The sequence below is a fragment of the Phaeoacremonium minimum genome, assembly GCF_000392275.1.
Source record: "Phaeoacremonium minimum UCRPA7 unplaced genomic scaffold PA7_03_scaffold_415, whole genome shotgun sequence".
NCBI classification, from domain to species: domain Eukaryota; kingdom Fungi; phylum Ascomycota; class Sordariomycetes; order Togniniales; family Togniniaceae; genus Phaeoacremonium; species Phaeoacremonium minimum.
Genome location: NW_006921317.1, coordinates 1 through 103,810, shown reverse-complemented (window position 1 = coordinate 103,810; position 103,810 = coordinate 1). Strand labels below are relative to the sequence as shown.

Sequence of the window (103,810 nt, the reverse complement as noted above, 5' to 3'; positions counted from 1 at the left end):
TTTGGCATGAAAATTTGTATGGTACTCACGTTTTTTCGGGCTTTTCTGACGGCTGTGCTTGAATAGAAGAACCAAAGAAGCCACCAAAGAAAGCAGACGAGCGTTTCGTCGTAGAGCTTACACTGCGAGCTGTGGTCACTTGAGAACCACTTGTAGTATTAGACCGGCGCAACGATGAGGGCGCCTTGTCTATATAGACGGCTTCCGACGCATAATATTTCTTGGATGATCTGCTTTCATGTTAGTCGTTGACAAGAGCAACTGTGTATCAAAGGGTGAGCCTACTGCTTGCGACCAGATGAGGGCTTGGGCTCATCGACCTCAACGCTTTCGTCACGCCGACGTTCTTTTCGGGACTCATGCCGATGCTTGCGGGGTTCTCGGTCTTCCTTATATTCTCGAGTTTCCCGCTGGTCTCGGCGGTCTCGATGGTCTCGATGCTCACGATGCTCACGATGCTCGCGTCGTTCCCGGCGTTCATGCCTGTCAGAGGAGTGGCGTGATGGTGACCTGCGTTCGTCAAGAGATGGCGTATGTCTTGAAGCATCATCATTGTCATTATCGTTGTCGTCGTCATCATCGGGCTCTTCGATAATCGGTTCCTGGATCCTCCTTTCCCGCCTATGTCTTCTCCTCCGGTCAGCCGGCACGATGCGTACTTCTGTCTCAGATTTGCGGGCATCCTCCTCGTCCTGGCTTTCTATCGTGGGATCGGTCTCATCGTCGGATGGCGGCAGAGAGCTCCGCGACGACCTCCGAGAGTCTGGCGTGGACCGATAGTGGTGGGCTGATGGCGGACTGGCGTCCCTTCGGTAGTCGCTCCTTCGTCGATCATTCCGGTAAATGTCTTCTTCCTCGTAGCGAAGGTGTCCCTTCACCGGCCGCCGGTCAGAGACAGTTGCGGACCTCATCAACAACGGCATTGTTGAATTGGGCACTCGCATGCTCGCCGAGGAGGAGAGGGACTGTGATGCTCGAGCCGACGTTGAATGTCGCCGAGGGGCGTCTGGCACCTTGGGCTTGGATCTATGTATCTCTTCTTTTCGCCTCCGACGGGGCGGCGAATCGTGCATGGTGTCGTCCGTCCGGGGCCAATCAACCCCAGCCGCTGAGGACGAGGAACGCGGAGTCCTCTTGCTGCGAGAGCTCCTGTCCCCCTCGACAGGTTCGAGCTTCGCCATTCGTCCCTGAGTCAGCCTCGAGACGGCGGCATTCGAGGTAAAGTGGTGTATTTCGAGAGGTAATTATCGTCTGCAGCAATGGCGAGCTCAGCGGGCGTGGTTGCACCTGAGTGGCCGGGTGGGACCTGCGGGCTTGTCAGTCTTCCGCTGTGATTGGAGTGGGGGAGCCAGTCTTGCAGCATGGCACCTGCAGGCTTGGGAGAAATGGGCGATCTAGCACGCCCTGCAAAATCGGAAGGGAACCGTAAGCGCAGAGGAAAAACTGGGGAAGGCTCACCTGAGTGAGTGTTGGGCATCAGTGAAGGAGAAGATCTCAGGGCGACCGCGGTGAAGTTGTTCACGAAACTTGTCGTACCTACGCAGCAGGAGAGGCCTGAAAGCGGGGAGCATCAGCTGTGCGCCACCCCCAGTCTCAGGTCTGGCCGCGAGATCTGACCAACAATCGGAAGTCCGTGGCACCTGAAGCAAGCAAGATCTTGCTCACTCACGCAATCTTGCTGCCCAGCTTACGGGCTGGGTCTGGGTGGTGAGAGCGGCTGCGGCCCGGGATGCTGCTGTTGGAGGATTAAATCCTTTCCTTCCCTGATTGCCTGTCGAATAATCTGAGTGGTTGGGATGCCCCTCTGTCAGAATGATGATGCACGTGATGTCGCCAGGGACAATTGAATAGCTGCCAGCGACAGAATGACACGCCGTGCAGTCAAGGAGATCAGAGTCATCCTCCGCCTAGGTCTTGGGGGTGATGAATTGAGCCAGCTCTTCACCGGTAATCTGGGGTCAGCCAGCTGAAAAGTCCAGTCTCTCAGCCTTGTCAGGGGGTGGCGTTCGTTCTAACTTTCTGCCGCCCCCACCTCCGTACAAGCTCCCGACAGCCGGATCCGGCTCTCCACTCTTTCGGCACTGCCCGTACCTGAAATCGGCGCCGGACCGGTATCTGCAAATCGCAACCCACTGCATCTAAGCAATGAACAAAGAGCACAAACGACCATCAGAATGTAGGATGAATGCGATGTTTCAAGCTCCAGCTAGATTATCTTGAGGGGTCAGCAATGCTCATTTCAAGATGAGATTAATTCCATCCGTGATGACTTTGACAGTAGAACATTTCCTGCGCTGGCGGAGTAAGCGAAGATGAAAACCCTCTCGTGGCTCCGCCATGCCAAAGCAATAGAAATGACGTTGTATTTTGTACTATGACATATCATTTCTGAAAGTTATCGTCGTCTGTCAGTTTCAGACCTGGGTCTTCGAAATACTGAGTCGACGTGCCACGCATTGTGAGGCAGGCTGCCACATATGTGGGACTGCATGCATCGACTAATGCTGGAAACAAAATGCGTCTAATATGGAGACACTTTCGCTGCAGAGAATGCATATCATGACTGCTTCGCTACGAGTTCGCATATTGACCCTTCATGGCGTAAAAGACAGGTGATGTCCGTTCTATGTCGGCACGTTTCAGCGCTTGAAGGAAACCTGAGAAGACTGTGCCTCTGCATGCAGAATTATACATGCACAAGTAGCCCCTCTAACGACTTACATCTGATTGCACAGAACGATGCATTCCATAAACGTGAACCACGCCAGCCTTGTCCGCATTGGCATATCGCTAGGCAAACACTCATGCCTACCTGAAGGAGGTGTAAGTAGTTCCTGACTGTAATCAGACCAGGATGGTCTCGGTACCGAATATTCGTTCTGCTTGAAGCTCTTCGGGAGCGGCTCAGGGAGTCCCCTGCCTGGTATCTGCCTGTACTGTACTTCGGCGCAGTGTTCATGCGCAGATCGGATTGTGGGATACGGATACTGTACGACATGGTTTCCTTCAGACCAGAGGTGAAGCTATTTCCGTTCCCCGAGATTACATCATTTCGGATCGTGGAGCGGGCGGGTGTTGAAACAGCCCAGCGCAATGACGCCCATGCAAGGAACCACAGTCGAACGCCTGCCGTGTTGCCCAGGGCAGGACGGGTGTGGCAATGGAACTCTGGTATCGATAACAGAAGAGAGATTGGCATCTTATCGCTACCGCTCAACCCTGCGGGACATACGGGCGTATGCGGTACATACAAGGGACAGAGTCTGCGTGCCATTCGCTTGCGGGATTGTGCAAACGAAAGGTGGTAGCCGATATTTACAGTGGATGAGGCTTATCCACTGTGACCTTAGTGAGGTGCCGCCACAAAGCCAACGACCACAGCGCATCAACCACTGCCTCCTCATCATCTCTCTACAAGCAGTACCTCACTACATGCTAACGTAGGTAACTTCTACTAAAACACCAGGCAGGTAACTTCATGATGGCACATTTGTCAGCGGCTAGTCTAGTCTTATTTACACAGCTTCACACACTAGACACCTTGAAGCGAACAACACGACCGCCGCAGCGGCGCTGTGCTAAATCCTGTGGCGCCGGGAATCTCACCCGGCTCTAGGTGACACCTGCCACCACCACCACCACCCCTGAATCCAGGGGCGAACAGCAAACATGCTGCTAAACAAACCCATTGACACAGATGGACATCAGATGAAGGACTGTCGATCCCCGTGAACTCGTGATTTCCTCTCAAGGGAATGAGAGGCATCATAACATCAGTATACCATCGTCGTCATGACATCCGCCACTGGAGGCTTCTCCCTCCGTGCAGTGCATGTAGTATAAAGACCGACCTGGATGACGACTTGGCAGCAGGACGACATCACCTCTGACGCAAGACATGCTACCGCACCTGCCAGAGCCGCGACCGTTGCAGGTCGATCTCGCGGATCTCGACAGCCGGTCTCGAACAAGCTACACTCGAACGGCCACTGCACAGTGGTCTGTCCTGTGCGCTGGCTCCCCAGGTTCGGAACATCAAGTGCCATAGGCCCGCTAGGCCGTTCTCAGTCTGGATGCCCGAGGACTGGCGTGCCTCGTCAGTGCTCAAGCATCCTGCACCGCCGTCCCAGCTGTCTCTCCGTCTTGGTTGAGGCTTTCACGTTTTGGGGCAGCCGCAGCGAGGCCTTTTCAGGGTCCCCACGCAGGGCATCACGTAGGGCCAGCGTCCACCACTTTTCTAGGTGGGTGTGCTGTACGGGAGCCACGGCCGGTATGGAGTCGTATGGGAGCACACTCCACGCTCCGCATGGCCCCGAGCAAGCAGGGAGCAGAAGGGCCGAGCCTTTCCCACCACCGTCGTTGCCGTCGCGCCTGACAATGACCCGATATAGCTGGCATCCCCTACTGGGCCTTGTCTATCTACGCCCTCATACACATACATCATGCGAACTGTCTAGACTAAAGCAAGAAGCAGGAGGTAAGTAAAGCAGGATCGGGCTCAACCCCGCGTTTGTATGCTGGCGCTGGCCCACCAAGTCCTGCAGTTTATATGAACGCCTCCACCACACTTCCTGGCCATATGTCTCTCTAGCCACCCTACTGGTTCGCCGTTAGATTCTAGGTTCGGGCTGATACATTTGGGGTTGCCTCCGGGCACAACACTGTGCTGTCTCCGGCGGTGCCGTCCTAGGGTGACCCCGTGGACCCCAGTAATGCCGGTGTCAGTCTTGGGCTTTCTTGCCTCTAAGACCTGTCATCTTAGCTACTTTATAGAACCAAGGGCAAGGTATTGGGCCATAAACCGTGCCGAGGAGAAACTGAGGCAAGAGACGAAAGGTTGGCCTTCAACGGTAGCGTACAACATGTTCTGACTTTGGATATGCATCCATTTAATGCCTAGAAAGTCTTTATGTTTCGAATCATTCATCTATAGACATTGCAGCGGAGTATGGGGAGGTAAATTTAAACATGATGCCAGCATGTTTGTGAATATCTTTGGTTCTTTTCCAAACTCACCACCACCAACATATTCCCCCTATAATGATCCAGCCGTGTGATACCCATATCGAATTTTCAAATATAGAAGACATAAACTCATATCGCTGTATATCCCACGATGCCTGACCCGAGAAACAATATCGAGACAATAGAAACACCGTATCGTACAGTAATGAAGATAGGCTCTGTGTGATACATAAGATGATGCAAGGAAGCGACGGCATGCATGATCATATCCAGGCTTGGTTAAATGCCTCCTGATGGCATGGACAACCGCAAAGTCAGCCCCAGTCCCATCCTTCGATGATTTCGTCCTGTTTTACCAGATAGCTCATGATGGCTTGTCTGGAAGACCGGCTGAAACCCAACTTTTTTTTTAAAAAAATCATGAATGATACCAGTGATTTCCTGAATTAAAGGGCAGGGTGAGAAGACCAACCCACCCTGTGGCAAAGGATCTTCAAATGTTCGATTGCCGAGTGATATGAATCGTCATAGGACCCTCCGGACCAAGGGCAGCTCAGGATTATTCCTCTTCAGAACGGATACTTGGTGAACGTCTGCTGACAGACCTGCTGAGGGGAGGGGGGCCAGGGAGTGAGGGGTCCGGCAGCGGCATTGCGGTCCGTCAAACCGTGGATCCCCACCAATGGAGAAACAAACAGATTGAGATGGTGGAGCCAACCTTCCCCAGGAAATCAGCACCATACCCCAGAGTGCCTTTTGTTTTAGTGGTCCGGGGTCTTTTATCGATTTTTGCTGTTTTCAATCGCCGCGCTGCATTATGAGATAGACTGCGCGGTATTTTCGATGTCGCCATGCCCGAACATTGAACCAGAAACACCCTTGGAGAGTTGGGAAAACCAAAATAAAGTGTGTCGTCGTAATCCGGAATGGGTTTGCGTATATGCCGTAGCTCCCGCAGGAACTAGCACAACCCGCCATGACTGCGGTCCGCAAAGTTGATATTGAATTGCATGGCCACACCAACCCCGTGGCTGGTGCCGGATTGCTGTCCGCGCCGATAGTCCTGGCTCGCTGCAGAGCCATATTTGCCTGAGCCTATACGTGCGTCAAGCCATGCACCAGAGCAGCATCGCAGCATCGCAGCCTGCAAAATCGGGATCTTGCCCTGAAATTCTGCACTGTTGTCAGATGCAGACCGTAATAAAGCGAGACACTTCCGAGGCTCGCTTCGCCCGGCTATCCGTAACTGCGGGAGTAGAGATTGCGTATTGTAATATTGTTCCCATGCTGTTATCTCTCCTTGTTTGTCAAATGCAGAGATATTGCGAGACGTGGAAGCAGCGTAGTTAGGAATCTGGTCCTATCAGCCGCTGAGATAGGCCCTCCTCCTGACTTCCGCTTCTTTGACGATTTCTGCCGCCAGGCTCAGACTCGGCGCTAAAACCGCATAGCGCTCAATCTCCATAACGACATCATTGATGATCTGATCAATAGTGTCTCTGTGGGGGACAAGCGTCATCAAGATGCTGGAGAGAGATGGTGACATGGTAGCCCCCATAACCAGCAGCGTCTGAGAAACAATGGAGAGTGCTCCTTGCCAAAGGTACGGCATATGTCCGGCGTGACTACGGCGATTTCGTTAGATTGGGGGAATAATAGGAAGCCGACAGTGTCGAGGCGACGAGAATGAAAGTAGTCGTCATTGGCCAATGAGCAATGAAAGAGGGGACTTACTGAGCAGCGATATGCTCCAATTGCCGGATGGAGGCTTCTAGGCATTTATGACAACTGTCCCGCACTGCGGGGTCTAAGACTGCCTGTTCGTTGTCCAAGACTGCCAAAATATAGGGCCTGTAAATGATTGTGCGGCAAGCAAAGAACCGTAGGCGTAAAACCGTTTGCACGGGGTCCGGAAGCATAGCACGTGTAAATGGAAACTGGAGAGGCATCGGTAGGCTCTCATACCACTGCGTGAGCTGGTAATCCAGCTCGGCCACGACGGGTTCCAGGCTCGTTGTTGAAGCCATCGAGTCTTTGGAATATATGAGCTGGCTGACTCTGTTCAAGAGTCTTCGTAGCGCGATTTCCGCAAGGAAGTACCACAGGTCATCCCGGCCGACGGCCTCGTTCTCGTCGCCCTCAAACCCTCCTGGGAGGCCCACATTCTCCTCGAACTGCACAACGCCAGAGTGAGGCAGATCAAGTTCTGCAAGGAGATCGCTTTCAAAGAGCAAAGCGTTCCAATAAATCCTCTCCGTCAGCTCTCGCTGCTCTGGGGGGACTCTGTTAGGCGACATCAGTAACAGCTGTAGCTTAGTACTGGTAGTGCAAAGTAGATTCCACGCTTCCAAGGGCCGAACCAGATAGAATAAGTAAGCCGAGGCCAGCAAATGGCACTGGGCGGCAAGGACATTATTCGAAGTCATCATGCCTGGTAGAAGCGACCAGGCTGCGGTGAAATACTGTAGACCTGGTGGATCTTCCTGTGGCACAATTCTGGAAATACTTCCCCTCAGGCTGGCTTGACCCAGAGCCAGAACGAGCAGGACGATACAGCTTTCGGCGCCTTCCCTGAAACCGTTCGATAGCGCAATGCGATAGTGACTCCTCCATGTGTATGGATTTACACAGGCGTACCAAACATTAACTCTTTCGAAGTAAGCCTCAATATATGCAGTCGTGTTAGATAAATCCACACAAGGCGTCTTTGTCAACGAATGCAGCGGCTCCCTTGCCATTTCCAGTTGCAGAAGGATCTGGGGGTCGTACGGTCGTGACACGAGGTCCCGGATCAGCGGCCACTGAAGCAAGTGCAGCGCCGCATTCGTGTGGACCTTTGGCATAGTCGAGATGTTCGTCGGCGGAGCAGTCCATGTGCCTATGCCACCGCTAGGAATGACTGAAACGAAGTTACCTCCAGCATTCTGTACTAGGATGTTGTCTCCACTGAGGCCCGTACCGTTGCTCATATTAGGTGAGTCTTGCGATATGGCCATACCGTTGGATTGATTCACCATGTTCATCTGCAGCAGATTCTCGATTCGATTCAACCGCTCAAGAATTAGCTTGTCACCAGCGTCAAGTTTGATACCAGGTTCCCGATAGATGCACTCTGCGCCCAATTCGGTGCACAGCTTGCATTTGGGCTTGGTTCCGTCACACCGCGACTTTCGTGAGCGGCAAACCTCACACTATAGCCGTTTGTTAGCACACAGTGGGCGGCCAGACCGAACGCAAATGCACTTACTGCAATCGTTGCCCTCCTCCTGGGGTAGTCGACCCCCACATCTGTGTTCCTCCTCTTTAGAGGATTCATGCCCTCGTCGCTCGAGACTTTGTGCATTCCATTTGATACGTTGTCGGGCCGGTTCTCGGACGACTGGGAAAGGTTCCGAGCTTTCTGGGCTGAGCCCAAGATGCCTTCTCGACTGAAGCTGGAAGTCCTCTGGGACTTGATCGAAGTGGGCGACTTCAGCCCGTTAGTTCCGTTGGCGGCCGCGGCGAGCTGTGGGGAAGGAATCTCAATGGTGAAGTTGTCCCTGCTGGGGATGGGAAACGGCCGAGGCGCAGACGTTACCGTTGCCGTCGCCGATCGGGGCGAATCGCCCGTCGAGGACGGCGACATGGCTTTCGTCTGGAGCAATACTTTGGTGGACGACGTGATGGGCGAATTCTGGGCGTGGAGCTCTCAGAGGAGCTCCAGCATCTGTATCTTGAAAAGGGCTTCCAGCCAACTGTGATTGTAGGTTAGGACGTGAAGAGTCGAGGTGACACTTCAGCCGACGGTTGTGTTCTCCGGGTACGAAGATTGAGGTCGAGGTCGAGGTCGAGAACCGGGGACTTTATGGACAGTAACGCTTGCAAAAGGCAAGAAAGCGATTATGACGAGGACTAAAAGCAAAGCCCGCAGGCTGTCCGATTGAAGGCTATTGGGAGAGGAGGTTAAGGTGAGGGTTGGTGGAGGTTTTTGGCAGATGTAGGTTTGGCTAAGTGTCAGTCGGTAGGCTGAGCGGAGCAAGAGGTCGTCTTATGTTAACAGTCCAGTCAGTCAGTCTCCCAATAGGTAATGGAGGAACCACACTACCTAATACTGCAAGTAGTGTACTGTACCTCAGCGAAGACTACAGGCCGTTCCAATGTGTGAGACACGCAGGATCTGAGAGGAGATCCGGGGCAGTAACGGCTAACCTGTTGAGCTACTTCCCTATTTGTGATGGACGCCACGGGGATTGGGAATGAGACGGGGCAGCAGAGAGGTACCTAGGCGAGGTAGGTAGAGTCCTTGGGGAGGTACCCTCGGTACACAGGCTACATCAGGTACTTTCGAGATGAGCGGGCAGGGATGTGCACAATGGAGGTGGGGAGGCAGGGAGGGGGGGGAGGGGGAACTGGGGATGGATGCTACTGGCAACTCCCACAGCAAGCAGCAAGAACACACTGGGCTCGTCATTGGATTCTGGTCGTGTTAGTGGAGCCGGAGGGCCACCTGCAGGGAAGGAACAACCCAGCTTTCCCCTACCACACCTTCCCTACCGTAATTATTTTTATACTGGTAGTGACTACCTACCTGAGGCAGGTACGCAGGGCACGGTGATTATCTTAGGAATAGCACCTTGTCGCTAACAAGAATTCCGTCCGCTTTAGCTGAAGTGAAGTGTCAGTCTTCTCTTATGATCCAAGTTTGCGAGAGTTGTCAAGTCCATAGTTCCCCTTGATCATCCGTGTTCGTGATCACACGTTGAGAAAAATGAACGAACTTGCGCGGACGCTCCGTGCATTAGGTGCTGTGCTCTAATTCATCAGTTCCCTCTTCGGTGCAGGTCTGGTACGTCTAAGGTCTAGATGACGGTGCTGCTCCGCTACGAAAATAATAGTAGAGCAAGCGAGGCGCTGAGACTAACGTACGGTGTGCTGCGGTCGCTAGGCTGTCAGACCGGCCCATCTGTGGGATTGGCAATGGCACACCTGGCTGACTGGGCTGCTTGCAGGTCTGTCATGGTCACCAACACCAAGACCACTTACTACCCTTTCCTACATTTCGATGTAATGTACGGAAAGCCGAATTGGAAGCGCGGGGTTTGAAGCTCCCATTAGAATTGCAATAGCCATCGTCTCCATCTGGGCGGACATCGAGAGGTGTCGTCTCGTCAGCTGGACCAGCCTTCCTTTGCCCACAGATTCCCAACACTTCACCTCAGCTCACCTCCTATGTTGGCAGGAGCTTTTGATTATGCTATCTCCCAGCTCAAAGGATGTTGCACCAGACCCTTCTCATCCCGCGCTGTGCTATTCCATTTCTCTGGCTTCCCTGCAGGAAAGCCACCCGGCAAAGCAGCAGGAGGAATGTGTTCCCTGAACAGCCGGAGATCAGTCGTTGTCAACCCACGAGGCAGTCGCAGACCTTTCGTTCCCAGCTTCCCACCTGGGCGATCAAGACATGGTGTTGAGATGAGCCGTGGCCGCGTGGGTGGTGCTCAGCGCGAAAGTTTGCAAGGACAGGCCTGCTATAAGATCAGAGGTGCGTGCAGCTCTCGTTAGGGTGGCTCGGTGGAAGCCTTCTGGAATCGTGGGGTGTCCCCTGGCCGGCCGAAAGGAGGACGCATCCTCGCATAACGGTTGGCTTTGGTAGGCTGAGGGGGCTCGATCAGCTTCGCTCTCCCTCCCTCGCATATCACCAACTGCCTTTCAACTATTACCACTCCAACATGCTTCGCTGCCTCGTTTCAAACGCATAATGTTGCTCATAAGGCTCATCCTACTTCACAGCCGGCGTCATATCTTAAGGTCCGTCCTTGGTATATCCCGCCATAGTTGGCGAGTTGTCTACGTCTCCATTACAATGTTCTCAACCGTCTAGCTTCAAGTCAATATCCCTTCAGAACCTGCTTCAAACTGCCACGATGTCTTGATCTTCTAGAATCGTGTGGACAGGGTTGCTCAACGCAGCAGAAAGTAAAACCAGAGACTGGGCGTGCCGTGCTCCTTCTCCTGCTTTGATGTTGTAGAAGTTTCTCCAGAATACGGATAAATGGCCTCGCCGCACCAAGCGCCTGTCCTTGTAATTTCAGGAGAACCTCTACAGTGCACCGCACCACCAACATCCCCATGAATCCGTCGTGGGACAACTGCGCTGAGACATGACAGCACTGTGTTTGTGTCTCCACGTATAGCTAGCATGTTATGCCTTCGTCTCCTGCCGCGTTGGCGCTCCGCATCAACAGTTCCATGCTCACCGGTCCCAGGTACCACTGTACCTGCGATGACACCTACCTAGCTGTTATTCAAAACCAAAGGCCGAGTATCTCTCGGTAACGGACACTGCCTCATATACCTTCATGACCTTTAATACAGTCCTTATGTTGCCAACGTCATGGGGTCACCAAGAGCTTCTCGTCGCTGCGGATTGATATGAACGCTCCATATCAGCAGACTACTGACCTTCCTTTCTCGACATGGCAGATGCTTCAGCTTTGAAGCGAACCCGCCGCGAGCCGCAACAGCACATCTACTGACAGTATCCTATTTCAAGCAAGCGAAAGGCACGTCACATATTGGCGACACCGGCATGTAAATGGGCCCTGACCACATGGACATGGGGAAAGTACGTGCAGTCATCAGAAAACATCGATTTTCGGCACCAGACTGGTCTCAAGCGCTAGCTGTCAAATTGAGGGCCCAGTCTTTGACAATTAATGATTTGTTAGGGCCGTTCCTAGTGAGCAGTGGCTAGATCTGTGCAGAGTACATGGCTCCGCTAACAGGATTTTGTGAATCCTACCCATCGTTCGGTCGCTACCTTCTAACCCGAATCCAGCATGTGCGAGTCTTGCGGGAAGCGAAGCCACTTGCGACTTCAAGTGTTCAGGCTAATAAGTAAGGCAGAGTTAACAAGAGGATGACAAGTCAAGGTGCTGCTTGGCATCGTTTAGACGACAAGGTGTGCGGCCGTGTTGAAGAGAGTGGCAGACTTGCAGGCGCCATCGAATTCAGATTCTCATGTACCTCAGCACAGCCAGTACACAGCAATGTACAGCGCTCGTACATAAGCGTGGAGCTAAGAGCTTAAATTGCATACAGAAGGCTTCGAGGACGGGCCGAATACTCAGAAGGGCAAAGACACAGCACCTCGTGGCAACCCTGCCGGCTGGGCGCTATAGAATGTCGCTTAAGATGCCGCTGGGTTCGTGGGCGTGTCCTCTTGCAGGCGACTGTGGGGAAGCAGTGATGGCTCGTCAAGGCTCTTACTGGCCAAGTGAACCTCGAGGACTCTTTGTGGACAGCAACCTGATTCTGCTCCAGCCGCCGTCAATGCTTGCCTGCCTCACCTGCCAACAGTAACGCTCGTCCCAGTCGCGAGATCTCATCATAATGTAGGCACTGGAAGAGTAACAGCCATTATGCCCTGTTTCAGGCCATTCCCTCTTGAGAGTCCGGGCCCTTGCGATTACATTTCCTCGGACCCTTTAGCAGCCATGGTAGTCTGGAGGATGGCTGAGCGTTGGGCAACTTCACGGCAGGCAACTGGAGTTGACTTCATCGAGATGAAGTTGACATTTCAAGCTATGCCAAACTCCTATGAATCACATCAACAGGGTCCATTCGAAGCTACCAACAGAGATTTTGCAAGGATACTCGCCCTTTGATGCAGCTATTCCGCTTGATCTCAAAGTACCGCTCTGGCATTCGCCATAAGCTCGTATACATGTGAGCCCCGCTGCTTCTACTGACTCCAACTGGTCATGAGGCTCAGTAGCGACCACTCCGAATATATTAATCGACAACCACCTGATTGGATATATTGCTATCTCAATTCGTCAAACCACGCATGGCACGGGAGCCTGACCCAAGACAAGCAGGATTTTGCCCTCCGCCAATCTCTAGACTTGCCACCACGTACGCTGATGCACGCTAGACGCTCCCCATTACCATCGAGGTGTAGGTATGAAGGTGAATGTACACGAGAGTCACCTGGCAACACTCACCTAGACCCGCCTGCACTTCCAGAACAAGCCTGATAATGTTCTACACTTTCCGTCATACACTTGAGATTAACCTTGGCTTCAGCTGCAAATAATTACATGTGCACCTTTAGCCTTCCAATGGAGCCGTCGTTTGCCATGTCGCAGCGTCGTCGGCAGCGCAGGCGCCACGGTCACATCCGATGGTTGCCTCAATCTGCGGTACCGAAGAATAGGTGACTGAGGGACGCCATTCACCGGGAGAGGAAAAGCCAACCGTGTCCTCAATCGTGGTCCCGCCGTGACCGGCTCTGCGCAGTGGTTGCCAGCGAATACCGGTCTGGTGAAGGCAGTAGTGGACTCTCTGGGCTCCAACTCCAAAGCAAGCAAGCAAGCAAGCATCCTCCGCCGGTTCTTGCTCCGCATCCCTGCTCCGGACCAGACTTGGTCAGGCTTTTCTTGCTCTCTTCGTTATCTCTTTCCTGCATCTGAGCCCTCCATCTTTTTAGTGGCCCAGAGTTTCCATCGTTCTGGTTCACGCTCGGTCATGAAGCCACCTCCATCTCCTTACTGAAAGTGGCTTTTCATCGTCAGTTCATTTCTCCAATTTCTTACTCCGACCGCATCAGGAACCGACTGCATTGCAGCTGTCCCTGGCCTACCTCATCGCTAAACCGGGGTCGGTCGTCGAGTGCCGTGCCATCGAGCGGCGATGTTCTGGCCCCTTTCCCGCTTTTCCTATTTATTTCCCTGCTCCAGGTCAAGTGACATTGTCCAAGAATTTCGCACGTGAGTGAGGCAAGGACAAGGGCATCTACAAGTGCGTCTCAAGCGAGGCCTATTTCCAGACATATACTCGAGCACCGAATCCAGCTGCTGAAACTTCAATATCGAGGCTCCTAAATTTACACAATGCAGTAGTACGCGGACTCATAGGCAGGTCATCATTGGTCAAAGAGACTGCTTCTTATCCACGTGTCTCCTTTGCGTCTCAACTCCGCGTCTGGCCGGCCCCACGGGGTATCTGCTGGTGTGTCTATCGAAGTGCGGAGATGGTTGGTAGCTAATATGACAACCTTCTATCTAACAACTGTGTGTGGGTAGGTGACCGAACAAAGCACCTTATTCGGACGCTCATGTCTATCACTTGACTTAGCTTGTTCTGACGCCCTAGCTGCAAAGTATGCATCAATTCGGGAGGCATGGCACTCCTGCCAGTAAGTCAGTTGTTACTCTGGCTGTCTTGATCGCCTGTGATGCTTTTCCGGCCGTGGCTCGGCATCTACGCCGGACACTACTGCATGATGGACTTGTCTTTGCTGGCAACCACAACCTATGACAAAAGCTTACACCGCACTTTGAGCAAACCAAGCCCACTCATTTTCAGTGACATTCCCATCTTTGACTATCTCTTACTGAGGTTTGATGATTTGGGCTCCAGCATTAGCTCGTGCCTTAGTGTGAGACATCATGTGCATCGTCTCTTGCAGACAAATGCTCTTGATTCTATGAGGTTATGTATGCTGTATTTCTTGGCATCTACAGAACTTTTATTTTCCCTTCCTGTCATTGCATGCTTTTTTTTTACCCCCTGTTTGTGAGGGGAATGACCTGGAGAATATCTAAGGTCTATCCATTCTACTCGTAAAAGATGACGCTAGTGATCTCGCCAGCGACGTCTGTATGCGCAAGGAACGACTTCAGCTTGCCCGTCTCGACATCCCGGTCGATGATGACCACCCGCCCGTCGTTCTGGAGCCCCACGCCCAGCAGCGTGCCGGCCTTGTTGATGGAGAACTGCCTCGGGAACATGCCGCCGGAGGGGAACTCCTGGATGGGCGTCAGGTTCCCGGTGGCGTGGTCGACGGAGAAGTTGATGAGCACGTCAGAGGGGATCTGCGTGCTGTTGCTGGGGTCGAAGTTGGGGATCTCGAACGACGCCTCGCCGCGCGATGACACGATCAGATACTTGGAGTCCGGCTGCGTGCCGATCGTGCGTGTGGTTAGCAAGGTGGTGGTGTTGCACTCGGCTCTCCATAGCTTCTGGCGGACGAATAGACGTAAAGGGGGTCAAGGGAAGAAGGGGTGTGATTTCGATACATGGGGTAAGGGGAATGAAGGCTGCTACTCACAGATAGAACAATCTCAGCAGCACCAGCCCCACTTGGGGCCGTCTTGCCTGCGCCATGCGTGCTGCTTTGGTAGACTTGCTTGAAGCCGAGGGTGTCGTCGCCGTTGTAGGCGACCTCGTAGCCGGTGATGTTGTTGGCCAGCTCACTGACGAGGTACATGAAGGTCCTCTTGTCCTCGGTCACGAGGAACGTGGCATGGCGAGGGCCACTGCCAGGGGTGACCTCGAGGGGCTTGACGGCCGTCCACTCGAGGCTGGTCTGGTTGATGCTGAAGATGCGAACCAGGTCGGCCCCCAGGTCCGGCACCAGGAGATACTGCCCAGAGGGGTCGAGGATCGCCTCATGCGGGTGAGGGGCTTCCTGCCGAGACGGGTTTGGCCCGGGGTGGGGAATGGAGAAGGTCTCGGCTTGGACCGGGGCCAGCGAGGCTGGATTGGAGATAGCGTAGGAACTGATCGAGGATCCCGAGCTGCACGGCGCATGACTTGTTAGAAAGGCAAGGTCTTGTTGACTTGGACGATACCCAGACGCCGCCGAAGCAGCCGCAGACCAGTCAGTATCAAGGAGGCTGGCTAGTCAGGAGCTAGAGCCCCCTTGTACGCCTCGGCTGCGTGCGTAGGGGAGGGGAGGAGGTTTGCATAGTCGTTTAAACAGAAGAAGCCACTTACTATTCCGCGAGAGCCAATCCTCTCCCACCCTCACCGTATATCACAGCACTCACAGGGCCTAGGATGGTGGTGACCGTGTCCAGGTGTACCAGAGTTCCGTCGGCGCTGGTCTTGAAGGCAGACAAGCTGCCGTTGGGTGAGCTGAGGCCCTCATCGGTGCAGTAGAGGGTGGAATTGGGGTAGTCCAGGGTCAGCCAAGAGGGATTGGGGGCACAGCCCGTCGTCGAAGCGATGGACTGCAGGCTGGCCGGCGCGCCTCCTGTCGTGGTGGTGGCGTCCGTCAAGTTCAAGGAAGTGATAGTGCCACTGTATGAACTGACATAGAGGAGGGTGGCCGACGACGCATGTGGAAGCGCCGTGGCCACGACCCCTGCTGCTGCTAAGAAGTCCCTGAACATTGTATTGGCCTGGAAAAACTGGAATATTTGGTCTCCTCTGCAAACGAGTGTGCTGCTGGTGACGACGACAAGAAGGAGACAAAAACTGGTGAGAATAGCAGCGGAGGTGGCCAAAGGGCTCTTCGTCCTTCTCCCACTCGAGGGGCCACTGCTGCCCATCTTAACTGAGGACCCCATAACACAAGCCGAATAAAGGGCAAACAGAGGGCAATTGTTCGCCTCTTCCCGAGTCAGAGTCCCGATCTACGAGGTGCCCTCGGAGTGGGCTCGATGGGTTCCAGTCTTCCTAATCGGGCAACGGATCAATGGGAGACGACCATCTGCCAATTTATCCGGCGCGGGCTTCCCTGTCAATCGAGGGATGGCTTGCAGCTCAACGGTGCATCAAACGCCGGGACTTGTCGATGCCAAGCAATACTGGGTGGAGGAGTCCCAGCGACTAACAGTAATCGAGTAGAGGTTGCGAATGTTGTCCGACTCTTCACTCTGCTCTTCTCTGAACGAGTGTCAAAGTCCGCCAGACCAGACCGCCGCCCTGCTCGCAAAGATGAAGACTAAGTTGAGTAGAGAAGTCCAAGCCTCGCCGAACCCTGAGCAACGCTACCTGCATCCCCTGACCACTGGCAAGGGCCTGTGGGGTAATGCAGTTACCGAGATCGATCCGAACCGGTGAGCGCCAGTTAACGACGTCGAGCCTGATGCAGTACCTACGTTAACGTAGACTAGCTAGCGCGCAGCTGGTCCTGTGAGATGTGAGACGGCTGGTAGCACCGTTTGAGCCCTGTAAGCTGGGGCCGCCTGGCGCCGGTTAGAATTGTCCCTCCACTGATTTTCCTCGCGTGCGGAGAAGCGAGTGGAGAAGGCAAGCAGCCGTTGCATGGCATGAGTCGCTCAGTTGCTGTCGACACGCATGTCCAGAGTCTTGGCAACTCTGGTAGTTGCAGGACGGCTTCACGTAACAGAACGAGCAGAGCCTTGGGCCAACTAAATTGCGAGAGGACTGAGCGGGGTCTGAAACTCAGGTAGCGACTTTGGATTTGCGCAACGACACGATGCAGATGGGATACGCGACATGAGAGCCCCCATGTTTGTGAGTCAGCTAAGAGTGCTAGTTGTTAGTGTACTTGCGGAGTTGTACATACAGCTTTGCGAACCACGGTCTTCGCCCTCCCCAATTTGGCGATTAATCTATCTTACCTCCAATCAGATACTACGGATGACCTATTCTGCACACTGCTCAACCACATATGCCAGTGGTAATGTGCCTCAACCGCACGCCGGACCAGTGCTCTCGCTACCCGCCGGCCCCCCAAGAGATCAGCATTGATAATTCATAAAGGCCAATGTGTGATCGTATCCACCTGTAGAGTGATTATGCTCATCCATTTGGTACGGCGGCCGGTATCAGACACCTAGCTCACGGAGTTGATGCTAGACGAAGCAAGTCTTCTCATGGAGAGGAATTCCCTGTGGGTGTCTTGCAATGCACTATAACAAAGTCAAGGCTTTCTTCTCCGTCAAGGTCATAGACTGCAGTGGTTAGTTTGATGTTCTGCCCTGCGCATTTTCACAACCGTGTTGGAGAAGTAGATATAAGAGGCGTTTTAAGCCTCTAGACTGTGCCCCTGCCTTGCAGACGGCGACTGCAGCTAAGCATCTTGCTGAGACATTACTGCTGAAGGAGATCGCACAATGCTACGTCTTTGAAATCATCCAGCTAGTGGCTGGCGACGCGCAGTTTCTCTCGCTGCGATATCTCGTGTGGGATGTGTCCCGGCACTCGTACCCAGCGCGGGCTGCCTGCCGTGAGGATATCTCACGATTTCGGCAATGTTGAATGAATCACATTCCCCTTTTCAGAATGCAGCGGCCCATACCAAGACACAAGTGGTCTGGAGTGCAGTTCATTACCTCTTTTGTGATCTCTGGGAGACCAAGATGGACAAGTCTCCAGCCTCATTCAGCGCCTCCCAGCCATGATGTCGACATCGTGACAGAAGCACGATGTCACCTCAATGATGAGGAGTGCTCCATTCAGTATCATATACTTGAGCAATCTCGGGATTTCAATCGTCTGAGAACCTCGACGACTAAAGACGTTGAGAGCCCAAATTCTGTGACATTCGATTGGTTCGTGCTAGAACCCAAAGTTCTGAAATGCTGGTTTGACACGTTACAAGGGAGCAAAGCTTACATGGCCCCTTTGGCGACAATATGGTGTGGTGTAGATGCATGCCAAGCATCGACAGCTACGAGATTTATGTTGCGGATATGCCGGCGTTTTAATCTTCTGAGGTGATCTTGGGGTAAATTATCATGACAAAACTACTCGACCAGTTTTGCGGAGTAGTGGTCGAGGTGATGATGGTCATTGACGCAGGCACGACGATGACCACTTAAGCCTCTGCCGAGTGGCAGGAAACGATGCGGCCAATCATGAAGGAAGTTGGGTCTCCTTCCAACCTCTTTGAGGCCCTAGTACCTATTATCAGAGGCGGCTTGAACATATCGTCGAGAGTGCGATGTGGTTACATTTGGAGGCTGATGCAGCATGATACAGTCTACTTTTCCATATTGAGACGATGCTACACCCCACAATCCACTGGCTACAGTGACACGATGTTGCTCGTGGTATATTTGACCGCCATATCTATAGAATGTCCCTCTTGCTATTTGGTTTCTGCAACTAAAACTGCAGCAGGGAACGAGATCTCCTTTGAGCACACCTTGACTCAAGTTTTCGTATTTTCACTGCCTGAATCGCTGGACGACCGTGCGCAAGGAGGTATTCCACGGTTGAGAGAGTTGGAGATCCGCCGGCTGTAAACGGTCTGCGGACCGTTGAGAGGATCCTGAGTGCTCCTTCAGAAGTGATGTCACGATATTATTGTTGCACTATTGCTGGCGAAGAGACGGCATGGACTGAGGTCTCCATCGGAACTTTATCTGTTGTCCGTATGATAGTCTTGGGTTGTTGGGCTCCTTGAAGTCTATGGAGCTTGAGTTGTGGGCGAGGTGTCGATATCGGCCAACAGTTTAGCCCCAGAAGCACTTCGGCGTAACCGCAATCAGAAGAACTGCAGCTGGGCTTTCGTCGTGGATGAGGCAAAGTAGTACTATTGTGTGGAAAGATATCTCTTGGGATTCCACGCTCTTCATACAGGGCGGATCGTCAACAGATCGATACTGCTCCTTGGCCTATTCCTGCTGTTCCAGGGATCGGATTTCCATGGACGGAATTCCGAGAACCCATGCGCAAACCGAGATGACGTTCTCTTTTGCCTTTTTAAAATCATGAGATCTTATTCTTTCATTATCGGACTCCCAAGTCATCTCCGTGAACTTGGCACCAAAATCTTGTGGTTGCCCATCATCTCCCATAACAAGCTTCATTTTGACCTCTGCTATTGGGTACCCAGTCCAGCTTCTGGTCATATGCACCGTAGCGTTGCCTTCGGCATCCGGTCCGTCCGTGAACACAAACCACTTATCTTCTTGCTGCCTAGGCAAGTATCCGGTAAGTAGGTTGCTGACAGCGTCCTCGGGAAGAGCGAACTCCCAAGGTGTTGTCACCGGCATAGAAAATGTTCCTGACTTCCAGTCTCCACGGTTGGCTCTGGCTTCCTGTGGCGCACCTCGTTTGCCGAAAGTTGCCCAGTGGCGTAAAGCCTTGATGTTTACTCCTTCCATTTTTGAGGCTCACAGTAGACGCAGGTGTGATGTTTGGAGACGAAGGCGCAGGATTGTCGAAATCGAAATACTCCTCGAGTTCACTAAGCTGGGCCTGTGGCTGAGCGAGTCGAAGATGAGCAATAGGTGCGGCAAGGTTCTGAGGCTGAGCACGAACGAAATGGGAGGGTGGACGACCAAATAGAGTTCAAGTTCGAGAACCTGTTGAATCGAAGGTCTGAAGTTGTTAATAATTAAAAATCCAAGTGAGGGTGATGTATCTATCGGGGGAGCTGGAAGGCCTTATATATAAAGCTCGAAGCTAGGCAGAAACGCCAGTCACCTCTTGCACAACCTGGTGGAAATTCTTAGGGCCAAAGGAACAACAAGCTAACCCAACTCAGCCCCAGAGATGACCTAGAGATATAAAAGATGTTCAAGACCATAAAACGCCTCAAGGCTGAGGATGGTCCCTGAAAACATACATTTCAATATCTGTGAGTCGTGTCAGCATCATTTAAGAGCTATATGGAGCAATAATGTATTTGAAGAACGATCTTTCGCATCCATCAACACCCACGCTGACTCACCTGAAAAGATACCTAGGTACCTAGGTAGTCTAATAGAGTTACTGCTGTCTTGATTATAGGCGTCCTATTGCGTTGTAGTAAACCATCCGAAGCGATAAATGAGATGCCTTTGCAGTACCAAGTCTCCAGACTACCAAATCCTGCAAGTGATTGGCCAAGACCATGACCTGCCACTGGTGAATCTGGCTCAACCACGCTGATGATGACAGCACTGTCTACTGCGACTTCTCTTGAGCCCCCAATATTAGAAAGATTGACTGTCCTCCTGATATCCTTTGATTGTGACAGAAGGTAACGGTTCTTGAGGCTGATCACTCGGCCGATAAGATATTCCGTCAGAGTGCCGTGCAAGTGGAACAGGGGTCCTTTCAGCCAGGACAGGTGCACTACCGGCTAGCGCCCCTGGCCCAGCTAGGGCTTGGCAACCCAAGCTAAAGGGATGAATGACGCGCTGCTAGAAGCCAGACGCGCCCTCTTTATTTGTATGCAAAGTTGGCCAAGGGATGAATTGCGACAACGACACAAAGTCGCCAACGGACTGTCTCATTTGAGCTCCACTTGCACACATTGGGACCTGTCGCATGTGAAGCATCTTGCTGAGCAATTGAAAGAGCCTCTGAGGCTGCGAAGCTGGTTACAAAGGACTTCCAAAGACACTGGATCCTGGCTGCGTCAACCGGGGAAAACAGGTGGCCACGATGGCATCCTCTTATCCATCCTCCTCCTCTAGAAGGGCGTCGACAAACCAAAACAAAGACACGGATGCCGACCTACTGCAGTCACTAAATCAGCTCTCCCTTTCTACATCGTCTCCAGCAAAATCGCCCCGCTCACCCAAGCCAGGTGGCCCCTTCAAACCTTCTCTCAGTCGCTCCCCAAGCTCTCTCAGCATCAGATCCAACCCTCCCCGAAGCCCTCTCAGCGGGCCCTCATCCTCAAATGGACGCGACTCTCGTTCCGCTACTCCGACTTTGCTCAGGAAAGCTTCCTTGAATTCACTTCACTCTCATTCTGTGAACGGCGTTGCGCCCCCGCGGCGAGCCAGTTCTGTCAACATGCGATCGCCTTCGATGTCAAGATCGCCGCTTCGCAGCATCTCTCCCGACCCCCCAGAGAAGCCGCAAGTCACCGCGGCCACGGTTGCGAGTGCGCACTTCAAAGCGGAGCTGGAACTGCACCACGGAACGGGTTCCGGGGCAACAGCCGAAACGGTAGTCATCCTCCACGACTCCTGCTACGGGCATCGATATTCCCGCCCGCGCACCTCTCGAGCGGCGCTGAGCACCATAGTCGAGCGGCCTGAGAGAATAAGGGCTAGTGTACTAGGCTTGGCTACGGCATATGTGCGTCTAGGGGAGCGTCATGCGGATGGCGCCGTTCAACCACACCCGAAGCTCGATGTCGCGTCACTGCCGTCGATACCTTTTAGAATCCATAAGACCACGAGAAGATTGCCCCTCATGTCGGCGACAATAACGAATGTTCACGGGACGAAGTGGATGGAGGAGCTCAAGATCATGTGTGACTCAGCAGAAGCCAAGTTAGCCATGAACGGCAAGGAACTACAACGACCAGAGATCAATCGTGGACCAGACCATGAGGCGCCTAAGAAGCTACATGAGGGAGACCTCTACCTCTGTGCGGAGTCACTTGAGGCACTTGAGGGTGCACTAGGGGCTGTATGTGAGGCAGTCGATTCTGTGTTTGTGAACAATGGGCCGAAGCGGGCTTTCGTCGCTATCCGACCGCCAGGACATCACTGTTCGGCATCGTATCCTTCAGGTTTCTGCTGGCTCAACAATGTTCACGTGGGCATCATGCATGGCATTTTGAGCCACGGCCTAACTCATGCGGCTATCATCGACTTCGATTTGCACCACGGCGACGGTTCGCAATCTATCGCTTGGCAACATAATTCGCGGGGCGTTGGGCTCTCGAAAAACGCAGCATGGTGGAAGAAGACGTCTATTGGATATTTTAGTCTGCATGATATCAACTCCTACCCCTGCGAGATGGGTGACGAGGAAAAGGTCAAGAACGCCAGTCTCTGCATCGACAATGCTCATGGTCAAAACATATGGAATGTCCATCTTGAGTCGTGGAAGTCAGAGGCTGAGTTCTGGAAACTTTACGAAAACAAATACTCCGTCTTGCTGGAGAAGACGCGCAAGTTCCTCAAAGAGCAGACGGAGCGCCTTCGAGCTGCGAACCAGAACGCCAAAGCCGCCATTTTCTTCTCAGCAGGCTTCGATGCTAGCGAATGGGAAAGCTCAGGCATGCAGCGACATAAGGTGAACGTCCCCACCGAGTTCTATGCTCGCATTGCTCGTGATGTGACGAAGATAGCTGAGGAGGAAGGTACCAGCGTGGAGGGACGTATCATAAGCGTTCTCGAAGGTGGATATAGTGACCGTGCGTTGACCTCAGGAGTACTCAGCCATCTTAGTGGATTAGCTGGTGGCGACCCAGTGACCAGCGAGGAAGCATACAACGGTCTAGGCTTCCAGATGGGCCAGAGGATTGGCTCAGTACACACGAGGACGGAGTCAGTGGACCGAAAAGCCAAGAGGCATCCATACGAGCCATCCTGGTGGGCAATATCTGAGTTGGAACGTTTGGAGAGTGCAGGTCTTCCAGTAGAAAACGAACCCAAGAAACCTCGAAACTTCGCTCCACCGACATATTCGTCGCCAACTCAGTCTTCCTCTGCAAAAGTCGTTGTAGCACCGAAAGTTCGACGGAGTGTTTCAGGACTGGGCAGTGGCTCGCCTATAGCCATTTCTCGACCTCCTTCTCCACCGCCTCCAGAGGTACCATGGACTGTCGCAGCTCATGAGCTGTGCAACCTTCTTGTGCCAACTGATCGCACCACTGCCAGTTGCCAACCAGAAGACTTGTCCGCGGAAGCAACTCGTGTGCGACGCGAGAAACAATCGGCCTTAGTAGGAGAGTCGTCAGCAAGCAATACTGTTGCTGCTGTTGCTACTCCTACGAGATCGAGAATGGCGTTAAGAGAGCGCAAACCAGCGAAGACAATCGCTGAAGAGGACGAGAAACCGGATAAGAACAGACGGAAGACTGTCGCCGGCACGCCACTACTCCCAACTGAAAAGGTATGTTATATCTGGCTTTCATTCCATATAAAGTTGCAGCTGGATTCTAATGTGCACAGACATTATCACGGAGCTCGACTCCAGTTCCAGGTCCGCGACTACCCCCCAGACAGTCAGGTAGACGTCTTAGTGCCGCGTCGACCATTGTGTCCGAAACTCCTGACTTAAGAGACCTCTCTGCTGGACCAACGAACGGTTCAGGTTCTGAGAGCTCCATAAATGTCAGGCCAGGATCATCCATGAGTGTCAAAACTACCACTGGTGCTCCTCTCGCTGTAAAGAAGACGAGACCAGCCAATCCTATTAAGAAAGAGGCGACAAAGGCGGTTCCCAGAACAAAGAAAGCTCCTATCACGACGGGTCGGAACGCTCCGGCCTCGACGAGTTCCGCGAGCTCCACTGCGTCTGCAAAACAGGGCGCCGGGCCTTCCACGACTAAGTCTGGTGATGACATGGACAAGCTCACAAGCGGCATGAAAAAGATAAAAATTAACCTCGTGACCAAAGCACAGCGCGAGGCACGCGAACGAGAGGCAGGAGGCAAGGTGACGAAAGGAAGATCTTCGAGATCGGCGTCTCCTATGAAAGTAGATGTGCCCCCTACGCCAACCATCCCAGAGGCATACAGACCTACTGCCTCAGCTCAGATGCCACCGCCGACAGTGGAAACAAATGAGGGACAACCCGTGACTCCAACATTACAGGCAGTGGCTCCAGACCAATATGTCCTACCGGCACCACCTGTCGCGAGCGGGCCCGTCACTCCGAGCCACGAGCAACCGCCAGCGCTTTCGCCGATGACCGCGCAGCGTGTTCCTCTACCTCCAAGCTCGCCAGTACAGGCTCCAGAACCGGCACCCCAACCTGCACCAGACATGTTCATATCCTACCAGCCCGAAGGTCCGGCTCCTGCAACCATCCCCCAGCAAGAGCCCCTGAAATGGCTGCCGCCAAATACGGCCACCCCCATGTCGACTCCGAGTCCAATGAAACGGACAGATCTACCAGTATTCACCGCGACTTCTGCCATACCCTTTGCGGTTCGCTCCGCGGAAGGCGGTGCTTCCACTCCTAAGCTTGAACCGACCGTCAAGCCTGAGTCGAAGTCGTCTAGTTCTATCTGGGAGGTGCCAGAGACTCCTCAGAAGTGAAGCTCACAATGCGCTTGCGCGTTATGTAATTCTTAGTTGGTCAACAGCCTGAAAGATATCTGGCGACGACTTGGCTGTAATGTGTGTTATTGATAGCCAGACAGAGGACCTTGATGCCGCAAGGCTTGGAAAGCAAGGTCACGTTCAGTTTAATGTTGTTTCTGCGTTGTACATTTTTGACAACACGATACCCCTGGTCGCCTTTTTAATGCTGCTAGAGTGTTGGGGATACCAAGATATCGAATTCTTTGCAATAAAACTTATTTTCACAGAGTAACCATGTTGAGCATTCACACGAAACAGTGACCTATATAAATACACATCCTTGGTCGACGTCGCTTTCAGATCGAGGTGCTCTACATGGGTAAAACCAGAATGTAGGTGTATTGAGAGGTCTCTTGATGTTATATCACTGCCAGACTAGAGCTCTACTACGTAGTGACATCTCAAGCTTAGAGCAACTCGCAATTGTAAAAGCTATATAGTCATATAAGACGTACTCTCGAAAGCAAAAAAAGAATATGGAAACAAAAAGTGAAGTGTCTAGGAACAAAAAGGCGAGGGGCTTTGTCGGGATTCGAACCCGAGACCTCTTACATTCTTGACACATTTTTGATGTGTGGGAGGAAATTCCCGAAGCAAGAATCATACCACTAGACCACAAAGCCGGTCGAGATCTGATTCGACGACGCCAAAATTGAGCTTATGCAATATTGAAGAGTGCCCCACTTAGCCAGAACATCTAAGATTAAGTGAAGTGCCCGCACTTGACACTTCTCGTTCTATATAAGTAACAACTAATATTTGCATGATGATCGCAGATTTGAAAATGATTAGCCTAGATGTATACCTGTGGTCTATCCACTAGATATATGCCAGCTTTTTTCTTAGCCTTCCGGTCTCAAAACCAGTTTCAAAGTGCTGTAAAGATATGAAGTGCATTCCGCCAGTCACATCACTTGTAGATGACAAGGCAATTGCAGGCGTCTGACTTCCTGCATCTCAGCCGCACGAGAAATAAAGTTGACCAGTTTCAACATTGTGGTCCAAGTCTGGCCAGCTAGAATAATACATCCAGTGTTGATGCCCCTAATGGATGAGAACGATCAGGCACGCCATACGAGGATCTGGGATAAATCAAAAACTATGGCAGAAAGAAACCCTTGAACGCGAAAACACTGGAAGGGTCTGGAGAATGCAGCCTTTCGTCCACTGCCGCGCAAGGTAGTAGTCCAAGTCATGGTGGACCCTTCATTGCTGATTTTACGATAGGAGGTGTCGCCTGCTCCTCCGAGGTACCGTCTTCTTCTACTACAGCAACTTCGAGACCGAGTCAACCCCCTACAGCTCCTGCAGATTCCCGCCCTATGACAGAACAATCTATCTCGGCATTGGAAGACCGCTCGATTGAGAAAAAAGCCAAGTCTGCTGGAACAGCTCCATCGGAAACCGCTGGAGTTTGTGATCTTGTAGACAGAGTTAATCATGACGCTTCTCTGTAGGATACTGCATATGAAGCCCTTAGAACCGAAAAATCTAAGCTAGTTAGTCAGAATGAGGACCTTCTTACACGTGTGTTGAGACAAGGTGAGCTCCTGCCTTCATCCGTTACGTTTTTGTATTCTAACATAAATCATCGTAGCCCGATTGAAGCGATCGACATCCCCCAGCAAGACAGATGATCATGCTCAGGTGGCATATGAAATCCCTAAGGGTGACGCTGCTGCCCGCCGACAGAAGATGGAGTGTATAATAGAGCTAGGTTTACAACATGTGGAGGATAAGAAAGTGGCCACCATCAGACGCTGACGAGACAGCCTGGACCTGTACGGACAGGGTCTGTCGCTTGGTCGTCAAATGGCAAGCTCGCGTATATCTCTGGCTGGTCTACAGTGATTGTTTGGGATTCATCTACAGGACAGCATCAGATTCTTCCCGACCTCTCATCTCTACCGGATAATCGTCACATAACGCCGTCATTTACCTGGTCACAGGATAACAGACTTGTGGTAGGAATAAGCCGCGGTACAATCATGCATACTCCTATATATATCAGCCTCAGACTTTCTAGCAGAACAATCCACGGGAACATCAGGCATAAACAGAGAGAGTTTACCAAAATAACCAATTCGAAGTTCTGCCGTGCTTGAGCTATTGACAGCCACCAGGAATATACTAGGTAACCCAGGGCTATCACACACGCATCCTGTCAGGGATAGTGCTGTGTTAGGTTAGTACATGCAATAGCAAGTATTGAATAAATGAGATTCTTACTGTAGAATACCAGGCCTGCAACAGGGAAGATAGAGATAACTAGCAATTCCACAATCCTGAGCTCTTAAATTACAGGGTTAGTTGATTCTCTACACTGTATGTATTTGCCAGACTTACGCATTGGAGCGAGAACAGACTATATATATATATTAACAGTATAGGAAGGTATTGGGGTTGAGGTGTGTAGGATAGTAAGTTGAATACTAATAACTAAGGAATAAGGGCGTTTTTCTTTAGTGGCTATGCGAGAGTAGTAAGTAAATATTAGACTTGATAGATATATAAGCAATTTCTCTTCTGCTGTTGGGACTCTTTAAATAACCTTCACATCCTGGACTTCACGTCGCTGTCTTGTCTCGAATCCTCTGTGTTGGTCCAGCTTTGAAGGAGAACTTTTATTGGCTGGACCCTGGGCGAAAGTTTGGGAACGTCAACCTACTAGAGGTTCGTAACAGGGATTACAAAGTTAACAACCAACACCTAAAAGATAACCAACTGTAGGTAGGTAAGGCAGAATTACCCAAGTGAAACCAGTTTGCCCACTTTTACCAGGCAGAGTTCAGTCAACTTCTCGCATCTTCTATACTAAGGGGTTCTAAACGCCATTTATTTTATATGAAATTCTACATAATATAACCTACAAGATGATTTCTGAAATATTAATAGAACCACCGGTTTTCAGCAGTTAACTATCTCACCGCTAGAAAGCACCCGAGCTCCGTTGTCTAGAAGCTTCTGGGGCGGCCGTTGCCAGTTAAGGACCTTATCACCCCTAGCCCACGCATCTCGCCGCCTCTCATAAAAATTATCCACGGTCGAATAGACTGGCTGCCCATGTGCATCTTTTAGGCAAATGGTCTTCTGCGGGGGCTTGGGCATGGCCGGCAAGTCAATGGCCCTTGGAACATCACCTAAACAGACTCCTGCCCTTTGATCCTGCCACTCTTGCAACATAAGCTGATATGACGCAACTGGATGGTCTAGCTTTACCTCCGGATGCTTCACCCACTTTGACGTAAGGCTGTTAAGGTTCTGGTCTTCGTGAGGTATATCCCGGAGACTATAATCTTGAGTAATAATCTCGTAGGTGGTGAATATAACGCCTTTGATATCGTTCCGGTCCTCGACGTACTCCTCACCCTCTGTAGATGAAGGGCAATCCATGCGAGCCGCAAAGTTGAAGTCAAAGAGCATGATAGAGTCTGTTGACTCATCAATCAGGAGGTTTCTTGGGGCAATGTCTTGGTGCGTGATGCCATATTCAAGGTTCAAGTCATCCACGACCTTGATAAGCTGTCGGAGCCACTCCAGCTTGAAAACGCGCGACCTGTTCTCCTCCAGATTACCGCCAGGCATATAGACATTAGTGAATCCGACTACCCGACCCTCGAGCTCGTCAACGACCACCCGGTCAAAGGGAACAATATTTGGGTGGCGTGGAAGGCGCATCCACAAATTCATCTCCTTCCAGGACACTTGTGCATACTGCCACAAGAAGTAGTATTTAAAGATAACCTGCCCAAGAGTCAGCTTCATTACAGCACGAAACAATCTAAGGGTGGAAACCCAGATTTTACCTTTTTAGCAGATCCATCTAGGCATGGAGGGCATGTAACAAGTTCGACGTCAGGACCAAGCCTCTCAAGTTCCTCAAGTTGGTCCCGCCGTACTGTCTGAACTCCTTCCGGGAGACAAGTGTCTTGAAGGGATGGATAGTGTATGCAGCAGGTCTCATCGTCTTTTGGATCATTGTATGTCGAGATGATCTCACCGGTATGCGATATATAGATTCTGTAAATATCGGGAGATAGTTGATCACTATAGCGGCTGAGATGTTGAATAGCGAGACTTTCGTCGTCCTGCTCCCCGTCCATGGTTACGGAAACGACGCGTCTCTGGTCCCAATCCGTAATATGCCAAGTGCTGGGACCACCAACAGGAATACTGCCGCTCAGAGAAAAATACTTGGAATCGTCGTCAATCATGTTGCTGCATTCTTTGGCAAGTAGGGCATACAGATTAAAGAGGGATAGAGCAAGGCAGGGTGAGAAGGAGGATGACTTCGACAGTGAAGTTGGTAGAGATAAAAAGAGTGCGGGGCATTGCTACTGTGGATGGTATCACTTTTACGGGCTCTGTGGACACCTCGTACAACGGCAACCGCTCAAGTGCGGTCGCAAGCGTACGCGTTCTGGACAGAGTGTGTTCTGCGATGCTCCAAAGGCCGCGCCGCAGTATAATGTAGCGGGCTACTGGGTCAACGCTTATTGCAACCAGTGTATGGGAGGACAGTAGCTTGATGGATTTCTCGAAGACTTGATAGATCGGGAGGAATAAGGGGGGAAGGAGGGAACGGTAAAGCTAGTATCACTACACCATTCGTCCGGTCATATGTCTGCTCTGTCTCTATGTTACAGGTGCCTCGGCGCAAAGCATCGCGAACGGCAGGGGCAAGCCACCCTCCTTCCACCGTATCCAGCTCTTTCAGGGGGTTCGCAACTAACACAACCGTGCTAACAAACAAAGTCTGCAATAAAGGAATGTAAAGAAGCCGCAAAGATATCCAAACCGGGCCTCCGGCTCTCTTGTCGTAGATCCATGGCCGTAACCATCATAGTCATAGCATCCCGACTCTGTCGGCGGGGTGCTGTCCATTGATTTCCTGCAGAGTCCATTGTATGCCCCGGACCAGTACTGTAGCCACCTTTAGGCTAACAGGACCACTGGTATCCCGAAATGAGAATGACTCCCTGCCGGTTCCGACCGGCAACCCCTTTTGTTTTTGAGTCCCATGGCCAAAAATCTGTTAACGAAAACGCCGTGCGCCAGAAAAGTTCCGTCTCCACAAGAAAAGCAAACGCGCAAAATAATCATGTAGAAGCATTGAGGATAACATATAAAGCTGCTATCTCTAGAGGGCAAGACCGGTGCCATCACCGGTCCAACGGTATAAGGCCAGAAGCTCCCTACGTCGTTGATGCTGCTCGCCGAGGTCCTCTGGCACACGGCCACGGACCTGGGCAAGAGCACTTCGCATGACTCTGCTGAAGTTGCGCTGCGATGAAGATTAGCTTCAGTTTACTTTATGTTGGTGGACAAAGGTAAATGAACTCACCTGATATTCAGTATTAAGAGTGACAACACATGCTTCATGAGCCCGAATGATAGTTTCGCAAGCTTTCACGACACTAGGCGAAGCTTCAAATTGCAGCTTGTCTGCAATCAAGAGTAGGAGGAAGGAGCCCTGGAGAAGGTAAATGCCGAAAAAGAAAGGCATGAACTCTAGGCCAGGGTCGAACTCCAGAATGTGACTTATGGCCTCTGCAGCAGACACGGCGTGGCCGGTTGCTGTGATGAAACCTTGAGAGCTGATCCACAGGTCATTGTCGTCAAGGAGGTTGATAGGATCCCATTTTCCGGTGAGAAGAATGTGTAGAACATGCATGACATGAGTACCATATGCCATGACAATACGAGTCTGGATATCAGACTCCGTCATTCTACTAGCGCTCGTATGCACGCTATGGACGGAGTGCACGGAGGGTGTCCCAATGTCATTAGGACCACCAAGCCCATCATTCCCCAAACCAGACGCACCGTCATTTTTATCATCCATACCACCTTGAGCATTTGTGCTCATATTCATCTGCTCGAAGCGCTTCAAGCTTCGCTCATAGGCTTCTAAATGTCGGCAAATTTCGGTGGCTTGATCATCCCACTCACGAGCAGAGCGAAATCCGACGCCAAATCGCGGATGATTGCGGGCATGGTGTAAATCGACAATTTCACCCAGAATCGTCATTAAAGGTAGGAAATAGCCAAATATGCTGTGACCGCTGCATTCAAATGTTGGACCACGCACGCGGTTTGAATGCTGGACGCCTGAGGGGTCCGATGCGAGTACGTTCGGATCGGTAGTGGGGTACGGATGAAATTCGCCATTCTGGTAAGCAGTATCATCCAGAGGCTGCAACAAACCGTCACATTCGATATCGAGAAGGAACAAAGGACGGTTGTAGCAGAGAGCGAGGTGGCGATCAACGATGTAGACGAGCCACCAGGCACGACGGCGCTCCTCACGTTCTTCCTCAGTAATGACGCCAGGCACGTTATTGCCCATCTCATCTTCGGGGTTGCCGTCAATGTCGTCATCTCCTTCCGGTGAGCTCATGGATGGCGGCAGCTCCTTGCCGAGCTTCAGCTCACGAGCTAAAGACCACGCTGCGTTCCACCAGCGTAGACTTGCACCCTTGTATTCGCTGGCAGAAACAACGGTCGCCAAGTGGATGTACGTGACAACGTCATCCAAGGTTCCAGCTGCTCCAAAGGCACCGGTTTCACTTGTAAGTGCCTCCATGCTAATTGTTCCAGGAAGTGCCACTCCCAATCCGCCTAGTGAAACTGCACCGTCCATCACTGGGCTTGACACAGGGGATGCGTCTCCCGATGGGGTGTGAATCAGGGGTTTCAGAAGACTGACCGTTAATTCAAGCAACTTCTGGCAAATTTTACCTCGAGCAGAAGGGACGCTCGTCAAGTACGGAGCATCGCTTGTTTGTGCAGCAACCCAAAGGATACTTGCTAAAAGGGCTGGCTGGCAGTGTCGCGGCTTTGACGGATGTATGAATGATCGTTTTCGAAAAACGAAACCTAGAACATAAGGTGACATCGGGTGCATCTGAGCGGAGGAGGAGCTCGCAAAGTAGAGATCGATCAGATCGCAGGCTAGAGATAAGGGAATGATATTTGCAAGATGTGGAACAAGGGGTTCCAAGACTGGATATCGGAGTGGTGAGTGGGTATAGTTGTTCTGAGGGATCTGAGTCTGATATTGAGGTGGTGGAGAGGACATGGACATCCATTCTGGTGAGGTGGCGTCTCCAGCCATTGGGTAGGCACTGAGCGGGCTAGTTCCCATTCGAAAGGAGTTTGCATTTGCGGAGTATCCTGTTGGGCTTTGCGTTTGTAAAGCATAGGGTAGATCAGGATAGGTCGACATGTTGCCCTGATTGCCACCATACGCTGCGTGGGCTGAGGTATTGATCATATGCGGGGCCATTGCCTGCCGATCATAGGCACTGTGAACGCTTCCATAGCCGTTCAGGTCCAATGTTGTTGGGCCTTCAAGATGATCGCGATCCATGGCACCTGGATGACCTCCCATGTGGGACTGATGCGCTGCCATGTCAGACAAGCTATCAAGACTTCCTGTCCTTTGGCTTCGTGAGATGCCATCTTCGCCAAGGTCGTTCAAAACTTTGTCATTATTAGCCGAAGACTGATCGCTTGAGATCATTGGCTTCGAATCGTGTTGTTCAGACTGGCCGTTATCTGCCCCCTGAACAGGCGACTTTTGACCATTCTGAGCAGCAGCAGCCGCTGCCGCTTGCTGGGCAAGATCTTTGCGGGATGCCTTTCCTCGTTTCTTCCTTTCCCTGATATACTCGCAACCTAAACCAAACTCTGTGCCTAGTTAGCAACTGGACTCTACAAAGACAAGCAGTGGCTGGCTACTCACCTATGCAATGGGCGCAAGGGTGCTGACCATCGCACTTTGTTCTGAGCTGGTTGCACTGATCACAGGCTCTGCTGATTCTTCGTCGTATGGGACCGGCAGCTCCTGTAGCCCGCGCAGTAGGCCCGTATGGGTGCTGTCGGTGCTTCGCCTGAGGACCGGCCCGAGCTAGATGTGGGTTGTGCACGCCAACATGTTGCTGAAGCTGTTGAAGGGCGTAATGCGAGCCCTGGGCTAGAGTATCCAGGCCGGTGGCGTGTAAATGCCCAGCTGGAACGTGACCATTAGAGAGAAGTGTTGAGGAGGGGATAGAGTGATAGGGCGAGAAGCGGTGGAGTGGATTGGATAACATCTTGACGTCGTTATGCAAGAAGCTCCAAGTGGGCTCAAAAATGTGAGTAGGGTGGATGAGTGAAATCGAGCTTGAGAGACCGGAGAGTCCAGGAGAATATCAAGAGATAAGACGTGCCACTTCGAACGAGTGCGGGCAGTTGGGTGAAGCTATGCTACGCCGATGAGGTGAAAGGAGAGCTGGACTGGCGAGGTTCGTCGAGCTTGACGGCGGATGTCACAGCTATCTATATCTTTACTCTTGGCGGCGTTGGCGAGCTGCCGGACGGGAACCACTTGTAGTCAGCGGTACATGGACGGGCCGAAGTGATCTTGTGTGGGGAAGACTAAGAGGGCATGAGCATTGAGTTATGTCGAGCCAGCATGACAGACGCCAAACCAGTGGAAAGGGATCAACGCGGTTGTAGGACCACACGGCACAGGCATCTGCACGATGGAAGCAGAAACCAATACCACATGGCGGGGTTGGGGTGTGTGTGAGGTATCAAGAGAGACTCGGGGGTGAGGGCAACAATTTAGATGACAAGGGGGTAGGCTTGCAATGAGACCATGTCAAGAACGTGGGTGCCAAGGAAAGGGACTTTCTGGACGTACGGGGAGAGATTTGAGGGACCGATGAGCTGGTCTGGTCTGGCCGTTTGGTTCTCCGGGAAAGGAAGTGGTGGCGCAAGGGGGAGACCTCGTCCGTCAGGTCGTGTCGGCCTCGTCTCGTCTCGTCAGGGCCTGTCTCGTCACTGGTGGTGGGCCCTAGCTGCCTCTCTTTGCACTTCCAGACTAGAGTTGATGGCGAGCCGGCCGCTCTCTCACAAGGAACAGCCCAGGTCACGGGCAACTTTCTCGTCGGCGTACCTGCCGGTATAGTGCCTCGAGAGTGAGCGGAAGGAGTTGGGAAAACCAAAAGGACCAAAGGATACCGAATTCGTCCACAAGACGTAAATCGGTAGGTTCTCAGCGGCGGGCGAGTCTTGAAGCACTTTCTGGTGCAATGTCTGCGGCCTTGGCATGCATGTATAAGAGGAGGTGATGAGCGTTGTCAGAAGAGCTTGTTGGCGAGACTGGCCTCGATTGGCGAGAGCATTCGCCTTCTCATATGAACGGAGGCAATATCGAGTATCGCATTTATATTGGGACCACAATATACAAGCGGCGGGACGGGAGACGTCTATGGGAGAGGCAGGGTGGGACGAAGGTGTGTGCGTGAGAATGTGAGTGGAGGAGAGCCAACACCGCGGGCGCAGTGTAGTGCAGTCAGTGTAGGTGTGAATGAGAGTACCTCAAGGTCAGCTCACTCGTGACACTCTTGTGATGCTCTCCGCGCACGTTGGAACTGCCGTTTGAGAAGGAAGATCCGACTTGGAAGACGGTCCAGGAAGAAGCCAGGTCAGGAATAGGGTAGGTAGCGGAGGTAGTCCGAGGCAAGGACGTTTAGTTATTTCATATTAGACAGACAGGAGGGTCTGAGGGGAGAAAAATGGAGTGATGGGGTCGACTGGGGACTGATGCGATTTGTTTTCCCCTCATGTGAGGTGCCCTGGACCAGCCTAGGCAGGTCCGGCGGGGACAGGCACAAAGGTCGGGGTTAGTCGGTCAGTCACTTCAGTCAGGTCAAACAGTCAAACGGACAATCAACCTCGTGGTCGCCAACGTTAGTCGCAACCGACCAGACCCTAGCTCGACAAACCCGACCTTCCCTAGCATGTTAGTTAGTTACTGACTGACTGACTGACATGCATCCGCCTGGGGGACCATTCAAAGACCACCCTCCACCCCAACATTGCGACTGGAGGGAGGTGTACTTCATGCATCCATGATTCCTGGGGGTCCCGCTCGTACCAGCAAACGATGGCAAACAGAGGAAGCGGGCCCTGCGGGGATACCTGACCTTGACCTTACTTGAAGAACCCTTGAGTGGTGGTCGTTCGGGGGCCGAGTGCCAGCGCATTTGCACCAGAACGGTACGGTACAGTCAGTACCTTTCCTTTCACAGAGGGCGGAATTGGAAGACCGGGGCGGTGGCCGTCAATGATGACTGGGTGACCAAATTTTTGGAGGTGGAGATGGGGTTAGACTGAACACGGCAGAGCCCAAAGATGAAGAGCAGCACTAGGGCGAACGGCCGCCGCGACACGATGCTCACCAACTCGGAAAACCGCCGTGGGTGCTGCCAGCTTGCCTCCACGAGTGGACAAGAGGTCAGGCCTGACAATGCGCGGATGCACACACCTAGCATTATGACGCGGGACGATTCGGGCCTTGATGCAAAATCGTGACTGCATGCCCCATCCTCACAGATGTCAGAGGCAGCGTCAGAATGGCCGCGCTCTGTCTCTTCTCCAACACTGCTAGGATCAATGGACCAGACAGCCACTGAACGAATGCGGTGCCTGCGGTGCCTTCCACATAGTGCTGGTCGACATACCTGACTAGAGGCGGCGCTGGACTGTGCCACCCCTACCCATACCAATAACAACCGCAGCTGGGAGCGCAGTGTTCGGTCAGATTTCGCCGAGTCAATCTGGGTGGGCTCCGCATATTCCCTCTAAGCCTGGCTGGGAAGTCGGGCCAGATGGGCGCTACAGAAGACTTGGTCCGGCCGGAGCGGGCTGCCTTCTTTCCACCATCGAGACTCCTCCCTGTCTTGTGCTTTTCCGTCGTTACTTCCGCCACCCCTCTCCTCAAACCCCTGTCACCCTCCCACCTCCCTGCCCTCATATGTGATGCCTGTCGCATATCATCATCATCATCAGGCAGGCGCTCCAACTGGAGATGGAGGAGGCCATTCAGATCCGTGCCGTCATGGGTTAAGCCGTTCAAGCATCTATATGTGCCTTGCTATACTATGCAGTACATACCATGCGCCTCGCGCTCTGCGAGGATATGGGTGCCCATCTCACGGAGCCGAAAACGTCCTCATCGTTGGACTCGGTCCTTGTATCATTTCGCAGAGCCATGTGTCTTGTTCGTCCGATCGGTTGAACGTTTGAGAAAGTCAATCATGGACAGCTCATCCAATGTGAAGTGTTCTATGGTTGTGTACTCCCTAGATCGCTCGGAATTGTCTTTGTTTGTGTTGGGTAAAGTGAGCAGCTTCAGCGTGCTCCAAGTACTGGGTAAAGTCCACGCAGGGGAGAAATTTCGCAGGTTAGGTAGGGTCACCACAAAAGAACTTACCATTGTAAACAATCAGGTAGGTAGTCTTGGAGTGCACCTGTGGAGGTGGCATCGTGCAGCATGCTCTCGAGAGCATGGTCGTATTGTACTATACGATACGTTATTGCTCGCTCCCAGAAGCCGCCTTATTGGTCCGCATATGGGCTGATCCCTAGGGCTGGCAAAGAAGGTGACCACAAAATTGGGGGTCTTCTGATGACGATTCAAGCAAGCATCCAGAACGTCCACAGTGGCGTCTATCCTTGTCGATTGGCGGCAAAGCCAATTATGACCGCGCGAGCAGGGCTGGACATCTCGAAACCTCTGCATTTACAAGGAACCGGATTATTTGACGTCGTCAATGCACAACTCTAACAAGTTCAATCAGATATTCATGTCGGCCAGCAGACTGTGAATCGATATTGACAAGATTTGACGTGCAGCCGCTGAACCAGACTGGTTTATCTCTACCAGCAGCGACCAAGTGACTGATCAAAGTCAGGTGGCACCAAGCAATACGAAAATATTGATCCAGGTGAACCATGAGATTTGCCCATGATGATCGGACATTATGATTGAAAGTCGCTGAAACCAGATGCTGTGGGCGTCCCTTCTGTCCAGCAGTTTGCTCTTTCATCCCTGTTTTGATACACCACACAGCTTCCGTGCTTCGACAAGCGAACGCTCCATTCACAAGCGGAGCTCGTGAAGTCGGTACACCACAGTCAATGAGACTTTAGCGATCGCTCAGCTCCGATGGAGTCCACGGCGCTCGGTTGAGCTTTTACAACCCGAAATGCGTTAGTCGCATCGTAAACACAACTTCATTAAGATGCCGAGAGTGTCTCGAGACTCAAGAGAGCAAAGACCATCAAATCGTTGCGGGGACTTAATATCGTGTGCATGAAAATCCGATGATGATTGTGTGATAGTCGCTGGCACATGACAACCTCGATCGAGGCCAACGCTGCGGGGCGTGCGCGTTAGCAAGTCTCAACTCAGTTAGGGTATGGTATCTACTGCAGTCGGTGAACGGGCATCCCCCGTGGTTTGGTTCATCCCCTTTGCAATATATCGACTGCCTTGGACAACCCCTGTAATCTCGCGGCACCGGAACCATCCCAAGCTCTGCGATTTCCTTTCAAATCTGCAACGCACTCAATGGGCGACCTGATATCCGGGTCTTGGCGCGTTCTTGTTTGCTGCGGCGCTGATGGTGTTGGCTCAATTTCAAGCAAGGCTGGCCACCTCTTAACACTGCTCATAAGGGCCGAGATAGGGGCGAGGTGGTTGACGTTCACTGAGCGCGGGCGCCGAAACGAACAACAAACAAAAGAATATTCCGATGTCCAATCGTAAGCAATCCCAATAGCAGAAGCGTCATATAGTATCATATCGCAGCGCATTGAAAATACTTCCATGCAATCTGTCCTCGGAGGGTTTGGACGCTTCCGGGCAGCTTGAAGTTATCCTCTAAATCGCCGCGACTTGATATGCGGGTGTCATGCCTTCCTAATAGGTCTGATTTGGCCATAGGGCGATGAAAGCACGGGTTTGGATCAAGATGGCAGGCACGACTGTGGCCGTGCTCAGCTTCCACCAACCTGAGGTTGACTGGCCTTCGACGCAACTCCATCTACGGTATCTAAAGCATGGTCTTTTGTTTCTGTGACTTATTTGTGAAGTCCAACAGCGGTCTGTTACTTTGCCCGAGGTCGTTCAGCCCTGGTACTGGCGAAGTGCAACCTAACTCTATGTGGCAGTTGCGACCTTCTCCAGCCTTCCTTCCATGAATCAGGAACTTGTCAATAAGAGGGAAGGCATGACCCCGACCAAACATCCAAGTGCCGACGATTTACAAAGCGCCGCTCGAATAGAACCACACTAGCGTCTACTTTGACTACCTAGGTACCTTGTTTCAGCATCGGGAGTAAGTGGTGTATCTACACACATTGGACACCTATCTAGATGCATCATCATCTAAAGAGTCTCAGCGCGCCATCCACCTAGCTGCTCACCGATGACAGTCTAGGTGTCTTAATCAAGTGGCTCGGTCTTGACCAACCTCTCCGTAATATGATCTTCCGCACACCACTTTCATTTACCTTTCAGGAACAGGCCGCAGCGGCCTGCAGCACGGCTCGTTCGGAGGTGTGCTACATCGCGGGGACCTGATGCAGCCCCTGCACATGGCACTCCTCCCCCGCGGCTCCGTGGTAACTTGCATGTTCTCTAACACCCACGAACCCGTACGATTGCTATCCTCTGTGTAATTGATTTCGATGTAGATTTTTCGACATACTTGCACCAGCTCCGGATGCCGGGGTTGTTTGAGACCTGCATACTGGCCCATGTACTATCGCACCACTGCCGCTTGTTTCCAGAACTCACAAAATGCCTCCCGCGAATTGGTCCTCCTCATCGTCCTCGGACCTTTGTGGACAAGGACCTTTTCCAAACGTGATACCATGGGTGGTCTACTGATGGAATCTGGGCTGGAGGCACCCGCTTGACAAGAATGAGGCAACGCGGAGCAAGTGGCATATTGTTATGCCCGTCAAAGGCAAATAGACAAGCACCGGCTACTCTGCATGGAATACTCGACCCCTGAAGCAACTGCCGTACCTGTCGATAACGCTATCCCTGGTCGTATGCTCCTGCAATGGGTCTTTGCGTCACACACGCCGAACACCAGACGTCTCGATATCACAACCACGATCAATAGATTCGACGCTGTAGGGCTTTCATCGCAGTCGCCATGCACTTGAACCAACAATCCAACCGTCCTTGGAAGATTGTGTTTTGAAAATAAGTTTCCAAGGCCGGGGGCAAACAAGCCAGGATCCGAGACAGTCATGGCCCTGGCCATCTGCAAGCCTGCTTGCTCTGTTGGATAGACTAGAGCAGAAATGAAGTCTCGCTTCCACTCCTCTTGACTTCTTATTACTCACTACCGCTCGCGATGACGTTTGGGTAAGCCTATCTACAGATGCCGGATGCCAGGATCATGGAAGCCCACATCGAAGGTCGCGCTACGAGATTGGATGGGCGCAAGGATTTGGCCGAGACCTTGCTTCGTGGCGCCAAGGGCATTAACGGTCGACGGTCCGAAACTCCCCCACCTTGTCACCTCCCCAGTACTATGTCAGTACACAACTGGGGGCCGTTCACGCTCCCACTTTGGCGGACTTCTAATTCGTGCGCTCGTAGATCTGGCATGCGCCTTAAGGCTTCGCTGTCCAATAGGCTTCTGGCAACGGCCTTTTCCTTCGATGCAGCCTTCTACAATGGTCCAGCAACTAGTTGTCGGAGTCTTTGAAACGTTCGGCAGACCTGAGCATTCATCTTCAGCAAGACATTGCGTAGCCCAGCTGGAACGCTTTCCCCAGCCCCCAACTGGTGCTGTACTACGCAGTACATCGTGAGTAGTGTAGCAGCCTTCGAAAACCCCCTGGACACTGTAGCCTCCAATCGTTCGGCAAGCGCTCCCCTTCTCCGACTCTCCGTTGTGCCATCGTCTCCACGTGGCGCAGGGGTCAATGGCAGGTTGTCCCTTTCCAAAATAAGGTTAGGCCACTTCTGCTCTTGACCTTTTCACCTCGATGATGCTTCGAACAAGAGCCGCGCCGTTGTTCGACAAGGACAAGGTTCCTCACAATACAAAACAGCGTGACCCTGTGCAGTCTCCATCCAAGCCCAGGCACAACGGTAAGTCTCGAGCGGCCTAAGTCTCTTGAAGGACCACATCTAGCATCACGACTGAGAGTCTAGCAATTCGAATGCTTTGGCCGCGAGGCTATGTCTCTCATGCACCCAGCGAGGTCGCCCCGAAGGAGCTTCGGCCGATGCAGCAGGGCACACACAGAGCCGAATGACCACTTAGGCGCTGGATTTCAAGCTACCGATCAAAACTCTCCGCTGCACCCCACAGGAACTAGTTGTAATTGACACACACCAGCTTGGTCTGAAGGAGCTGTCAAAGCGGTGTCCAACCAACAGGAGCAATTTGGCAACCTAATTTGACCTGCAGGTCCTCTCATGCCCCATGGTGGCATAGCCAACACAAAAAGTCACCAACATATAGGCTCCTCATTCCTCAGTCATGGTATTATAGATTGCAAGTCTTTCAGCTTGCAGTACTGACGGAAAATGGACCGTATTTCCATTCACTACACCAACTAAGCTTCGAAGGAATATGCGCATGAAGACGCTTGGCGGGTGGGTGGTTCAGTCACCCCTTTTCGCGTGCTGCTTCAGGAAGCTGATGTTTCTGTCTCTCAAAAGTCATTTCGCTCGAGACCTTTGACAAGCAAATCCCACGATCATCGCTTCATATGGAAGGTGGCAAAAGTCAACGTCATGACATCAACGGTGATAATCAGGTCGGACATCTGAAGAAAGGACAGTGCAGTGCGCAGGCGGCTCAGTTTGCCGTCATATCCATCAATTAATCAATAGGAACTTTACTATCTGTTGGCGGCACTCTGCTGGCGGGAATGTGCACTTCCCGCTACGCATCGGCTCTGGTTCAGGAACGAAAGTCGAGCTGCCAGGTACTTACAAAACCCGGTCATCAATTGTCCGTGTTATACGAATATGCACGGCCATTATACCACGACCTGCAATAGCAATAACAGTTTATCTAGACAAGAAAGCGGTCCAAGCTGCAAGTGGCAGGTGATAACCCACGCAGTAGGCCGAACAGCTTGATCGACTTGACAGGATTTCGAGGCGAATAAGCTCGGAGGAAAGGAACAAGTCATAATTGGGCAACATCTTCAGCGAATTTCAGCACGAGATTATATGAGTCCGGGTTAAACGCCACAAGCTCTTTACTAGTCACCGTCCCATTGAGCTTCGTCGAGAAAAGGTGAGTATGAGTTCGTATGAAAGCCACAGGGGACAAGAATATCACCCTTTAGTTGATAAGACAAGCTGTCCCTACATCTTAACAATTTGTGATATCGATCCGGGGCATGGGGCAACAACATTGTAAAACGGCTCCCTCTGCCGGATGCAACAGTCGATCATCGAATGGCCTTCACTCGATGGTACGGCTGGCACCTACGAGCTCCATATATCGTAATAGGGTGATGTGCGTTGCAACGACCCTGTTCAACGACCCTCGTAGGATATGTCGCACCTGGTGACTTAGTCGGCACTCGTAGGTGTGATGGTACGGTTGCATCCCGACCTCTGTCACTTACAGAACTGAAATGTTGGGGTCAATAGATGAGTGTATGGCGTTGGCTTGTTATTGGCCGGCTCGCTGTTCCTCTGTCATGAAAACATAACACCATCCCTCAGCACCTCGTGGTCTTGACAAGTTGACGGGGACCTTCGGAGTCACCTCGTGCGGCTTCTTGAAACATACCAAGTTATTGATTTAATCGTCCTGGTATTTGGTAGACTGAAATATCGGTCATGCCTTCTCTCACGAACCAGAACCAGCACTGCGCTTTGTGCTAGATACACCCCCCCCCCCCATCACTGATACTCGATCGGGACACATGCTCCGTCCAACGTCTCAATGGTCCAGGGAGCTTCCCGGCAGTTCTGTCAGATCTGTCGGAGCCAAACCCAGAACAGGCTTTTGCGGGGAATGGTAACTGACGGCCTTCATGAAGGTTTTGGTGATGCTTTGCAACATAATTGAGGTTGGCTAGCTCGTTGTCGTCGAGAAACCCCTACACGATATTAGTCAAAGCCAGCCAAGTTCGAGATGACTAGTGACAAAAATGCTATGTGTAATCTGTCAATTCTGATCGTGGGTCTACACAATTCTTCTTTCGGTGACCTCTTTCGTCGTCACAATTTCTGCATTTGGCGCTCTGCAGCACAGAAATCACAGATCATCAACCTATTTTGGATTTGACCGTTCTCCGATCTCCTCCCAGTGAGCGGAGGTTTCCAGTCTTGTCAAGTCTACGGTGCATGTTTTGTTACGTTCTGGAAAGCTTCATTCCGTCTTCTCCCAACAAGCCAGTCGGACCCGCCGCCTGGGTTAGGCCGCTCTGAGAGGAGTTACAGTGAGAAATCCTTTGGCATCAGCAACCTCATGCTCTCCAGCATGATGCCGCTGCCGTGCTAACTTAGGAAAGGCGAAGACATTCCCGGACGTTGGGTTCTGTCTTTTTTCGAAAGTCAAGTGACAGACCCGACAACTGACACGCTCGACGTTTTGGCTGTCATGCAGGGTTCGCAGTGACCACTAGGTTACCAGTGTGGCATGTCGTCATCTACACTGCCCGCAGATCAAACGGTTTATACCAGTCGATTGTTTAGCTGGACTCTCCCCACGAACGTTTTGCCCTTTCATCTCAAGTTGAGCCTGGCCTATGATCCTCTCATGACCCTGCATGAGGCGAACATCGGCAACCATCTCTTTCAGTTTCACGGCTCGGGCAGACTTTCCCCTGCCTCTTTCAGAAGACCCTTTGACTTCGTCGTCGTGCTCCTCAAGTGGCGAGCTCATCAAGAGCAGAAGACTGTCCAGTTCTTGAAGTCTCTTTTTGACCTGTACAACATGCACAAAATCATTCCGAGTGGCTTTGAAACGATCTTATCATAGATAAGCTTGATTGGCTCCAGTGGCGCTTTGATGAAGTTAAAGCTCGTGCACTGCAGATGTTGATGCGGGGAGTGGAGTTGACTGCAGACAAAGCGCCTGCGGACTCAGTCTGATGTACGACGTCCACGCCGTTAGCTTGCATATGTGTAGCTTATTTTCTTCGGATATCATGCAATCCTGTCGCCTCATTCGTCCTGTTTTGCGCAGACTTCCCGTCTTTCTGAAGCCAAATTTTGTCATCCATGTTTCGTCTTTCTCGAGAGCAAACAGAGAGCAGGTTGGTCATCACTTGCAAAGGATGCCTAGAGGCAAGCCACACGAGGTGACAGAAGACGAGTGTCTCCGGTCCATATGGGGGTCACACCAGCCATACAAGCCTCCGTCGGTTTTGGATTGGCGGCTGCTAAATCGGACGAAGGGTCTTCACTGTTACAGGGAAGATGAAGCGGCCTTTCCAAGATCGGATCCGTGTTTTGGATCGCGGAGATACCGAACCGTTGGATAGCCCTTCGCACTTATCACGACGCATTCGCATCTGAGGCCTGATCTGGACGCGTGAGGCACATGATTCGCCCTCCAACAGAGTTGAGACAGGGACCAGGTGTCTATCCTTTTCATGCTGCACCGCCTTGGATACAACTCTCTGCCGTGTTCTCGAAGCATCTCAGACATCATCTCATGTACGTGGAAGCCCCTGCCGTCCAATGCCTCGAGAAGCCGTCCCCACATCACTCGCCACTGCCCAATGCTGTCCCGTCTTCCTTTCACTTTTCTCTGCTCATCGTCCTACCGCTGCAGAAGCAGTGGGGATCTCTACAGGTCCCGCGCAGCTCATTCACGTGGATGAGACGATGGCACAATGGCGAGACCTCGACCCGCACGGAAAGCCAGCTGCACGAAAGTAGGGGTGTCCTTGCACCCCATGCGAGAAGTTGCTGGTTCGGGACTCGCTCGGATGGGGGATGGCAGCAACGGCAATGCAGTGTCCATGGAGTGCAGATGCGAGATGAGTTGAGATGAAGAAGCATTTCTGAGACGACACGGCAATGCACGATCTTCTGGAAGTTCTGCTGCAGATGACGAAGTCAGAGAGGACGAGGGGGAATAGGATAGGGGGACCAGAGATCTCCTCGAGGATGCTGTGCAACGCTCATTGCATCTTCTGGAAGGCCTCGACTTGGTCTGCATCACATGATGTTCGAGGCTGTGGTGGAGCTTTTCGCTGGTCTCTGTCATGTCCGCTTTCATTCAGCCTGTGACGTTGCTCAACAGGCTGTAAGAGGCTGTTGATGATGTCTTCGTGGTGTTTCGTTGCCCGTCCGGCCTCAATTCGGCTGTATATTATCTACTCGCCTAGCACCAAGACGTCTTGGGCTGTGAAGATGCCTAAAACGAACACTTGATGTTGGTAAACTTCGATAGCAGTCTGGTTAAGCATTCTAGCCTTTTCCTAACTTGTGTCTGAAGTATATTAACAGTTGAGCCTCCCCCTTTTCAGCCTCACACACTGCGGCTGGTCAAATTGAACTGGCTAAAGCCCCTTGCTAGACGCGATTGTGTTTGAATTTGATAAGATGCGGGCCATGACTTGCAATGTTAGAATAGCAGCCGCCTGGGTACGTCAGCTGGATATCTGTGGATGTCAAATAGCTAGAATACTTAAAAGACATGCCTTCCGCTGTAGCTGTCGCCTATAATATCTTCTTGCGAAGTGCAATACATTTGAGGAGACCGTCTAAAAGAACTCGCGACATTCATCTGACACCACCCCGTATCTGAGAAATCATCGACACGTTTTAAGAAGAGACCCAGATTTGTTTAGAGGCTGCTACATCCATCTGCATCACCCAGAATCGTGTCGAAGTGAAAGATGCTAGCCAAAGACCAGTTAAATTCGAGTATCAACAGTCGAATGGACATATCTCATGGATTAGTTGTTCGAGTTAGAAAAGGGAAATGCTCTATCTCAGCCGCAGGACGATTTCCAATCCACAAGCATCCTTCCATGGCAAACAAGATAGCGATAGCTGGGCAGAAAAGCAAAGTCACACTATTCGTCCATGGAGTGCATTGAAGAGATGGCACGGCGTCTTACATTTCATCTTCACGATGCCAGAATCTGATTGCATCGTGCTATCAAGCGACTAGAACATCACCTGGTATACTACGTTGTTTAGAACCTCTTCTTCTTAATCTCTTATTGATAAGCCGACAATGTTAAGCAGTTCAAGTAATATCGGCTTACAGCACGAAGTCTGATACAGGAACGTTCGAAAACGTCGTCAGATTGTAGAGGCCCTCACGAATCCTCCGCAAGCTCGATGACTACTAAGGAATAACTGAGAGAAAACAACTACCAAGGGGTGAACCAGCCATTGAAACCCTCAAATATATCATTTCTAAAAACCATACTTATTGTTTGATATGGTCTGTCGACCAGTGGCAGTTGTGTCATCACACATGGCCCGCCCCCCTGAGATCATGAGGCAACAAGGCTGTTGAGCGACGACCATAGGAACCTGTGGTCATCTCTTGAACTGGATCCAGAATATCAGAATATGTTGAGGACTAACATAACAGAGCTCGCCAGCTCAGTCTACTAAGACAGAGGAGAAGCGATCATGAGTTGGCTCGTTACTATACGAAAGGGGGTGCGAGCCTCTGACATTGCAATAACGATCACTCCACAAACGTGCTCAGGGGAATCGAGCAAGCCACTGCGTAATTCGGCATATCCACGACCTCAGTCATCTTGAGACTTGCCGACACCGACGCAAGCATGTAGCCCTCGGGCCTCGTCAGTCCCTTCTCGACCTCAAGCCAATCGATCAAGCCCCGAAGCGCCATCCTCGCCGCCTCTCTTGGGTCAGCATGAATACCCAGCGCCGCATAGGTCCCCTGATCCTCTTCGGCCTCGCCTACCCTCGGCCCCGTCACATAGTGCGGACTGCTCATGACCCAGCCCTTTGGTCGGTCCGCCTTCTTCTCGACAGTCAGCCGCAACCGTGCCTTCATGGGCGTCTCGATCGCCGTGCCACATACTTCGCCGTCCCCCTGCGCCGCATGTCCGTCGCCGCAACTGAACAGAGCCCCGGCCACCTGGATGGGCATGTACAGCGTGGTTCCGATGCCGAGATATCTTGTATCCATGTTCCCCCCTGACGCTGCATACGGTGGAATTGTGCTAAACTCGCCGGGCTCGGCAGGGGCGATGCCTATTACGCCAAGGAATGGCCGTACCGGGACGGAGATGCCCGGCTTGAAGACGGCGCGGCGCAGACCGCTCGCGGTGGTCAAAAGTGCGGATTCTGACAGATCCCAGATCTTGACATGTTGCTCGGGGAACTCATCAGCGAGCAGGCCGAAGCCTGAGAGTATGGCAGACCAGCCGTAGTCGGCGGGAGTCAGATCCAGGATATCGATCTTGAGCACATCGCCGGGTTCTGCGCCGTCCACGTATACCGGTCCGAAGGCCGGGTCGGCGAGAGTGAAGTCGAAAGTGGATAACGCAGTAGCCTCGTTATCGGGTCGTATCTGATTATTGCCGCCACACTTGAGGTCGAAAGAGATCTCGGTGCCGGAAGGGACCGTCATGACTGGGGGGATATCTCTGGACCATTTTAAGTGTGCCTGGTCTGATCTGACGTGGAATGAATGCGCCATTGCTCAATATTCAAGTGGCCTAGATTCACTGTTTATACAGCAAGATGATTTGTACACTGACCGCTATGTGACGTTGCTCAAAGGTCTTGATGCTATCTATCTATCTATCTGGAGCGGGGATGACCTCCATATATCTTTGGTATCAATTATCCCCCGCATTAGGCTCTGGTGAGGATTCCTTATCTCCCGCATCTGTGCGATGGGAAAGAGAGGACGTTGATTTGGAATCCTCTTGGAATCATCGGCAATATCCCAGGCCATCTTATTACAGTCCTGAAATAAGTGTCATACCTATCTTTGGAATTGAAAATGATCGCACCGTAAAGATGACCGTTCCGGGCCCCAAAGACGTCCGCGGACGCCGGTTATCAGAGCCATCGCCGTGTTTTTCGGCGGGCTAAAGTTTTAGATACAGCGCCGTAGCATGTGGAAAGCCGGAGGCTGAACTCTTTAGGGTGCTTGAGCAGCAACGTGATGGGTTGTGAGTGCTCCATTTGCTGTAGGACATCCGCTAGAAAAGTTCTCCGCCCACACCGATAGGCTTCCGCATGCAAGGTACAATCTGCAATCCCGAAAACTTGATATTGAGAGATTCATGTTATCAGCCCAACAACCTCGGATGAACAGAGCACATGATCCAAAACTTTTATAGATAATCGGTCAAGCTTACTCTAGTGCTCGATATCACTTCTGAGAAGGGTGAGAGCAACACTTATCAGAGAGAGCAAATCACGTTCTTCTCTGAGACTGACCTGAACGTCTTGTCAGCAGGCATCAAACTTCAGACTGCCAAGATGGCATTCACGATGCATTCGCATTCGGGGCAGTTTTGCCCCGGCCACGCAAAAGACCAACTGGAGGAAGTTATTCAGCATGCCATCAGCATAGGCTACAAGACAATTGGACTGACAGAACACATGCCCCGAACCGACCTGGCAGATTTATATCCAGAGGAAGTAGGCCACTTAAGACTTATTACTAAATATCTACACTTGACAAAGCACACAAGGCTAACGCACGACCCAGCTCGACGACCCGGAAGCCTCACTAGCTGTCCTCCCACAGAGGCACGAGGCGTACCTCATCGAGGCCCAGCGTCTGCAGGCCAAGTACGCCTCGCAGATCCACATCCTGATCGGCTTCGAGGGCGAGTTCATCCGGCCCTCGTACGCGGCGCTGGTGCAGTCGCTCGCCGCGCACCCGGCCGTCGACTACTTCATGGGCTCGCTGCACCACACGCGCGGCGTGCCCATCGACTTTGACCGCGCCACCTACCTCCAGGCGCAGGAGAAGGCCGGCGGCACCGAGGCGCTGCTCTACGGCGCCTACTACGACGAGCAGCTCGCCATGCTGCAGGCCCTGCGGCCCCGCGTCGTCGGCCACTTTGACCTCATCCGCCTGCTGAGCGCCGAGCCCGGCCGCGACCTGAGGGCGTGGGAGCAGGGGGCCGAGGAGGAGGGCGGCGGCCGTGTCTGGGACAAGGTCGTCAGGAACCTGTGCTTCGTGGCGGGCTACGGCGGCTGGCTGGAGTGCAACAGCAGCGCGCTGCGCAAGGGCCTGGCGGAGCCGTATCCTGCGCGTCCGATCGCAGAAGAGTGGCTGAGGTTGGGCGGGAAGTTCACCTTCTCGGACGACAGCCACGGAATCGCGCAGGTGGCGACCAACTATCTACGCCAACTGGACTACCTTGAATCGCTGGGCGTAAAAGAGGTGTGGACTCTGGAGCGGACACCTCACCCCGGCACACAGAGCGAGACGAAGGCGGAATTAAAGGAGAAGAACATCACATTGGAAACATTTAGACAAAGCTTACGATTAAGGTGAGATCACTTGGGAGACATGCCATGCCTTCGAGAGCATGTTCATGTCGAGATTATTGATTCACAGAGGAACAAGTATAGATATATACCCAAACAAAAGAAGAAATATAGGCTAGCCCATATCAATTTTCTGACAGCTGACTTGAATAAATTCACGGTCATCCAATAATTGCACCTTGGATTCATTACGGCCCCAGATACTTGACTCTGAAGCATAGAGTCAGGCAGATGCTTTGTTGGGATGCTCCCTTTTTACATTGTTAAAGGTACTGACTGGGCAGAGGCAAAACACAATTTCTAAATCGATGGATTGTTCCTACAGGTAGAAGCCGTGCCATTAAAACGAGAATATATAGAGTAGCTCTATGAGCCCGAGATAGGTAGATAGGTAGAGAGCCTCCGTCCAAGACCTGCTCTGCGCTAGATTCCAGTGCGCGCGGAAGAGCAAGAGAGAATGCCAGCTCCTTCAATCTTTTCGCTAAGCAATGTTCTTTTGTTGGCTCTGTTCCCTCAAAATATAAAATTATCCCAAATGTCCTTATGATCATCAACGTTCGTAGCATCGTTCCGGATTGAAAATATTTCCTCCTTTTTGAGTTTGCCTCCTTCTGTTGCGTCCTGCTCTAAGAAGCGATTGACGGTTATGCCTTGTAGAAAGGCGAGATTTCATCCATGATGACGAGTGATGTTACTCCAGTGCTATGCCGATAAGAAAATGCCCAAGGCCGAGTAAGTGTCGCTGATTGCCGGTTCCACTTGGTGATACCGCGCATGAAAACCGTAAATATCCCAAGAATCCAATACCTCAAAACCACAGTAGCCTCCTTCCAGGTGGAGATTTTAATCAAAACACCACCATCCTTGCCTTCGTTAGTGTCCTTTGTCATTCTCAAAACTATCTTTCCGCCTTCTCCTTGGGTGTTCTAAATCTCCCACGTGTGACCCGAAATACTTCAGCAAGTACATGACTACTAACCATGACTCTAGAGTTAAGATCATGCCCAACAGCTCATTTATGTGCCAATAATCAGACACGGCTTTTGCCTACTGGCCAACAATTCCAGGTAAGAAATGCTGCCCCCTACTTGGGTCTTCAGCGCAAGCTTGTGCCTTGTTGATCAGCCGCTGGATATGTCGTGTGGCACAATGATCCTCTGGGCGAGCCGGATCATTTAGCTGCCGGTCCTCGGGGTCGGCCCATCGACCTGGTGGACTTGTACACCAGCTTCGGAAGCTCTGGCTGTTCCATGTCATCGATGCCTTCATCGACTTCCAGTTCATTGCTGACTTCTTTTGCCGTGGGACTACCCATCTCCCTTCTCATCGATTGCGGACGGAAGCTGCGAGTCTTGGGTGGTTCCTCGAGAGCCTTGGCGGCTTCCGGATCGCTTTGCACGCGCTTCATTTCCTTGTCTGCGAGATCCTTGGTTTCCGATAGCCGTCTCTTAATATTTTCAACCTCTTCGCCGCAGTCGCCATCTCGGAGAAATTGGTGAGCAGCATGCTCGCACATGGACTGCACGTACTCGAGACCTTTGTCTAGCTCATCATAGACATCGGGCGGCTGGTCAACCATGCCACCAGCACCGTAGCCATGTCGACCACCATATGAAGCCATGCCTGCACGAGTGAACATCGGGCGGCCAGCAGCATAGAGTCCAGCCGTAGATCTCGACACATTTCGCATCTGCCGCGTGCTTACATACTGAAGCGCGGGTAGTTCTTCAGATTCACCATCTTTCTTGCCAGCCTCCAGAGGACCGTCAGGCTTCAATGCAGCAGCGATAACAGTTGAGCCGTTGGCCTCCTCTTCCTCCTCCTCATCATCCGGCATTTCCAGCTCGGCCATGCGCTTGATCTGTGCGACCTTGGCAGCCATCTTAGCTTTACGCATCATGTTTCGCGAAGCCGAGACGAATTTGACAAGCTCCTCAAAGAAGATTTGCACGTAGCTATCATAGTATACAATGATCATAGTCCGCGAGCGGTACTTGGGCATAGCGCCCTCGGCCGAGATCATGGATTCAGTCTTATGTTTCCGGACAACAGCACGTGCCCTTGACTGTGCGAGGGCAGCTACTTGATGAGCCTGCCGCTGCAATGCCGATGGTGTTTGTGACGCATCGGTCGGACTTGCGGGAAGTCCATCGTGAGCAGTACCATTCTCTGGTGGCTGCAGCAGCAGAGCCGGTGTTGAGGCAGACTCTGGTGGTGGTGAAGTGGGATGTGCCGCGGGCTCATCCTTGGGTTTGAGTGACTCTGTAGAGCCTTTATTCCGAAGAGATTTGACGGACCGGGCTGAGCTGTTCGGGTGAGGTTCGGCACACCGAGCCAATTCCACCTGGCGTTGTTCGATCTGTCCGTTGAGGTCGTCCAATCGTTTCACCCAGTCCGGGCAATTACCGATGAGGTTTCTAAGGGCATCCATAGCGAGTTCTTCTTCGTCTCCGCCGGGGGATGCAACTCTGGGTGACCGTCGAGCGGCCGTCTTGAAGGAAATTGTGACGGGTTCACGGTCGTTAGGCGAGGATCGACCTAACGAGCCGTGCAGATGAGGTGTAGATGAGTGTCGTCAAGCAGAATCCCGATGCTGGATAGCAAGGCGGGGATCACGTCGGACCAAGGGGGACGAGGAGCGTGTGGATTGGATGGATGGTGTTTCGAGGCGGATAATTAGACACGACCAAACATGGTAGACGTATCTTTGCCGCAGGATCAATTGCTAGAAGCCGATAATGGCGACGACTATCAATCGCCGCAGACGCCGTCAATCGAGAACGCAGCCGGGAGGCTCTTCAGCGTCCGTCGGATAGCCAGATGGATTGTCGTGAGATGTCGTGTGTGTTGAGGAAGAACGCAGTAGTTGGTGGAGGAAGAGAAGAGAGCCGTGAAGTAGGTCGGTAGGTACGTGAGAGAAGAGAACAGGGCACAGAAGTACGACGGCACGGTACGCAAGGAAGGGTACGGACCGTACAACAGGACTGGCAGGGATCAGGAAGCAGCGTCGGAACAGCAATGGTGCGTAAATGGGCAATAAGGGTAGACGACAAGCCCCCCCGGCCGCTGTTGCGTGGGATGCGAGGGCGTAGGTAGGTGGACTACAGGGTGGTGATTGTCACGGGTGGGTAACAGGCGAGGTGGGCGAGTACAAAGTCCCTAGCGAAAGTGAAGAGGGAGAACAAGAGGTAGAGAGGAGGGATAGAGAGGGTGAGGAGCTGCCCGTCACTTTGGGTTAGGTTGAATCAATTTGGGTTGGTGGTTGCGTTGAGTCGAGGAGGAGCAGCAGCGTGAAATGTCGAGAGCGAGTAAGTGCGCGAATAGAGTTGAGGAGACTGAGAGGTAGAGTAGACAGACAGACAGACAGGCGACGGGGAGAACGGGGAAAGTGGGCTAACGTTAGGCTGGGGCCGGACAGTAGTCAGTCGCTCTTTCTCGTTCAATCAGCGAGGAATAATAAGGCAGGCAAGAGCAGGGGTCCCGGGCCAGACGGTGGTTTCGTGGTTTGATCGGCGAGCTAAGTTAAGGTAGTCCCCGTACCGCTTCTAATGAAAGTGCGCACAAAGTACCTCGTGTGCCGTACCTACCTACCTGTCCCTCTCTGCCTTTTGCTCTTATGTCGCTTACTTCCTTGCCAATGCTGCTGCTGCATTGCATCGCACCGCACCGCACCGTACCGTAACAAGGTAGTAGCAGCCACAGGACAGCACACTTACCCAAAATGTCTATTCTTCACGAGCGAGTGCCGCCGTTTCCTTCCTTTCCTCCGTTTCTTGCTCGTTTTCCTCTCTTGCCGTTTCCCCTTGATGCATACTGGCTGGTCCCTTGGCCATCCCTGGAATTGTACCTGGCCTGCTTGCTTTCATTTTACGCTACCTCCATCTCTCTGGCAGACTGCCAAACTATGTCATGTCATGCAGTGCCCATGTGCACCCTCACCTCGCTCCATTGTTTAGTGTGCTCAGAGTAGAGTAGATAGGTCAAGATTTAAATAAATAGCGATGCCGATAGCGAGATGGAGATCGTAGAGGCTAGGGGAGCACTAACAGCGTGCAGTGCGTAACCTGACGACAAAAAGCAATCCAGGCCTTGGCAAAGGGACGAAAAGAGAGGGGGTTATTATGGATCATATGGCGCCTGTCAGATCGGCAACGAGGAAACGGCAGCGCCGAGCAAAAACAGCGTAGCGGCAGGAGTAGCGTAGCACCTAGGCACAGCCCAGCTAATGAGCGACGGGCAGCTAATGTGGGTGTGCGGAGAGACGAGGAGGGAAAGATACTTCGCATGCTGCTGGAATCGCCATGCTGAAATGAAGTACCTCTCATTTGAAGAGCCTTATTATATAATATTATAAGTTTATAACCTGTGTGACCCTCTTTGTGCTTTTGCTCGGCTGTGAATAGTCCATTGATTCACTATGAGATGGAGGTGGAGAGAAGGAAGGCCTAGATCAGGATTGCCAACGCATCGCATGGCATCGCATTACCTCCTCGCCTTGCAAAGCACCTACAGAGTAGAACACGAGGACAAGCAGATGCACATCTTCTCCTCGATTGAGGTAAAGCGCATGCCAGGCCTCTAACGTGAATGGAGAGCCTGGGGAAACCAAGACTTGGCTCTAGAATATCCACAGGCCATGGTCAGTTATTGTAGGCAAATTATTGTAGGCAAAGTTTTGTTTGGTGCATATTTCGCCCTCGTGTCTGTTCGCTCCACATAGCCACTCAAGCATTTGACTTAGCTGCAATGGGCTACAGAGAGTGAAGATAGGGCATGCAAGAGGAGCAGGGACTGTGCCATTACAGTTGTCTTAACCTGCAGTAAAGCTGTCTCTCAGTCAGGTGTACCGGAACAAACCTCGATGACCGTCTCCAACAACGTCATCATTACGGTGCATCACAAGTCGGGTCTTGTCGGGCAAGTTACCTACTTTGAGAGAAGCATCCTGTGCCAGAAGAAGCTTTAACAGAGCTGATATAGGTGCTCAAAACTGGTCAGAGACCCCAATTAGGGTAACTGTCAGTAAGTGAATGTGGGCGGCTGTTCCAGCTCAACCAGTCACTTCATCGCTTTCACAATGCTGATGGAAATAGCCAATCGCTATCACATGGAAACCGTGCCTTGAGATTCAATTCGCTCGCCAACTCAGCTCAGAGAACACCACTTCACGGGGACACGAAATAGAACAAAACAGCCGTCGGACTACAGGCGGGCAAAACAGGCTGCGAGTGTGAGGTGTGTTGAATGTCAGCGTCGCGACGACAGGGGTCGAGTTCGTGTGGCCCTCTGTCCAGCCCTGTCCTGTGCTGCCCTGTTCTACCCTGTGCAGTTCTGTCTGCCGTCGTCTCCCCTCTTTTCCCGACCGTCCATTTGTCGGCTGCATCCATCCGACTAACACATACGCGCCAGAGCGTACCGTGCATTTACTTTTTGTCCTTTTCAATGCGTGAAGTGTCTCGAAAAGAGGTGCACATATGCCCGCGACTTCTCACAAAAGGTGGAAGTCGAAAGTGCCAAGCAAGGCCAGAGTACCATGCCCCCTCTTCTCTTGCCAACCAACGTCCGTAAGCTTTGCAGGGACACGGGGAGCAGTTTCTGTGCCGCTCACCAGCAAGGACCCAGTGACCTATAGCAACTTGGCAAGGAGCGAGGGATGCGTAAGGTTCACTTCACTTCGCTACGTTACTGTGTGGTAAGGCATAGCACGAAAGATAGCGTCGGTCCAGTCTCTCATCAGATCTCTAATTTCTGCCCGTCTGCTGAGTGAGAATGAGCAGGAGAATGCGTATATGGCATGGAGGACAAATGCCTACCATAGTAATAGTGCCCGACCCCTTAGCTCCAACCCCTAGCCCACGGAGCTGCATGGTACTTTGGCTATTTGAGATGAGATCTAGCAGGGCGAAACTGGAGGTGTGTGAGTTGTATGGTAGCAGATTGGGCTACTCCCTACTTCGACATCGTCACCTTTATGCCGAACAGGAGCTGCGCATGGGGGCTAGAGAGGAGGGATCTTCGCGAGTTGATACGTGGACATGCTGTAGTCATCAATCTGCTCTTCGCCTCGTGACCCCGACTCGCACAGCAAAGCAAGGAACACACAGGCGATCCTCAGACCGCAGCGCAATGTACCGTCACCTCCTCTTACCTGCAGGCCAGTAGGACGAAACGCTTTTGCGGTTTGTCTGCGGGAGAAAGAGGGTGGTCATGCCCTCCTGCACGCACGATGCCTGGCCAGCTCAGGAGAGAGAGACGAGACATACATCGAAGACATGCATCGAAGCACATCTGCCTGTCTCACATCAACCCAAATCGTGCGAGAAGTCAGAGCCGGGGGCAGAAACGGTCAACCACCACATATTTACTGACTAGGTGGTCTATGCAAGTAAGCTAAGTCAGAAATTAGGTGACAGACGGCCCCTAGGACCGTCCCGCTCCTTGTCCCGCAAAAAGCCATCAGTTCAAATTGATTGCAGCTGACTTCATTAACACCTGAGGTAATGCAAGTCGCCGAACATAACTGAAACAAGTTTCATTCTCAGAAACGGTGAAAACGTTGAGATCTTAGAATTGCATTGATTATGGCTCCTCCTGTATTGCGATTTGTTTTCCCTCTCTTGACAACTCTGCAACCTTGACCCGTCGCCAAGGTCACCTTACCAGCTGGGCAGGGAGCAGCGCGGGCACTGTCGGTAACACACCCCAGCAGCAATGCGGAGTTGGGCGAGGAGAATCCTCCCAGACACTTCATTGGGCACAGTCGGCTCTCCCACGGAACTCCTTGCGGGCGTTATAGCCGTTAAGACAAGGCCAAAGTCAGCAATGCAGCACGCTCCATCGGCAATGTAACCACAGGAAGGCAAACGTCTCAAGCATTGCGACTCTTTCGAGAAGGATGACTTGAGGTGAAACGAGATGAAGAGCAACCCAAGAACAAAACACTGCCTGGCCTGGGAAAGAATCGGAATGCAATGCGTCTCTCACCGTTGGTGACCATTGCGAGCGTGCATCTCCGAAATACGCGGGTTGTAAAGTATGCTGCTCTGACTAACAGGGGCAAACCCTTCAGAGTGGGGGATTATTTGTCTCAACTAGCAGATCTCCGAAGCTGATCTTAACACTTGCACTCTCTACGACCCCGGATTCGAATGAATTGCACAATCGCTAACGGAGGGTATGTCCTACGGGCGTATCTCACCTCCTATCTCTTGTGTGTGTGTGTGTGTGTGAGTGGGGAGACCAGCCAACCTGTTCCAGGTTGCATTGCTTCGAAATGGCCTTCGAGTCTTCTAGAATCAATGCGAAAGTAGCACCCCTTGCTTGCGATCTCAGACCTTTTTGATGGGGCAGCGAGGGCAGCTTTCAACGTCTCGAGAATGCTTGCCAGGACCGACCCAGTTCAACGACTTTCATGCCAACACACGGATGATCAGCATCGTGACATGCCGTCTTCGTCGAACTCGGCAGATGTGAGAGTGAGTATCTCGAGCGGTCAAGCAGCCAGCATCTGGCGGCAACGGGCCTCGGAGGATTCCCGTGGGAACAGACGTCCTGCGGTGATCTCGAACATGATTTGTTTTCGAGGCGCTGTCACTTGCGGCGCAGACTACAAGGTCTTGAGACCCTCTGATCAATGCTCTGAAATTGAGTTTTATTTGACGCAAGGTTCTGGATCCTCAACATTCCGTAACCTATCCTCGTGACTATTAGGAGGATGCTTTTCAAATTGCTGCAGGAGCGAATTCAGAACGGGGCACAGGTTGAGAAGCACTGGGTGACCACTACGCATCCACTTACAGGATAGTAATCGGGATTTCCATTTGCTCACCGTTTGAATGTCTTGAACCAACAGCATCGACGATCCACGAACCAGGCACATGAAATATAGCCTCAGCACAAGATGACGCCTCTCGCGATATCGATCCGAGCACCTGCATTGCCCGGCGGTTTCACGACCAGTGAGAGAGGGCAGATCCCCGATCTCATCGGTCACGTCCTGCCGCTGAAGGGCCGTTTCCCTACCCTTCTGCTCGGAGGATATGCGGACGACGTGCATGCCGGAGGAAGCCACAGCCGCGCCTAGTGACGCTAGAAATCATGTTGAGAACACCCATTCTCTCTACATACAGTAGTAGTCAAGCCTCCACCCCACGACCAAGGCGCCTCCTGACCTGATCGAAGAACGTTTCGGCTAGCCTCCGATGCGTGTTGGTGATGAGATGATGCAGGCTGCGTCCGCCTCCTTTTGAAAAGAGACAAAGTTTACGAGAATAGTGGAGTTGTCTTGCATGCAGTGTGGCATTTGTACTGGACCATTAATTACGAATAAACTGTCAAGCAGAGAAAATGCGGAGCTGCTTCGCAAACCGTTGTGATATCGTTGAGGCATCTAGTGTCAGTAGATCTCATTCTCTACTGCATAGCTGAGCAAGGACGGCCCTTGTAGCAGGCCGTGACCGCCTCGAACGCACAACTGTCAGAAAAATGTCTAAAATTGGCTCCGCCTGCTGCTGCATCAGGTGACGACCAGGCCAAGCAGATGCGATGGGGGGACGAGTCGGTAGACAAGCAGCGCGCATGAAAGCAGCAGGGACAGGCGCTGCGGAGTGAGTTGGCGATCTTGACACATCGCGAAGCGCCAGGGCTTCAGGTGCTTGATTGAACAAGCCAAAGCGCATCTATCCTGAGGAATCAGAGTCTAACGCCGGCGGGTGGACAGCGTCTGCCAAGGGTTGTAGGGACTTTTTTCCCGACTCCCATCCCCCCAAGTACCGATATACCGAAACCCACAGAGCTAGAGTTCCGAGAACCTCTCTTGGCTATTGTTTCAAAGACAGACGATATTGATGGCGCTGCTTGCCGACAACAGTAGATCCAGTGCCGAAATAGGACAAATGATCCAGCGCAATCGCCCCGTTTCTCATGGTGCAACGGTGAACGGTCAGAGGGTTAATATGCAATAGCTATATAGGTCTACGACTCTGGGGCACACCGATTGCTGTTTTCAGCTACGACGGGTTGCATTTTGGCTGCCGATTTAATATCCGTGAGGCGCAATCTCCCGGCTAGGCGAAGTCTAAAAGGCTGGTTCCCTTCCGTTGTGCGCAATTTTAGCTTCATGACGACCCTTCCCGCGTGCCTCTTGAGGAGACGTGGCTGCTCGGCAATCCGTAGACGAGACATGTGAGCCGGGAACAGCAAGCCTTCAGTGAGGACGTTGGGCTGCAGTGTACTTTATATCCAGGCACACCGGCCCTTTGATGAGACGGGAAGATGCGAGCATGGAGCAACATCACGATCAAGTCTTTAGCTGGCAACTCAATTGCCTCGAATCCCTAAACAGGTGTCCCTAACGCCTTAGTGAGCTATGGCGGCCTTCGCCCGGGTAGTGACAATATGTCTATAACCCCTATGGCGCTCGAACCGCCTGTAGCGCAACAACCGTTCAATAACACAACAACACTAAAGTAGTGGTCGATGGAATATCAAGTGAATAGAGTTTTGTCTGTTGACAAAGTCGAAACTTTGAGCTAACTACACCGTTCCCTGCGTTGAGCCGGCGGAGATGCGAGACAACTAGCTATCTATCTATGCAAGGTGAACACAACAGTGTGGCTGGCCATCAGGCACCTTTGCTTCAATCTGCTCGGGACAGACAGCCGATGATGCTTTGGTCTCAGCATTCTGCATAGACGACGCTGCCTAGGTTAGCTCTTTGCTGATCAGAGGAGTAGAGAAGCCGTCCACTGTGGCAGCATGCATGCGAGTCGGAGTTCGCTGTACTATGTATGTACGGTATTGGATCTCGCTTTCGCAAGTTGCACTCTCTGTTCCTCCCCCTCTGGCTGATACGGCAACGAAACGGTCTGCAGCTTTTAGTTTAGTGTACGCAGGACGCTGGCCGGTTGAGGCCGGTGGCTGGAGGCTACCTCCTCGCGGACCCCGGCTGTGTGTGGTCAGGGAAGACAGGCTTTACACGTGGGAGTGGATGAGGAGGATGGGAAGAGAAAGAGGGGCCGCCCGCCAATACGCCAACTGCCTGAAAGAGGCGCGACGGCCGCCCGCCGGCTCTCGTGCTTGCAACGAAGAGCCCTGCTTCTCGCGATGGGCTAAACGCTTCTGACTTGCAGTGGTCGAACTCTCTTCAACTGCCGCTAATCAAACCTGAGCTGGAAGGCAGGCAGACGCCTCTCCTCAGCTGTTACATTGCATGCACTCTGCTCTCTGCATCCTATCAACTCTCGAACAGCACGAACCCCCCTCTCTTGACTCTATCGTCATAATTCTCGTTCATGATGCTTACACACGGACTCACAGAGTAACCTGACAGAACGAGGGCGAGGGGGGCCGGACGACCGTCGGCGTCTCATGGGGGTGAGGTGATCGATCGCCGCTGGAGATCTTCTTTTCTCGCACCGCCTGCGCACAATGCAAAATGCATGCAACGCCGCCCGCGCTGGCGATGCTCAAAGGGGGAGAGAGGAGTGGGCTTGCGGTGGAGTCCCCTTCGCTCAACTGATTCCTGAAGCCTCTTGTCGAGATTCTGGCTGGCTCTCTTCCAACATTTCCCACCAACCAGCCCGCCCAATCACCACCCGCGGCTCGCCTGGGACCCTGACAAGACGCAATCATTCATGCAGAATGGGCCGGGGCCTGTAGGCCAACGGGGAAGACACTTCCTAGATCCGGGTGGAGCCGCCTAACCGTCTCTGCTGTCGCAGATTTGTCTAGACAGGACTGGCGCCGGCGGTGTAAAGAGGTTAGGTGAGGTAGAGTGCAGAAAGTGCCAATTTCCACAATTCCTCTTCACTTTTTCTCCAGCCCCTCTGACCTCTGACAACTCTTGACAGGACCGACGTGAATGGCTCAGACAGGCTTGCCATGTGCCCCAACTCTTGCACCTAACGTTTTCAGTCAAACTGCCCGTTAGTCTACCTAGCCCACGCTGTGATCCACTGTTTGTCTCTTTGCTCCAGCGCCTATTCTTGTTGATCTCAAGCCCTCCAGCAGGTCCCCCATGATTGCCTAGTTGTGCGAGTGGGAATCGTTCGGAGGGATTTTTCGCTTCGGTGCAGTTCAATTTGCGTTTCTGGTCTTGTGCCCTCGGTCCTGAGCCAATTGCAGTGCCGCCCCTTTCCGAGCCCACGCCCCTGTGCTCCAGACAAAATGTGTGCTGTGTGCTGTGTGATCTGAAAGAGGAGGCGCTGGAGCTAATTCGGGAACTGCTGTTGGTGACGAAACTTTCGTGTGCGAAATTGATAGACCCTGCGTAATCAAAAGAGCCTCCACCTTCCGGAAACCTGTCCTGGAAAGCTGATAGGCCATCGCCTTGGTCGGCCGAGACATTGCGAAAAAATGACAGCAATGCACAACTCGTCAAGTGACGGTGTGTCATGTTCTAATGGGTAAGTAACACTGGCATGTCACATACCTCAGGTAGTCAACGCTGTAATAAACCGGGAGAAGCGTGCATGACAGGGTTGCCCAAACTTGGCCTCTACCCAGAGTATAATTCAATAGGGGTCTTACGTACATACATACATGCAACGGCACTTTACGCAGTAGCAGATGGAGGCGTGAGCTCCTCAACAAGCGCTTTGATGGGCCCCTTTTCAGCTTTACCCCAGTCCACGCCTTTCAGCCGCTCTGCCGCGTCGCCATCCTCGGCAGACACGAGTCCCCAGAGCTCATCTATCACAAGACTTCTCACCCGAGGCCAGGGGTGCATCATCAGAGCACCGAGCCTCTTTCGTGCCTCCGTGATCCCTTGCGCTCTCCGCTCCTCGAGTGTGGCCGTTCTCAATGGGGTTCGGTCCGAGTGAATGGCAATGCCGGTGATTCCGCCGTAGACCTTGATGCACGCCTCGAGCTTCCGGACGTTTCCGGTCTTGTAGCCAGATTTCTGAACCAATAGACACAGGTTCTTGTAGTCAATCTCGGTGCAACGCCGGAAGGCGCCAACGTAGAACATGAAAGCAATGATCTCCAACGTCGGCACAACTACGCGGTCTTGCCCTTGCCGGTTGTTGAGGTTGCGTACGAGGGCCGCACAGACGCGGTCGAGGTTCTCCTGGGACTTTTCGCAATACTCGCTGAGTGCTGCCCGGCTTGCTATCACCAAATCCTCGTTTCCGGTGTCGGCGGATGTGACAAATCCTGCCATGAGCTCGTCCATCCAGCCCTCGGGATCGGACTTGGCTGCTGATGAAATATTGGGATGGAGCCAATCTTTAGTTAGAAGGCTGAGCAAGAAGTGAAAATAACCTCTCGATGAAAACGTAGATTGTAGAAATTTCTCTGAGTAGCTATATTTGCGGTCAGCTTTCGTTTATCTCAGGAGAGTCAAGTGTTTCCTATTACGGAGAGACTCACCTTGTCTGCAACGTTAAGGCAAGCGTTGCTTGAGCCTCAATTCTTACTCGATCGAGCTTTTCTGCAGCCAAACGTAATACTCTATGAAGCAGACCTGAGACGAGCTTCGTGTGAGGTTCAGTATTGCCTTCAAACGCGCCCTGTCCGAGAGAATTCCACAAGCGCTTCGTCGCCTTGAGGGCCTGCGATCGAACGTGCGACCCGACATCGCCTCTTGCATTAATAGTGTAGTCGTCTAGACCCTCAGTAATCACATCTAGGAAGTTGTCCGTATTATATCGAAGGATATCACCCTGTGTCAACCCTTGGAGTATCGCCACTCTCGTCTCGATAGTGTTATCATGAGCCCATCGCTCCTGAATTGAACTACATATGAGTTCGTTGCCAGTCCGAGCCCAACGACCGGACGAAGCGACAACAGGATAAGCCATTGTCAAGGCAAAGAAGTAGCCACTGCCAGTACCGACCCGAGATGTTGGACGGTATTGAACTATCGCGGCCCACTGTTCAACAATCTTTTGACGATTCTCAATATCTGCGAATAACAGCAGAATTACCGCCGCTTTTGAGGCAGCATCTGTCGACTCCGGCTCAGGGCGGTTTAGCCATCCATCTAAATTATCTTTCAAGAGTTGTATTGTTGTCTCCAGGCCTTCCGGTCTGGTCTCAACGTCGTCCAGGCTGGAGACAATACTATGGAAACTCCATAGGTTCGTATCCTCAATCAAAGTCGACCCAGATAACAGTCGACCATGGAAGTGGTCAGATTCTTCAGCATCAACACACTGAAGAGCCGCCTGAAGTGCTGGGAAAGACGAGACAACAAGACGGCTCGCGGCTTCTGTTATCAGTTCAGGTCGGCGGAAGGTAGCCTCTTTGCAAACTCGCAAGTTGTCGTTTAGACCATCGATAATGTGATTAGTCAACCCGACAACGGCTCTATTTTCCGGCATACTTGGGAAAAGCAAGTCAGGAAGATGATCAAGTACAGCGGCAAAGCTGAGCAATAAGCCGTGGCGCTCATCAACCTGTCGCACTTGAAGCTCCTTGATGTGTTCGAGGACCCTCCTCACGGAAGCCATCAGGACTTTCAGTGAATCTGAAGATTCCTGACGCGCCAATTCTGCGGTGACCGCACCGAAAGAAGCACCTGCAACTCTTCGAGCTGCAGCATCTGAATCACCAATGCCTCGCCATCCAAGTAATGCCTCAAGCATTGCCTCTCCGTACCGACTCGCTAGTTTCGTTGCATTGACGGCAACTTCAAGAATTGCCCTTGACCTCAGCGCGACAGCATGATAATCGACCGTCTGAACTACCCAGATTCCCTTCTCTACAGTATCAGGGTGCCTGCCAATGAGCTCCTGCAACGCCGCAGATGCACCGCGTCGAATGTTACCAGCAGGGTCTAAGGAGGCAGTCACGATGAGTTCTGTCGCCAGTATTTGAAGAACAGATGTCTGTGTATCGGACGACCCGGTGCTATGGACATTCTTCATCGATACGGCAAGCAGCTCTGTCGTGGAGTACCTTCGTGCGAGAGCCCAAATTCCAAAGCAAGCGGCATCGCGGACATTGGTTCCGATTGAGCCTCCAGAAGGACTCCTTCTCTCAAAAGAGAGACCAAGCAGCAGAGCACGGATGATGTCTCTCAAGTTGTCTACAGGAGGCGATCGCCTGTAGATTAGATGAGATAGAGTAAGTATCAGACCATGCCATTCGAGTGGATCAACTGAGGTGAGGTCTCTGGTTGGCAATGCCGATGGATTGGAGGGGTTCTTCACCCATAAGACATTGCGATTCAAGGAGTCCAGTACAGCTTCGACAACCTGAGCAGCCATTTCTGTGTCGAGCTTCAGGGTGATGACACTTAGAGCCTTACTTGCTGCGAAACGAACAGGTGTGTCATTGTCTGCCAAACTCTCCAGTAAATGACCAATAGTACCCTCTACCATCTCGGTACTGGTCATGTCTTGTTCCTCTTTGCGGAGGACCAGAACGACTATTGACCGCATTACCTTGATAGCCAACTTTCTTGCAAGAGCAGAAGAGGCAATTATATCAGACAAGGGCTGCTCCTCAGCGCCCATAACTTTCTGAACAGCGTAGAATATATCAGACAGATACTTGTCCATGTCTGACGTGTCGGAAGACGAGACTAGAATGCCAGAGAGGTATGAAAGTATCCCGATATAATGATATGGGGATTGAAGCACTTGGTCCTTCTGAGGCCGAAGTGAAAAGAGCGCCCACTGAATGAGAGCATGGAGAATACCTATTTCCTGCATATCCTTCCGCATGGAAATCCTGACCAAGAGAAACTTTGCAGCATCTCGCTCTTTTCCCGGCGAGGAGAGATATTTTATAGCCAGAGGCAAAACCCTGAATGCTATGCCAGGGACATTGGGCGGCCACCGGAAGCCGGGGACCGGTGAAGCTTCGACCTCGTCCAGGTCTCCCGAAGAGATAGTGGACAGATCAAACGGTGCAAGAAGCAGATGGGCGAGCCAGAGAAGCACCACATACCGCTCCTCCCATGTCCACTGGAGAGTTGTGGAAGTGTTGGATGATTCGGTCTTCTCTGGTACCTCCACCGCCGAAAGCAGCAGCTCAAGATACTTGGTCTCGACATTGAGAAAGCGAACAATGATCTTCTCGCCTCTGATTTTGCATAAAGTGTAGATAATCTTGCAAATGGCAGCAGGAAGAGGCATCAAAAGCTCTGACCGGTTTGATCGTGGCTTGGAGCGCCGCCTGGTCTGCAGGTACTCCAAAAATGTTTCTGCCAGCAATGGGGCCCATTTTGGCAGGTGAGGATCAAGAAGCTGGGGTAGCTCTTGGAAAGGCTCTAGAAGCTATGGGGTGATCAGCAGATTGTTATTCGTACGAGCTCACGGGGATTTGCCTGACATTGGATATCAACCTGGTTGTCTCTCGCGATCGAACGCGGGACCGGACACGAGAGCCCGTGCCATTGTCCGGCTTTCTCAGAAAAGGCTGCAGAGACCGATCAAAGTCCTCGATGAGGTCACTCGATACCTTCCGTAGCTTGATATCGAGATCGTCCTCCGGTGCATCCATGTCTTGCGTGATGTCGTCAACTGTCTTCAAGATTCTCTAGTGCGGCCCAAAATGGTGGCCCTGTGCGAAACCGCGATGACGGCCTTGCGCTCGTAATAGGCCGAAGCGCCACCGGTAGTTTCAAAGTGCTGCCTATCGGATCTCGGAAACCGCCATGCAGGCACCGACTTTCTGACAATGCGTGTGTTGGCGATGCCACGACGTGGAAGCAAGCAGCTGTTGTGGCCGAAGTTTAGTGGGCAGCGACAACGTGGGGTTTAGCAGCCAATCCCCGCGGTGGTGGGACAAAGATGGTCCCGCTGATGAGTGTGGCTTCGGGCTGCTGCAGATCGCTACAGTGATCTGCCGGCATTGGAGAGACATTTCAGCCTCTCAACAACATCACCTGGTTCCACGACAAAGTGATACTGAACACAACCTTTTTGTTTCTTTGCGCCGAAGCGTGGTTCTTCCTGTATTCCATTTTGCTAATGCCTTAGAGAAAGGGTATGTACTGTCTAGTGGTATCTCTAATAATAGTCTGGCTGTCCGACACCAGGTCCCCATTACCAAGCCCTGAATAATAAAGAATAAAATCGTCATGTCATGCGCATTGAGGCGAGGGGAATCTTGGCCAAGTAGCCGCTATCGCCTGTGGTGGTACCAAATCCTGAACACCAAGCAATCCCAGTCCATTCACCCATGATGGTTGCAAACGCCAAAAGACTCAAATGACTCCGGACAACTCCCACCTGACCCGACGGGGGCTGCATGTTCCTATGATGCAACCGCCACCGCGCCCACAAGGGCATCCATGGCCGAACTGTGTGTGCCAGCGTTGGGTCCGCCGCCTGCACTGGCTGGGCCTGTCCAGGTGATCCCCAGCTTGTTGTCGTTAGTGCGATCGCTGGCCCAGATCGAGTCAGCGTTCGCCAAGAGGAAGTTCTTGAAGGCGTCCTGCGGCGCGGCTTGATGCAGGTATCGAAGGTTGCGCATGAAGATGCCTTTGAACTGGGCTCCGTCCGCGCCGCAATTTGGCTCGCAGCCTTCGTAAAGGATGCCGTTCTTTGAGAGGCTGCTGATCGCAGCACCAGCGATATTCGATGCTACGGTGAGTAGGTCCTTGTCTGAGTTGGCCTTGCTCAACTCGACCAGACCGCCCAAGATGACGCCTTGGTTGTAAGTCCAGGTATTCGCGCCGTTGTTGGTGCAAGAGCCATCCGAGTTGATAGTGAGACCGTCATTGATGAGGTTCTGAGAGTTGATCATGCCACTGTGTTTGAACCAATTCCACTCGGCTATCGCTGCGTCCAAGTAATATTGCTTGTTTCCCGGTCGATTCGCAAGAGATGCTGCGACGGCGAGGTACAACTCATTGGCAATGGCGTTTTTGTACTTCTTGTCCTTGCTCCACCAGATGCCTCCTCCGCAGACACTGTCGACACCGGCCTTCATGTCCTCGAAGATGTGCTGGGCCATGTCTAGATAGCCAGGAACTCCAGTCACATCATATGAGCGGATCAGGGCTAGTGCCCACCACCCCTCGTCGTCGTAGAAGTTATTTATGAAACCGCCGAAGCCTCTAGCTTCTAGGTCGCTCACTGGAGTTTTGGTGTAGCTAGATTCCATCAATACCAGACCCAGTCCAGCCATCATAGTCTTAGAAGCTATCTGAACAGATTGCTGAGCCATCGTGAATGTATTCGAGATAATCCCACCGATATTTAGCTTATTCGCCTCATCGGCGTTCAGTGAAGCGAAATCCGCAAGGACTTGTAAACAATTGGCGCTATTCCACCATCCCGTGGTTGTCCACAGACCGTCTGCCGCATCGTACCAGGTCTGAAGTGCCTCCACAGCAAGGACAGCATTGGCAGTGTATGTGGCTTCACTTGCCCTCTCAACAGGGGCAGAAGACATGAGAAAGCTGGCTCGGGCAGCAAGTCCGCCGATGAATTTGGACGAGACCATATTGAAGATTAAGAATAGAGATTTGTGTAAGAAGCGAATCAGGAATAAGAGTCTCTGACTGAGGTCGAGGAGGTGGCAACTCCCACGCACCCGAGAAGGTAAGGAGAAAGGACAAAGGATATAAATACTGAGGCCAGTGAGGATGGAGAAGAGAAGGAGAAGCAAAACAGCATGGAGCACGACAGTGCCTCGCGGAGCAGCATTGGGACGAGAATTAAATATAATTGAATGCCGTGGGCGGTTGCTCCTGCTGTCGGTGCCAGCCTTGGCCTTGGCCCCGGTGGCCTGCGCCATGATGGATCCTCGCTGCTTGGGCATGGTGAATGAATGAATAGGAGCAGGGTCAGTGAACCCTAGCTCATCTCATGTTCCTATGTTCCTAACAACCCCGGTGCCAGCACGTTTGACAGCGCATCTCACATCACAAGGCAGGGCGAAGCTACGTGGATCCTGATAGTGACAAGGGGGTGACCAGGGCGGCCAGGATAGCAGCAGGAACGAGGATGAAGGACCCCGTGGCTGGTACGATCGATTGGTGATGAGCGTGCTTGTTGTTGCTCACCAGAGCCTGTGAGTGACAGCGCAGATTCATGCAAGCAGCTTAAGCTTATTAAGGAGCGCGCGTGGGTTGGACAGAAGTTGTGGCCGCTTCCATTGGTCCCATTGCTCCAAATGCTGCGTTTCATGTCTTAGATTGCTTGTCATGCCTGCTGGGGGGTTTCCCCTTGCCCCGCGCTGTTCTCGTTCAGACCAGGGAACTAAAGACAACGGACGAACCTCAACTGAGTAAATATGCAAGCCTGAACATCTATATGACTCCAAATTTGTCCCAATCAGTCCAACTAATAGATATCATGTCATGAAGTTTGTGCTCAGGTAATAACCGCGTTGACTACCCGACGCACTAGCATTGCTTAACGATGATACCAGTCTGGAGTGTGTGACAACTCAATGAGAGTATGCCGTATCTTCGCGATACTGTCCGCCACAATCCCTCACTCTAGTGGAAGGAATTCCATGAGGCTAGGTTTTACGAGTTGAGCCTTGTACAAACCTGTTCCTCGCTGCCTACGCATGGCTGCTTATCGTGTTCCCTCGACTGCGCCTCCTTTAAGTTCTCCCCTTCCACAATCCCATTACCCTGTAAGACTTCGGACGTTGCAAGGTTCTTTGTGAAGCCATGACCACGTTCCAGTACGGGAGTCGGGTGCAGCCCTGCTTAAGTCCCGGCAGCCGGATCTAGTGCATGAAGAGCTCATGGCGATCGTTGCCCGAATGCAGGCATCCGTGACAGGCCTTCATTGTTCTGGACCTACCGGCGATTTTCGCCCGTCTCCAAAATCTCCGAAGCATAAGGAACGAGCTTCCTTGGGCTCTGCGCCTTTCGTAGGTAAGAAAATCAGCGACGTGAAGGAGCAAAGAGTTGGACTATTCTTAGAGATCGCAAAGCCTCGCAATTGTCATTCAGCGATGCCGTCTATTGGAAGTCACTACCTATCTCCATCACTAACTTCATCCTGAACCGTCTGACTTACTTGGTCTCTTTAGCGGAGGACGCCGGCTTAAGTCATTTTTTTCTGGGATCGTAATCTGAGAAGCTCTCCTTGAAACAAAAGCGGCTCTACAGGTTCTAGTCGGCCTTATTTACGATGCTACGGAGAGCTAGGATTGTTTCACCCCCTTTCAGGCTGCCAATGTCTTGACTCTGCACCAATTCGGCCCTTAGCAATATCGCAGCCACTCATTCTAGATTACGCGTTATAATGCGACATCGATCATAAGGTGCGGGGAGCGGCAAGGAGGCGGCTGAGCTATTGCTCATGTGCCGTGTTGTGATCACCTTTGACACCTGCTAACTCGCAATTTTTCACGATCCAGGGCATTGTTTTCGATATTGTGAACTCTTGATTGCAACAGTGCAATTACGGTCCAAAAAGAACCAAGCTCGATATCGAAGCCGGCAAACGCTAGTTCGCCAATAGAGACAGTTATCAGATCACGTTGACTGCGATTTGTTTGTCGGTAAAGTTAGCCACTCATCCGCCGGCTCAATACAAAGCTGTCAATTTGAACCCGTTTGCGCCCACTAACGTCCATGGAGAGCGGCTCACGATTCAGCATACAGCTCATCTCACTGAGATGCACTTGATCTTCTGTGAGATGTGAAGATAGCCCTTCACAGGTTTTCAGATGCTATGGCCACCAACAGGAAAACTATGACTTGAAGATATTACTTCTCTTTAGTCTCCTAAGACAACCAGTCAAGGTGAAGTCCAGCCATTGCTTTTCAGGCAGAGATCTTGCACCAGTGTGCAACAGCGCAATGACGCAAGTGAGCCTTGCTCGCGCGCATCCAACTAACTCTGCTACCCTCCGAAAGGGCTTTCGGAGGGGCAAGCCGTTTCTATTCAATCGGCGGCTTGCGCAAGCGAGCCAAGAAGTGAAGTCATTCCCACTCTCCGCCAGCTCGCTGACACATCACCCGAGCCCCGAGATGCCTCATTTCTGCACAATGCACATCCCACCTGTTCCTTGAATCTACCCCAGCTTTCGGTGTGGCTAGCCCCAGCTTCTCCGCACTCAAAACGGCGGAGACTGCTAGTCAATTGCAATAGATACTCCGCACTGCTGTAGGCTAGAGTCTTGTCATAGGGTAGATCCATGATGGCGCACGGAGAAATAGGTCACTCACTTCGGGACCTGACCGAGAATGCGACGTGCATGTTGGAGATCATGTTTTGTCTGCAGTCTTTAAAAGCTCATGGAACTCAAAGATATACTTTGAGCGAGCTCTTCAGGTACTCCACGTCGCTTTGCCATACCGTTAGCTTAGGTGAGCTGCGATAGCTTCAAGAAGGCAAAATGGGGCTGCTCAAGTCATCAAAGGCTGTTGTAGCTATAGCTGCCGCCCACCTGTTAATTGGGGTTGACGCGCTTCTAAATGCTACGGAGACTTCATCTCTGTGTAAGTTAGCCTCTAATGTTCCCCGGACTCACGGCATGCTATACAGCTCCATTGTGAAGAAAGCTGCTCTCTTTACTGCATTGAGGATGTGAACATTAATTCGGATGCTCTTTAGTTATCCTTGCCAACGACCGTCTCTATACTGAGGTGGACAAGTCGCTCGGTGCCGTTGTAACGGTAAATTTGGACGGCCAAAATCTGTACGTCGACCTTCAAACTCTACATCAATAAATAGCATGTAGACTGACTTGTTACGTTGTAGGTTAGGTACTCGATCTGGCAGTACGGGCATTGGCCCATATCTAGACTGCTATTGTATACCCTCAGGCTTTTGGACGCCAGGAAGGACACAGCCAGCATACGAGCTATGGTCCGGGACAGATTCTACTGGAACACCATATGGAGGTGTCAAAATGTCTGATACCTATCCTGCTACCGGCCAGGTTCTCGAGCAGTATTGGTTCCTTCGCGAAGGCGAAACCGGTCTACATACCTTTAGTCGCATCGCATATTACAACGAGACCACTCCCTTCTTGCGCAATCTCCAGGAATTCAGGACCATGTTCCGGCCAAATTCGCCAATTTACACGCATCTGCTGACGAATGACAAACAATACGCTCCTCTACCCAGTGATGCAGCCGAGTCAAAGTGGATTGTCGTTCAAGATGCAACCTGGTATCTGGGCAACTCACCAGATGATGCGTATGTCCAGCAGGAAGCGGACTATTTCACGAAATATACCTTCCAGGATACTTGGAGAGACCATGACGCCCATGGCATGTTTGCAGATGGCAGCAATACCCCTGACAACTCAACATATGGTGCTTGGTTAGTTATGAACACCAAGGACACCTACTTCGGAGGTCCCTTACACAGCGACCTCATCGTTGATGGTATTGTTTATAACTACATTGTCTCGAACCACCATGGTGATCAGACTCCAAATATCACGAACGGCATGGATAGAACATTTGGGCCGCAGTACTTCCACTTCAACCACTTCCCAGCTGGTAGTGATATCCACACTCTCAAAGCCGATGCTGCGCAGTATGCTGACCCGACATGGAATGCCGACTTCTACGACTCCATCGCTCAATATGTGCCCAACTACGTACCCAGCTCTCAGAGAACGACCTGGAAGCTTCATGTAGATCTTCCTGAAGGTGCCAAGAACCCTATTGCCGTCCTTGCTCAGAATGGCATAGACTTTCAGGACAATGTCTTCGACACCAAGGCACTGCAGTACTGGGCCAACATCGCCGACGACGGCACAGCTGAGATCCCCATGGTGAAGGCCGACACCTACCGGCTCACCATCTATGCGGACGGTATCTTCGGGCAGTATATCAAGGATGACGTCGAGGTTATTGCTGGCGAGGTGCACACAACACATGCACGTTGGCGCGAGGAGACGGCAGGCACGGAAATCTTCCGCATCGGTACCCCTGACAAGAGCAGCGGCGAGTACAAGCACGGCTACGAACTCGACCCCACGCACCCGCTGCATCCAGAAGAATACCGTATCTACTGGGCCGTGTACGACTATCCGACCGACTTCCCAGAGGGCGTGCGATTCAAGGTCGGCGAGAGCAAGGAGAGCGAGGATCTGAACTACGTTCACTGGAGTGTTTTCGGCGGCTATGCTAATTATCTCCGCCCTGAGCCCTACTACGGCCATGGTGATGTCAACAACTGGACCATTGCCTTTGATCTCACAGACGACCAGATTCACCGGAAGAGGCTAGCTACCTTCACCGTGCAATTTGCGGGCGTGAAGACAGCCGCCGGCAACACCGACGTGTACAATGCCTCAGAACCTCATGCCAATCTGAAGTACACCGTGAATGTAAACGGCAAGGATCTGGAGCCCTGGGTTATTCCGTAAGTAGTTTCTTCTTCGACCTCCTCGACAGGGACTACCTTCGCTGATGTGATATCTCGCAGCTACTACCATTCCAGCTCATGCGCCGTTCGATCGGCCGTGATATGCTATCAGGTGGCGAACAAATTCACGTTTGACCCGGACCTGCTCAAAGAGGGCGAGAACGAGATCGTTCTGAGCCTGCCTTACAACGCCACCGACTACGAGAGCGCTGTCCTCCCCCAGTCAGTGTACGTACAGTACGATGCACTGCGCCTCGAGATCAAATAGTTTAGATAGATGTGAGGTCTTCCTTGCAAGTGAGCTGCTGAGTTCAAATGAAAAGAAATATCCCCTTATCCGATTTCGTGTTCGTGACTTGGGTGGTGTAGGTAGGGGGTTTCTTTCGCTATGCAATCGGAGGGAAGCAGACTTCCGGTTGTGTACACAAGTTCGCATCTTTAAAGAAATCTGCCGGCGCCCATTACGGAACAATGACCTTATGGTGGCGTGAAGATATTTGGGAAACTAGACCTCATCAAGTAAGGCAAAAGGATCATCATGTGGTGGCTTGAAGCCATGCCATGCAGATTTCTCCAATTCCCATGACATGGGCCATCGGATTTCCTAGGATATTGGGATCCCTATTTCCAGGCGTTCCCAGCCTGCAGCATAGTGCAAAAAGAAGCAAAATCACCTTGATAACTTCCCGAATCCTTGTCAAGGTCCAGGTCATGAACGTAGCCAACACCCGTTTACTACCACAGAACCTTGTTCCTAATGGTATACAGCGTTGACTACCATACAACCTCGTTACCAACAGTGTATAGCGTTTACTACCTTGAATGATTATCGTAGTCTAATGCTACTGTACAACCATTTCGTGTCCGTAGGCTTATATTTTGAAACAATCTGTGCAATGATTGTCATTCTTCACGAGTCAATACATTAGACAATAGGAAAATGGCTCATGTTTGAGTTGCAGGCCAGTTGTATGCTTACATTTGAACTTGTTGGTCTGGGAGTGCGCACAGTCACCAGTGGGCTGAGAAAAAGAAAAGAGCCCGAAACTCAAACTGCATCTGCTTCCTCAGCTTTGCGCCAGGTGAGGCAGGGAGAGCCTTGCGCGATTTGACATCCCCCACTCGAGTTCCTTACAGAGTACAGTTAATTGTAATGATCATGCCTCCCAATTTTGTTAGATGTTTGCTGGCAGAGAGCTATTTTCTTCTCTCCCTGTAGATAAAGGATTATCGTGGGCTTTAGTGTTGTTGGTCAACTCACTTCCCCAGACCAGTATCATGACACAGCTGGGTCAATGCTTCCGGGCCTGGAGAACGTTCATCATCACGAACGGCGGTCCGTTCAGCCCTCACGGATGTGCTCCGGCTGGAGCTACCCTCCGGAGCCGAGCTGCTAATGGGCTTGAGGGGATCTGCCACTAGGCTGCAAGCTAGACGGTAGTCTATCGATCCTGGCGCGGCAGTAACCACCGCCGCAGCGGATCTGCGATGCCCGCAGGGCTGGAAAGTGGCTGGCGGGCGTGCGTAGCGGCTCTGTGTCACCTTATTCCCCGGCTCTCAACATAGTATCCCGGCCAATTTCTCGAAGCTGATGTCTTGAACCTTGAGAGCCTCCACGTCCGAGCTATGATGGGCTGCCTCCTTAACGCCCCTTGCTGGCCAGCTTCCAATTGTGAAACTCGACGTATGAGAGTAGATCTGAAAATCCAACGGCTGGTGTTGTCATCAGACCAGGCGCTCACATTGCTCGTTTCTCGCGCCTCTGTCTCTCGTCGCTCTCTGAGATCTCGGGTGTCCCTCCGACTACGGAGCTGCTATCTGTCACAAGGCGTTCGATATCGAGATTCTGATGAACTACCGGTGTGTTTCCTCCGGGACAACGTGGTGACCCATGTCACGTCACAGTATCGGTCATGGAAACCAACTTGTAGTACACCGTGGCCCAAGGCCAACTCAGAGCAGTTGGAAATGACGAGGGCGATGGCTTGGCATTCATCTCATCCGAGGCCCGGCTCCGGCATCTGGGTAGCCGACGGGATGGCGTAGAGCCAGTCATACTACGCTTTCGGTAAGTGAGCGGCTATGAGTGGTCGAGCATGGCTGAAGGCGAGCAGAAGTTAGCTAGGTGTGTGGAATAGGCGCGGCACGTCGCACAACGGTGTTTTCGATTGTCTCGGTGGCATGTGGATGACGGATCTTCACGTAAGGAAAGGCGAGATCCCCCCGGGAGAATGACCGCTAGCTTATGTTGTACGACCACACACAGGCACGCCTTAGATGCCGAAGAAAGCATGCTGTCCAGATTGACAGAAATGTAGTACATGCCAGGCAAGCGGTGAGCCTCATCGACTTCACGGTTACACCTCACGCGGACGAGGTTGGACCATTTGCTTTGTCACGACATCTTGAGTGGAGACAATGATAGTCACCGATCGAGGCCGAGACTATACCCTATCACATTAGAACAGGCACGTAGGCGAGAAAGCGTTTTTTTTTTTTCTTGTTTGTTTGCTGAGCACTGATCTTTCTCTCCTGTGTAATCCCGTGGACTCACATGCCAGACAACGTAAAAACAGCCGACCCGACGTACTCGCGTACAAGATGGTGTAAATCAGCAATTGAACTCCCACCGCCAAACACAACCACGCCAAACGCACTGCGCATGTATCGGAGCAAACCTGGTGATCAAAATATGAGGTGTCAATCAGACAGAATCGGAGCCGCACAGACAGACCAACGCCGCAAAAGAGCGCGAAGGAGCGCTATTGCAAACAGTCGCTCGCCAATCCACCATCCACCGGATGCCCTGTAAGCGGTGTAGGAAAAGCAAAGAACTGAAATGATAGATATGATAGAACATGAAACCCTGTCAGACTTTTTTTGTTTTCTAAAAACGCCGAATTGCTTTTCCATCCTTGTCTGGTATGTCCTGTTTGGCCTGTCCAAGCCAACATGTCTATTTTGTAAACCAAGCTTAGCCCTCGCCCCCATCAAGCTCATCTGCCGGTGCTCTACACCGCTGACGGCCTCGTAAAAGTGTCGTAGAATCAGAAAAGCAAAAAAAAAAAAAACTAGTCTAGAGAAAAGAAATGTGATGCTTGCTGTTAAAAAAAGAGGTCATGGCGTGTCGGGCTCTGAAAGGAGACAAGTAGTGGTGTCCATGCGGTAGGTGAGTTGTGTAACCGATGTGACAGATGACGTTCCCATGTAAAGCGACCAGAACAGCCAATTGACCACTGATTGAAGCCTGTGAAGGCGCCCAATGATGTGAGGCAAATGACCATTTGGCATCTTGCCCTTCCTTCGTTCCCACTTGGAAAATAACCAATTCGGAAACACAGCCTGCGGTAACCCTGGAGGCTGCAGTGTGCAGCCCCGCCAATACAGCATACTTGGTCTTAGATGCCAAGTTCCCCTGAGCCAACGACCGTTCGCAGGCCAACGACAGACGCAAAGGACGAATAGGAAATCGGGGTATCACTAGAGGTTTGTTCAAAGAGACCCGTCACTTTTTCTTCACATGTCTCGCTAGAATCCCTTCAATATGGCTTCAAGCCTCGCTTGTCCATTGCCGATACCGTTCCACGCCGAAGGAGAGGCAAGCCGTTGCTTTTTTAATCACTGCTGACCAGTATTAGTGAGCCAGCTCAATAGTTCACAGTTGGGTAGCATTTTCTCTCCAGCCTGATGATGGCATGTCCAGCAGGGCTGAAACAGCGGCTAATTGCGTCGAGGATCTTGAGGCGGAAGTAGGATGTACCATGAACAAGGATCGAGATGGTAAACGGGAGCTCACCTGCATCATAAAATCAAAACGCCAAACGGTCGTACCTGGCCACAAGGAGGCAAAACCGAGCAGCCTGCGCATCTGGCAGGGCGATCAGATCAAGATGATCGTGTTCTAGTCGCCGTCATGCCTCGATCCTGACCAGATACACACCGTCCCTGCCTGATCTTAGGCACTCTGCTGACATGCACGACACGTGTGAAGCTTGCAATATCGGCACTCGAAGATCCACCAGTGAGGCCCAGAGTGACACAAGTTGCACGTCCACTGGATCAGTGTGTTGTCCGACTTGATCATTTTGAAGTCGTGGGTACAGTTGTTTGCCAGTGCCATTTTGGAACGGGGAATGATTCCACAGGTGACGGGGAGAAAGAATGTGCTGACGACCACTAGCGGATAAGATAGTTGCCAAGTGAAACTTTGTTGAAGGTGAGAGCAAGGTTCAGAGACAAGACCAGTGCAAGAGTGGGATCTGGCCTAGATTGATCGTGGTCAAAACCTTGTGTGTAAATAGGCAAGGTCTACACTGGTGTTAGTGAGAGGTTTTGCCAAATAGGTGGGATCCAAGAAGAGCAATGAACTTATTTAAAAGCATGAACCGAGACTTTGAGGCCTGACTCAAAAGTAAGAAAACAAAAATTACTCACATTGACTGACAGCTAGCAACAACTAAGAAGCTGTATCTGGGATGGAGTTGAGATTGGAAACAGATCTTTGGTGGCTGGTAGGGGTGGATAGAAATGAGGTGTCTGAGTGCCTCTCAAAACTGAAGTTCTGCGACTGGCGCAGACGGAGGGTTTTATGGGCAACAACTTCTGTGACTGACTAGGAAGAGCGCAAGTGCCCAACACGGAACGACCTGACGGGGAAAAAAGAGACGATTGTTTGTCATGAAGGGATCCGCAACGGGAAGATTGGTTTGCAGGGCAATTGCGTAAACGGCGAGGCGGCTTGTTCTGCTGAGGTGCGTTGCGCTTGTTGTGTGTGGTTTGATTATGAGACTCGGGTGCAGCTTGACAACGATAGGAGAGCCGTCGATACAGCGCAGCGGGTCGAGCCAGCGATATGTATAAATGTATGTACCTTATAGATGACGAAGAGGTACCTGGCAGTTCTGCTTCTGCTGCCATGCCGGCGACGGCATTACGACGAGCCACCCGGGTACCGAGCATAGGTCTCCATAATCATCGGCATGGATGAAGGGTGCAGCAGGGCAGAAGTCTGAATGAATGAATGAATTATGGGAGGGGATGGGATGGGATGGGATTGACAGGAAGGGACAGGGTCAGTTCCATGGATGGAGCAAGACCACACGAGCTAGGAGAATTTGTCGTGCGCAAGGTCTGACCTCTCTTTCTTCCCTTTTTTCCCCTTCCCTTTCTGCCCCCCCTACCGGTACTGCTGGTAAAGTGAATATTGCGCTCTGACAAGGGCCATCGTAGTCGGGTGTAAGTCGGTCTGGTCCGGCAAGGAACCAGGTTGCAACCTCAGTCAGTCCCGGCGACGCTTGACGGGTAGAGCCAAACCACCGAAACAGCTGATGTGCGCGTCCATCCATCATCCATCTACTCTAGAGGGCCGTAGCCGTACATAGCCCCAGTATTAGCCTCCCTGTCTCGCTTTACAAGAAAAGCAGATCGATATCGGGCAAATATGCAAGCTGTCATTTGGAGGCACTTTGGACATATGCTAGCCGCACACGCACACACATACTACACATGCGCTACATTCTGCGGACCACCCTACAGCGGCGAGGCCATACGACGGTGCGCGTGAGCTCTCCGGAAACAAGGCCAAGGGATTGTTTCCTGATTAGCCTCCGCCAGACCGTCTATCAAAGAAGAGTCAGGCCAGGTACCGCGGCATATTCTCCCCTCCGCTCAACCTAGGTAGGCTCTGTTACTGACCGGCACGCATGGTGCAGTAGAGAGCCATTATGGCCAGACTGACCGGATCATCTACGACATGATTCCGCCAATTCTCGGGAGACGACGCACTTTGCATTACATGTGCATCTATTGGGCCGGAGTAGTTGAGACTGGTTGGACATGGACAAGGGGAAGGACGGCGAGCAGTGAAAAGGGACAGAAGCCGCCCCATAGCCTGTCTGAGTTCTGTGCCGTCTCTCACTGAGCACTTCCTCTTAGGGGACAAAGTGGGGTTTTGTTAGTGCTGGTCACGGCCGTTTCGGGGGGTATAGCGAGGCCGTGTTAAGCAAACCTCAACGGCTAAAACGCCTTGGGATGAAGATTCTTCTCGATCAATATCTTGTCTAGCGTACGGCCTGTGGACGAAGCCGGGCAAGACGGGATCATGGCAATTGGAAAGTTGGAGATCCAAACACTGAGCTAGTCTGGTGCAGGAGGGACAGTTGCGACAACGAGCAGGGGCTGATAGCCACTCAATAAGCGGCTCGGCTGGTCCCCGGAAGGCTAGTAAGACTAAGAGCCAGGATGAAGAGGCCATCGCGATGAGAAGCCTCATGGTCCGAAAACTGGTCTTTGACAGGTTCTTTGGTTTGTTATCAGGTACCAGCCGGTAGGATTTCGTTTCTTGCGCCCCTTCCCCCTGACAGAACGGTTACGACTGGTCGTGCTGCATAGTAGACGACCTATCCGTGCCCAAGTGGGCGCAGGACATAAGAGGCAAGGCTGACTGGAGACATGGAGGGATATACCCTGAAGACGACTGGCAGATGCTCATCTTGCAGGTCGTGAGGTGCGATCTGGTGCACCAGAGGGGAGCCCCTCCCAAAAAACAAAAAGTCTCCTAGAAATTCAGGTGCACTCCAGAAGGACGACTGTGTGAATCATAAGCGGAATGGTGGGGAGGAGCCGGAGTTACTTGCAGTATCTTCCTGGCATCCGGTGAAGCTCTTGTGGTCGGGGACGAGACTTTCCGACTCCTCGGATGCACCTCTTTCTAGCAAGGAACCCAGGCCCGGCATTCTCTCCCTCTGCATGCTTGGTATGGTATAGGACATGCGGTATCCACTTCACGTCGTCACACACAGCTCGGTAGCTGTGCTTTTGTCTTGTCAGTGGCGAGCAAGGCGAGATGAAGGAGCCAAGGAGCCGCGAGTACAAGTGTAGAGTCCCAGAGAGCCCCTTTCTTTGAGCAGATCGGAAACTGTTTCGATGAGGAGCGACTACGAAGGAAGAGGAAGTATGGAGGGGCATCGACCGCTATCCACCTCTGCCCTGGCACGATGATCCGCTGCCCAGGTGGCTCTCTGCTGCGTGGATACTGTACTGTACGGGACTGTAGCGTACAATGTAGGGCAGTCCCAGCCAGCCATGGAGTCCAGGAAAGGAGGCCGAACATATAAAGTACCATGCCTCGAGGTAACCTTAGATTGAGGCACACCGGGGCGGTACACGCGAATTAGCCCTTTGGCCCTGTACCTTGCAGTTGCCGTTTTGCTGGTAGGACGTCGGATGCCTGCTAGTTTGAAATCTGACGCAAGGCCAAAGTGGCACCTCAGTCAGGGAAGTTACCCACTGTAACCGGACTACAGGTAAATGTCCTCCCTTATATTATTAGGGAAGGAGCTGACCTAGCTGAGCCGAATCAACCTCAAACAGCCGCCAATTCTTAGGTTAGGAAAGAACAGAAACAGATAATTATAGGAAGGTATCACAGCCACCTCATGGCCCTACGGGCCTTGCCTTCCTAACTCAACGCACCTTGAGGTACCTTCCGTGCCTTCCAAGTTTACTTACTATTGTACTGACGCAAGCTGCAAGTGGGTCCAGCATACATACCGATACCGAACCGAGCGTATCTAGCTCAACACCGTATATTATCTTTGCCTCCACACCATACAAGGCAATTCGTAAGCAAGCCTGGTACTATCTTAGTCTTTAGGGAGGCTTAGACAGATATGGATTGCATACCTAGGTAGGTAGTACAGTATGTGCAACACCTACGGTACCTTCATTACCTACGGCGACTCGCAATCACGGCGCATCTCATGCCGACTCCTCCTCTTCAACACCTGCTTGATAGTTGAGACAATCCTCAATGGTCAACACGATATACCGTAGATTCGCCCCGGCATGTTAAATCTTGCGTGCTCGCAGGGGCTCAATCTAAGGCACTCCCGAGGCACTCCCTCCTTTCGTCGACAACTCACCGCTGCTCCTTACCGGTCTCCCACCAGCCGGCCGGCCCGTGTGCCTTTCCACCGCCCGTGGCTCTGACTTCTATTCGTTACCTGGCCTTATCTATCATACCTACTCCTGCTGTTGTGACGATCACCTGCCCAGCACCTCAAGTGATCCACGATCTGCTCATCCTGATGACGCCTATGTTTCGACGTTCCGTACTAGACGTCACAGATGGACCTCCACCGGATCGCCGGGGCAAGTGAGCGCTCCACCATGTTTTGCCGAGCGGCTCACACTTGACCAAGTCTTGGGAACATCGACTTACACGGACTTGTCCACGCAAACGAGAATATTCCAGGAGCGAATGCGCAGGCTCTAACCAATCTTGCGAAAACCCACTTGAGCGACCAAGCAAACTCACTATAATTACGCTACGACCTGGACTGTTTGCTTGTCCCTGCTGTCCACTCGACGCAGTGGCGGGCGTGGTCTCGGTTCGACTGCCGTGCTTTCGACATGGTAACAATGCTCCTTTAAGCCGTTGCAGGTTAGCCGAAACGAAGCCTGGGATATCGCAGGATGCTCTTTTCGGGCTGGCGGCAGGGGGGTCAGCTCGTGGCATGACCTTCCAAATGCCTTCTACTGGGGCTTCCAATCGGCATGGCATGGAACCACTGCCACAAGCATCATCGTGACTATCACGTCCATGCCCATCTGCAGGCCGTTGTATGTCTTGAGTCTTCCAGCCGCGGCCCCCAAAGCCCCCAATCGACAACCTGGCATCGCATCGCAACCTTGCCGTGGTTGCAACTTATCTGGCGCCGAAAGGAGAGACTTCGAGGGCTCGACATTCACTGACAGCCCTGCTACAGTCCCAAACGTACTCTCCCAGGGTTCTAGCAGTCTCCAAATTAAGCAACGTCCGGGGCGGAACAGGGGCATGGAACTGGGGATATGGGGACATTGTACCCATTTCATTGGGCTGCATCTGCGCCGCCATTTTGTGGGCCACCATCACCCCTTCCCCCAATTCGCATTTTTCGGTCTAAGTTATCTCAAATCGTCAGAGCACGCACTTCACTACCGGCGGATCCGTCTATGGCTCTACGACATGGCGGTATGTGCACACGGCAGGACGCAACACGCAATCTCTTACTGCCTCACAATGGCGCGTCAGCAAATGCACACAATACCTGACATATCTCTCAAGGGCTAGACTAGCCCGCCACGAGTGCTGATCATCCTTGCTAGTTCTGATGAACGCTCTAAGAGCGGCATTACAAGCAAATGGGCTTTCGTTCCGACCTGGGCGCGCCGTTCGAACCAAAATAATGGAATATGCTTTGTGATATACACCGTAAAACGACCGGCAGACGGCGTGGAATATAAAGATGATGGACTAGGTCCACTCGAAAGAATGGCAGCTATTGCGTGATATTGGGACTATCTAAACGACCAAGTTCGAATACGGCCCTACTTGCGTTGCATAGGTCCGCATCCCCAGAACTCGGTTATAGCGAGGATGATCAGAGGTCTGCTAGTGCCGCCGAACCCCCTCCATTTCAGAGGAATTAGGTGCGGTCTCTCCGCGTTCGGTCCGGTACTGTACAAGTACAGGATCAGGTCCTTCCCGTCAACTGATGGTCAAAGAATGTACCTGTGCGCTGCAGAACAGCCGCCACACCATCTTATCCTGCTGTAAGGCCGCAGGTCACACCCGCAACCACCTCTGATTCGACAGATGATCTAGCCCTTCAATGTCGTTCGTCATCATGGGTCTTCGCAGTTCCTGCCATTTCCCTGAGGTTTGTGAGAGATCGTAATGAGCGCTGGTGCGGAGTTCTAAAGACATCTAATGCACCGTCAAATCCCCACGACTCTGCCGCCATTGTATCAATCCGCAGCTATGATGAGATCAACTTTCTAAGGTCCTATCCCAAATATGAACAGATAGCCGCAGCTGCATGGGCTTCCGGAAATATGGGACCTCGTGTTGGCCATCAATTGTTTGACTATCAAAGACATACAAAAATGTACTATCTATACCTCTGAGGGAAAATCTCGAATTTTTCATTGAACTAGACAAGAGTTCTCAGATGAGTACGCTTTTGGGCTATTCTCAATGATTCTAAGCGTTTTGTACGGCACATGCCCGCACTCAGCATATCTAACGGCTTCGGGTACGGCTCCCACACACGCGCCAATCAAGAGCTCTATAGTATATTTGGCATCGTCTGTTCATCGTCTCATAGCCAAATACTACAGGATGAAAATCACAAGGAAGATGTCGGATAACAATGCACCGGGGTATCTGTCGATGTATCGCACCGGTGGTGTCCCGTTACGCCTCCAGCAATCCCGTCATCTCTGACCAGACTGCGGAACCTGGCAGAACAGCCTCATCTGCCGGCAATCGATGTTACCTCGCTTAGGGCCAGGGTGTTGCCATCCAACAGGCGAAACTCACCGGCTGTTATCTGCATCCTAAAATCCAAGTGGTATGCCACTATTAGCGTCTTATCAAAAGGATCTTGGTTGCAACCATGAGCAGCCATAATCTTGAGTGACATGTAGTTGATGTGGTCACCATGGAGGCTGAAAACCAGATATAGCGAACGCATATCAAGGCTAAAACAGCAATCATGCTTGCCTTCTGAAAGTGTGCATACTTCAGTCACATTTTTCGCCCGCAACCATTCCTCAGGACTGCTTCTCCTCCCCCCTTTTGCTCTCTTGGTGGGCAGTCGGAACCGCACCGCAGCCCACCATTAGAGCTGTCGACCGGTCTCTTACTCGCTTCGACGACAGTCGTTATAGTGCACATGGCTTACAAGGTTCTTCACCGATGTTGCATCGCTTCTTTGCGTCTCCATAATTAAATAGTACGCTACGCGCCGGGCAAGACATCTGCAAGCCGGGACGCAACGATTTCATCAACATGTGAAAATTTGGGTGGATGCAACCGTCGAGAACACGACCCTCAAATTTGCACGGGCCAACCCGACGTACTAAAGAACATGCTCCAAAATGATAGGGACCACAACCTCAAGCCAACTAGCCATCGAATCATATAACCAATGCCGGACCGCGTCCCGTCCCCCATGATTGCTGGAATAGCCAAGCCTGGCCGTTGCTGAAAGTCCGGAACCGAACGTTGGGCTCGGAAGATTATTCTTTCTTACTTGCCTCTGCCTTATTTCCCTTCTCAGAAGACTTGCAGAGCGAGAGCGAATTCTGAATATGTTCTACACCGTCTGTCAATCTCCACCGGCTTCGATTTCCGGCATCTGCTATCTACTGTCCCGCCGCAAAAAAAAAAAGCCCCCTACTCCGCTTCCCCTCCGCTTCCCTTACCCCTCCGAGCGGGTGAGGTAACACGGCTTAGGTGATCCTGCGGCATGGCTCTGGAACTGCTGATCAACAGCTAAACTGTCCCAGGTGAAATTGTCGGGTCCGGAAGCAACTCCCTTTATGGCAACCCGGTCACCGCCCCTGCTGCGTGCTTCCTCTAAATCGGTTCTCCTGCCGAGTTGACCGGGGCTGGGGATGGTGGAACTTTTATGTCTTGACAGGCTGTCAGAAATGATATCATGGATAGACCCAAAGAGCGCCTAACACTATGCGCCCGCCTGATTCAAGTCAAATCCGTGTTGCGGTCATGAGATGGCGATAGAGAGGTTTGACCCTTTGGAGCACTCATGCCTGGTCTACCTAATCAGGCGGTTACTCGGACGCCTTTGGTGCCCTCCCAAGCTTTCAGAAGCAGAGAGTGTAACACTCTTATCGGTTCTGTCATCTCGTCTATTGTCTAACTAACCATTCGTGGTATTCTACTGTACAGTTGAAGCAAAAGGGCTAAGCTCTGCTGACAATGCGTCACAACGGCGTGGGTTCCGCTTCCCCGCCTATCATCGTGCAGGCCCTTCTCTTTGTATCATCTTATCATTCATTGAATGAGATCCATCTTAGAGCACACAATTGCAGCGTCTTCCCATCTAACCAATCATCTCTCACGGCGCGTCCTCAGAATAACGTCAAGCCCCTCTTAAAGTTTTCGCTATCTGGGGACCGCCGTGATGCGAGTACACTTGAGTGAAATTGGCGGTGTGCGAATAAACGATCGGACTTGAGACCCCGTGGAATGAACCACATTTGCGCATACTGCAGGTGAATGAAGAATGATGGTTCGCATTTCTCAATCTCTCCACCTCTGCCTCCACTTCCCGCTGGTGCTGCCGGGCTATGGGCTCGCTCCCGGGTCACCGATTTAATCTTGAGCCGGGAGCGCGTCGCTTGCTGGGACCAGGTCGGTGTCTTCAACAACCGCGTCTCTGGGATCAGGATCCTCCTGCGCCGCCGACGATTCCGACGGCGCCTTAGCGTTCTTGTCAAGACCCTTCATCTCCAAGACGTCATCCTGGCTCTTCTCCTTCTCCTGGAAAGAGAATGCGTCAGAGAGATTGACCGCGACGAAAGTCTTCGGCAGTTTGACCCTGCATCTCTCGTGTTAGCGCACGGCCTCCACTTTTTGACCGGCGACCTTCCCTTCGTCACCGCCAGATGTCATGATATTCTGGGCAGGAAGGAGGGAGAAACTTACTGATGGAATTTAGCACGGAGGGTCTCGATCACTGCCTTCCAATCAATGTGCGGCGTCAAGCTCCTCCTCGGGGCGCAGCTGATGCAATGCCTGCTGTCGAGCTGGATGTCCAGGGGGTCGTAGATATGGCATCCCGGACTGATGGTGATGCGAATGCTATATGCAAACGTGGGGATTGCACAGCCCTCTTGTTGGGGCGGTTTGGTCTCCGACTCGTAGAGTTCAAAGCAGATTTGGGAGAGGTAGTCGAGCTCCGGGATGGTGCTGCGCTTGATCTTCGTCTCGATGCCGCCTTCCAGGATGCAGTTGAGCAAGGTGTAGATGTGTGACTCCTTGGTAAAGTAGAAGAAAGACTTGGCATCGTCTGATGCTTGCATCTCCTCGAGGTCCTGGACAATCTCCTTCAGGAGCGGCAGCGAGGTCAGGAGCCCAATCTCAAGCTTTTCACTGTCCGAGATGCCGTACTCCTGCGGACAGATGAAGTCGAAGAGGACCTTGGCAAGCTGATACAGCTCTCGTAAAGGCTCGAATCGAGCATCAGTCTTGGCTTTAGTCTGACTGTTACCCTGATACAGATGGAAGTACTGCTCGGGCGGTTCAACACCAGCGTGGCGCAGATTGTTCATCCAGGACCGTCTGCGGAACATCCGCCTGACCGAACGCGGTTGCCCATCAACGCGCTCGCCCTCCCGTGATACAGATGCCGATGTTTCGCTTCGAGATTCCTTGGAGTCTTCAGAAGACTTGCTGGAAGCGTGCTCGCTGTTGTCCTTCTGTGGCGCCTTGGTGTCTTTCCCGCTGGAAGGGGCAATGCCGTATTCGTCCTCAAGCATGGTCTTGGGTGGAGTGAACACCCATTCGAGGAATTGCCGATTGTGTAGAGCATCAAACTTCATGGTGTCGTAGAGCTCGGAGATCTTGCTGGGATCAACCTTGTCTCCATCACAAAACTCCTGGAAAAGCTTCTCCCACCGCTCCCTGAAGAGTTCGGCGTCCTCGCCGCAACACCATCGCGCTTGTATGTTATTGACTGCATTGACTTGCGATAGAGATGAAGAAGCGGAGCCTTCAGATGGCGGAGGGCCGTTGAGCTTTTCAACGCTCGGGTTGGAGATCGCGGTAAGGGAGTTTACAGCGCCACTATATAGCTTGCTGTAATTGTGTTGCAAAACTCGGCGGTGGAAATTCATGAGCTGCACCACTCGTGTCTGCACCTCCGCTGGTTCAGGCATGTTGGGCGGCCATGCAAATTGCGACGGCCGCTCATTGCCCTTTCGTAGCAAACCCTTCAGCTTCTTCTTTACCTTGTCCATTTCATCTTTCGCAGCATTAGAATCGTCTAGCAGGTCCTTTCGGATTGTTATGAAGTCCTCAGACACGTCTTTTTGACCCAGGAAGGATGCTGCCCATATTTGGGCACTGGTGGTCACCCGCCGTTCTGAAGAGCTGTATACGTGGACCTCATCCAAGATATCACGGTTCAGCAAACGGAAATCATTACGCATGTTCTCGCCCAGCTCCTGCGCTTGATAGCGAGCGGAGTGCGTTGGCTCTCCACCCCATTTCACAATGAGTTGGAGCTTGTCGAGCACCAAGCTATTCTCAGCAGCGGTGAACTTTGACATTGTGACGCCTGATAAGGAGTCGTGCCGCTTTGGCTGTCGTGGGCGAGAATCAGACTCAGCCTCTGACTGTGAGGCCTCTGCAGGCGTTACTTCTTCGACTGCCTTGACCTTCTCTTTCTCGGAGACCTTCTTTTCGTCGACTGGTGCCATCTCATCTGTCTTCTTCTTTCGGAACATGGGTTTGATCTGGACCTTGGTTCCCGGCCAGCTGCCCTTCTTGACAAGTACATTGCGAAGAGATTTCAGCTTTGCGCGATCTTCGATGCCTGCTCGCATGGCTATGTCGACGGCATCAAGAACGCTTGCCAAGGCAGGCTCGCCAATCAATAATACCTCTTCTTGGTGACCCCTGAGAAGCTCAATGAACGGTTCAGTGTGGAAGGTGAACTTGTACTTTTGCTTTGGAGTGCGATCGGCATGTCGAATAACCGAGACAATGCCCTTTAGCTTCCAGGAATGCTTGGGCGGAGGTGGAGGTGGTGTCTCCTCGCTCTCTTCAACATCATTTTCGGGGAGAAGCGCCGGAGTCGCTGGCACTGTGGAGGGAGTTGTTGATGGCACAGATTTCGTTACAGACTCAGGGAGTTGGCTTATTAGGGGACTGGTTGAGGCACTCTGCAATTTCGAGGCCACCGTGCTCTCTGACTTGGGAGTGGGCACAGCGGGAGGTGCCGTCAGCTCACCAGCCTTCTTCTCTTGCGATGGCTTCTCGCCTGACACAGAGGCTGCGCTAGACGGGATCTTCGGAGCGTTAGGCTGATTTGGTAGCATTCCGGAGAGAGGAGTAGGCTCTTTCTCCTTGATGCCTAGGCCGGTCTTGACCATCGGATCTACCTCAGAGGCAGCTGGAGATGGAATCGGCGGCGTGAGTCCTCCTCTTCGGACTTTCTCCTTGATAAACATCTCCTTCAAGATGTTCGCACAGTGATCATAGTAGTCCTCATTGTCCTTGACGAAGCTCCATCCATTGACGTCGATCACGTAGCTCTTGCCACCAGCCCGGAGAAGATCGAAACCACACACACGTTGTCCAAAAACGGTAGAGATCTTGCTGGCCATTTCTTTCTCCTCGGTGGTAAGGGCCGTCACGTACCGAACCTCCTTTCCATGAGTGTTGCGGCGCACGACACCGTCGACAACCGGCGACTTCCTTGTCTCAGCATGGCAATAAGTAGGACCCACGGTGTACGCCTTGACATCCTCGGCGTTGTCTACCTTCATAAATTTCTCATAGATGAAACTACCGTCCGGTTGAGTGATGGCTCTTGGGACGATCAAATCTTCGACAAATTCAGAGCTCTTGTTTCCAATCTTTCTAAAGAGCTTCCGCGCGCCACCACCGGCCGATTGGGGGAAGTAAATAATAATATTGTGATCTTCCCCACTGGTAGGCTTCTCAACGAACGGCTTCTTCAACAAAGCTCCATCCACACTAAGGATGTCACCGTTGTCGAGAAGCTCAACTTTGCGGGGCGCTTGGCTCTTATCGGGTTCAGTGGGGGTAGGCTCAAATGAGATACCCGTGATATCTTTAATGTGTTTTGTGATATCAGGAGTCAAAAGTTTGGGACCGCCGTCGCGGCTAACCTCCAAGCGTTGCGGTGAGGGCACGCCAACCCTGTCAAGTAAACGGAGGCAGATACGTCTGTCCCACAGGATCTTTTGCATAGGCACATCATTGACACAGAAAGGCTTGCGAGCCTTCACGTATGCAATGGCTTTGTCGAGCGGGAACCCATCTGAGTAGAACGATATTAAGTAGTCACTTTATTTCATTAGTTGCATTTCCTTCTCGTGCCTTCAAGTACCGTTTCCACAGCGACTGCAGGTATTGTTTCAGGGGCAGGTTCACTTACCACATGGGCCAGTTCTCAATATCTAATCCACGTTAGCCAGGCCTAAGATCATGAATATGTTATGATAGGGTCTTACCTTCATCCAGAATGACTTTGTCTCCAAATACGACCACATCAAATTCTCGATTCGCTATCAACCTATTAAGAATATTTCTGCTAGGTTTACTTCTCGCCTTGACGTCTAACGCGCAGACACCGATCACGCCCCAGGGAGCAGGCTTGACTGTAAGCTGAGTTAGACTCCTTTCTCTACCCAGCTTTCTTCCCGAGCGGACAGACGAACCCTCTTCTTTTTCCACACGCTGGTGAGGTCCCCTGTCACTGCTCGGGCTGTGGCTGCTAGCCGCGGTACTACCGCTGAAGCGACGTTTCGCCCGGCTGCGTGATCGAGTCGGCTGCGGCGGCCGCGGTGTGCTCGTGGGGTCGGACCTTGGAGTCGGCAGGGTGTTTCGTTTGATGATGTCGCCTAGGGGGTGGTGATGGGATTCCCTCGGGGCCAGATGGCCACCGCCTGACCCCTGACTGTTAGTCGTCACTGTCACATTGGACACGACGGTCTCGCCCTGGGGAGGGTTGGCCGGTTTCCCAGTCGAAGCCATCAGGCCTGATACTGTACGGTGCACGGTTCCGCCAACACCACTGTCTGAGCCGTTTGCTGATCCTGCTGAGCTGGGTACGCCGCGAGCAGAAGCCATCGAGTACATAGACGAGACGCTCATGCGCTTAGCATCGGTCTCGGAGAAGGAACCTCTGGAGGAGGGCAGGGCAGGCTCGGGAAGCTGCCTGTGCAGTATCGTGTCTTGGCTGTTCCCTGCTTGGAGACGAGGAGTGTCGAACTCGTCCTCTACGGCTGAGAGGCCTGGTTCGTCTCGAGATGTCTGACTGAAGGTTCGACGGCGATCCTGAGCTCTGACGGGGTTCAGGTCTTCGCTCCCAGCCTCGGAATGGGACGATTCACGCCTGCTCTGGGGGAGAGAAGGTCGAGGGCTCTTCACAGGTCGGGACAATGGTGGGGGCATGGACAGACTAGCTCGTTCGGCGTGGGCCTCAGTGGTGCCAGGCTCAGCATGCCGGCTCTTGCGACTGGCCACGGTGACTTGGGCCGAGGCGGACGAGGACAGGTTGTGGGACAGGGACGAGGTGCGGTGGGTTTTGCTGCGTGGCCGTGGAGAGGTCGAGGCCTGCGGCTCTGTAGTGGAGGAGGAGAACGAGGATGGCTCTTGGAGCGCACCGGTGCTGGATGGATGTGCTGCTGGAATCGGTATTGGTGCTGCCGCCGGTGGGTTCTGCGGTGGTGGCGGGACTGAGGTAGGTGTTGGGCCACCGTCTACAGAGAGTCTGGTGCTAAAACTGAGCCGGCCACCGGAGCTTGTTGAGCTAGGGGGGTCCATCTGGTCAGACAGGCCGTGGACGGCGCCAACACAGCGCACGAGAAGCGGAGCAGACTGGCGGATAGGATAGCCTTTGCTGGCACTGGGTCAGTGAAGCTTGAGTGGTCTGGGCCGGTCAAGGTCAAAAATCAATGTCAAGGTCAAGGTGAATCCAAGGTTGGTTGCATTGGGTTTAGACTAAAGGTATAATCCAGAAAGGGAACCACGTCAGAACACTGAGAAGCTTGCATGTGAAAAGAGACTTCCACGTTTCTGTTGAGCTGGGCACGTGCAGCTCTAATAGGTCTCTGGGAGGTCTCAAGGCCGATAACCCCTTAGATTTAGTGAGGAAATGGCCTGAAGGGATGGTCTGGCGATCAATTGAAATGTGAATGAGGGCCGAGTCGGGAGTGTTAGGCTGGGTTAGATCACCTCTTAGTTTTGCTGCTTGGACTTGAGATGCTGTCCTGTACAGTACATGTACCACCAAATGGAAGACCAGGATAACCTGGGTAGGCTATGACGTGCGTGGGTGGCTTTCGCTCTCTGACAGGGAGGCGTACAGAGAGAAAGAGAGAAAAAAACGAGTCGGGAAAAGTTGCCCCACCAAAGCCGGCAGTATTCTGGTCCAGTCGGTCCCCAGGAAAAAAGGTAAGCGGTGAGCACGGCGGGGCATTGAAGTCTTCCAAGTTGCAGGGATACGGATACTTCACCGCTGTACAACCAACAGTAATGGCTATTCACCTACCAGGTGATGGGTGTGGACTTGGAACATGATGCAAAATTGCAGTCTATATGGACGCTGATTTGTTGTGTTTACTCCTGGAATGTCATTGATCGAATGTTATAAGACACTTTCAGGCATTCATAGTGATGCATTTGATGGAGACGGTAGACCATATTTTGAGATTTTACACTCTGCGCATGCTATCCTCCAGGGCTGTAGACAATCAAGTACTTTCTCCATGGTTGAGGGACGAAGTAGTCGCTCAAATTTCTCACCCTGAATCTCAGTCTCCCTTGTTCTCTTATATTCTGAATGGAATGCCTGGCTTCATATTACTTTCCCAATGCAGGTGCAGGTAGGTGTGGATGCCCACCTGGGCAGATCCAGGTGGTGCATTCACATCTTATCGCTCTTATCGATAAGCCCCAAAAAAGGCAGCATCCACCAAAAATTTCTCGAGTCGCAAGTCTTGAGCTACGCCCATGGTCATACATAGGAAAGCCGAGAGTACGCATTTGTGACTCAACCTCGGCATCAATTGATTCTCCTGGCCGTTGAGCCTTGATGGAATCCAAGATGCCTCATTCAGAGTCCGACGGGCGCCTGATGAAGCGCCAAAGGCGCGATGCGGTGCAGAAAACTCAGGGCGGTGCACCGCCGACGGGCACATCAAGGATCTTTGCACCTTTCAGGGTATGTTTTGTGCCGTTTGAATGCAATAGAACGTGCAATTCTGACATCCTAAAATAGACGGTCGGACTGGTCTCTCCAACAGACGTTCCATTCACCTCGATTCCCATGGGCAAGACCACCTTTCAGATTACCACCTCTGTTGGCCGATCTCTTCAGACCTACGACCTCAAGCGCGGTCTGAATCTTGTCTTCATCACGCGACCTCAGACACCTACCGACATCACAGCTACATACGCCTGGAAGGAGAAGGTCTTCGCTGCATGGGGAGGCGGCAGTCATGGCAGCAGTCAGGGCGTTTGGGTTTTTCAGAGGGGCAAGAAGGTAGCTGAGCTCGAAGCAACCGGCAACGCTGACCAGCCAATACGCCAAATTCTTATATTCGGATCATGGATCATTGGTTGCGCCCTGACGAGGATTGAAGTCTGGAAGACATCAACGTTTGAGCACTACACGACTCTGCACACCGTAGGCGCAAAGGGCGACAATGAGCTCACAGGAGGAATCTGCAACATGCCAACCTATCTGAACAAGATATTTGTCGGACGACGAGACGGCTGGGTCGAGATTTGGAACGTTAGCACGGGGAAGCTCGTCTACACCATTCTGCCCCCATCGCCAAAAGCCGGCGCTGTTACTTGTCTCGAGCCTACACCTGCGCTTTCTCTTCTGGCCATCTCCTATTCCAACGGTCCGCTTGTCATCCAGAACGTCCGAACTGATAAAGCAGTCGTGCAACTCAACGCTGGAACAGATGAAGCCCCCGTGACTACAATATCCTTTCGCACGGACGGACAAGGGGCAGGACAAGATGGCAGAAAAGACGGCGTTATGGCTACTGCCACCGCAAAGAACGGAGACATCACCTTCTGGGATCTTAACAAGGGCGGGAGGGTAATGGGAGTTCTGAGAAGCGCTCATAACCCACCCGTACATGATGGGCCGGATGTTCGAGGTGGAGTGAGCAAGATCGAATTCCTGCCCGGACAGCCAGTTGTTGTTACAAGCGGCCTAGACAACTCACTCAAGTCTTGGATCTTTGACGAAACCCCTTTCTCACCAATACCACGCATTCTTCATACCCGAAGTGGTCATGCTGGCCCGGTTAAAACCCTGCAGTTTCTCCCCTCTGACTTTGACGGTTCTGAGGGAGGCAATAAGTGGCTACTTAGTGGTGGCCAGGACAGGAGTTTGTGGGGCTGGAGTCTGCGTCGTGACGGCCAAAGCACAGAGCTGAGCCAAGGAAACATTCGCAAGAAGGCAAAGAAAATTGGTATCCTTTCAACGGCAGCCCTGAGCCATGGTCCCACAACTACGCTGGATGATCTTAAAGCTCCCGAGATCACATGCATCGCATCCTCTTTGAACCGAGACGGCGGTATAGGCGCAATGCCTGGCAACCAGCCGATCTGGCAGAAGGGTCATGGCCAGAAAAAGCCACTGGATGCTGAGATCAGTGGCATGACCGGATGGGAAAGCGTCGTCACAGCACACAAAAATGACCCTTTTGCAAGAACGTGGTTCTGGGGAAGGAAGAGAGCAGGCCGTTGGGCTTTCCAGACTGGTGATGGCCTAAATGTGTCAAATGTGGCAATCAGCCCATGCGGCACGTTCGCGGTCGTGGGCTCGGAGGGCGGCAGCGTGGACATGTTCAACCTGCAGTCAGGGCTGCATCGGCAAAGGTTTCCTTCTCGATTGACGCCTGCTCAAGCAAGGCAGCTGAAGATGCAGCAGCTAAGGCAAACAGACAATGTGTCGCAATTGCAGTCCAGATCAAATCCTGGTTTCACACCAGGAATGGGGAAACACACAAAGGCTGTCACCGGCATTGTAGTTGACTCCATGAACAAGCTGGTCATAACATGTTCACTGGACGGCACGATCAAGTTCTGGGATTTCCTTACCGGTAATCTGGTAGAACAGCTGGACTGGGCCCCGATGACGGCCATCACAGGATGTCGATATCATGCCGCAAATGACCTTATTGCTTTCTCATGCGACGATGGATCCATCCGCGTTGTGGACATTGAGACGAAAAAGACGATTAGAGAATTTTGGGGGTGCCAAGGCGGCATCAATGATTTCTGCTTCTCAAACGATGGGCGCTGGGTCATTGCCGCATCACAAGACGCCGTCCTGCGGGTGTGGGACTTACCAACCAGTCATCTCATTGACGCCATCCGATTAGAGAAGCCGTGCACGGCACTGGCATTCTCTGTGACGGGAGAGTACCTCGCAGCCGCTACCGAAGGTCAACTAGGTGTCCATATCTGGACGAACCGTGCTGTATTCAAGCACGTGCCTACGAGACAGATCTCTGAGAGGGAAATAGCTCAGATCGCGGGGCCCACCACTTCAGGCGAGGGTGGACAGGGCTTGATCGAAGCTGCTTACGAAGAGGATGTGGATGTCGAAGAAGATGACACCGTTGTAGCACCCACGCTTGATCAGCTGAGCGCCGATATGATGACCTTGAGTCTGGTGCCCAAGAGCCGCTGGCAGACACTTCTACATTTGGACATCATCAAGCAGAGGAACAAACCGACAGAGGCACCCAAAGCCCCTGAGAAGGCACCCTTCTTTTTGCCATCAACGGTGAACGGCTCCAAGCCTGGTGATAGATCAAACGCCGTTGTACCCCTGGAGAGCGACGAACCTAGGTCCCGAATCACGAAGCTTGATCGCAGCCGCTCGGAAGAAGCATTCACGTCAAAACTGCGCCATGGCGCGGAGACAGGAGACTACAGCGGGTTCATCGAGTATCTAAAGTCATTATCTCCCTCAACAGCTGACCTCGAACTCCGGTCCTTGTCGATCGGGATGAACAGAGAGGACGAGTCTAACGAACTACTACACTTCATCCATGCGTTGACTGCTCGTCTTATCGCAAGGCGGGATTACGAGCTGACGCAGGCTTGGATGACGGTGTTCTTGCGTCTACATTTCGATCTTATCATCGAGAATGAGGTCTTACTGAAGGCGCTTGCTGAGTGGAAGCAGCGACAAGAGCAGGAGAAGGCTCGGCTCGACCATCTCGTTGGTTACTGTGGCGGCGTTGTCTCATTCTTGAGAAATCCAAGAACTTAGACGACTAATTGCTGTATATATTCAGACTAGGCCTAGAGCATTTTATACCATGAGATAATATATCCATATCTATTATCAGAGTATATATAGAAGACCAGACTGAAGTGTTATCTAGTCTACAAAAGGCTACTGTCTAGTTGTATCATTGTCTTTCTGTCTTTTTTTCTTAGCTTAGTATGGCGAATTTACTTCCGAGTACCCAGTCTCGGGAGTCTAACTGGCAGAATCAACAAGACCGTAATGACCGCCAAAGCAACGAGACAAATGAATGTAAGTCGAAGAGCGGCTTCGTAGCTTCTAATAACCTGGGTTTGATATTCGGGGCTCAAAGACCGAATCGCCTCCACGGACTTCCGCACTTGTCTGATAACGGTTTCCTTCTCAGGCCCGTCCACATACGCCTCCAGGTACCAGACCAGCGCATTCTGCACAACGAGGCTACTACTTGCGACGCCAATGATAAGTCCGATCGAGCGCCACAGGAGCAGCGTGCTGGTGGTGACGGCTTGCGCCTGCTGTTCACTTGCCGCGAGGACGGCGATGAACGTGCCAGGAGCCTGGAACCCCTGCCCGGCGCTGGTGGGCAGGAGACACAGCAGGTAGAGCCATTCCGGCCACCCGGGGCGCATTGTGGCAAGAACAATGGTGCCAAATAGGTACATGACTGCGCCCAGAACAAGGGGCCACTTCAGACGCTTCGTGTACGTGATGAGGAAGCCGGTCGCGGCGCCGACGAGAGAGGCGAACCCGGACGGCAGGGCCAGCCGCAGACCGGAGTTGGTTGCTGATGAGAGGAGCACACCTTGGAAGAACAATGGCACGTTGAAGAAGATTGCAAATTGCATGATACACCCCAGGAAATTTGAGAGAATTAGGTTGCCGTGCGGCGACTTGCCGATAAGGTGTGGCGGCATGACAGGGCGTTGTGCTTTCGTCTCAATGTGTAGGAAGATCGGGAATGATAATGCAGCAATGACGATAGATGAGATAATGAACGGATGCGACCCTTTGCCTTGTCAGCACTGATGAATAATGGCATCACGCAGTGACAGTGAATTCTCAACTTACAAGGTAGTACGTTGCCTCCAAGACTCTGTCATATCCAGTCAGCACATGCCTAGGAGTTGAGAAAGGTACAATGAGACTCACCAAACCAAGAATGAGGAAGATGATGGCAATTGTCAGCAGTATGGAGCCTTTGATGTCAAATGTCTTTAACACAGTCCAAATACTCTCTGGCTCGCGACCATACAGGCCAAGATCTGCTGGCAGAGCGAACATGGCCACAATAGTCAATATGAATAAGAATGGCACCTGCACTCCAAATTCCCATCGCCATCCCCATGAGTCTGCCATCACGCCCCCTAGTGCAGCCCCCAATGCGGCCCCAATGCCAAAGATGATGTTGAAAATTGATTGGTATGATCCTCGGCGTCTAGGGTGGTGCCGTTAGTATCATGATACGAATGTTGTAGGTTAAATAGGCATCTACTCAATAGGAATGAGATCTGAGATCACAATGCCCGCCAAGGCGAACATGATTCCTGCGCCAAACCCGCACATGGCTCTGGCAAGAATGATGGAAAGCAGGCTTTGCGCCAGAGCGCACCAAAGTGTTCCCACGGTGATGATGCCAAGGGCAATGATAAAAGGTATTTTGCGACCAGAACTGTCCGTGATCCGGCCAACCAGTGGCTGCATTATGGTCGAAGTCAGGAGATAGGCTGTCGAGAGCCATGAGGCGCTGTTAGCGCTCTTGAAGTGCGACATGATGATAGGATGGCTAGACGCGATGATAGTAGTATCAAAAATCGAGATGAAAAAGGTGATGTTTATCACAATAAAGATGACCCAGAACCGTTTGACGCTGATGCCATTGAGGAATGGGGTGTCGCTCGCTGGTAAAACCGTTATCTCTTCAGAGGTGCCTTCGGTCTCCTCCTCATCTTCGCGAGTTGTCTTTGCTGCAGGATCAATTCTCTGAGTTCTCACACCATTGGCATGGTCGTCTGTGTCAATTAGACCTGTTCCATCGCTGCCGCCAATTTCAACATCTCGTAGAAGAGGGCTTCGTTCGTCTGGTTCTGCCATTGAGTCGTCGTGAGGTTCTCTAGAAACCATAGTAGATGATCACGAAGTTGTGTGTAGAGATAACTGGATGGCAAACTCAAAGGGTTCATCAGGTTTTCAATATGAGAACGGTGGATGATGCACGTAACCGTTTAATTATCGAAGTCTAAAACTCCACGGCGGCGAAGAGGCGATGTTCCGGCTTACGGAAAGTCGTCATTTCAAAGCATATTTGGGCTCTCCGTAAAGTTGTTGGACTTTAGGGCATGGGATCCTCGGACTCTGCATGTAACCCCAACCAGAAACGATTGGCGCTGCAGGATGTACCTTGCGAAATCCCTCCAAGCCATCTATTAAGATAAGATGTCAGCACTTGCCTACATAGATTTCCGTGGGAGACGCATGCTTTACATGCCTGATCCGTAATCCGCATCTATGCGGGGCTGGCCACGGACTTCCAAGTCTACTATAATGTACCGATAATACACAAGTAATGCACGCCATTTGTGCCAGTGCTTACGACGGAGCGCTTTCATTGTCCGCGAAAGAAGAATACTTGACAGCGATGCCAAGAATTTTGCTCCTACCGACATCACGCAATCGACTCCTACAATACGTTACACTACTTTCATCCCGTATTGGGGACATCAATTTAATATCCCAACAGCCCCCGTAGGCTGACTTAAGGTAATAGTTTGTTGCGATAGCTTAAGGACGTGAATGGACTGTTTCCCGATAATGTAAAAGGTTCGTGGCATAGCTGTTATCATCGTAGTCTTTGCAACCGTATAGACCACGTTCTTTAAATGGTTGTGAGTTGACACAGAGACCTGGAATTATAATAAAGTTATCCGAATGCCCATGCAGATTTCTCACAATACTGAAGAGTTGTTTCCATGAGTCCATGTGAGCAGTCATCAACATATTTATCCCTTTCGTGTAGATGGAACTTTCTATTTAGTTTCTCCCTGTTATGACACGGCAATTGGAGGACTCTCGCCCGCTTAATTCACGTGCTGCGACACCGCTCTTGCTCACTAGATGTATGCTTATCTGGATCTTATAACAGAGGCCTAGGGGTGGATTTACCTTCCAACCTTTTTCGACAGGTTGGCTGTCTATAGTCAGGGGCGTGTATGTTGTATTGATTATCCTGGAACACAGAACCGAGACTCTACTATCAACTCATTTTTATTTTGTTTGATTCTCTATGAAGGTACCGGTGCTGATATATATAATGTGTTGTTAGCATTCTCGTAACTAACAACTCAAATGTTTGTAATCTTGCTTGATTTAATCGAACCTTTGGGGTGACTCTATCTCTAGTCGATCAATGTGATACTTTCTACTCTACAATAAATGTTATATCGCTATAGGGTGTTTTCGAGTAAGAGTTATTATTGATTCTGGACATAAGGGCGACACTTAGCGATTTTTGTGTAGCTTGAACGTGCATTTAGAGTAGAATGGAGTTGGCCTGATTACTATACAAGCCCCAAATTATTGGAAAGTGACAGCTAGTCTAGTTACAGCGAGCATAGCATAACTCTCGTCATTCACACCCAAAGCAACGACGAATGCGTATGCCGCGTCCGGATATGGAGTATTATTAAAACCTATCATGCCTACATTCTGGTGCCCCAGATGGAATAAAGACTCCACTAAGCTCTAGCAGCACTGCGGAGGGTGGCGAAAGGCCACAGTAGCACGATAGTGCGCAGAGATCAACATCCAGCAGACCATCGCACAACTGGACACTCGCTCAAGTCCAGGCACGAACTTTGAATTGCAGATCCACCACTTCCATAATCAACTCCGATCCATCCAAACTATGAAGAGAGGCCTGAGGGTCTTTTACCTCCCTGCCAGAGATCTAGAGAGCTCATGCTTCCTAAAACTTACTATGTCCTTCGCCTTCGGGGTTCATTTCAGAGGAGCCGTTAGTTGTATCATCCACGTTCCTCTCTAGGCCTGGGCTGAGGTCAGTACTGGTCTTCATGTTTTCCGTTCGCAAGGACTCTTGTTGGTGGTGGCTCATATTGCGGCGGCCAGTTTTGAATCTCGCCCATGGTGCTCCGAATCCGAAGTGTGGGTCCGGAAGCACCCACGGCTCCGGAAGTTCCTGCGGGTCCGGAGGAAGTTCCCCTATTACCGCACTCATCACTCACTCCAAGCCTTGCGGGTTGAGGAAATTCTACAAGAACAATAGTCACTAGACTGCTATGATTTATAATCATGGACAGAGCTTTTGAGCCAATTCACCCGACTTTACATAAGATTCGGACTTCGCACTTTTTGAAATTCCTCTTAACTCCCAATATGATCCTAACGGACTTTGAACGTTCCTTCTGCAACTAAGGGCGATAGAAACTTATCCCAATGAGGCAATATATGTCACTATATAACAGTACATACAAAACATTTGGACTAGACAGGAGACGGCAAAATGCAAAACACTTATAATCAGAACGTCGGTGAAGTAACAATTACAGTAAGCTGAGCGGTATGGCCGAGAAGTTGATCGTTGTTATTGGTGCCACAGGCAACCAAGGAGGCTCTGTCGTACAAACCTTCCTCGAGCTGGCAGAATGGAAAATCCGTGGCTTGACGCGCAATGTAGGAAGCTCGTCGGCAAAAACCCTCCAACTGAAGGGCGTGGAAATGGTCAGTGCAGACTTAGACGATGTGACAAGCCTGGAAGCAGCCTTCCGGGGTGCCAGCGTTATCTTCGCCGTAACTGATTTCTGGACCGGTTTCCGTAATCCGGCCAACTCCTCAAAAGTTGCACCTGGTCAAACTTTGCTCGAATGGGCCCACGACTATGAGTTGCAGCAAGGAAAGAACATATTTGAGGCAGCTTCGGGCGTCAAGGGACTGGAACGTCTGATCTTTTCGGCTCTGTCGTACGCGACAAAGTGGTCAAAGGGCAAGACGCCCCATGTCTACCACTTTGATAGCGAAGCCAGAGCAGTTGAGTATGCGCAAACCCAATACCCGGAGTTGATGAAGAAGACCAGCCTAATCCAGATTGGCATGTACCTGACCAATATGCTCTTAATGCCCCATTACCAGCCAAGGAAGGTACGGGAATTGCTCTTCTTCAACTTAAAAGGTTGAGCGAATTCATATTAACAATAAAATGATTGGCAGGATGCAAACGGGGTCTACGTATTCGAGGCCAAGCTAGCTCCCAATCGCAAGATACCCTTCATCGCGACAATCGAGGATACGGGCCCACTTACGAAGGCCCTTGTCGACAACGAGCCTGGTAAGCATCTTCTTGCCTACCGCGAAGAAATGTCGTTCAATGAATTTGCCGAGGCCTGGGGGCATGTTCACGGCGTGAAAGCTACATACGAGCTTTCGGGCCCCAACAGTGGGTGGGCTAATCTTCCTGATGATATCCGCCTCGATATCGAGGACGGTGCGGCTTACATCTCCGAGTTTGGCTATGATGGTGGCGATCCCAGTATTATCCATCCATCCGAGGTAGATCTGGTCCTGGGTTTGACATACGATCGAAATGTTGCTAACACTGGTATACAAAGGTCGGTGTGCATCTCCCATCTGTAGAGGATTGGATTAAGAAGCAAAATTGGAGTGCGGTTCTTTAGTCGGATCTCGGAAAGTAACAAAGTCAACGTACTCTTCAAGCGAGCTGCACACTTTTCACTAGAACGCGTAACTAGACTATTAATGACAGCATCAGATACTCAAAATTATCACCTAGTTTGGATGACATGGTCTGAATTAAGTGGGTAATAAATCAAGACCTCGTAAGTGGTATACTCCTTGACATGTGCTCTCACCTGGGATCTCAACGTTCCATGCCAATCAATCAGTGGCCACTCGTCAGGCCTCGTACATCGTTTCGTGTTCATCAGAGTCGACAACGCAATTTACTGTCAATTATCTACAAACTAACTATTCCTGACGTACTATAGCCTATATTCAGTTGTCCAGTGCCTGCCACGATGGGCGAGAAAAAGCTCTCTTGGTCCAAGCCTCAAAATTTGGCCTGGAGATTATTTCACCCTCAAGACCAAGCTTGGCCAAGTATGGAACCCACGGCAAGTGATACAAATCCACAAGGGTAAAAACCTAGAGAATGATTAGCCTCCTTCAATATCAGACTGATTTTGAAGCGGGTGTTTGCTGCTGTATTTTCTTACATCCCCAGCAAGATAATGCCTGTTAGCCAAGATCGTTTCGTAATGGTCTAAAAGAGTCGCTAATGTAGAACGAAAACGTGCCACAAGGACAGGATCAGGATTTGTATCACCCTGACCCGAGAACCTTTACAGAAAACAGAGTATAAGCCTTTGGATTATAAAACAGCAATTGTTTTGATCACTTACTTCTTGAACATGAGCTCGAACGCCAAGCCGAAAATAGTTGGCTGGAAGTAGGAGTATTCAATGCTCAGAGCCTGCTCAAAAATACCAATGTCGGCCGCAGTTCCTTGACCGTCTCTTTGAAGTTCATGCCCTTGCCCATACTTGGCGAGTAAATATCTGCAGATCGCCCTCGACTCAAACAACCGAAACCCATCGTCATCGATTGCAGGAATGAGCCCGAATGGGTGATGTTCTTGGATGTACTCAGGATTCTGCAAGCGGTCTGAATAAGTGTATCAAGAGTCCGGAATTTCTGACCTACCTTATGCTCGCCAATTTCCAATTTTATGTCCGATAATTCGTACTCAAGGCCGAGTTCAGAAAGCATCATAAGCACTCGCTGTGTGCAGCTTGACTGACGCGAGCCGTAAAGCTTGATTGCCATGATTAGAGATTTGTAGGGAGACCGAGATAGAGGGATTTTATAGGATAGTAAAATGTCCGAAATTTGGTCCTGTATCATGACAATAAATACATCATTTGAAAGAAGAATAAATAAGTGAATCAATAACAGCTGCCAGGCACGTCGCTGATAGGTCCACACGAGTCATAACGATCCCTGGTGGATATTCGGACTTCGGTGACCTCTTTGGTCCGGCTCAAGCACTAATAACCTAAGCATGTTATCGGACTGGGACAGCGCGAATCGTTTAGCTTGCCCTGTCGCTGATAGGTAGGTAATTGGGTTGCTTGTAAAACCAGCGCTCAACTGCGAGGATTTTCGAGCCATGGTGATAAAGCTCTTCACAAGATTAGCAGAGCTCCGCTGATAAATCAGAGTCGACGTAAGCCGAAACCGGACGGGTCTGCCCAGGAAATAGAATGTCCTTGTAATTCCTTTCCATTCTGGTGCTTAATTCAAATATAAACTCTGCTTCATTTTCCACCGAAAGTTTCCGATTCGACATTAGGTTATACGATGCTTATAACCGTTCAATATGCAAACTACACCCAGTCAATGTAGATCGAGGCTTTAAACGGTTCGAAGCTGCCTTCTTTATGAACCTCTCAACCATTAGCTTATGATTTCCTTATCTGTGGGTGAAGAACACTGCTCAGTAAGCATTGGTCTAGACTCAATGTTTCAAGCTACTCAACATTTGTGAGCCGGGTTGTTGTTTTAAGCTTACATGGAGCTGATTTACATATAATCACCTCGCATTTTCAGCTAAACTGCACGACTTCCCAATCGGAGAAATATAATTGTGTTTCGTCCCACCATATCGATCAGGTCTGAGCCTCTGTTAGGCTATTACCGGCAACCTTGACCAACAAGATGGCTTCTCCCGTCCACCTTCAACTGCTCGTAGTTCCCTAGCCTACATTTGAAGGTTGTTTAACTTTAGCTGTGCTAAGTGACTAATTATAGTCATGCAAATCTAATGGTCGCTCATCCTTGGTGACATTATAAATTGAAGACAAGTCGCAACAAGTATCACTTGGTTATGATGTTTTTGCTTTTAGATCACGTATACTTGCGCAACTAGTACTAGAATTTCGTTTCTGCAGCAGTCCAGAATGGTGAGTACAACACGATGAGGTGACTGCACCTGTTATTGACGACTGTCACAGAGAGGCAGACTTTCTAGCTCAGCGATCGCGACACTCTTGGTAGCTCTCCTGTTCACAGGACCAATCACCGCAACTCCCTTGCAGAGTCCTAATTCTGCTGTCAAGCTAGAAGTGCGCGACAGCTCTGGATGCTACGGCTCCAACCACTGCAGCTGCTTTGCCCCAGACCATGCCCTCACACTCGCCAAACAAGCCTGCAAGAACCTTAATGTTGGATTAATTCCAAACGGACAGACCAAAGGGACTTGGCAATACGAGGATAACGGCACTGGATTCTATGTGTATGTCGGCTTCACATCGAATAAGTCTGGTGGATGGTATGTCGACACGAATTTTTGTAATAATCTTGTGAGGGACATCATAAATTCATGTACCGACAAGGACTTCGGGACTACGAATGGTGGCTTTTGGAACTATGACAATCAGGGAGTCGCAAATGTTGATACTGGGCCGGACAAGCAAAGTAAATCTCGCCGCGGTGCTACTTGCTGAGGTTGATTATCACTTCAACCGAGGCTCTTGATGCTCTGATGGCTCGTTAGTCAATGTCTTTTTGTTTCTACCAATAATTTACATGGATTTGGTATATGCTTGGCCACCAACACGCATTGCTGGAACCAATCAATTAGTTCAAGGGAATTAGAGCTGAGCAAAGCCTCACTCATATGAACCAACAGTGGCAATTCCGGGTAATTCAAGGGTTGACTCTCTTCGCCCAATTGTCAATCAAAGAACCAGTCGTGTATAAAACACAATTGAATTGGCATTGAAGTGCGTATACACGTTCACATAGTGGTTATTGGGCACCTCTTTATGTTGAATCTCCCAGGGCCTAAGTAAAAGGCTACTGGCGTGTAACCAAACTGGAATACGAGTTCAAGGGTTGGAGCGTACCCTTCTTAGAGCGTGCCGAGACAGTATAACTGATACAGCATCTTATTCTGTACTACCAGTTTCTTGGACCTGTACCTCATTGCCGTTCGCCCCTTCTTGGTGTTGCTTATGTTGGGGTGTCAGGGAATACTTAAAACAACTGGGCTGCGTTCGACTGCAATGACCTGGCGCACGCAACTCGCAGGCAGCAATCCGGGCAATATAAGAACAATAAGCTTTCCACTTTTGGATCAGACGTCATGACAAGCAATAGCGTTTGCTAACAAGGACATCATGTGGAACACCATCCTGTCGTCAACTTCCTCTCTCGTTGTCACTGCCACAAACATCCTAGCCTTGACCACGCCATTCATCCAACCTTCAAGATGCGGAGCAATATCATCCACGACGAGTGTTATAACAAGTTTTTTCTGGGGCAACTATACCGAGACAACACTCCAGATAGTCATTTCGGATACGGCCGATCCTCGTTTCTCTACCTGCCAGCCAACTGGATGGACCGACGTCGTGCCTGAGAGCCGATTTTCATTCAGCCCGGCTGTCTGCCCTAATGACTGGACTGCATACCAACTCGAAGCCACCGGGGCAGAATTCAAGTCATCTATTAGCACAGCGTATTGCTGCACAAGGTACACAATCACAGTTTTTCGCTTGCAGATGGATCCGACTGACTAGTGATCTTAAAGAGGATACTCGTTTAACTCCCCAGGCATTGACATCGAAATAGACGGCATTTCTTTCCCCGCTTGTTTCAGCGATATGAGTGCGACTTTGTCATTGACAGATTCCATTTGGCAAGCCGACACAATGTTCCCCAATGGTATACGAATTTACAATGCATATCACATTTCATGGAGGCTTCCGATAGCGCAACGCTTTCTCCTCGGCCTCCTAAGCTGCCCTGTAGCGTTCTGGTGAAAACATGGGTACCGGGAAACACCGTTCCCGACTCTTGTTGCCCTCGCAACGTCGACAACGACACGAGCCTACCAAGCCCGGCTCTGGGATTCTTCTTGATGGTAGGTTTACCCATCATCATCGTTTCGTTGGCGGCGGCATCCGGTGGCTACTGTTGCTATCGGTGTCGGAAGGAACACAGCGGGAAGATAGCGAAGCAAGGTCAGGTTCAACTAGTCCGAGTTGTTCATATGTAGGAATTCTGTTGTCATGAAGTCGAATGTTCGTTTAATTATCAGTAATATTAATATAGAGCCAGCTCATCAGTCTGATGGTTATCTAGCACACAATCTGTGGAGTTCATAATTAGCGCTGGGTGTGTCATTCGAGACTAGTACAGTCCTTTCTATTGCAATTTTGGTGTGCTAGGTTGAGAAATCTGCACCTATGTAGGAAGAGTCATCCTTTTTCTTATATCTTTGAAAAGTGCGTTCAACTTGGCTCACATATATATTGATCAGTGACTGTTATGATATGTTCGCGAGTTGAACGAGAGATTCTCTGAACTTTTAAAGCGGTAATATCTGGTGGGGGGATAGTGACTAACTCAACTACCAGACTAGACAGACAGAGCCTCAGACTAACTAAGAGGTAATGAGTTTTACATCACATCAAGCTTATTGTTAGGAGATGCCAACATGTTGTCTGAGTTGACTCTTCAACCGTCGCTAGCCACACCAAAACATGCACAGATCACTACATTAGTCAGGCAGTCTCTTTCTAATATCAATCTGTATCGCCCTCTTATGGCTATTGCTTTATCGGTGTTTTGCTCAATTTCAATATGGCGTCCGAATTGTCTATCTCAGCAACATAGCATGACTTGTAATATAGACATTATGGACGCTTCTAGACTGTGTGGCTTCAGTGTAACCGTCTCTCCTGAAGAATTCCGCCGAGTAGCTGAAGTGAGGCTATGCAAATCCGCCATGGGGCTTTTATTTACTTCGGGGTAACTTGGGGAAACACCTCGTAGCCTTGAGTCAAAATGGGTAATCTTGCATGTGATCAAACTGAACCTGCAAAGGAGTGGGCACTGTATTAATGAGAGAAGATCGTCATCGTTATCACTTAGGTAATTACCAGTAGTAAGCTCTACTAAGGTGGGACATATTAGCCCTCAAAGACACACATAGACTCTCATAAAACAGTGAACTTTGACAATAAGCATGATCAGTGATGCGTCAGATTAAAAAGGTATAGGGAACTAGTGATTATTGGCTTTGCGCTTTGCAATCCGCCTTACTCGAGAATTTGTTAGCTGACTCGAGCTTCCTGGGCGGACGTCACGCCAAGGCAAGAGGATGCAGAAGTACTGCACCGCAGATGGTGTTGGCCCCCCATGCCGAGATACCGGACACTACTCGGCTATCCTGATAATTGCCGCCCAAAACAGCTCTCTTTTACGTACCTCTTTAGCGGGGGTCGACATGGTTTCGCAGCTCCCCACGCAGCTGTAGCAGCGGTGCTATGACCATAATGGGAGGTGCCCCATTGCATCGCAGGCCAGCCGCCCAATGAGCAGGCTCTTGAAGCTCTTGGTATTCTTGGAAGAAGAACTAGAAGTCTACAGCGGTAGCAAGCGCATCTCCAACCCGTCTCCGGCCCTGCGCCGGCGGCCTTGGTACTCGGTGGCTGGCCAACTGGAGCCGCCGCAATCGAAGCAAAGGCCAAGCAAAAGGATGGAGTCCCCGATGCAATGGGCCGATGAGCATTCCCGGCACAGGACAGCACAGTACAGTACCCTGCCCACACTACGAGTAGATAGCTACAGTAGATAGCCCAACGTAACATTGTACTGTGCGATCATGTATGTGTATGTGTATGTGAT

The 103,810-nt window shown here is 51.6% G+C and overlaps 13 protein-coding genes across 13 annotated transcripts; 5 read left to right on the top strand and 8 right to left on the bottom strand.

Annotated features, from left to right (window-relative positions):
- Positions 1–14,561: 14,561 nt before the first annotated feature.
- On the bottom strand, positions 14,562–16,121 carry UCRPA7_5526 (putative 3-carboxymuconate cyclase protein; the record flags this gene model as incomplete). Its single annotated transcript, XM_007918073.1, has 3 exons — positions 14,562–14,966; positions 15,056–15,483; positions 15,758–16,121. The coding sequence occupies 3 exons, from the start codon at positions 16,119–16,121 to the stop codon at positions 14,562–14,564; spliced, it is 1,197 nt and encodes a 398-aa protein (XP_007916264.1).
- Positions 16,122–21,840: 5,719 nt separating this feature from the next.
- Positions 21,841–22,834, top strand: UCRPA7_5525 (putative histone deacetylase hos3 protein; the record flags this gene model as incomplete). Its single annotated transcript, XM_007918072.1, has 2 exons — positions 21,841–22,738; positions 22,827–22,834. The coding sequence occupies 2 exons, from the start codon at positions 21,841–21,843 to the stop codon at positions 22,832–22,834; spliced, it is 906 nt and encodes a 301-aa protein (XP_007916263.1).
- A 6,995-nt stretch (positions 22,835–29,829) lies between these two features.
- UCRPA7_5524 (putative transcriptional activator xlnr protein) lies at positions 29,830–31,275 on the bottom strand (the record flags this gene model as incomplete). The annotated part of the gene is made up of 2 exons (XM_007918071.1): positions 29,830–29,973; positions 30,034–31,275. The coding sequence occupies 2 exons, from the start codon at positions 31,273–31,275 to the stop codon at positions 29,830–29,832; spliced, it is 1,386 nt and encodes a 461-aa protein (XP_007916262.1).
- A 13,909-nt stretch (positions 31,276–45,184) lies between these two features.
- On the bottom strand, positions 45,185–46,099 carry UCRPA7_5523 (putative acetamidase formamidase protein; the record flags this gene model as incomplete). Its single annotated transcript, XM_007918070.1, has 1 exon — positions 45,185–46,099. One exon carries the CDS (start codon positions 46,097–46,099, stop codon positions 45,185–45,187), a length of 915 nt encoding a protein of 304 aa, XP_007916261.1.
- An 863-nt stretch (positions 46,100–46,962) lies between these two features.
- UCRPA7_5522 (putative histidinol-phosphatase protein) lies at positions 46,963–47,992 on the top strand (the record flags this gene model as incomplete). Its single annotated transcript, XM_007918069.1, has 2 exons — positions 46,963–47,124; positions 47,195–47,992. 2 exons carry the CDS (start codon positions 46,963–46,965, stop codon positions 47,990–47,992), a joined length of 960 nt encoding a protein of 319 aa, XP_007916260.1.
- Positions 47,993–49,156: 1,164 nt separating this feature from the next.
- Positions 49,157–49,963, bottom strand: UCRPA7_5521 (hypothetical protein; the record flags this gene model as incomplete). Its single annotated transcript, XM_007918068.1, has 1 exon — positions 49,157–49,963. One exon carries the CDS (start codon positions 49,961–49,963, stop codon positions 49,157–49,159), a length of 807 nt encoding a protein of 268 aa, XP_007916259.1.
- A 9,576-nt stretch (positions 49,964–59,539) lies between these two features.
- On the bottom strand, positions 59,540–60,160 carry UCRPA7_5520 (putative small nuclear ribonucleo protein; the record flags this gene model as incomplete). The annotated part of the gene is made up of 1 exon (XM_007918067.1): positions 59,540–60,160. One exon carries the CDS (start codon positions 60,158–60,160, stop codon positions 59,540–59,542), a length of 621 nt encoding a protein of 206 aa, XP_007916258.1.
- A 4,034-nt stretch (positions 60,161–64,194) lies between these two features.
- Positions 64,195–65,288, bottom strand: UCRPA7_5519 (putative glycosyl hydrolase protein; the record flags this gene model as incomplete). The annotated part of the gene is made up of 2 exons (XM_007918066.1): positions 64,195–65,018; positions 65,255–65,288. The coding sequence occupies 2 exons, from the start codon at positions 65,286–65,288 to the stop codon at positions 64,195–64,197; spliced, it is 858 nt and encodes a 285-aa protein (XP_007916257.1).
- A 3,478-nt stretch (positions 65,289–68,766) lies between these two features.
- Positions 68,767–70,506, top strand: UCRPA7_5518 (putative polysaccharide lyase family 4 protein; the record flags this gene model as incomplete). Its single annotated transcript, XM_007918065.1, has 2 exons — positions 68,767–70,235; positions 70,299–70,506. 2 exons carry the CDS (start codon positions 68,767–68,769, stop codon positions 70,504–70,506), a joined length of 1,677 nt encoding a protein of 558 aa, XP_007916256.1.
- Positions 70,507–82,401: 11,895 nt separating this feature from the next.
- Positions 82,402–86,297, bottom strand: UCRPA7_5517 (putative cortical actin cytoskeleton protein asp1 protein; the record flags this gene model as incomplete). The annotated part of the gene is made up of 4 exons (XM_007918064.1): positions 82,402–82,627; positions 82,735–86,098; positions 86,216–86,237; positions 86,292–86,297. The coding sequence occupies 4 exons, from the start codon at positions 86,295–86,297 to the stop codon at positions 82,402–82,404; spliced, it is 3,618 nt and encodes a 1,205-aa protein (XP_007916255.1).
- Positions 86,298–88,888: 2,591 nt separating this feature from the next.
- On the top strand, positions 88,889–92,089 carry UCRPA7_5516 (putative wd repeat containing protein 36 protein; the record flags this gene model as incomplete). The annotated part of the gene is made up of 2 exons (XM_007918063.1): positions 88,889–89,005; positions 89,063–92,089. The coding sequence occupies 2 exons, from the start codon at positions 88,889–88,891 to the stop codon at positions 92,087–92,089; spliced, it is 3,144 nt and encodes a 1,047-aa protein (XP_007916254.1).
- Positions 92,090–92,274: 185 nt separating this feature from the next.
- Positions 92,275–93,445, bottom strand: UCRPA7_5515 (putative major facilitator superfamily transporter protein; the record flags this gene model as incomplete). The annotated part of the gene is made up of 3 exons (XM_007918062.1): positions 92,275–93,095; positions 93,158–93,182; positions 93,239–93,445. 3 exons carry the CDS (start codon positions 93,443–93,445, stop codon positions 92,275–92,277), a joined length of 1,053 nt encoding a protein of 350 aa, XP_007916253.1.
- A 3,219-nt stretch (positions 93,446–96,664) lies between these two features.
- Positions 96,665–97,732, top strand: UCRPA7_5514 (putative -like family protein; the record flags this gene model as incomplete). Its single annotated transcript, XM_007918061.1, has 2 exons — positions 96,665–97,240; positions 97,310–97,732. 2 exons carry the CDS (start codon positions 96,665–96,667, stop codon positions 97,730–97,732), a joined length of 999 nt encoding a protein of 332 aa, XP_007916252.1.
- Between the last annotated feature and the right edge of the window lie 6,078 nt (positions 97,733–103,810).